Source organism: Nicotiana sylvestris, chromosome 6 (genome assembly GCF_000393655.2).
Source record: "Nicotiana sylvestris chromosome 6, ASM39365v2, whole genome shotgun sequence".
Taxonomy (NCBI): domain Eukaryota; kingdom Viridiplantae; phylum Streptophyta; class Magnoliopsida; order Solanales; family Solanaceae; genus Nicotiana; species Nicotiana sylvestris.
The window spans coordinates 50,642,898-50,787,076 of NC_091062.1; the positions used below are offsets into that span (position 1 = coordinate 50,642,898).

The window sequence follows — 144,179 nt, forward strand, 5'->3', positions numbered from 1 at the left end:
TTGGATCGGGTTGCACACCGCAACAGTACTATATGATTGGGATCGGGTTGCACGCCGCAACAATATTATATGATTTGGATCGGGTTGCACGCCGCAACAGTACTATATGATTGGGATCAGGTTGCACGCCGCAACAAGAAAGAATAAAAGTGAATATTGACTTTTATGGTGAGAACGAGAGTAAAAGCACGAAGGACGATGTCGTGCACTTTCTACTGCTGTGTTTATTTGTTGTTATCAATTCAATTATTTAAATGTTTAAATTCTTTTATTGATGTGATCCTTTGTTTTAGAACCTACAATGTTTTCAATACATCACCGTATTTATGTGTATATATACTCTAATACTTCAAACTTCAATAATTGTTACAGCCGTAATTCAATTAGTTTCTCAATTATACCCCCTTAAACTGTCTGAGGTTGAATTTTACTTAAAAAGGAATTTCTACTAAGTTTTAAGTATTAAATCTCATGTTAAAGGTAATAATCTATTCAATGTTGTATTTTTTAAATTAAAAGGCGTACTTTCTTACTCAAATGATTTCAAAAGAAACAATTTCACCTTTTTCTTGTTGGCTTTCCCAATTAGTTTAGAAATTGTAATTTTACTTATATTAGGTAAATGGGACTTCTTGGACATACTGAGTACATTGTATGGACATTATGTATTGTATAGCATGTGGATTCTGTTGTTAAAAGTGAAATGTAAAAGATGGGGGCACAAGGTGCCATGTGTGCGGAAGGTTCGGAAGTTAAGATTATGATATGAGAAACCGAGGATTGAGATGGTCGGGATTATGTATTAGACATGATGTGATTGATTGAGTGGCCATTTCCTTCTTTAATTGAATACATTCTTACTTGTCTTTGTTCCTGTTATGTCAGTGTTAATTTACTTGGTTATCTGATTTACTTGGTTATCATTCGTTACTACCCGCGTTCTCCTTTATTGTTCTTACTTTTTGTATTTTGATTTCTTTCCGCTGTTGATATTACCTTGTTATCTTTATCACGATATTTTATTATCATATCATGTTCATTTCATTTGATCAGTAGGTGTCTTGACTGTTCCTCGTCACTACCCCACCGAGGTTAGTCTTGATACTTACTGGGCACCGCCGTGGTATACTCATACTATACTTCTGTATATTTTGTGTAAAAATCCAGGTATTGATTGATGGTAGCTGTGCGGGTCATCGCGGTGGAACGATAACCTGTTGCTGTGTTCGCAGGCCTCGGAGTCACCTTCATTTGTAGTTATGTTCCATTGATTCCTTCTCGTTCTGGAACAGTATTGTATTTATTTTGTATAATTACTCTTAGAAAGGCTTATGACTTGTACCACCGGTTTTGGGAATTGTGATTTATGGAGAGTTATTTAGTTTGAAGTTAGTAAATATTAATGTTATTTCTGTAAATGTTAGGCTTACCTAGTTTAGAGACTAGGTGCCATCACGACTACTTCGGAGGGATTTTGGGTCGTGACACCCCCCAAGAAGACCGATGTCAGATGCCCAATCTCGATATTTAGGCAACGGGTGCAGATGTTGGTCCAAGTCCATTATTCATTCAGGCACAATGGATGTGTCGCATGTGGTCGTAAAAATTGTACGGGGCATCCTATTTGGTCGCCCCCATTTAACCTATACCCATTTTTTAAAAAAGTTTTAACTTGTACTCACTTTTTAAACAACTTCAGCCCCCTTTCTCCTCCTCCTTCATTTTCTTATTCTTCTTCTTTTTTCTTCTGCTGTTGTTGGTGCTGCTATGAAACTTCAGTTCATGGGGATGATTGCCATAAGTATGTTTATCAGATTATTTAAAAACAAATTATAAATAACTTTCTAAGTAAGTACGTACATGTATGTAAATGTAAGTCCATTTCCTTTAATTCACATTCTATTATTTTTTTTTGGATTCAGCTTTGTACATTATCAATCCATTTTAACCTATTGTGCTAAATCATTTATCTAGTTTTTTAAGTTACTAATTCTACTTATGATAAACTTATTATCTGTACAAAAAATCAATTACATGATAGCATAAAACATGCTGAAATTCAGCAAATATAGAACAAAACTTCAGCTAAAACATGCTAAAGTTCAGCAAATAGAGAACAAACTTCAGCTACTAAAATGCTTAAGTTCAACAATTACAAACAAAAATTTCAGCAAATAGATAATAAAACTTTTGCTACTAGAATGCTTAAGTTCGGCAATTACATACAAAAAGTTCAACAAATAGAGAACAAAACTTCAGCTACTATGCTTAAGTTCAACAATTACAAATAAAAACTTCAGCAAATAGAGAACAAAACTTCAGCTACTATGCTTAAGTTCAGAAATTACAAACAAAAACTTCAGCACACTTGGTTCAGTAATTTTTGCTACTTCAGGCCCGTCTACTAGAATGCTGAAATTTGTGTGATCGTCTTTGCTACTTCAGGCTCGTATGCTGAAGTTACGCGAAAAAGTGGGTACACTTGCAATTTTTTTTTGTAAAGCGGGTATAAATTAAAAAGTGACCAAAAAAGCGAGTACAGATGCAAATTGCCCCCTGTGGTCACTCAACTATAGAAATAATCAAAATCTAGGGAAAACTACACATATCCAAAAACTAATAGCCGGTAAATTTATGTTTTTTTTATATATATTGTACATAATGTACAAATTTTGTGTACATTAGCTAGCGGATGTAATTATTTTTGACAAATTAACCTAATGTGTAACTTGCCCAATAATCTATCAAAGTTACTTTTTTTTGGGGCAACAAAGTCATCCAACTATTGCTATTTGATTCCAAAAAAAAAACTTATTTGGTATGCCATGTCATATTAAAATCTCATTTTGTAAAGAACAAAAATAATTTAACTAATGTTCCTTATAACCATTTAATCCACGAGATAAGAAAATAGGTTTACTTGACATGCTACACTCCACTTCCTTGTCGTTTCTGGCTTTGTTCATATGGAGAAGTTTTATTGTAAGTGTCTCACACAACTGACATTAGTTGTGTGGAACTCATTTTTCTCTCACAAATTTATGGATCTCAATCTTACACTTCGGGGTCCACAAAATTGTGAGACAAAAAAAATGTCTCATACAACTAGCGTAGACACAAAATAAAATTTCCCGTTCATATGGGTGTTTAAAACTTTTTGAAGTCCTTTCTGTTTTAAATTGGTTAACCTGGCTGAATTTACTCATGGAGTTCTATTTAATTTCTGAATTCTTGTGACTGTTTTCGATCCATTAGATTAAGTTCTGTGCTTGTGCAGGATAGTAAAAAAAAAAAATTGTTCCCTTGATAATCATACATGTCGAAAAAGTGCTTCATAAAATTACTGGATGAGATTATTCTAGACCAAAAGTTCAAAAACATTTGCTGATTATCGGGTATATTAAATGGGTATAAGGGACATGAGGTAAAATAAGTCTTATCATGAAAAAGTAGGTTTTTAGTATGACAAGGCATCAAATAAGTATTTTTTATTTTTTTCGAGTCAAAAAAAATTATAGTTGGATAACTTTGTTATACCAAAAGAATAAAACATATGAATTTAACAAGTCATTTTTTAAGTTGGATGACCAACCAAGAAATTGAACTCATCGTTATACTCTACCATATGGATCTAAACCGTTGCACCCAAATAAAACACATAGATAACAAAATGTTAAAGAAACTGAAATTCTTGAGCTAACAGAATAAGGTTTTGGCTGAGAAAAAAATCATCCGACAACAAAGTAGTCCTCACATGAGAAATTGAGATGGCAACTATCAACTGGTTGATAACATGACTGCAAATGATCAGAGGATTGCCAATTGTCAAGACAGTATTATTAATAAACTAAGTTAATTTTATTTCAAAAGATCTTACAAATAATATTATTTTTTTTTCTTAATTGAAATGGAGTTAGTTACTATTAACTGAATGCACTAGTCATATGTACAAAGGACGAGGCCTCATTCACAAACCAATTGGGAAACTCACGTTCCATGAGATGTTTCTTAGAAAATAGATAGAAAAACAAGTTCAATTATGACCGCATAGGTTTCATTTATGGGACTCAAAAGAGAAACAGAAAAATCAGTCAATCAAATTATCCTTTTAATTAATATTTTCTTAAGAAAGGTACAAAAATCAAACATGACAAGTGAAGGACCAAATGGAGTAATATATATATAGGCACTAATTGCTGAAAAAGTGCAATCTGATCCGTCGCACCGATAGTTCATGGCTATTTTCACGTCGTTGTTGCATGTTCGTGCTGTTATCTGATGATGTCCAAAGACACCTCGAATAGAATTATGTTGCGGTTGTATGCAATATAATTTAACTAACTATGAGTCAGAGTCGTATTTCACAGGGAGCTATGAAGCATTCTACTTGACTCAATTACTAAATAATCTAAGTTGAACAAAAAAGACAAATATACTTGGATTTTGTGGATATTAACTATGAATTAGATTCAACTAGCTAACAACAAACTAAACTAGAAGTCAAGAATAACTTAAGAAATTAGCAGACAATAAAAAGGCCTAAGGTAGAGAATCCCCCATGCCGAGTTAGCTCTGAGTGAAATCCTGAAACTTTATTTGACATTATTCCATCAACCTTGGACCTAAAGTTGTTTACTAGAGTTTCCCAACTCCTAACGACATCATTATTAAACTATTTTCCCAAAGTAACTAAGATAATAAACTTGTCCAATTCTTGATCACAGTCGAATCACGATGTTCCCATAACGATTCTAAATCGGGTTAAGTAATCCCTTAATTTAGCCTGAAGTACTGTTGTTTGACTGACCCAACCTTTTCAATATTTTTCAAGAATAACAAGCAATAGGGTGTAAACAATTGCGAGCTCAAACAATTGAATCTATTAAAATCGCAACCAAACAAATAGAATAAGTATTAACGATTCAGGAATATTTACTCAAAACCGCCCAACAACGGGTTCAACAATACCCTAGATTGGGAATTTTGCTACTCATGTTTATTAAAAAAAAATATAATGACTATTCTAAAAACAATCTCCATAATAAACAAAAATAAGAAAACTTGAGAGAAACTCTTCAAATTTTCGATCAGGATGGTTATTAGATTCTTCCGAGCCCTTCCTTGCTTCGAAAGTAATGTTCTCTTCTTTTCAAGTTGAGAGAAAGTGGCTGGGGAGGTAAAAATAAGCTTTTATATTTTGTAAAATGTGCTCCAAAGACCAAAATCTCTTTATGATTTTCGCCTAGAAATTCTGCTCGCGCCGTGCACAACGGTCTGCATTTGACCTTGTGCAGATGAGTGCACAATGAGCGCACATCATAGGGAAACTCCGTTGTTTTTTGCACTTTGTCCTTTTCTTCAATTTGAGCGGATTTTTGTTCCAAAATTTTAAAAATGCCTTCAATTCCTCTTTCAACTCCCTATCAACCAAAGAACATCAATTAGACACATTTTTGGTGAGTTTTAACCAGTAAACTATTCAAGAACACTTGCGAATAAAGTTAACCTACTATCAAAATGTAAAGAATTATGTCAAAGATCACTATCCCACACTTAGGCTTTAGCTGATCCTCGTGCAAAGAAGAGAAATGGTTCAATATTAACACATAAGCAATCAAAGCTAGTTCAAAACTTCTCAATAAGCAGATTCCGTTGAGATCAATCATGTAATTCAGAGATCCTTTCTTTTGCCCATACTCACACATTGAAAATTAAAACCTCGTGACCACATAAATTTCATTGTACCTCACAAGCAAAGAATTCCCCAGAACTCAAACACCATGTTATTAACCACATAATGAGGCAATTAGAAATCAATAACTCTCGCACTCCGCAATAACTTTCACATGCACATGAAACAGTACCATATGCTTGTCTATTTTGTCTCTATCCACTAATGTAGGTATCTCAAGTAAATATCAAGCAGGACTCTTCTATGGTTGTGATGTAGGCTCAGGGACAGGTAGGATAATATGGGCAACAATGACTCAACTCCCTATGGTGCTACCATCACATGATATTTAAGTACATTCCCTTTTTTTTAATAATATTCTCCCTTTCTAAATTACACACCAAAACCAAGAACTTCTTAATATCACCATGTATTGTCAAGCCATTGGTCATAGTAGTCCAAACATAACCATATTTGTATCGTAACTTCAAAATAAATAATGCCTCTTTGATGCACCCCCTACTTTGCATACATATCTCGTAAGGTAGTGAATATCTTCAACAACTTTCTAGGAATGTTCATAAAATTCACACTTTAGTTATACATCTACAACTCAAGATCTATTATTAAAATGCTTCTAGTTTTCACTAAAAACAGAATTGACATCCCTTTTTCTTTTGTTTCTCACACTACTTTCATCACACACTAACTACTTTACAATGTTCAAGTGACGTGTGACGTTAGGGAATATAGTAAGAATTTATGCAATTAACTTCACATAGTAAGGGGCATTATTAGGCTATCAAAAAAAGGTGAATATTTCATTAGGCACAAAGGGGTTATCTAGAGATAATTTATAATTGTAGGTAGGTAAATTTAGGCTCACGTGGCTAGACAAAGATGACCTACAATCATTTCCTAACTTGAGAACATGCTAGGTTTTCTCCTCAAACAACAAGTCGGGCAAGTTCTAGACTAATATGTGAATATGAAAATGCTGAAATAGAACTCACCACTCTATGTACATGGAATTCATAGTTCACTCAATTTCAACCCTCAATACGAAAACATGAGCTAAAAAAAATTCAAGCATACATGGTGATCAGAGAAGGTTGCATATCAAGGTTCCGAACTTTCTTTAATAAATTTTTTTTTCATTAAAAATGCCCGGTGCAAAGCAATAGCTCCTTGGAAAAGAATTATGGCAAAGAAAACCCAAGAAGAATAATAAATCAAAAGAATAGAAAGTAAACAAATATTCACAAACATAGCAAACTCCTATTCCACACTTATGATCGTGCATTGTCCCCAATGCACATAAATAAAATAAGTAGGGTGTAGAGGAACTTCCTTAAATTGTCACATCAGCACTGGCTCCATCCTCTAGCCTCGTGCCACTAGCAATGTCGCCAAGAAAAGCAGTAGCAACATAAGTGGTAGCAACAATCATATCTCAACACAGAATAACGAAGTACATGGGATTGGGAGTGAGAAATTGCATACGGGGAGTAAGAAACTGTCATGATCCGGATTTCCCACCATCGGGAGTCGTGATGGCGCCTACTCATGAAAGCTAGGCAAGCCAAGAGTTACAAGTTTTATTACCCTTTTTCTTAGCCTTTTTGAAAGTTCAATATAACAGGCGATCAACAGTGGAATAACCATAATAATAAAATAAATACAGAAGACGAAATCTGATAATATCACCTGTCACACCTCCTTTTTCGCCCGCGCCGCCCGCAAAGGGGCGCAGAAGGGAGTTTTTCCAATTAAGGGACAATCGAAATGGAATTTATTCATTTATTTCAGAGTCGCCACTTGGGAGATTTATGGTGTCCCAAGTCACCGGTTGAATCCCGGATCGAGGAAAAGAATGACTCTGTTTAACAGTCTGCGCACCAGAAATCCGGATAAGGAATTCTGTTAACCCGGGAGAAGGTGTTAGGCATTCCCGAGTTATGTGGTTCTAGCACGGTCGCTCAACTGTCATATTCGGCTTGATTATCTGATTTTATACAATTATGAACCTACGTGCAAATTTTAACTGTTTACCGCTTTGTTATTATTTATTCAAAGAATTGCAACGTCGCGGAAACGCATTTCGAACCACGTCACAATCAATGTACTCGTGATTGGTCGACGCATTTCGACTTCGTTGAGATTTGGATTTGGGTCACATAAATGTGCACCCGAATTTAAGAAGATAACATTATTAAAAACGCGCCTAAAGCGACTAGCGTATCATTATTTTTTGGTAGGGCCGTGAAATTGGCTAAATAGCCCGTCCCGAAATCTAAGTATTTAATACATACATTTAACGAGGGCCCCGCCACTTATGTGTTTATCCAGCGAGGCTCATCTCGCCTTATTATTAAAAGGGCAATCCTAAAAGTGACTATGGTTTTCTATTAAATTTGTCTCTAAACATGACAGAAGACAAAGTCATAATTAGTTTACATGCTTGAAAAGTACGGGCCTTTTAATAATTTTTGCATAGTTGATTAGTCCCGAAATGACGGACGGGGATCCTAGCATGATTCGAGCCACAAGAAATCGTTAACTCACAAAATCACGCCTGCCTATCCTTACTTGTTACTTTGACTAACAACCTAGACTCACAACTACGCTTCTTTTTCCTTAAAATATTGCAGTACTTTTAAGTAACAATTGATGGTAAGATTAATGCTAAGATCTAGTTGACCAAGGACTCAAACAATCATGCTATGATCCGAGATTAGTTAACAATCTACTAGCTATTTCAGGGATCAAACCACACGCTACAGAGATTGGGCTCATCAGCCCTATTCCTTTGGAAGTCCAATGCGAGCAAAATTGGTTGGGCTGCCCTGATTTCAAATTAAGCTAAAGGCTCTTAAACAATTCACGTCCACAACCAATACTAATCCCTTCGATGAAAGCAAGTCATGTAATGCAATATTTTTAACTAACTAAATTGTGAACTTTGAAACTACAATGCTTGGACAGGTTTGAACTAACAATTAATAGTAAAAATGGCAAATCCGTAGGATCAGATGGCCATGGTAAAGTCATGATCCCAGGGACGAGGCCACTGCACCTTTCCATTTAAACAATCACAGTTATTTTCTAATAGCCCTGATACATTTTGGCCTAACAGAACTATCATAGAATTGACGCCTAACAAAACTGGGCATCTAATATGACAAATCACACTTGTAATTCACTTATCACTAATGAACACCTTGCATTTGATGATTAACACATGAACTTTGCTAAACTATTCCACGTCAGAATTAACCATTAGCAAAAGGAGTTTAATCAGTCCAGTGGTCTGTCCAGTTTATACACATCATACAAACTAGATTAACCAAAGCAAAATCCTAACTACAAGACAGGTCTGAAATCAAATCAAAACACACTAGGATAACATCATCAGAAGTATGATTTCCATTTATTCAAGCTTTCAACAAGCACTAATACACCAACAGGGCTCGAAACATGTACCTGGTAGAGGAACAGAAACAGAGTAGAAAAGAAGTCAGCAGCAGTAGCAGTAGCACAACAGCAGATTCAGCAACACAGCAGTAGCCAAAATAGCCCAGGAATAGATTAAGACCCAGCAGTAACTTCAGAAAACACCATGCAGCAAAACCAAATGCACCAGAAAATCCCATAATGCAACCCAAATACCCAACACCAATATAAACAACCACAATATGACCAAAACTTGAGTTTGCAACAAGAGATAGACCAGCAGACTTTCAGAAAATTCCCACAGCTCTCAATGAAACAGTAACAGAGGTAAATACTGATTTCAACAGTAAAAGGGAAGCATATTTTTCTTTTTTAAATCTCAAACCCACTGAACTTTAGTGTAGAAACTTTTAGCCTACTCTCTCTATTCCTCTAGAGTTTTAAGGTTAAATCTCCAGTTTTAATACTCTTGTTTTTTTTTTCTCTGGTTTCTTAAGATCAGAAAAACCAGCCCCTATTTTGTTCTAAATGAGCCTATTTATAGGCAAAGTAGGCAAGCACCAGGCTGCCTTGATACCTTCAGCCTTTAATTCTGCCCATACCCCTTAATTTTCCATGCCTAAATGTCTTTTCTTGATGCCCACTATATTGTTCCACATGCTTGTCCTATTGTTCTAATCAAGAGTTATGGGTTTAGAGTATTCATTTTAAACTCCCATGCTCTTATGTCTTGTTCCCCATTGTCATTAAATTAATAGTAGTTTAAGTAACCACTTGACAGACCCTTAAGTTAATTCCAATTAAACTCTGTCAAATGCCAAAATTTCCCTTAACCCCCTGAAGATTACTGTTATGCCCTAACTCTTAATAGTCAGTATATAAACCCCTCTAAATTCAACTAATCATTGATTACTAACTATCAGATTATACAGCTGTGACCAATTCAATCCTATCCGAACATACACACTGATTTCAGGCAGAAGGGATGAGGGAATGAGGTTCATTGGCATTAAAATGAGCGAGCCAGTTTGGTTCAAAGAAGCAATTGGATATGTTCAACAACTTCAACTCAATCACATAAGAACAGAAAAAAGGCAGAAATGACAAACACTGGAATGAACAATTCGTGGTTCCCTAGTTTTCTTTCAGTGAATTCAATTGACGACATTCATTTAGTTGACTATATGAGCTACAACAGATAGCTAACAATCAATAATCAAAATATCTCAAGCGGGTTACCAAATTAGCTTCAATGATTTTACCAGGGAACCTTGATATGAACTAAACTATTCTACTACTCTAAACAGGATGGACACACAACTCACAATAACAATGAACAACAAACAAACAGAAGCTAATTTGAACCAAACAAAAGGTCTTATGAAGCCGGAGGAAATTGAAAGAAAAATAACAGAAAAATCAAACAAATCAACTAGACATGCAGACAAACACAAATAGAACTCAAACAAGGACAGAAGGGAAAGAAAAACTTATCTTGGAAGCTCAAAAACAAAATGACCCAGGCTCGAACCGGACTTGACCATTTGAGGTCGAACAGACTTTAATCGAAGTGTTCTCAACTGAGAACACCTCGATTAAGGTCTATTAAACCCCAACTCTTCCTTTAAACTGGACAGACCCCCATGGTTTTGAGTTCTAGGGTTTATACAGTCCGATTTGGGGCTCGAGGGTCTCCACCTAGATTCGAACCAAACCAAGCTTGGTTTGGTTACGAGTGAGGCCAGGGGAGTGACCGGTGTGAATCTGGGGTCGGTTGGTGTAGATCGGGTTTTTGCTCAAACCTTCAAACGAAGATTCGAGACGTTCGGGGAAGATTCGAGGTAAGCTGAGTATGGATTTGGAGAGAGGGGATCATGGTGGTTCAGGGGTGTTAATTTCATGGCCAACGGCACCGTTGCTGCCGGCTTTCAGGCGAAGGGGTGGGGTGGCGGCTAGGGTTTCCATGGGAACCTGCCTTTGAGCTTCAAAAGACGAAGAGGGGGGGTTTGGCTATGGGGGGGCTGGGGTGAAGGATTGGGGTTTTTATACGGGGGAGGGGATTGATCCTGGGCCATTCGATCTGTTCGATCTGATGTGATCAATGGCCCGGATCAATTCATTAAAGGGGAATGATGTCGTTTGGTTTTAGTTGGGGGAGTCGGTGCGAACGGGTGATGGGTCGGGTACAGGGAACGGGTAAGGGGGACGGATTTTGAGCCGTTGGATTCATAGAGATGGATGGCTCGGATCTAAGATGCCTATACGGCGTCGTTTGGACTTACGAGAGGCCCGGTCATGTGGACTGGGCCACTGTATCAATTTGGGCCTAATTTCTATTTGGATTTTTGGCCCAAACCGAGTATTCTTATTATTTTCAACTCTTTTTCTTTTTCTACTTTTAATTAACAATCAATAAAATTCTAAAATAATTTGTAAAACCAAAATTAGCCTACAAAAATGTTAAACCTTAACAACAATTAACACACAAGGTCAAACATTTAATTAAAAAATAAAATTACACAAAGGCACACATAAATGACAAAACGCAACAAAAATGCATATTTATTTTTTTGTGATTTTTTTTCTTTTAAAATAAAACATGGCTTAATTAATTCCAAAATGTACAATTAAATCTTAAATGTGCATGCAACATGAATTTTTGTATTTTTTAATTAATCACAACAAAGGTAAACATTCGCGAACAAAATAATTACCAAAATATCACGCAAATTCTCAAAATTGTACACAGATGAAATTTGTTTTATTTTTGATTTCTTTTTGGAGTAGTTTTCGTGATGCAAAAATCACGTGCTCACATCACCAAGTACTAATACCAAAATATAAAATACAACTCTACCTAGAATTTTGTGTCACAATGTCACGGACTATCTACGAATACTACAAACAGTGGTCTGAATGAAAGATACAAATCTATCTCGGAACTACATAAAAATAGAATGAAAAGATAGAAGGGGACGCCAAGGCCTGCGGACGCCTGCAGGACTAACTCGGGTCTCTTGATGGACTGAAGGCAGCAACCTCATTGTGGTCCAAAAGCTCCAGTACCGGGATCTGCACACAGTGCAGAGTGTAGTATCAGCACAACCGAACCCATGTGCTGGAATGTGTCGAGCCTAACCTTGGCGAAGTAGTGACGAGACTAGGACAAGACTACCAAATAAACCTATGCAGTTATATCATATACAACAAATAATAATGACAGAAACTAGCAGTTAAAGATGGGAAGGAAAAATATGCTTGGGGGAAATATCACGTACAAACAAAAATTCAGTAAAGAAGCATACGGAGCACCAAAATTCAACTGTAACAAGAATAAGGAGAATAATCACAAGTGCATGGCATCACCCTTCGTGCTTTTACCTCATATAATCATGGCATGTAATTATCCTTCGTGCATTATCACTCATATCATGGCACGGCATCACCCTTCGTGCTTTTACATTTACAATATCGGTACGGCATCACCTTTCGTGCATTAACATTCACTCATAAATATCACACACGACATCACCCTTTGTGCTTTTACACTCATCCTTACCCAAGCAACAATCACAAAGCAATTTGGGTAAGGGAATCAATAAAATCACAATAGAATCCCGGTAAGGGAACAATAGTATTACATTAAAATCCCGACAAGGGAAGCAATATCATAAGCAATAACATCCCGACAAGGGAAACAATATCATAAGCAATAATATCTCGGCAAGGGAAACAATATCATAAACCTCTTCTCTTTTCCTCAATTACTCCATAACTCAATTCTCAACTTGAGCCAATGCTCTAAAATATTTAATTACCAAGAATACTTCCATGAACTTTGCTCAACATTAGAAATCATCATATTAAGCATGGATTACACATAACGGAATCACAACAATCATAGTATAAGACTCACGGGCATGCTTGACATCGATGTATAGGTACTCATCACCACACCTATATGTCGTACTCAATAATTAACACATAGAAAATAAGACCATGACTCCTATTCCCTCAAGCTAAGGTTAGACCAAATACTTACCTCAATGCCACGAACACAATCAAGCCTCAACTATCGCTTTACCTCTCAGGTCCACCACCAATTCACTTGTATCTAGCCACAATTTATTTAATAATATCAATAAATGCTAAATGAATCAATTCTAATGCATGAAAATACGTTTTCTAATGATTTCCCCCAAAAAGTCAAAAATCGACCCCGGACCCACATGGTCAAAACCCGAGGTTCAAACCAAAACCCGATTATCCATTCACCCACGAACTCAAATATATAATTTGTTTTGAAATCGGACCTCAAATCGAGGTCCAAATCCCCAAAATTTGAAAATCCTAAGTTCTACCCAAAAACACCTAATTTCCCCATGAAAACCTTTGATTTTGAATTGAAATTATGTGAAAATATATTATAGATTGAATAAAATGAGTTATAAATGACTTACAATTGATTTGGAGAAGAACGTTTCTTTGGAAAATTGCCCAAGAGAGCTTAAGGTTTGAGAGAGTTTGAAAAATAAAGAAATTTCGTCTAAGTTATAATTTGCACAGGTGCAGATATCGCATTTGCGAAGTCAGTTCGCAAATGCGAACTCGCAAATGTGGCCCAGGCTTCGCAAATGCGAATGTAGGTCAGTCCTACTTTCTTTGCAAATGCGAACTACTGTTCGCAATTGCGGTCCCTGTTGAAGTCGTATTTGCGACATTGAGCTTCGCAAATTCGAAGGTCTCCCTGCCCAGACCATATTCGCAATTGCGATAATTCTTCGTAATTGCGAGCTCGCATTGCGAAGCCTGCAGACCTGCTACACACCAGCAGTTTTTCTAAGTCCAATTTTACTCCGCGGCCTATCCAAAACTCACCCGAGCCCTCGGGGCTCCAAACTAAACATGCACACAAGTTCAAAAACATCATACGGACTTGCTCGTGCGATCAAATCATCAAAATAACATCAACAACTATGAATTAAACCTCAAATTCATGAAATCACTCAAGAACATCAAAATTCCCATTTTCGCAATTAAAGGTCTGATTTATATTAAACGAACTCCGATCTTACCAAACTTCCCAGATTTAACTTAATTATTATACAAGACCTGTACCAAGCTCTAGAACCAAAATACCGGCCCGATACCATTAATTTCAAACCTCTTTACATTTCCAAAAACTCTTAAAATTTCAGTTAAATAATTTCTTTCAAAAATTCATTTCTAGGGCTTGGGACCTCGGAATTCAATTCCGAGTATACGCCTAGGTCCCATATTTTACTACAGACCCTATGAGACCATTGGATTATGGTTTCGGGTCTGTTTACCAAGAATGTTGACCAAAGTCAACTTTAATTAATTTAAAGGCCAATTTCTTTATTTTTCTTAAATTTCACATAAAAGCTTTCTGGAAATGTGTTCGGACTACGCATGCAAATTGAGGTGAGATATCAGGAGGTCTTTAAGGCCTAAGAACACAGAATTTACTTTCAAAACAAGTGATGACCCTTTTTGGGTAATCACATAGAGCAAAATAGTGGGGGTAACACAAGACCTAAGTTCGAACCAAAGAGGTTCGAACCCTAGGTCACTGGAATCTAATGATCACCATAGAAGAGTGTAGAAAGAAAGGAGAAGAGAAGAAGAAGAAGAAAAGAAAGAAAGAAAGAAAGAAAGAAAGAAAGATATATATATATAGAGAGAGAGAGAGACTGTACCTGTTTGCCGGCATAGGGAGAGGGTGGTCAGAGATGTGGCGAGAAACGGGTGAAGGGAGGTGGGGTTTGCAGGCGATCGGGGAGAGAGAATGAGAGTTTTGGTAATTAGGATAATAAAATAAGGAGGAGTTTGAGATTAAAAAGCCAAATAAACTTACTTGATAACTCCATATCTCAAAATACCTCATGCCAAGCTCATAACAGTACACAAATGCACTGATTTTTGTACCTTTAAAAGAATAATTAAGTGCGCAGTGACCCTGCATTGTACGATACTATATTCCCAAGCTTAGAAAACCTCACGTTGAGCGCACGTTACAGCGATAATGCACAATATTTCTTTTGCTAGTTGACCTAAAAACAATCACTCTAAACCCTTCGCCGCGAGGTCAACATGCGCTCTTACTCTGTTACTCCTACAACTTTCACTACTAATATTACAAAGATTAAAAGTTAGTACCTTTTTTAGCATAAGCTCAAACTAAAACTATGGTTCCTAATTTTTTTTCAAATATTCAATACAAAAGAAAAATTAACAATTATGAGAAAGGTTAGAAACTTGGGTTGCCTCCCAAGAAGCGCCTTATTTAATGTCATGGAACGACTCAATGGCTCAGATCAAGGATCTTTTAACTCCATCACAGACACTAGTCTATCTCCTTCTACTGATCGCTTCACGCTGACTATTTACTTGAAACTTCCTACTGCCATCCTCAGCCTCAACTTCAACTGCTCCATATGGAAATACCTGAATCACTCTGAACGGGCCTGCCCACTTCGTTTTCAACTTTCCTGGAAAGAGTTGAGTCTTGAATTATACAATAATACTTGATCTCCAGCTTTTAATTCTTTGTTCAAAATGTGCTTGTCATGAGCTATTTTCATCCGCTCTTTATAACTTTGAACTCTCGTAAGATTGTGGGTGGAACTCATATAACTCATTACGATGTTAGTCTTTCTTCTCTAGTAACCTCCAAATCCAAGTTCAAACACTTCAATGTCCATAGATCCTTATGCTAAAGCTCTACAGGTAGATGACCTGCCTTTCCAAACATAAAATTATATGGTGACATCCCAAGAGGATTTTTAAATGTAGTGTGATATGCCCAAAACATATCGCCCAATTCATTTTCCCAATCAGTCCGAGTACCATTAACTGTCTTTGTGAGGATGTTTTTAATTTCTCTATTTGTCACCTCTACTTGCCCACTCGTATGTGGATGATAAGGTGTTGCAACCTTATAGGGAATGCCATATTCTTTCAAAAGCCTCTCAAAAGCTCGGTTGTAAAAATGAGTGCCTCCATCAGTAATTATTGCCCTTGGAGCAATCCTAGTGAAAATATTTCTTTTTAGGAACTTGTTCACTCCCTTGGTATCATTTGTTGGCATTGCAACTGCCTCAACCCACTTTAACACGTAGTCAAATACAACTAAGATGTATTTATTACTGAATGAGCTGACGAAGATCCCATGAAATCGATACGCCATACACCGAATACCTCAGCCTCCAGATTTGGTCCCACGGGCATCTCATGTGTTCGAAAAATGTTACCTATGTGTTGGCACTCGGCACATTGTTTCACCTAGTTGTGTGCATCTTTGAAGACTATTGGCCAATAGAAACCTGACTCAAGAACTTTAGTTGTTGTTCGAATTACTCCGAAGTGTCCTCCATATAAAAAGCATGGCAAGCCTGCAAACAGATTTTATTTCTTACTCGGGGACACATCTCCGGATCATATTGTTAACACAAATACGAAATAGGTATGGGTCATCCCAAAAATATGAATTTCAATCATGAAACAACTTTTTTATATATCATGAGAAAAATCAGAAAGTGCCACACCAGTTGCTAGATAGTTTTCTATGTCTGCATACCATGCACTATGTCAAGTGAAGCAGCCAATAACTGTTCATCTAGAAATTTTTGTTGAATCTCCTCTTTTTCTGCAACATTCTCATCTCCCTATAGCCTTGAAAGGTGATCTTCCATTTGGTTTTTAGTCCCTTTTTTGTCTTGAATATAAATCAAACTCTTGTAGGAGTAACACCCAAAAAATCAAGCATCGCTTGGATTCCTTCTTAGATATCAGGTTCCTAAGTACTGCATGGTCAGTGTAAAAAATTAACTTTGTGCCCATCAAGTACGATATGAACTTATCAAATGCAAACATCACTGTCAACATATTCTTCTCCGGTGTGGTGTAATTAAGTGGTGCTCCACTCAATGTTATACTTGCATAGTAAATAGGATGCATGTCTGTGTCCTTCCGATGTCCCAAAACAGCTCCTATAGCGTAATCGCTTGCATCACACATAAGCTCAAATGGTTACTCAGTCAGGTGCAACAATAATTGGTGCAGTTACTAACCTCTTCTTCGATTCTTCAAATGCTAGATTGCAATTATTAGAAAAAACAAAAGGGTGATCTTTTTCAAGCAATTACATAACAGATTAGCAATTTTAGAGAAATATTTGATAAACCGTCTATAGAAACTGGCATGACCAAGAAAATGATATTGATTTAATAGAAGTGGGTGGTGGAAGCTTCTCTATCACATCGACCTTAGCATGGTCGACCTCTATGTCTTTGCTGGAAAGGCGGTGCCTTAAGACTATGCCTTCTTGTATCATAAAATGGTATTGTGGCTAGTTTAATACTAATTTTGTCTATGTACACCTCTTCAAGGCCCTTTTCAAATTTCTCAAGCAGTCTTCAAAAGAATTTCCCACCATCAAAAAATCATCCACGAATATTTTTGTCGTGTCCTCCACGATATCCGTGAAAATGATCATCATGCACCTCTGAAATATGACTGGTTCATTGCACAATCCAAATGGCATCCTACAAAATACATAAGTGTCATAAGGACAAGTAAATGTGGTATTTCCCTATCCTTTGGGGCAATGTGAATCTGGTTGTACTCCGAATAACCATCTAAGAAACAAAATTACTCTCTCCCAACCAGTCTGTCCAACATCTGATCGATAATTGGAAGTGGAAAATGGTCTTTTCTTGTGGCATTGTTAAGTTTTCTATAGTCCATACATATATGCCATCTAGTAACAGTTCAGATAGGGATCAACTCATAATTTTCATTCTTTATCACCATCATCCCACCTTTTTTTTGGGACACATTGAAGGGGGATCACCCATGTGCTATCAGAAATAGGGAACATGATACTCGCGCCTAACCACTTTATCACTTCCTTCATGTTCAGATTTAGACTTCTTTGATATTCTATGAAAGGTTTGTGTCCTTCTTCTAATAGAATCTTATGCATACAGAAAGCAAGCTAATACCCTTGATATCAGCGATCATCCAACCTATGGCAGTCTTATATTCTTTCAATGCATGTATAAGTAGCTCTACCTGCACATCTAGCAAACAAAATTAGATAATAACATTTAAATTAAAGTTAGGCCCCAAGAATGCATACCTTAGATGACTTGACAATGGCTTCAATTCTAACTAAGGCGATTCCTTAATTGATGGTATGGCAGGTGGTGTCTTTCTCTCAAATAAATCTAGTAGTTCAAACTTTGGCTCTCTTTGTTAATATCCTTGGCCTTCAAGAGCCATGTCCCACTCTGCCAAATCTTCACCATTCAATTTATCCAGATTCAGTAAGCAAACTTTCTAAGGATCTTCAAGATGAACAATTTCCTCCTCTTCTTGCATTATCACATCCACTACTTGCGAAATTGAAAAATCTCTAATATCATTTGGTCGTTACAGAGATTTCTGTACATAGAAAACTACTTCTTCATCGTTCAAATGCATCTTCAGTTCCTCTGCTTCACAGTCAACAAGTGCTCTTCCCATAGCTAAGAAGGGTCGTCCTAATATGGGTGGGACTTCAATGTCTACCTTGCAATCAAAGATTACAAAATCTGCAGGAAAAATGAACTGTCAACTTGCACTAACACATTATCAATAATACCTTTGGCGCGTGCCAGGGTATGATCAGCTAGCTGCAGTCACATAGCTATCAGCCTTAGCCTTGGTAGTACAAGTTTCCTATAAATAGCTAGGGGCATCAAATTGATGATGGCTCCTATATCACATAATTCCTTAGCAAAAGAATAACCCTCTATGGTGCACGGAATGATGAAACTTCTAGGATCTTCTAATTTTTTAGCAATGGGTCTGGTAACTACAACACTGCACTCCATCGACAATTATACTATTGCCATGTCCTAAAGGTCAATCCTCTTTGACAAGAAGTCTTTCATCATTTTAGAATACATATGCATATCTTTCAGTTCCTCCAGCAAGGAAATATTGACACTCAACTGTTTTAGGATTTCAAAGAATTTCCTGTACTAATCGTCCTTCTTTTGCTTTGCGAATCTTTGAGGGAATGGTACAAGAGGCTTCAAATGACAACTAAGCTCTTCTGCTTCTTTTTTCCCATCCTTCTGTCTCACTTTTCTGGCACAACATCTGGTACTTTCTCATACTCAATTACATTCTTAGACACAACTTGTTGAATCACTACATCTGTGAGGTTATTTTGATCATCTGACTCAAAATGTTCAGCCACGGATTGAAGTGCCTCCCTGTTTACATGTCCTTGTGTGATGACCCGGCCGGTCGTCTTAAGAATTTATATCCCGATCCCCCATTAACTGATTTCCCCAAGTTTATTTATACTATTTCGATTTATCGGGATGTTCGGTTTTGAGTTTCAAAGAGTTTTGGGACACTTAGTCCCTAAATGAGAGCTTAAGTGTTGGAAAGTTGACCGTAGTTGGAATAGTATGAAAACAGCCTCGGAATGGAAATCTGATGGTTCTGTTAGCTCCGTTGGGTGATTTTGGGCTTAGGAGCGTGTTCGGATTGTATTTTGGAGGTCCGTAGCTAATTTAGGCTTGAAATGCCGAAAGTTGAATTTTTGAAGTTTCCGGTTCGATAGTGAGATTTTGATCCGTAGGTCAGAATGGAATTTTGGAAGTTGGAGTAGCTCCGTAGTGTTTAATGTGACATGTGTGCAAAAATTTCAGGTCATTAGGACGAGGTTTGTTAGAATTTGTTATCAAAATCGTATTTTTAGAGTTTTGAAATTCTTAGGCTTAAATCCAATGAAAAATAGGTGCTTCGATGTTTTTTGAGCGTTTTGAAGGTTGGAGCAAGTTTGAATGAAGTTATGGGATATGTTGGTAGATTTGGTTGAGGTCCTGGGGGCCTCGGGTGAGTTTCAGATGCTCAACGGACCATTTTTGAACTTGGAAAAGCATAAGATTTTTGCTGGTATGTGTTGCAGACACTTCTTCATCGCGATCGCATAGGGAGGATCGCGATCGTGAAGGCTTAGGCGAGGCAGTAGGAATTTTGCTCTTCGCGTTCGCGTGAAGAGGAATGCGAACGCGTAGGTTTGGGGTAGTGCTAAATCGCGAACGCGTGGAGTAGGCCGCGTTCGCGTAGAAGAAATAAGGCGGCAATGGATTCTTAAATGTTTCTCTACGTGGTCGCGTAAAGCCAACCGCATTCGCGTAAGTCTGAGAAAGCTAAGCATCGTGTTTGCGGACGAGGTTCCGCGTTCGCATAGATTAAATCTGAGGCATGTGGTTTTTGTTCTTCGCGATCGCGATTAATGAATTGGCTCGGCAGATTTTTAAAACCCAAAATCGAGGGCTTAAGCCATAATTCATTGTGATGACCCAAAATGTCATCTTTAAATTAAATAATTATCTCGGAATTTTAAGACCTTGAAAAGCGCTATCAATAAATCCTCGACTTGCGTGTGCATTCCGTATAATTTTCCGGAAGGTTCTTATGTGAAAAATGGATTAAATTGTGAACTAGAGCTTTAAAACTCAACTGAATTGACTTCGGTCAATATTTTGGGCAAACGAACCCGGATAAAAGTTTTGACCATTCCGGTAGTTCCGTATCGTGATTTGGGACTTGGTCATATGCCCGAAATTGAATTTGGAGGTCCCTAGATCAAATTATCGCCATTTAACGGAATCTAGAAATCTAAGATTAAAGATTTCTTAAATTTGACCGGAGATTTGACCTTTTGATATCGGGGTCAGAATCCAGTTTTGAAAATTTTCATAGCTTTGTTATGTCATTTATGACTGGAATGCAAAATTTGAAGTCAATCGGACTTGATTTGATAGGTTTTTGTATCGAATATAGAAGTTGGACATTCTTAGTTTCATTAAGCTTGAATTGGGGTGTGATTCAGGGTTTTAGCATTATTTTATGGGATTTTAGGTTTTGACTAAGTCCGTATCATGTTTCAGCACTTGTTGGTGTATTTTATTGAAGTCCCGAGGGCCTCGGGTAGATTTCGGAAGGTCAACTGGTAGAAAAAGCTGCTGAAATTCTCTTTGGGAAGCTGCTGTCTTTTTTTTACAGCATCATGAACAGTGCCCCATGAACAGTGTAGTGAATAGTACTGAACGCGTGAACAGTGCCCCCGACATTTTCTGGACAGATTCTTAAGTTTTGAAAATGGGACTCGTCCCATTTTCCATTTTTATCAAATTGGAGCTCGGGGAGAGGCGATTTTCGGGAGATTTTTGGAGAAAACAACAGGGTAAGTGTTCTTAACATAATTTTGGTTAGATTACCCGAATCTATTACTAGTTTTGGCATTTAATTGGTGATTTTAGTTGGGAAAATCTTGAAAACCCTCTTGGTTTAATTTGAAGATTTGAGGGTCGAGTTGATGTCGGATTTTAGTAAAATTGGTATGGTTGGACTCGTGGTTGGATGAGGTTTTATATTCTGTAATTTTTGTTAGGTTCCGAGACGTGGGCACCACAGGCGAATTTTTAGTGCAATTTCGGATTTTTAATGGAAAATGTAGAATTTCATATGGAATTAATTCCTATAATTTTTATTGACTGAATCGAATTGTTTATGACTAGATTTGAGAATTTCGGGCACGAATTCGCGAGGCAAAGGCTTGTTGGAATTTTGAATTGGTTGCAAAGCGAGGTAAGTGTTTGGTCTAACCTTAGCTTGAGGGATTAGGAGTTGTGTCTTATTTTCTACATGTTAATTGTGGAGTACGACGTATAGGCATGGTGACGAGTATCTATACGTTGGTGTCAAGCATGCCCGTGAGTCTTGTATTATAATTGTTATGACTCTGTTGTGGTTTATTGCGCTTCATATGTTATTTTCACCATTGTTCCCTTGTCGGGATGTTTGTTTGATATTATTGTTCCCTTGCCGGGATGTTTGTTTTGATATTATTGTTCCCTTACCGGGAAATTTTTATATTGCTCTTGTTCCCTTGCCGGACTTCCTTGTGATTATTGTTGGCTTGAAATGGGAGCGGATGGTACGCCTACCACAAGATATAATGAAATGGGAGCGGGTGGTACGCCTACCACAAGATATAATGAAATGGGAGTGGGTGGTACGCCTACCACAAGATATAATGAAATGGGAGCGGGTGGTACGCCTACCACAAGATATAGTAAAATGGGAGCGGGTGGTACGCCTACCACAAGATATAATGAAATGGGAGCGGGTGGTACGCCTACCACGAGATACATGAAATGGGAGCGGGTGGCACGCCTGCCACGAGATACAGGAAATGGGATCGGGTTGCACGCCTACAACAAGATGTGAAAAGAAAGTGAAATATGCATTTGTTTTCCTTATTCTTGTTAGTGGTTGGATTTTGATTCCTTTATAATTCTCTTGATATTCTATTTTATATATATATATATATATATATGTGTGTGTTCAATACTCCAAATTTCAACAATTGTTACATTTTTAACTCAATTGATTTCTCAACTAAATTTTCCTTAAATCGTTTGAGGTTGTACTTTACTTAAAAAGGGAATTTCTACTATGTTTCAAATTATTGATTTCTCGCATTAAAGTTAATGATTCATTCGATATTGTAATTTAATTGAAAAGGGTATTTTCTTTATCAAATGATTCCTAAAATTAACTTCATCTTTTCTTGTTGATTTCCTAATTGGGTTGGAAGTTGTACTCTACTTTATGTTAAGTGAATGAGGCTCCTTGAACATTCTTAATTGTATTGGGTTATGGAACCTATGAGTTGAGTAACATGAGAATATTGTTGTGCAATGCGAGACAGAAATATTATGGTTTTATTTAATGGCACGTGAGTTGTTCGTGCGGTTGTGACATAAATATGGGCACGAGGTGCCGTGAAAATATGAAAGTGGGCTGAGACCTATATTATTTATGATTATAAAATGAGGTGTCACAAGGTGACCTTTACTCGAAAGAATTATATTCGAAACATTCTTATCTGAAAGATATTTATTTGAAGGAAATATATTCGAAATATATTTATTGAAAAGCATATCATCTTAGAGATTATTACTTGAAGGATTTACAGGTGAAAGATTTATATTTGAAGGACTTGATTAATTGATTGCACTTGTATTTATTATTTGTTGAGAAACATTTATGGTGTTCTTGTTGCCTGCTATTTATATCACTGGTTGATCATTATTACCATCATTGTTACCTGCTTCCTATTATTTTTGTACGCTATATTGCACAGGTTTATTTGGTAGTCTGGTCTTAGCCTCATCACTACTTCGCCGGGGTTAGGCTAGGCACTTACCAACACATGGGGTCGGTTGTGCTGATACTACACTCTGCACTGTGTGCAGATACTGATATTGGAGTGCTTAGACCGCAGTGAGGGTGCTGTCTTCAGCCCACACAGGCGACACGAGGTAGTCCTACAGACGTCCGCAGGCCTTGGCGTCACCTCCTATCTTTTCCTTCATCCTGTTTCCTTTACTCATTTCAGAAACAGTGTTTATTTTATCTTTCAGACTTTGTATGTAGTATTCTTAGACCGTCTGTGAAGCTGTGACACCAAATTCTGGGTAGAGTTGTACTTAGACTTCCGCAGTTTTGTATTAAGATAAATTGTCAGATTTTGTCTTCCGCTTAATTATTTTCGCTATTTGCATGATATCTACTCATCACTGATAATGGTTTAAAATTTGAAAAGGTTATGTAATTAGGATAATTTGGCTTGCCCAGCTTTCACCAGTATGCGCCATCACGGCTCTCGAGGGTGTGAAATCCGGGTCGTGACATTCATATTTTGGACTTGGGAACTCGGGAAATTGCGATTTTTGAAGAGATTTTCACCTGGGCGATTTGGGTAAGTAATTCCTACTCGGTTTAGACTAATTTCCATAAATCTACACTTAAATTCATCCTTTAATTTAGAAATTATGGTGGAAATTGGAGGAAAAGTTCTTAGAACAAGAAATTGAGTTTTGTTTGGGGATTTGACATTGGATTGGGATAATTTTGATATGGTTAGACTCGTGAGAGCATGAGGATTCTAAAAAATATAAATTTTACCCGATTTCGAGACGTGGGCCCGAGGGATGTTTTGGTCATTTTACCTAATTTCGCGTATTAGCTTAGAATTTAATTGTAGAATCAGTTACTTGAAGTGTTATTTATATTATAAAATTGAATTGAAAAGATTTGGGCCATTTGGAGTCCAGTACTCGTGGCAAGAACGTGGTCTCGAGTTGATTTTGAGCTGGTTCGAGGTAAGTGACTTGTCTAACCTTGTGGGGGGGACCTTCCCCTTAGGATTCGGTATATTTGATATTTGAAATGTCGTATATGTGAGGTAACGAGTGCGTACTTGAGCTAATTGTTGAAAATCTGGTTTTCTTTAAGTAAATTCAATTGGGTTCCTTTTCCTATTTCATTTTACTTGCAATTTAAACATGTTGTTAGCATAGATTAAGCATGTCTAATTGACTAAACTGTTTATTTTCTTAAACTGGCTTAATTGAATTATGTGAAGCATGTAAGATTAGAATTACATGTTTACTTGATATGAAATTGAGCTTAATTGAGTATTCTTGTGTTGTTGCTGTGTGTTTTACTTTGGGACTACGGGACGGCATCCTGGGAGATCCCCTGTATGTATTTATGATTTAAACTAAGGTGCGGGATACCGAGAGATCCCTGGCACGTATATTGAGGATACCAAGAGATCATCGGGATACCAAGAGATCCCTAGCATATATAGAGGATACCGAGAGATCCTCGGGATACCAAGAGATCACTAGCATATATTGAGGATACTGAGAGATCCTCGGGATACCAAGAGATCACTAGCATATATTGAGGATACTGAGAGATCCTCGGGATACCAAGAGATCCCTAGCATATATTGAGGATAGAGATCCTCGAGATACCAAGAGATCCCTGGAATATATTGAGGGTACTAAGAGATCCTCGGGATACTGAGAGATCCCCGGTTATTTCCTTGTGATTGTTTTTGCCTCTATTTCAGTTATTGAATTCCTTGTTTTCCTGTATTAAATTTTTATCGTTAGTTTTCAACTGTACTGCTTATCTTACATTGTCATGTCTTATATTATTTATTTTATCTCAGTAGGACCCTGAACTTCCTCGTCACTACCCGGCCGAGGTTAGGCTTGGCACTTACTGAGTATCGCTGTGGTGTACTCATGCCCCTTCTGCCCATGTTTTTCATGTGCATATCCAGGTACTGCGACTGAGTCCTACTACCCGTGAGGCTAGGTGACTGCTCTAGAGACTTCGAGGTACATCTGCCGCGTCCACAGACCGAGGAGTCCCTTTAAACATTTTCCCTTCTATATTTCTTTCCCTTGTTAGATATTCTGGAGTTAGACATTGTAGATATCCAAAGGCTTATGGTTCCATGAGTTTTTGGGTTTTGGGACAGTGTACTTGATTCTGAGAATGTTGTGTTGTATATACCGAGCGGCATTTTAACTATTTTTTCATTCGATTATTTTGGCTTTTGATTATTTCTTCTGCAAGTTTCATTTATGTTCCGCATTTGTTAGGCTTACCTAGTCGTAGAGACTAAGTGTCGTCACGACAGTTCACGGAGGGAAAACTGGGGTCGTGACAAGTTAGTATTTGAGCTCTAGGTTCATAGGAGTCATGGATCACAAGCTGGTTTATTAGAGTTTCGTTGATCGGTACGGAGACGTCTGTACTTATCTACGAGAGGCTATGTAACTGTTAGAAAATTTCCACTTCATTTGATTTCCTTGTCGTCGATATTTTGACATCACAATTCTAAACTCCTGTCTTCTATTCTCTCACAGATGGTGGGACACGTGCTACCCGAGATGATCAGGCACCCGCGTTTCCTACTGCAGCTATCAGAGGCCGGGGTCGGGGTAGAGGACGAGGACGTGCATGTGGTGCAGCTAGAGTGCCTGCATGAGCTGCCGTCGAGGTAACACCAGCAGTTCCAGCCAGAGTTCAGGCACCTGACATGCCTACTGCTACTACTACTCCAGCTCTTCAGGAGACTCTGGCACAGTTCATGAGCATGTACACCACTCTGGCTCAGGCAGGGTTGCTTCCCCTTGCTGCAGCTACATCTTAGGCCGGGGGAGGAGCACAGACTCCTGCCTCCCGCACTCCTGAGCAGTGAGTGCATGTTGAGCAGGTCCCTGAGATTATTCCTGTGCCGCCTGCAGTGCCAGTTCAGCCCGAGTGCAGGGCAGCGGCTTCCGAGGAGGAGCAGCTGAGGCTTGAGAGGTTCAAGAGGTACAAGCCTCCTGTATTCAGTGGTCTAGCATTGGAGGATGCTCAAGTATTTCTAGATGAGAGTTACCGTATTCTCCGTACCATGGGTATATCAAGACCAAGCTTGGTATCTACTGTTTGCGAGAGGGTTCGCCGGTTTATTGAGGGCCTTATTCCCAGCATCAGATCTAGCATGGATCGTGAGTTGGAGATGGATATTTCTTATCAGCAGGTGGTGAGCATTGCTAGAAGTATTAAGGGTATGCATGCTAGGGAGAGAGAGGAGAGGGAGTTCAAGAGGTCTCGAGAGTCAGGCCATTTCTCTGGTACTCGTGCCCCAGCAGCAGGTCGTCATGGTAGGGGTTATATGAGTCGCCATGTTCATTCAGATCTTCCAGTAGCCAGTGGTATTCCAGCTCCTCCTAGACCTCAGGAGCCTGATTATGCACCTCCGGTATCTAGCACGCCTCCTATGCAGGGTGCTTTCAGAGGTTAGTCCAGCAGACCTGGCCTGAGTCTGTCACAGCCACCACGTCCTCCCAGAGATTTCTTTGAGTGTGGTGACACACGCCATGTGGTGAGGGATTTCCTTAAACTTGGGAAGAGTGCACCTCCACAGACTTCTTAACCACAACGTGTCTTGCAGAGTTCTCAAGCTATGGTTACGGCTCCAGTTGCTACCCTACCTACTCAGCTAGCCAGAGGTGGAGGTCGGAGAGGTAGAGGTCGCCCTAGAGGGGGAGGTCAGGCCCGATACTATGCCCTTCCTGCCCATACCAAGGTTGTTGTCTCCGATTCTGTCATCATAGGTATTATACTGGTTTGTCACAGAGATGCATCGGTTCTATTCGATCCAGGCTCCACTCATTCTTATGTGTCTTCTTATTTTGCTCCGCATTTGGGTATATCTCGGGATTCTTTGAGTTCCCCTGTTTATGTTTCTACTCCTGTGGGAGATTCTCTTATTTTGGACCGCATTTATCGGTCGTGTTTGGTTGCTCTTAGTGGTTTTGAGACCAGAGCCGATTTATTGTTGCTCAGCATGGTAGATTTTGATATTATCTTGGGCATGGACTGGTTGTCGCCCCATTATGCTATTCTTGATTGTCAAGCCAAAACTATGACGCTGGCTATGCCAGGTGTACCGCATGTTGAGTAGAGGGGTACTTTAGATCACACTTCCAGTAGAGTTATTTCTTTTCTTAAAGATCAGTGTATGGTTGAGAAGGGATGTGACGCGTATTTAGCTCATGTGAGAGATGTCAGTATTGATACCCATTCAGTTGATTCAGTTCCAGTAGTACGGGATTTTCCTGATGTGTTTCCAGCTGACCTTCCGGGCATGCCGCTTGATAGAGATATTGATTTTGGCATTGATCTGTTGGCGGGCACTCAGCCAATTTATATTCCCACGTATCGTATGGCTCCTCCTAAGTTGAAGGAGTTGAAGGATCAGTTACAGGAATTGCTTGATAAGGGTTTTATTCAGCCCAGTGTATCACCTTGGGGTGCTCCTGTCTTGTTTGTAAAGAAAAAGGATGGTGCTATGTGTATGTGTATTGATTAATGTGTATGTGTATTGATTATCTCCAGTTGAACAAGGTTATAGTGAAGAACCGTTATCCTTTGCCTCGTATTGATGATCTGTTTGACCAGCTTTAGGGCGCATCGGTGTTTTCTAAGATTGATTTGCGCTCAGGTTACCATCAGTTGAAGATTCGGGAGCCAGATATCTCGAAGACTGCTTTCAAGACTCGGTATGGTCATTACGAGTTCCTTGTTATGTAATTTGGGTTGACCAATGCCCCAGCAGCCTTTATGCATTTGATGCACAGTGTGTTCCGGATGTATCTTGACTCGTTCGTCATTATCTTTATTGATGATATTCTGGTCTATTCTCGAAGTTAGGAAGATCATGAGCAGCACCTGAGGACTGTGCTTCAGACTCTGAGAGAGAAGAAGTTATATGCTAAGTTCTTGAAATGTGAGTTTTGGTTGGATTCAGTGACATTCTTAGGCCACATGGTATCAAGTGAGGGTATTCAGGTGGATCCGAAGAAGATAGAGGCCATGCAGAGTTGGCCCAGACCATCCTCAGCTACAAAGATTTGTAGTTTTCTTCGCTTGGCGGGTTACTACCGTCGTTTTGTTGAGGGGTTTTCATCGATTGCAGCCCCTATGACCAGACTGACCCAGAAAGGTGCTCCATTCCAGTGGACAGAGGAGTGTGAGGCGAGCTTTCAGAAGCTCAAGACAGCTTTGACTACAGCCCTAGTTTTGATATTGCCTACAGGTTCGAGGACATATATGGTCTATTGTGATGCCTCGAGGATTGGCCTCGAAGCGGTGTTGATGCAGGACGGTAGGGTGATTGCCTACGCGTCCAGACAGTTGAAGATATATGAGAAGAACTACCCTGTTCACGGCCTTAAGTTAGCTGCCATTGTTCACGCCCTGAAGATTTGGCGCCATTATTTATATAGGGTTCCCTGTGAGATTTATACTAACCATCGGAGCTTGCATCACCTGTTCAAGAAAAAGGATCTAAATTTGCACCAGATGAGGTGGTTAGAGTTGCTGAAGGACTATAATATCACTATTCTATATCACCTAGGTAAGGCCAATGTGGTGGTCGATGCTTTGAGTTGCCAGGCAAAGAGTTTGGGGAGTTTGGCTTATTTACCAGCATCAGAGAGGCCTATGGCGATGGATATTTAGGCCTTAGCCAGCCAGTTTGTGAGATTGGACCTTTCGGAGCCTAGTCGGGTTCTAGCTTGCGTGGTTTCTCGGTCTTCCTTATTTGATTGTATTAGGGAGCGATAGTATGATGACCCTCATTTGCTTGTCCTCAAGGACAAGGTTCAGCACGGTGATGCCAGAGATGTGACTATTGGTGATGATGGGGTATTGAGGATGCAGGGTCGGATTTGTGTAACCAATGTTGATGGACTTCGAGAATTGATTCTAGATGAGGGCCATAGCTTGTGGTATTCCATTCATTCGGGTGCCACAAAGATGTATCAAGATTTGAGGCAGCACTACTGGTGGAGACAGATGAAGAAAGATACAGTTGGATTTGTAGCTCAGTGTCTCAACTGTCAGCAGGTGAAGTATGAGCACCAGAGACCGGGTGGGTTGCTTCAGCAGATAGAGATTCCAGAGTGGAAGTGGGAGCGGATCACCATAGACTTTGTAGTTGGGCTCCCACGGACTTTGAAAAAGTTCGATGTTATTTGGGTGATTGTGGATCAGCTGACCAAGTCCGGTCACTTTATTCCTATGTGTACTACTTATTCCTCGGAGCGGTTGGCGAAGATCTATATCTGGGAGATTGTTCAACTGCATGGTATTCTGGTTTCCATCATTTCAGATAGAGGTACTCAGTTCACATCACGATTCTGGAGAGTCGTTCAGCATGAGTTGGGTACTCGGGTGGAGTTGAGTACAGCATTTCACCCTCAGACGGACGGACAATCCGAGTGCACTATTCTGATTCTTGAGGATATGCTCCATGCATGTGAGATTTGAGTTTGGAGGGTCTTGGGATCATTTTTGGCCATTGGCAGAGTTTGCTTACAACAACAGCTATCAGTCCAGCATTCCGATGGCACCGTATGAGGCTTTATATGGGAGACGGTGTAGATCCCCGGCGGGTTGGTTTGAGCCGGGTAAGGCTAGATTGTTGGGCACAGACCTGGTTCAGGATGCTTTGGAGAAGGTTAAGGTGATTCAGGATAGACTCCGTACAGCCCAGTCCAGATAGAAGAGTTATGCGGACCGGAAGGTTCGTGATGTTTCCTATATGGTTGGAGAGCAGGTTCTGCTTTGGGTTTCGCCTATGAAGGGCGTTATGAGATTCAGGAAGAAAGGAAAGTTGAGTCCAAGATTTATTGGCCCTTTTGAGATATTGAGGCGTATTGGGGAAGTTGCTTATGAGCTTACCTTACCTCCCAGCTTGGCCAGAGTTCATCCGGTATTCCATGTTTCGATGCTTCGAAGGTATCACGTGATCTGTCGCACGTGTTGGATTTCAGTTCAGTCCAGTTGGACAAGGATCTATCCTATGTTGAGGAGCCAGTGGCAATATTGGATAGGCAGGTTAGAAAGCTGAGGTCAAAGAACATTGCATCAGTAAAGGTTCAGTGGCGGGGCCAGCCGGTCGAGGACGCGACCTGGGAGACTGAGCAGGATATGCACAGCCGTTACCCTCATCTTTTCACTACTTCAGGTATGTCTTTATGCTCATTCGAGGACGAACGAATGTTTAAGTGTAGGAGGATGTGACGACCCAGCCGGTCATCTTAAGAATTTACGCCCCGATTCTCCATTAACTACTTTCCCCAAGTTCATTTCTGCTATTTTGATTTACCGGGATGTTCGGTTTTAAGTTTTGGAGAGTTTTGGGACACTTATTCCCTAAATGAGAGCTTAAGTGTTGGAAAGTTGATCGTAGTCGGATTAGTGTGAAGACGACCTTGGAATGGAAATCCAATGGTTCAGTTAACTCCGTTGGGTGATTTTGGGCTTAGGGGCGTGTTGGGATTGTATTTTGGAGGTCCGTAGATAATTTAGGCTTGAAATGCCGAAAGTTGAATTTTGAAGTTTCCGGTTCAATAGTGAGATTTTGATCCGAAGGTCGGAATGGAATTTCGGAAGTTGGAGTAGCTCCGTAGTGTTTAATGTGACGTGTGTGCAAAAATTTCAGGTCATTCGGACGAGGTTTGATAGACTTTTTTATCGAAAGCGTATTTTTAGAGTTTTTGGAATTCTTAGGCTTGAATCCGATGAAACAATAGGTGCTTTGATATTTTTTTGAGCGTTCTGAAGGTTGGAGCAAGTTTGAATGAATTTATGGGATATGTTGGTAGGTTTGGTTGAGGTCTCGGGGGCCTCGGGTGAGTTTTGGATGCTCAACGGACCACTTTGGAACTTGGAAAAGCATCAGATTTTTGTTGGTATGTGTTGCAGACTTTTCTTCATCGCGATCGCGTGGGGAGGATCGCGATCGCGAAGGCTTAGGCGAGGCAGAGGGAATTTTGCTCTTCGCGTTCACGTGAAGAGTAATGCGAACGCTTAGCTTTGGGGCAGTGCTGAATCGCGAACGCGTGGACTAGGTCGCGTTTGCGTAGAAGAAATAAGGCGGTAGTGGATTCTTAAATGTTTCTCTAAGCGGTCGCGTAAAGCCAACCGCATTCGCATAAGTCTAAGGGAGCTAAACATCGCGTTCGTGGACGGGGTTCCGCATTCGCATAGAGTAAATCTGAGGCGCGTGGTTTTTGTTCTTCGTCATCGCGACCGGTCTTCCGCGATCGTGATTAAGGAATTGCCTGGGCAGATTTTTAAAACCCAAAATCAAGGGTTTAAGCCATAATTCATATTTTGGACTTGGGAGCTCGGGAGATTATGATTTTTGAAGAGATTTTCACCTGGGCAATTTGGGTAAGTAATTCCTACTCGATTTAGACTAATTTCCATGAATCTACACTTAAATTCATCCTTTAGTTTCAAAATTATGGTGGAAATTGGGGGAAAAGTTCTTAGACCAAGAAATTGAGTTTTGATTGGGGATTTGACATTGGATTTGGATAATTTTAATATGGTTAGACTCGTGAGAGCGTGAAGATTCTAAAAATATAAATTTTACCCGAATTCGAGACGTGGGCCCGAGGGTCGTTTTGGTCATTTTACCTAATTTCACGTATTAGCTTAGAATTTAATTGTAGAATCAGTTACTTGAAGTGTTATTTATATTTTGAAATTGAATTGAATAGATTTAGGCCATTTGGAGTCGAGTACTCGTGGCAAGAACGTGGTCTCGGGTTGATTTTGAGCCGATTCGAGGTAAGTGGCTTGTCTAACCTTGTGTGGGGGACCTTCCCCTTAGGATTCGGTATATTTGATATTTGAAATGCCCTGTACATGAGGTGACGAGTGTGTACTTGAGCTAATTGTTGAAAATCCGATTTTCTTTAAGTAATTTCAATTGTGTTCCTTTTCCTGTTTCATTTTACTTGCAATTTAAACCTATTGTTAGCTTAGAAAAAGCATGTCTAATTGACTTAACTGTTTATTTGCTTAAACTGCCTTAATTGAATTATGTGAAGCATGTTAGATTAGAATTACCGGTTTACTTGATACGAAATTGAGCTTAATTGAGTATTCTTGTGTTGTTGCTGTGTGTTTTACTTTGGGACTACGGGACGGCATCCCGGGAGATCCCCTGTATGTATTTATAATTTGAACTGAGGTGCGGGATACCGAGAGATCCCTGACACGTATATTGAGGATACCAAGAGATCCTCGGGATACTAAGAGATCCCTAGCATATATTGAGGATACCGAGAAATCCTCAGGATACCAAGAGATCCCTAGCATATATTGAGGATACCGAGAGATCCTCGAGATACCAAGAGATCCCTGGCATATATTGAGGGTACTAAGAGATCCTCGGGATACTGAGAGATCCCCGGTTATTTCCTTGTGATTGTTTTTGCCTCTATTTCGTTTCAGTTATTGAATTCCTTTTTTTCCTGTATTAAATTCTTATTAGTTTTCAACTGTACTGCTTATCTTATACTGTCATGTCTTATATTCTTTATTTTATCTCAGTAGAGCCTTGACCTTCCTCGTCACTACCCGACCGAGGTTAGGCTTGGCACTTACTAAGTACTGTTGTGGTGTACTCATTCCCCTTCTGTGCATGTTTTTCATGTGCAGATCCAGGTACTGCGACTCAGTTCTACCACCCGTGAGGCGAGGCGACTACTCTACAAACTTCGAGGTACATCTATTGTGTCCGCAGACCGAGGAGTCCCTTTCTATTCTAGCTTTTAAACATTTGCCCTTCTGTATTTCTTTCCCTTGTTAGATATTCTGGAGTTAGACATTGTAGATATCCAAAGGCTTGTGGTTCCGTGAGTTTTCGGGTTTTGGGATAGTGTACTTGATTCTGAGAATGTTGTGTTGTATATGTCGAGCGGCATTTTAACTATTGTTTTCATTCGGTTATTTTGGCTTTTGATTATTTCTTCTGCAAGTTTCATTTATGTTCAGCATTTGTTAGGCTTACCTAGTCGTAGAGACTAGGTGCCGTCACGACAGTTCACGGAGGGCAAACTGGGGTCGTGACACCTTGTTGTTCTCTATCTAGATCTCTTCCGTTTCTCAGGCTTACCGCTAGTATAGGACGAGTTCTGGTGTCCTTGGGATTAGCAGTTGTGCCTCCAAGTAGAGTGCCCTGCGGTCTATTGTTCCCTGCCGAGGAAACTTGTCCCACCTGTGTTTCAGTGTTCCTAATGGTAGCAGAATTGGACATAATTGCCTCTTCCATTTTACCTCTTTCCCCTGCCAATTGTTTCATCATGATTTTGATATGGGACAATCTCAAAACAATCTCCATAATAAATGAAAATAAGAAAAGTTGAGAGAAACTCTTCAAAATTTCGATCAGGATGGTTTTTGGACTCTTCCGAGCCCTTCCTTGCTTCAAAAGTAATGTTCTCTTTTTTCCAAGTCGAAAGATAGTGGTTGGGGAGGTGAAAAGAAACTTTTATATCGTGTAAAATTTGCTCAAAAGACCAAAATATCCTTATGATTTTTGCCCAAAAACTTCTACTCGCGCACCGTGTGTTCTGCATTTGACCTTGTCTAGATGAGCACACACTTAGAGAGAAAATGCATTGTTTTTTTTTGCACTTGGTCCTTTTCTTCAATTTGAGCAGATTTTCGTCCCAAAAATTCAAAAATACCTTCAATTCTTCTTTCAACTCCAAATCAACCAAAGAACATCAATTACACACATTTTTAGTGAGTTTTAACTACTAAACTATTCAAGAACACCTGATAATAATGCTAACCTATATCAAAATACAGAGAATTATGCCGAATATCATTATCTCACTGAGAATAACGGTAACAGGATTGGCACATTCTTGGAATTTAATATACTTGTAAGTTGTATTATAATAAATGCTAGGTTGTATCCTTCAAAGTCCAATTGCCTTTTGGGTGGATATATGGAAAATTCGAAGGGGAAGATAGTTAATGATGTCTTTAGCATATAAAAAGATGCCAACATTTTGAGACCCCATCCATCACACTTTAGCTTTGCCTTTGGCTTTTTTGATGTTGTGGGGCAACTCGTTTGAATTATGTGGCAGCTATTTACAACTTACATGGACGGAGTGATAAACACCTTCACGTTTGTGAAGGAATTTATTATTATTATTTATTAGAAAAATTAACATAAATAATCGGTCACTTAACCACTTAAATTAAAAATAGTTGGCGGATATATTATTTATATATAATATGTATATAACCGTATAAAATCATTGTATAATTTACGTATATTGGCTAGAAAAAGTAAACAGTAAATCTTTACTTGTATAGAGATCCCTTATTATTATTATTATTATTATTATTATTATTATTATTATTATTTCCCAATAAGTTGTTCTTTACAATTTCTTTCAAATTTAAATAGAGGAGAGTAGACCAACTATTCTAACATTCTGTTTTACTCATTTTTTTATAGCATTATCATAAGAAACACAAAGAACTCCACAACAAAATTTTTGAAGTTCATGAAGGGAAAAAGATGGGAACGAAATAAGTGCAATGCCAAAAGCTTTCAGCCATCTTCCAAATAAATGAATTAACAGGAAAAAAAAGTATGACTAGACTTATGCAAGGTATGATATTTTTTTTTTATTTTGTATGATACTTTTTTATTATTAGGCATTAGTATGTTAAGAAAGAATGATATATTTTTATATTTAAAAATAATTTAACTTTAAATTTTTTATTTTACCGTTAAATATGATTTTAAGTCACTCATGGCATGTTTTAGCCCAAATGTTTTAAAACCTTTTTTTTCTTTTTAAATTCTGTACCCAGACAAACACCTTCATTCAAATTAAAATGCAAGGAGTATTATGTAATTATTCAACAATTAATTCTCGAGTCTTACAAAAATAAAAAGAGAAAATGGTACTTCCTTCCGTCCTTTTATTATTGTCAACTTTATCAGAGTAAAGAGAGAATGAAGAGAGAATATGAACAGAAGAAGACTTGGAGAGAAAACTAACTGATTCTCATTTCTTCTGCAAACATTAGCACTGTACAGAGTGAAGTATATATACAGTATCTTTAACTAACACCTCTAACTAACTAGCCAGCTGTCACATATACAGATACAATCAGCTACAATTCCAACACTCCCCCTTAAGCTGATGCTGTGAATATATTCTTGACTCCAAGTTGATTCAACAGAACTTCATGTTGTGCTTTTCCAAGGCTTTTAGTCAGTAGGTCTGCCAGTTGATCCTTTATTGAGAGATGATGAGTTTTGATTACTCCTTGACTTAGTTTTTCCCTTACAAAATGACAGTCAATGTCTATATGTTTGGTCCTTTCATGGAATATTGGATTTGCTGCTATTTGAATGGAAGCTTTGCTGTCACAGAACAGATCAACAGGTTGTTGCACTTCAATTCCCAGTTCCTTGAACAACCCTATTAACCAAGTAACTTCAGCTACATATGATGTCATGCTTCTAAATTCAGCTTCAGCTAAGCTTCTAGCTACAGTTTCCTGCTTCTTGGATTTCCAAGACACCAAAGCCTCTCCAAATTTCACTAGGTAGCCAGTGACAGATCTTCTGGTATGTAGACATGAACCCCAATCAGAGTTACAGAAGGCTTGTAGCTGTCTAATTTCAATTGATGGCATTAAAAGTCCCAGGCCTGGTGATGCTTTCAGATATCTAACAATCTTTAGAGCAGCCTCCATGTGGGATTGTTTTGGAGCATGCATATACTGACTTAGCACCTGTACTCCAAATGATAAATCTGGCCTAGTCATGGTCAGATATAGAAGTCTCCCTACCAGTCTTTGATACTCTCCAGCATCTTCTAGTATTGGATCTTCATGAGTTGCATCTTTGTTGAATGCTCTATCAAACTCTATTGAAGTAAGTTTTTGATTACATTCAAGTGGAGTTCCAGCTGTTTTAGCTCCTCCTAGGCAAAGCTCAGAAATCATCTCCAAGGAATACTTTCTTTGATACATATGGATACCCTTGCTTGATCTGGCAAGTTCAATGCCTAAGAAGAACTTCAATTCACCTAGGTCTTTCATTTTGAACTTTTTCTGAAGATCTCCCCTGGTTTTTACCAACACATCATTGTTATTTCCTGTGATGATTAGATCATCTACATATATAAGAATCACAACTATGTCACTTCCTTGATGTTGTGTGAAAAGTGAGTAGTCAAAATGACACTGGACAAAGCCAAGTTGCTGCAGATCTTTAGTAAGCTTGAGATTCCACTGTCTTGGTGCTTGTTCCAGGCCATACAGTGATTTCTGGAGTTTGCAGACTTGATTAGTCTTCCCTTGTCCACCAAACCCTCTAGAATAGTCATATAAACCTCCTCCAAAAGATCTCCTTCCAAGAAAGCATTGTGAATATCCATTTGATAGATGAACCAATGTCTTGAGGTTGCCACAGCTATCACTGATCTAATAGTAACCATTTTGGCAATTGGTGAAAAAGTTTCTTTGTAGTCCAAACCAGCTTGTTGACTGTAACCCTTGGCTACTAGTCGTGCCTTGTACCTTTTCACTTCTCCTGATGACTTATACTTGACTTTGAACACCCATTTGCACCCAATAACTGCTTTACCTTTAGGGATATCAACAATTGTCCAAGTGTTGTTCTCTTCTAGTGCTGCAATCTCTAGTTTCATAGCTTCAATTCACTTTGGATCTGTAGTTGCTTCCGTATAACTAGTAGGCTCTACAATGGATGAGTAGGAGTTTAAGGTAGTCTTATATGGTGAGGCTAGATAATCATAGAATATGTAGGAAGAGAGAGGATAGACACAGTTGGATTTTTTTGTGGTGATAAAGTCTTGCATCCACAGAGGTTGCTTGACAGTTCTAATGGATTTTCTAAGTGGTTCAGACTGAGAAAAAGGTTCAGTAGAATGAGTTGAATTGGTGGTAAGTTCTTCTAGGATGGTATTGTTAGGTGAAGGGGTTATATTGATAGAAGGTGGTGAAGTCAAGTGATTTTCTGTGATCAATTCCTCTTGTATGGTTTGGGAGGTTGTTGTGCTATTGGGAGTGGTATTGAGACTGTTCCTTGAAGTGTCAGTATCAGGAATAGGCTCTAGCACTGGAAATAAGGGTAGAGTAGAAGGAGTAAAGTATTTAAAAGGAAACAGATCTTCTCTGAACACCACATTTCTGCTTACAAAGAATGATATACCATGTAGATGGTAGATCATAAAGTTTGTATCTTTTTTGAGTAGAGGAATACCCATTAAGGCAGCAGGAATGGCTCTAGGTGACATCTTATCAGTGATATTGGGGTTTGATGCATAGGCAAGACAACCAAAGGTTTTTAAATGATCAAGGTTAGGAGGGTGTGAGTGCAACATTTGAAAAAAAGATTTATATTGTAGGGTGGCAGAAGGTAACATGTTAAGCAGATAAACAATAGTATCAACACACTCTCCCCAAAACTTCAAAGGCACAGCTCCTTGAAACCTTAAGGATCTGGGTACATTTAGAATAGATATGTGTTTCCTCTCTACTACACCATTTTGTTGAGTTGTATAAACACAATAGCTTTGGTGCAAAATGCCATTTTCTTTGATCAACTCATCAAACTGAGAATTAAAAAACTCACATCCATTGTCTGTTCTTGATGTTTGAACATTAGAATTGAACATATTCTTCATTAAAGCTAAAAACTGCTTCACGGTGACAAGAGTTTCAGCTTTATTGTTCAACAAAAAAATTCAAGTATACATAGAAAAATCATCCACCAATGTTAGAAAATATCTCTTCCCATCATGTGTAGGTAATCTATAAGGACCCCATACATCCCACGCACAAGCTGGAAAGGCTTATTTGAACTAGTAGTGCTAATAAGAAATGAAAGTTTAGTCTGTTTCCCTAGTGGACATACAGGACAGTGATGATTTTTGTCTAGTTTGCAATGTTTCAAAAACTCTATTTTTTTAAGCATATCTAAAGGAGCATGGCCTAGTCTATTATGCCATACAGACAGTGGTACATTAGTAGACACAGAGTAGAACTTTTCTTTACTGTCATACTCTTGTAGTTGTGGTTGAGTAAGTGGTGCTGTAGGAGTTGGAGATGACTTCAAATAGTACAATCCACATCTTCTCTACCAATCCCCCTCACCTGCCCACTGAAGAGGTCCTGGAATAGGCAAAAATCAGGAAAGAATGCCATACAATACTTCAGTTCCTTTGTCAACTTTGATACAGACAAAAGGTTAAACTTGAAGTCAGGAATGTGTAACACATTTTGTATATCCTTATTTCTGAGTATACTAGATGTTCCTGTATTTGATATTGACACCACATTCCCATTTGGAAGATGCACATTTCCACCTTTCAAACTAGAGTCCTTGTCTAATTTAGTCAACAACTTGGAATTTTCTACCATATGGTTAGTAACTCTAGTATCAATTATCCACATATCATCGACTATACTGGATAGGAAAGCAAATATACCTGCTGCTGCTGGTTGAGCAGAGCTTATTGCTTCTTCATTTACTTTACCAAGCATATGTAGGATTTATTGATACTGTTCTGGAGTAAAATATGGTGCTAAGGGAGGTGAAGTTGTTGGATGAGGCTGAGGTTGACTCCTCTCCCCATAGTTTCCTCCACTGTTATTACCTGCAAAGTTAGCTACTAAAAATACATTATGACTTCTATTAGTAGGCATTAGTGTTCCTGAATCACCAGTGTTTCCTGCAAAATTAGTTATAGGGAATGCATTTCCTTTCTTCTTATGCTTAAAATTAGCAGGGTAACCAACTAATTTGAAATAATTCTCTCTGGTATGCCCCTTGTAGTTGTAGTAGTCACCAACTAGGTTAAAATTCTTCTTTGGCCTTTGTTGAAAACCACCTCTAGCAGACACAAAAGCAGTGAGGTCAGAATTCTCTATAGGAACACTTGTGTGTGCGATTGCCCTCTCGCTTTCCCTTTCCATCATCATAGAGTAGGCTTGGTTAACAGAGAGAGCTGGTATCATCATGAGCAATTGGCTTCTAGCTTGCTCATGAGACTCATTTAGCCCCATAAGGAACTATAGGAGTTTCAATCTTTCCATAAACACAATAAATTCACGCGATTTCTCACAGTCACATCCAGGAATTGGGGCTAGACTATCAAACTCTGCTCACAACTGTCTCAATTTTGAGAAATAAGAAGAGATCGAGCTAGTACCTTGATTAATTGTGGCAATGTTCTTATGGATCTGGAAAATTCTAGAAAGATCAGCTTTATCAAACCTCTCTTTTAGGTCATTCCACACAACACTCGCATTTGAGGAGTAAAAAATTCCACTAAGCAATTCAGGCGATACACAATTCATTATCCATGACAGCACTATGGCGTTGCATCTGTCCCATAGATGTACCAGATTTGGACCAAACTTTCCTCGCCTACAGGTAACGTCGATGAACCCTAACTTGTTCCGACCTAAAATAGCAATTCTCATTGTCTGACTCCACACCGAGTAGTTTTCTAGACCTCGCAGTTGCAATGAGATCAGGATTGCACCGGAATTGTCATTTGAGTTCAAAAACAGGGGATGATTGTGACTTAGTTTCCCAGGAGCTTCATTATCAACTTCCGCCATTGTTGAGCTTCAACTATAGAGGCAGAGCTTGTGTAATTGAAGCAATTGAGCTTGAATTCAGTAGTCACACCGATTTGCGATCTAGATTCGAGCAGTAGGCTCTGATACCATTTCAACTTTATCAAAGTAAAGAGAGATTGAAGAGAGAATATGAACAGAAGAAGACTTGGAGAGAAAACTAACGGATTCTCATTTCTTCTGCAAACAGTAGCACTGTACAGAGTGAAATATATATACAATATCTTTAACTAACACCTCTAACTAACTTGCTTTACATAAATAGCCATAGCCACTTCATTAACTAACTAGTCAACTATCACATATACAGATACAATCAGCTTACACTCCCAACAATTATCTTTTAAAATTTTGGTAAGCTAATTAAAAAATTTAATAGCATTAATCATTAGAGATAATTGATTAAATTATATTTATTTTTCTTAAATAAGTAATTAATGATTATAAGATCTTTTCGAACAATAAAAAGGGAAAAATACAAAATTAACCAGTTGGTCAAAACTAATTGTATTTTCTAGCCAAAAATTATATAAAATATGTGTATTATACGTATATATATATATATATAGGATATTATTATCGGGAGCAGCTGAAAGTTATATATTTTTCTAATAAAATAGAATTTAATAATAAATACAATCTTCTTTATTTTGAATTTATGCAAAAATATTTTCTTATTAATCCGATCCAGAAAGAATATCGGCTTTCTAGAATTAGTTTAACTTGAATTCCTCATTTTATCCTTAACTACAAGCTTTACAGCCATACAAATGTTATGTCATGTTTAAGATTTTAATTTTTTAAATTTTTATAGTCATAAAAATGTTAGTATGACGTATTTAAAATTATAAATTTTAAAAGTATTCTCTACTTTCTTAAACTCATCTTCAAACAAATCATTCCACATAGTCGAAATAGAGATAAGTACTCCATCCTTTTACTTTATGTGGCAATTTTTTTTAGTCCGTCCTAAAAAAAATGATAGCTTTTTAGTTTTAAAAATAATTTAACTTTACACTTCTTATTTATCTTATTGAGATAATTTATAACCACACAAATATCTACAACTCGTTTAAACTTGTTTTTCTTCTTAAATTAGAACTAAATTCTTATAATAAAATGGTAAATAAAAAAGATGAGAGGATAAAAAATTACAAGTGGCGCGTGGTGGAGAAAGTAGGTCCCATTTGTAAGAAGGCAGCGCACTGAGATTGGACTTTGTCAGCGAGAGGACTAACTTTTGCAGACAAAAATATCCACAAAACATACGCACAAAGATACGGAGGTCTCCGACAATCTTCTCCCACTGCCCAACGTTCAGTAGATTTTATTCTACGCTTCGTATTTTGAGTTTGGTCTTCTTCTGATATTCGATTTTCTGTCTCAAGTCAAGGCAAGAAATTCACAGACCAATCACCTGTTTACCTGCTAGTAAGAACTAATTTCTTCCACCTTTATGTTTTGTGCTTCAAATAATTCTTGCTTCATTTGTGATTATGAGCTGAATTTCATTTGAGTAATTAATTTTGTTCTGGTCGATTTGGGTATGTTGCTATGTTTTCCTCCCATTTCCCCCTTTTCTCAGTTTGGCATGCGTGTAGCTTAGTTCCAATTTCTTTTGTTTAATTTTTGTTTTAAGTTCGAATAATGGCGTAAACTCACTGGTTGGCTTGATTATTGTTGCTGATTGTTATGCTCTTGGTTCTATCTATTTTGATTTCAGACTATTTTCTCTACTAAGTTGTCCTACATTTAAAATTTTAGTTATGGAGGCTCTTGAGGGTTCTTTTGTTATGTTAGACGTTACAGATTGATTTTTTACGAGGGTGGTGTCGGGGGGTCAACGTGCGCACTGATAAAGAAATGGGCTTTTGGCCTTACTCTACCCTTAAAATTAGTTCATGAGGTGAAAATTAGTTCATGAGGTGAGGATTGTCCTAGACTAAGAAACCTATATCCCGCTGATATGGCTCTACATCTGGAACGTGGACAATATAAGATGCGGTCCAACATTGGGTAAACAATAAATTGAGATGAGTCTGGCTTTGATATCATGAAGAGTTTGAAACGGGTACCTGCTACGTCCCACCAGTATAGGTACGGAGTAACTCTGTCCATTAAAACTTAGGCAAAATGGAAGAAATCAACTAGTTTTGAACCTGAGATCTCATGGTTCTCCTCACTAATCACTAGGCTAGACCCTTGGGTACGTGTTAGACGTTAAAGATTGCATCTTTTTACTTCTTTCCGATGAGAGTGATACCTGTTTGGAATTCTGCTTCTACCACGGATGATCTCGTTTCAGCATTATAATTCTCCAAGTCCCTTAGCCACTCGCATATCCATTTGAATTAGTAAATTCTGAATTGTGTTTTCATGTAACCTTATCTTGAGAATGTTCCCTAGTAGGGGTACTGCACGGACAAGTTAGAGGTTTCACCTTGGATACAATTGCTACTTCTTGTAAGATGGCAAGCAGCCGTTCTTGTCAAGGGCAAAAAGTGCACAAAAGCACCAAGGTCTTTGGGGGTTTTAAATAGAACATGCAACTAACACGAGTTTTGCAGTAAAGAAATGTGCTAATGAAGAAACAAAAAGGTACAGATAATGCAAGAGAAACAACAATAAACACAAACAATGGATAAGTGAAATACATGAATTAAAAATCGTGTAAATCAAGTTTAAAACCCACTTAAATTTATGATCCGATGCTAAGATGCAATTTTATGTCTCTAATTCCTATTCCTAATCATAGCTTCATTCATGAAATTTTCTTATCAATTAATCACTCTGCTGACTATTTTGAAGTTTAATGTTGCCCTCTTCAAGATTGAGTCATGGGCGATGAGACGCATGTTTTGATGCGCCACTTAAGCAAAGGCAAAGGGCTTAGTTTGTGTTGCACCTAGTTTCAGGGTTTATATGCATCAACGGAGCCTTTAACAACATTGAATTCCAAAATCTTTTGAATCTCGTGATTACATGCTCACACTGGAAAGCAGAACTACAAATTGACTTGGCATTCCTTGATACCAAACATATCTTTTGATTTCAGGTTAATATTTGTGGTCAAATTGATGGATTCCCCACAGTCCATTGTTTCACCATTCAAGGGTTCCTCCACTTTTGTTGAGCCCGAGAAGCAGAGCAGTGAGTTATTCATAAAGAACCGTGGTGGCCTATCCCAGGGAGTTTCTGCTCATAGAGAGGAGGCTGCAGTCTGCAACTTGGAGGACTTCATTGGAGTTCTAGATGTGTATGTACACCAGGCCAGAGACATCCATAACATCTGCATTTACCATAAGCAAGACGTTTATGCAAAACTTTGTCTTACCAGTGATCCTGAAAATGCAGTCTCCACGCAAATTATTAATGGTGGAGGGCAAAGTCCAGTATTCAATGAAAATCTAAGGCTCAAAGTCCGTACAATAGAATGCTCCGTGAAATGTGAGATATGGATGATGAGCAGGGTGAGGAATTATTTGGAAGACCAACTGCTAGGCTTTGCACTGGTCCCGCTAACTGAAGTCCTTGTTAAAAATGGAAAGCTAGAAAAAGAGTTTACTCTTTCATCAACTGATCTCTTCCACTCTCCAGCAGGATATGTGCAGTTGTCCTTTTCGTATAGTGGAACTTCACCTGAAGTGATTGTGATTCCTGCATTGCCTGAATCTGTTGGCACTCGTGCATCTCTGCTGGATGCTAAAGCAACTGAGTCGCTTCCTAATGAATTTGAAAAAATCGAATTCCCTGATCCCAAGATAGTAAATGAAAATCATCTTATGGTCTCTGAGTACTTTGGTATACCATGCACTGATCTTGACTCTCAAAGCTCAGATAGCTTGGTCTCTTCTGATACAGCAAATCATCTCAGTCCAGAAGTAGAAGTTCGTGTTGAGGAAAATTTTCCAACAGGAATTACTAATCCAAACCAATATCCTAAGTGTGATTCCCCTCCAAGCAGTGTATCAACCATTGAGTCGCCGTCAGTCTTGCATCCTGCAAGCTCTCAGTCTTCAGAGCCCTCGGGAGAATCAAAATCTCCAGTTCAAGAATATACTTCCGAATGCGCCACCGTGAAAAGAGTAAATTGTGGTGATGCTGAGAGCAACTCGTCAGAAATCAAGCCTGGTAGCGGATTTCCAAAGCCAGTAGTAGACATTGAGGCAGAGCAAAAGGTTGTGCAACAGGAGATAGTGGACATGTACATGAAAAGCATGCAGCAATTTACTGATTCATTGGCAAAAATGAAGCTTCCGTTGGATATTGGAAATGAACCGACCAGTTCTGGCAGTTCGAGTTCAGATCAGAAATTAGAAACACCCAAGAGCACTGGCTCTCGAGTGTTTTATGGTAGCAGAGCTTTCTTCTGAGATCTTGTGACGATGATTACACTACTCAAATGACCTCTAGAGTTTAGGAAACAAGACTGCAGGTATTAGTGACACTGAGCATTCTGTGTATTGTGGTATTCAGTCATTTTATAAGGGGAACTAGAATGATGAAAACTGCTTGACTTGGCTCTGTAAAAGCATTATTCTATTTCTGTTGTTTCTAGCTAATTAAATCTGTGCTTAATTTCTCTTCATAATTTGTCCTTTAATGATTTGATTATCTACTGTGCGCATCAGTCGCCTATTATATTGGAAAAGTTTGCCTAATTAAGCCGAGGTTTCTGATCAATGGCCGATGCATCTCCAGTGTGGTAGATATGGAGTCTAGCAGCATAAATATGTTGTGAAAATGAAATCTCCTTAAATATTTACTGAATTAAGTTATTAAAACAAGTTGAACAACTCTCAGAGCAACTTCGGGCACTAGTATTTTTGAGCTCATCTTCGTCAAAAGCTGTCGAATACACTGGCATTTGCAACTTCAACCTCGTCTTTCATTCATATTCATATGCATATATTTGAATTAAAAAGTTATATCTAATTGCAAAACAAGGAAACCAATAGGCAGTTGTTCTGATCAAATGATATTAAAAAATCTTAGCAAAACCAAAACGTGTGTTAATTTCAAGGGAAATGCTTTGAGAAAAGCACAAAAACATACAAAATGTAAGAAACCATCATCTCATCTGTAGAAATCTTCACAAGTCAAAACACCATTACTAAGAAGTGTTATAATGAAAACAGTATCTATTTCATCTGCAACATAGTTACTTAAAAATGAAGCCTCAAACATAGAGCGCTTGTACAATCTGCAATGAGTACTGAATCAGAAAATTCAGCAGTTATTTAATAGTAGATCCCAGGTTCGTATCCCCTATTGTTTCACAGTAGTAAATCAAAAGGGATGTTGAATACAATCTGAGAGAAAAACAAACCCCAGAAAAAAGGGGAACTAAGAGAACAGACATCAGCAGCTTTGCCAGTCACTACAGCGGACAAAAAGTTAAAAAGAAAAAAAGAATATAAAAATTATAACTCTACCTCTCAACGTAGTTCCAATGGTATCCGCTTTGTTGTGGATGCACAATACATCAACTGCAATGGATGGTGTCAAGTATAATCTGATATACATATACGAGCCTAAATTACTTTCGAAAAATTGAAACCTCAAACCATCACAAAATCCCTTTAAAAACTGCTCTCTGAATATGTATTACTTTATCGGACAGGCCCCTCGTTAGCTCTATATCATCAGCTATAGCTGAAATGCATATTTTTGGATAAATGTATTAAAATTCACAGCCCACTTGCTTTTCTCAAGGCACTTTTAAGAATCTTCAGATATACAAATAAAGAAATCTCCTATGCCGCAATTCCTGGAAACATTCAAGAAGAAAATGTTAAGCAGTCTCAATATCTGAACAATTTCCCACTAAGTAACATATAGCATTGATTCAAGAGAACAGGTAATCTCGGAGAAAGATAATGCACGAAAGGTTATTCTGCATTTACCCAATAGCAAGTTTGACGGAAGACATGGAAGTAAAACAATACATTTTTGTATATGACAAAATTTCAGTGAATGACAACTGCATCCATGAGCAAAACAGGTTTGTCTATTCCCCACATTTGAATAAGGGCATTAATTGCTATTAAATTTGTTACCAGGAGCCTATAACTTATATCTTCAGAGTTCTTTCTTCTGCCCATAAGACGTGATTGTTATTTTCTTAAAGCAAACACAAAGTAATGTTCCAAAACATTTTCAGTCCTTTTTATATATCCACTAAAGATTCATCAATAAGGGCCAAAAAGCCAGAGCTCGTACAAGAGATAATCCTCCTTCAGTCCCTAACGATAGACCTCCTGTAGCTCTCCAAGACCATAGGGAAGGTAGGAAATAAAAATTTTGAACCGTTTTTTCTAGGGAAGTAGGGGCAAGGAGGAGAAGCCCCAAATACTCAGCCTCTCCTTGGGCACTCTTAGCTCGCTCCAGTCACTAGTCTTTATTTTCCCTTCACTTTTTAGTATGCAACTGATTTCAATTACAAAAGAAACAAAATTAAAAAAGGAAAAGCCACAATCCTAACTCCATAGGCCTCAAGCAGCGGATGGGCAAGGATATGAAGGACCTAATTCATCTCCCATCCGACCACCATTCCTATTCTCTACGTACTATCTCATGCTAAATCAAGGAACTTATAGGGATGAATATGTAATTGGGGCATGTTATCTGGAAACCAAAGTCGTGCTGCAAAGTCATATTACAAACATAATTTGAAAATTTTAATGTTCAATACCGTATGACGTTAAAACAATAGGACAGCTCTTTTAGAAAGTTGCTGATCAAACCTTATAAGGTACATGATTAGCTCCTGCACTAGTCTAATTGTTAGAAGGTAAAATAATCCATATACTTACCCCATTTGCCATTCAGAACCCCAATTCGCATACTACTGGGGCTTATGCAGATCCCTAGTTCCCTCACCCTCATTACCATAACCACAAGATTTTACCATCTTACGCGAGCTCCTGAACTATTTCTGCTTTACTGAAGTGATTGAACCTATGTTGCTTGAACTCTCCAAGATGCTGACGCACCCATGTCGGATCCTCCAAAAGTAGTATGTCGGATCCTCCAAAAGTACAGTTTGGACATTTTCGGAGAGTCAGAGCAACATAGGATTGAACTATGCTTATGTAAATTGAAGAACTGTTTTAAGTAAAGTAACGGCTACAAGCTTCACCATTGTAATCTTAAACTTAAGAGCACAAATTCATTTTTGTCTTTGGTTAAGTTCATTTTTAGGCAAATACTTCAGACTTTGAAAAAGAATACAAATGCAAGATTGCCAAGGACCTAAAGGAAAAGCCGCATGGCCACTGTTCTGCAAAAATTTCAGCTAAAGATGTTGAACAGTGTGTCCTATTTTATCTAGGAGAAAAAGGTCAGCAAAGGTATCCTCACGTTTTTTCTAATAAGGTATCTTCAACTTCATATGAGGCATACCGGATGGTGTTTCAACCACTTCCAATTTTCTGGACAAAGAAGACTATTTCACCCCATTATAAGGTAATTCAAATGAGCATACCAAATCAATGTAACTAACAGAAAAGTAGGGGTGTGGAACAAAACCATTATTACGTCTTGAATCCTTTTAACATATCTCACTCCAAATCTTCCCGTCAAAACTACGCTTATGACGTTAACATAGTTTATAGATTGTTAGCTTAAATTTGAACTTAGAACAACTACTAACTCAAAGGAGCTCAAATCCAGTTGAGCCATTTTTGTGAATATTTTAATGATCTTTCAAGTTAGAGTCTACTAATCAAAAAGGTGGCCTTGCAAGCCAAAAACCAAGTTCCTATAAAAAGAAGCATACTAAATCAAGAGGGGGGAAAGCCAGCTATTATCTAATTGACCAGCATCGGTAATAAGACAAATATATGTCAAGAATCAAGAGAAATACATCAAAAGGGAAGGCACAATACGAAGCCTAGGTTAGAATGACAGAAGAAAATTATCAAAATCATACAGGGTATGCAATTGGAGGAGTATTCGTACCTCTATTTGATTGTCTATTGGCAATACTATAATTTCCAATATAATTCTCAGAGTCTTTAGCTGAAACATTTGTCGGATTTTCAAGTCCATATCCAAATGAACTAGAACCATCCGCACCAGAAGACACAGCTTGCCAAGTCGGATCACCATATATTGAGCCATAAGGCCCCTCATAAGCACCACTAGATGCAGCAAAACCTGCTGCATTGCTTCTTCCAAGTCCTCCAGATCCAAGGCCGTAACTGTTTCCCCCACTCCTGAACCCAAAATTCTGACCAGTAGAATTACCAACTGGAGCAGAAGAGCCCCAATTGGCACCATTATTCCCAAAGACCCCATAAATACCAGTTCCAGAACCTAAAAAGGAACCGGAGATACCAGGACTTGGAGAACGGTTAAGACCGCTGTTTCCCCATACATTCCTGGTTGGGGAGCTAAGCAAAGAATCACCTCTACTGCTCCCTGTGCTATATCCGATGGGTGTAGCGTATCTGCTTGATTTGCCGCTGAAATATGGGCTCAGACCCCGCCCATAACCAAGATTATTATTGTTAAAGTTGGAAGCTCCTGCAAATGTGGGGCTCAAAGCTGGGTCCAAATTGACACCCGTTCCATAAGCAGGAGTAGAAAACTGAGACAAACTTGTACGTGCACTGGCAACTGGATTGAACCTACCATCCATCCTGACCCCATATCCTCCAATCGAACCTAGACTATACCCTTGAGCATAGTTGTTGAGAAAGCTATTTGCTCTACCAAGTCCGTAGTTGTATCCGTTGAAAGGGCTCCGGTTGGGCCCTGGAGACATCTCTTTCGGAACGGCGCGCTTCACCTCAATCATTTTACCATTTAGGTCATGAAAGGTCTTATACAATGCCCTATCCACTGCATCCTCCGAATCATAAGTTATAAAACCAAAGCCTCTTGGCCTCTGAGTGTTGTGGTCATACATCACTACAACATCTGTAATTGTACCAAACTGATCAAAGTATTGCTTGAAGTCACTCTCAGTAACAGTAGATGCTAAACCTCCAACGAATATCTTTTTAGTGCGTCCAGAACCCGGAGATCCTTGAATGCTGCTGTTGTTTCTATTTACCGTCTGTTGGTCATCCCTAGGAACAGCCTTCTTTGCCTCAACCTGAAAATTGGATGCCAACGAAGAATTTGAAGAAACAGAGATGATAACTCACTTGATTCTAACTAGCACAATCCAGCATGAATTAATCTTCAACTGAAATTTTTCAGAAACATTTGGGGTAATACCATCAGTTATATGTACTAAATTTTGAACAGCAAACTTGCTGAGCTTGTCACAGAAGACTTTACAATTCTCACAGTCCATGTTACAAAAAGAATAACACAATGGAAGCAAAAAATTCGTATAGGCGATACCAACAAGTTGAGATTGGGGTTTAGTCATGATATTACTCTTAAGTAAAGCCAAGTGTTAGATAGGATTCCTTTATAGTCTGTTTAAAGATTAGTACGTCAGTAGAAAATGTAGAGAACTTCTAGCATTAAGGAAGCTCAAATTATAGAATATTGGAATGAAGCAAGTCCAAATGGAGTGAAATAGATAGCGAGAATTCATACAGCCCCAACCCAACTAACTTGGCGTTGAGGCGTAATAGTTAATGTATAAACTTGCTGAATGATAAACAGACATGTAACGGGAAACAGACCGTTCTGCCATCGATGATGTGCTTCTCTTGAACGACTCTATGAGCAACTGCATGATTGGCAAAGACAACAAAGCCAAAACCACGAGCACGACCAGTGTTGCGATCTCTCATGATCACAGCTTCCACCACCTCTCCATACGAACTGAAATATTCTTTAAGACGTTCCTCATCTGTGTCCCAAGATATCCCACCTATAAATAGCTTACCGAGATCTGTCTCCATCATTTCTCCTATCACCATTCAAATAATGAAACAATTGCATCTACCACAACAATAAAAACTATACAGTACACAATTTATTGAATGCACAGAAAACAAAATCTAGGAAAATTAAAAATAAGCACACAGATCCAGATGTGGATAAGTAAAGTAATAAAATATAAACCTTTATCAAGAAAATCAGGCAGACCCCAGTTCGCAGAATACTGTTCTGTTGTTGGATTCAATCAGATCTTTGTACCATCAATCAGTACTCAATCCACTGCCTCTGAAAATTCACAATTCAGATAGATCAGAGACTCGTTAAAAAAAAAGATTCATTATTTCTAATAAAACAGAAAAGTGTATGTATGAAGTAGCAAGAAAATGCAACATTTGGATACAAACCAGAGGTCTAAGAGAAGGCATAACAAAATGAAAACAGAGAATGTGGTTATCATCCTCTTCCTTTCTCTTTTCTTTTCATTACTCTCTTTGGTTATTCCAAAGCTTCTTTTATATAAAAATGGAAAATGGCAATGCCGAACAAATATAATGTTGGGTAGAAAAAGAGAAAATTATATATACAAAGAAAGAAAGAAAGAAAGAAGAGGATGTTGTGCGTGTATGGGTGAGGTAGCAAATCTATTTGTTGGAAGAATATTTGGAGTGCACAACATGCCACACGACGACTACCCTTTTGTTTAACCCAAAAGCCTATTACTACCATTTCTATTCCATTTACCTTTTTTTATTTTCTACAACAAGTACTACTTTGTTTGGTATATTTTTCTACAGCTAGTAGGCTAGTAGCTATTACAATAATGGAAATAAACTGCTAGTTCAAGTTAATATTTGTTTAATAATCTCATCGTCCGAGCCAGACTACTGGATTACTTCATTGATCAAAAGGTTGCACCTTGAATGTTTGCAAATAAAATAAAATTATTAAAAAAGTGAAAGAATATAACAACTATTATTATTATTATGTCTCGGTATCAAACAAGTTGGGTCGGTCATATGAATTCTTACTTTATTCTTTAAGCTCAACTCATATCAACATACAAAAATAAAATAAAATAAAATAAAATAAAATAAAAGTGAAAGTAAAAACTAAGTTAAGCACATATAATAATAATAATAACAATAATTCTCTACTAAATTTAGAACATATTTCTGATTAGTAGGTATCACATATATATGGTAACCCAAAACAAATATTTTTGCTAACTAGGAGGATTGTAAATTCTCTCACTGTATTTTTTTTTATTTTTTTTTGTGATTACACTGTTTTCCTATTGATATGATGAGAAAACAATACTTTTGAACCAACTTTTGTCTCTACTTATGGCAGTAGTTACGTCAAATATTACTACTTGCTGGGTACGTGCTTTCTTTGGCAATAAAAAATGATGGTCTATCTACAAATAATAAAGACATTCTGCAAGTAAACCAACAATTATGGGGTTGTTTAATTCACGGTCTAACTGTGAAGGGATTATAATTCAATGAGTTTTTATGCTATGAATACATTGTAAGAAATAATAATATAGTAAATAATAATATAAGATTTGTTATTGTATTGGTGGAAAAGTAGATTTGCTACGCGGACTAATGATATGCTGACATGTAGCATAAGAGTCAAAACCATCAAGAAGAGTGAAGATTAGAGAAGGCATGAGTAAAACACTCATGGGATCCTACAAAGATACCGTATCTGACAGCTGGAAAAGAAGAGATAGGTACGAGATAGATAATTAAAGACCGCGAGGAAGGAAAGTTCATTAATAGTCACAAATATGGAAAGAAATCGGCATAATCACTAATTATGCATGATTGACAACTATTACCATAACAACAAATTACCCATGTAAGGGGTAATCAATGTAATAAATATTAGTAATAGGCGATAATTAAGTAGGGCAAAACAGTTACATATTGTATCCTTATATAAACCTCCTACCAAATCTTGTACGATCATCATGAAATTCACAAAATTATATTGTCAATTGCTTATACTTTTGCTCTATGTTGTTTGAGGATCTCTCCTTTTGGAAGGAAGCTGTGATTATCAATAAGATTTTTTTCCTTACTCTCTCAATATTCTATTTTCATTATTTGTTGAAATCCTCTAGGCTGAGAATTGGGTCTTGGAACATTGGGACGTTGACGGGGAAGTCTATAGAGTTAGGTAAGATTCTTCAGAAGAGGAAGATCAACATAGCGTGTGTTTAGGAGACTAGATGGAAGGGTACTAGGGCACGAGATGTAGACGAGTTTAAACTATGGTACTCAGGGAGCGCTGGGGGTAAGCAAGTAGACAGGGAACTCGTGGTTGAGGTTAAGTGGGTAAATGATAGGTTGATGAGTATTAAGCTGGTAGTTGGTGGGTTTACTGTAAACGTGATTAGTGCATACGCTCCTTAGGCAGGTTTGGACTAGGAGGTCAAGAAGCAATTCTGGGAGGATTTGGACGAGATGGTGTGTAGTATCCCGCATACAGAGAAGTTGTTCATTGGCGGAGATTTCAATGTTCATATTGGGGCTAGTGCTAGGGGTTATGATGATGTGCATAGCGGGTATGGCTTTGGGGATAGGAATGAGGGAGGTAATTCACTGTTGGATTTTGCTAGAGCTTTTGATTTGGTTATTGGTAACTCGAGTTTTCCGAAGAGGGAAGAGCACCTGGTCACTTTCGGAAATGGGCAAGAATCAGATTGATTATCTTCTCTGCAGGAAATGCGATAAAGGTTTGTGCACTGACTGCAAGGTCATCCCAAATGAGCACCTCACGACTCTGCATAGGCTCCTAGTTATGGACCTGGAGATCAAGAGGAGTAGGGGAAGAGGGTGGGGTGCAGGCAACCTAAGATCAAGTGGGGTAACTTGACCAAGGACAAAGCTCAGGAGTTAGGGGAGACGTTGCTGGCTATGAGGGCCTGGATGAGTATGGGGACGCGTCTATTATGTGGTTCATGACTGCATATTGCATTAGGGTAGCTGTTAGAGAGGTCTTAGGGGTCACGAAGGGCTCTCATGGGGGTCATAAAGGGGACTGGTGGTGGAATGGAGAGGTTCAAGGTAAAGTGAAAACTAAGAAAGCTGCTTATTTGAAGCTAGTAGAGAGTACAAATGAGGAGGAAAAAAGGACTTATGGGGAGTGTTACAGAAAGGGAAAGAAAGAGGCAAAGTTAGCAGTTATGACAGCTAAGAACACGACGTTTGCTCGTTTGTACGAGGAGCTCGAGGGCAAAGGCGGGGATAAAAGGTTGTACCAGTTGGCCAAGGTGAGGGAGGGGAAAGCCCGCGACTTAGATCAAGTCAAGTGCATCAAGGACGAGGATGGCAAAGTGTTGATGGACGAGGCACTCATTAGGAGAAGATGGCAGGCATACTTCCATAAATTGTTGAACGGGGAAGGGGATAGATGCATTGTGCTGGGCGAGTTGGAGCACTCCCAAAATCGGCGGGATTTTGGGTATTGTAGGCGGATTACGGTAGGAGGTAAAAGGGGCGATGCGTAAGATGTGCAGGGGCAAAGCGACGGGGCCAGACGAAATTCTGGTGGAATTCTGGAAGAGCGCGGGGCGGGCAGGTTTGGAGTGGCTCGCTGGGCTGTTTAATTTTATTTTTAAGACAAAGAAGATGCCCGAAGGATGGAGGTGGAGTACGATGGTTCCACTTTACAAAAACAAGGGTGATATCCAAAATTGTAATAATTATAGGGGTATCAAGTTATTGAGTCACACTATGAAGGTTTGGGAGAGGGTGGTGGAGGCCAGGGTGAGGAGGTGCGTGTCTATTTTCGAGAATCAGCTTGGATTCATGCCAGGGCGATCGACTACAGAAGCGATTCATCTGCTAAGGAGATTAGTGGAGCAGTATAGGCAGAGGAAGAAGGATTTGCATATGGTGTTTATTGACCTTGATAAGGCATACGATAAAGTTCCGAGAGAGGTCCTGTGGAGGTGTTTGGAGGTTAGGGGCGTTCCGATAGCGTACATTAGGGTGATTAAGGATATGTATGATGATGCTAAGACTCGGGTGAGGACTGTGTGTGGTGATTCAGAGCATTTCCCCGTTGTTATGGGGTTTCACCAAGGATCGACTTTTAGCCTATTTTTATTTGCCTTGGCGATAGATGTACTGTCGCATCACATCCAAGGGGAGGTGCATTGGTGCATACTATTTGCCGATGATATAGTGTTAATTGACGAGATGCATAGCGGAGTTAATGCGAGGTTGGAGGTTTGAAGACAGACCTTGGAGTCTAAAAGTTTCAAACTGAGTAGAACCAAGACAGAATATTTGGAGTGCAAATTCAGTGACGGGACCCATGAGGCAGACGTAGAGGTTAAGTTTGATGCTCAAGTTATCCCCAAGAGAGCGAGTTTTAAGTATCTCGGGTTTATTATCCAGGGTAACAGGGAGATTGACAAAGATGTCGCACATCGCGTCGGAGCGGGATGGATGAAGTGGAGGCTCACTTCCGGTGTTTTGTGTGATAGGAATGTGCCGCTAAGACTTAAGGGTAAGTTTTATCGAATGGTGGTTCGACCGGCTATGTTATATGGGGCTGAGTGTTGGCTAGTCAAGAACTCCCACGTGCAGAAGATGAGAGTAACAGAGATGAGGATGTTGAGATGGATGTGTGGGTGTACCAAGAGAGATAGGATTAAGAATGAAGCTATCCGGGACAGAGTAGGAGTAACCTCCGTGGAGGACAAGATGCGGGAGTCAAGGCTGAGATGGTTCAGACATGTTAAGAGAAGAAACATTGATGCTCCTGTCAGGAGGTGTGAGAGGTTGGCCATGGAGAGTTTGAGAAAAGGTCGAGGTAGGCCTAAGAAGTATTGGGGAGAGGTGATTAGGCAGGATATGGCGCTGCTTCAGCTCACTAAGGACATGACCCTTGATAGGAGGGTGTGGAGATCGTGGATTAATGTAGAAGGTTAGTAGGTAGTTTGTAATTGTTCACCGATAGTCTTAGTAGCATGCATGTCTCTTCATACACTTAGATTTTTTATTACGTTATGTGGTTTTGCTCGCCTCAGGTATTGTATTCTCTGTTGCTATTATTTGGTACTACTTATCCTTTATCTCTCCCTTTTTCTTTTCTCTTACATATTTCTTCCTTCCTTGCTTTCCTCTTCTTCTTCTTGCCCTTCCTGAGCCGAGTGTCTATTGGAAACAGCCTCTCTACCTGCATTAGGCAGGGGTAAGGTCTGCGTACAGACTACCCTTCCCAGACCCCTCTTGTTGGGATCAACCTGGGTTTGTTGTTGCTGTTGTTGAAGTAAAATTGGTTATTAAAAACCCGAATTACTCTTTTATTTGCTTTGATCACAAAAATTATTTTTGGTTAAACAATTAGGTAATGACTAATATATAGAGTGTTATGCAGGAATTGCCTAAATACAAACATGTTTATCTTTAGATATTTTTATTCACTTTTTTTAAAAAAAATCCTATTAACTTATTGCTAATATATTTTATAACGACCCGATCAGATGTTTTGAGTTCTAGTGCTTTATTTTATGAATCAAGACTTTGAGTGATTTATTTGATGTTTTATGACTTGCGCGTGAGGTTGGTTTTGATTTTCGAGAGGTTTGGGGGAGTTTTGGAAGAAGAATTCTTTTTTGGAAGCTTTAAGTTGCTGCAGTTGACCAATATTTGACTTTTGAGTAAACTAACTCGGATTAATAATTTGACTGTTCCATTAGCATCTTATGATGATCTTGGATTGGTATGTATGTTTAATTTGGGTCTTGGGTGACCGAGGCTGTTTCGGCGCTTACAGTTAAAAGTTGAAAAATTGAGTTCATGAACATTTGAATCTTTGAGTTTTGATGCTTGAATTTTATATTTTGAGCTTATGAGCGAGTTTGTGTAAGTTTTATATACTTACTTGATATACGTATGGGGTCCGAAGGGGCTCGGGTGGGTTTCAGATTGGTTTCAGGCTATTTTTCTAAGTTTTTTCCATTGTTGGTGTTGTTGTCATTGCATTTGCAATGACCAGCTCACAAATTTGAGGTTTGCACTTGCGAATGCTAACTCGCATTTGTGAAGTTTGGGAAGGAGGCTCAGCTTCGCAAAGCTGGGGTTATTCGCAATTGCGAGCTTTCAGTCGCATTTGCGACTTTAGTGACTCAGGACCCTTCGCATTTGTGACCACTAGTTTGCATTTTCAAGATTTGCAATTGCAAATAATAGTTCGCAATTACGATATCTGCAGCTAGGTAAAAGGGGAAGGTTACGAGATTAGCTCATTTTATTCCATTTCTGAGACCTAGACTTCATTAGAAGGCGATTTTTTAGAGGATTTTCTTTCCAACTTCAAATATTAGTAATTTTAACTTGTTTTTGATTAATTTTTATATATTTTCATCCCTAAATGTCTAGGAGTTTAAAGAGTAGAAATAAGATTTTGAGTAGTAACTTAATATATGAATTTTTTAAGATTTAGACCTCGATTTGAGGTCGGATCTCAAAGCAAATCGCATATTCGGACTCGAGAATAAATGGGTTATTAGGATTTGATCTTAATTTTAGATTTCAACCAAGTGGGCCCGGGTTGACTTTTTATTGATTTTTGAGATTTTATCAAATACTAAACCTTTATTAATTGGGGATGTTTCCTATAACATTATTTGATTTTCTTAGATGATATTTGATTAGGTTTTGATCGTTTTGAGGAGTATTTCTAAAGAAAGCAATATTGGGTTATTGAACTTGTTTCAAAATGAGGTAAGTGTCTTGCGTAGATTCAATTTGAGAGAATATTTCCTAATATGATATTGTTTGCTACATGCGGGGGATAATGTATATACAAGGTGACGAACGTATATGAATGTGCTAGGATTATCCGTGCTCGGGGTAGATTATATGCTTTCTTTGTGCCTTGTTTGACTTTATGATATTCTTTACTTATATTTCATTTTCTTACATGAATATAGGAGTATAATTATCCATGCTAAAAAAAACATATTTAAACATATGACATCTTAAATGAGCATGATAGATGAATCTTGGGACTCTTGATAATACTTGATTTGATCGTAGTCATGCATTATATAACTGTCACGACCTCAAAACCGACCCGGTCGTGATGGCGCCTATCGTGAAACTAGGCCAACCAACTCATTTCCAAAACAACCACGTTTTTCCTTTTAAACTTAATTAAAACCATTTTTCAATAGAAATCCAATAAAGATATAAAGGTCAAGTTTATCAAAGCGAAAATAAATACAAGCCTGACCTCGGGTGTCACTAAGTCATGAGCAAAACTACTACAACTATTTGAAATAACAAGAACAACACAGTCTGAGAATATCCAACAAATATACTAAAGGAAGATAAGGAAGGAGAAGGCGGAACTGTGATCGCCAGGCAGCTACCTTGCAATCTCCAAGGAAAAGTCTCCAATTGATATGATCAGCAACCGCTACTGTGACCCGAGATACCTGGATATGCACACAAGGTGCATGGGGTAATGTGAGTACACCAACTCAGTGAGTAACAAGTTCAAACTATGGACTGACAAGTAGTGACGAACCAAAACTCAACAAATATACAAATAACTGTACGAAAAAGTAGACATGCTTGTAGTTCAAGTAAAAAAACTCAGTAGTAAGTAAATACAATATGACCAGTACGGAGTATAAATCTCAGGACATCCTAAGTACCAATGCACAAATAGCATGATCAATGTTCCGTATGCCTCCACTCACAAGTACTCAACTACTCGGTACTGTATATGGCCATCCGGCCTAAGGATGATCCATCCCGGAATATACATACACCACTAACGTAGTCATCCAGTACCGAGGAAGGTCATTCCAGCCCTATGGAGAATATCCATCTTTAGGTATCAATACTTTGGACAAGATCCACGTCCAGGGAAGATCCATCCCTCAATATCATCAATTGTGCTCACTAGGGTGTAAAGACTCCGGAGGGGCTTCTCTTAGCCCAAGCACTATATCAATCCAACAAAGGCATGATTAATATCTTGCGGCGTGCAGCCCGATCCCATACTGTCACTCAATATCAGGCTCTCGGCCTCACTCAGTCATTACTCTCCAGTCTCACACACACGGGCTCAAAATGTCATTATACTAGCCCAAACAATGATATGATGTCAAATAACAATAATCGAGACTGGGGCATGATATAATATGCATGAACCGGGCTGAGTACAGAACATCAATGAAGCTAATGATATGACAGCAAGAAATGACCTCTCGGGTCTCAATAGTATTGGCGTGAAGCCTTAACATGATAATTAACATGATTTGCAGCTCATTAACTTAATCACGTAATTATAACACAAATATCAGCAAAAAAGAGTCACTAGGCGGTGCCATGGAATGACCTAGGCCGCAAATGTCACAGTGCACGCCCACACGCCCGTCACTTGGCATTTGCGTCACCTCAATAGTAATCATAGAACACATAGTTTGGGGTTTCAAACCCTCAGAACCAAGTTTGGAAGCGTTACTTACCTCAAGTCAAGCCAAACTCTAGCCCGCGACACCCTTGCCTCTCGATTCGGCCTCCATACGTCCCTAATCTAACCAAAATCGGTATATAACCATCAATATATGCTAAAAGAATGAAAGCCATACAAAAATTATCAATTTAACTCAAAAATCCCGAAATTGGCCAAACCCGACCCCGGGCCCACATCTCGGATTTCGATAAAATTCATAAAACTAGAATCCTTACACTCTCACGATTTCATACATACCAAATACACCAAAATCCGACCACAAACGATCCCTCAAATCCCTAAATCAAAGTCTCCAATTCCAAGCCCTAATCTCCCAACTTTCCTCCCTACTTTTCCACTAATACCATGATTAAACAATGGAAAAATGGTCATAAACACAAGTAATAAAGCTTAAGTAGCTTACCCAACTGAAAACCTTCGATTCCTTTGAAAAATCACTGCCTTAGCTCACTTCCCGTCTTCAAATATGGAGAAACTTAGCAAAATTCACGAAGAGGGCCTTTTTATTCCTTCTGCCCAACGATTACGCCCTGCGGTCCATTTCCCGCACTTGCGGGACCGCTTCTGCGCTCCATTCAACCGCTTCTGTAGTTTTCATTTAAATTTTCCTAACTGCACCTGCGACGCCATATACACATTTGCGGTCACGCAGGTGCGTTCCTTCACCCGCACCTGCGACTTCTGCTCTTTTCACCTGTCGCCGCATATGCGGTTGATTCTCGCTTCTGCGGTCATCGCACCTACGGTCCCCAATCCGCAGGTGCGGTTATGACAGGAACTCAACAACTTCAGCTGCAAACTCCAACTTCCAACTTCCTGATAACCATCCGAAATCATCCTGAGGCCCCCGAGACCTCAACCAAAAGTACGAACAAGTCACATTACACTATTCAAACTTATACCAACCTTTAGAACACTCAAAACGACATCGAATCATCAAAACACCCTCGAATTCAAGCCTAAGATTCCCAAAACTTCCGAATTCCGCGAACAATCAAAAAGTCTATCAAACCTCATCCGAATGACCTAAAATTTTATACACACGTCACAAATGATACAACGGACCTACTCCAATTTTTGGAATTCCATTATGACCCCTATATCAAGATTTCCACTACCAACCGGAATGCCAAAATTCCACTTTCGCCAATTCCAACCTAAATCTACCACGGACCTCCGAATTACATTCCGATCGCGCTCCTAAGTCCCAAATCACCTAACGAAGCTATCTGAACCATAAAAACCATATTTCGAGATCGTTTACTCATAAATCAACTTCCGATTGACTTTTCCAACTAAATGGCCAACTTAAGAGACGAAGTGTCTCATTCCTTTGCAAAACCACTCTGAACCCGACCGACCGATATGATACGATAAAATGAAGCTTAACAACACATAAAGAAGCAGAAATGGGAGAAACAGAGTGATAACTCATGAAATGACCAGTCGGGGTCATTACAATAACGAACACATATCTATACCCGTTATCCTTGTGCTATTTGAGCTTCTTATTCATGTTAAAGATCATGTGTAGACTCCGTTGTGATATTTGGACAAGGCAGCTCTTGAGATGTTGGCTTGCCTAATTGTACGATAACTATGATTACTTTTCGTTGATCGTATTATGCTTACTCATCCCTCTTGATTGTATTTATGCATCCTAACTTGCTTGGTACTGATTTACATATGCTTTGTAAGGATAAGTAAATTTGCACGAAAGGTATTTTCATGTAGTGAGGATGAGTGATTTATGCACGAAAGGTATTTCTGTGCAATTTGATATGGTATCACCACGGAGGGTGTTTTTGTACAAGTAAAAATGAGAATTCATGGCATTAAGGGTGTTTCCGTGCAAGTGAGGATGAGAGTTCATGGCACAAAGGGTGTATCCGTGTAGGTGAGGATGATATTTATGACTTGTATTGTGTTTATGTTCATGTCACGACCCAAAATTCCAACCTGTCATGATGGCACATAATTCACTTGCTAGGCAAGCCGACGAACACATAACAACTAAACAATTGAATGAAACATGCATAATAACTTAACAACAGAAGAATCTCAAACATATGATAAAAATATCAAAAGCTCTACTACAACCATCCAAAATTTGGTATTAACAAGTGCATGAGCTACTAAGTATCAACATAGTCTGAAACTCTAGTACAACTGTCTGAGTATAGAATAATACTGACTAAAATAAAAAGAAGGAGAGTCAAGGTCTGCGATCGTCATAGAAGCTACCTTGAAGTCTCCAAGCAAGCATTGGTAACGATCTATCAATCACCGTGCCCAGATGTACCTGGATCTGCACACGAAGTGCAGAGATTAGTATGAGTATAACCGACCTAATGTACTCAATAAGTAACAACAATAACTTTGGGTTGAAAGCAGTGACGAGCTCAGAACAATAGTTAAATGCCATTACCAATAACTAATAATAGTTCAGAGAATACAAGATAAACCGTAGAAATAGTAGATCACTGATATCAAGTACCGCTCGTTCTCATTTCATAAATTTAGGTATACTTTCAAGTATAACACTTTACAACCCAACATAGATAAAACATACTAATTACCAGTTAGCACGAGAAAAGTACATCTCTATGCCTACACGTCAAGTATACACGTAAATCAACAGTATCATAATGGATCCATCAAAAGTATTTACACTTAGCACTGTAGGGGTGCCTGTCATAACTGCCCATCATTAAGCACATATATGAAGCACTATGCCTGTGCCCACTGAGGCCTGGTGCACGCGTCGCCTCAAAACAATTACACTTAGCCCAATATGGGCCTGACGTATGCGTCATCTCAAAATCAGTACCAAACCGGCTCTAAGGCACAAACTTAATCATTTACCATTCAAGTCTCAGATGAACATATCTCAGATATTCAATTAAACAGTTTTACCCTTAAGCGATAGCAGCAACATGTGAGGAATCAGATAAGAAGTACTAAGACAAAGATATCATACACGGATATAGTATCATGACGGAGAACATGTGTGCCAATAAGGTATATGACTCAAAAACAACAAGAATATCCCTTATCAAGTCTCAAACAGTTAGCACATAGCCTATACATGATGTCTAACATGATTCACAGTTCAAATAAGCTAACAAGTAGAGGGAACATTGGGGCAACATGATATAATAACAAAACAAGCCCGGTATTAGCCTAAAGGCCTCCCCAACCATGAACAAACTGGTGCACACACACACGTCCGTCACCAAGCGCGTACGTCACCCCAATATCTTTCATATAGCGTAATCCTTAGGGTTAAATACCATCAAATTCAAGTTTAGAAGTGTTACTTAACTCAAAGTGCACAACTTAATGCTCCAACAAATCCTTGCCTTGCTAATCGACCTCTGAATGACTCGAATCTAGTTACAAAAAACTTATTATAATAAATACAAGCTATAGGAATCGATTCCATCCATAAAGCTAGAGTCTTAAACCAAATTCAAAAAGTCAATCCTAAAAATTCAACCCCGGGCCCAAGCCTCGGAACTCGATAAAATTTACAAAATCCGAATACCCATTCAATAGCGGGTCCAACCATACCAAAATCATTTAATTCCAACCATAAATCGATCCTCAAACTCCCAAATATTACTCTCTAGTACCTAGTCCAAAATCCCCCAAATTTCACCTCAAAAATACATAATCTAGGTGGAAAAATCAATGGTTATTCAGTATAAATGAACAAAAGTGATCAAAAGTTTCTTACCTCTTGAATTAGAGTTAAATACCTCTCAAAAATCGCCACTAACTGAGCTTCTAAAATCCAAAAATGAAGGAAAACTCAAAACCCTTTCGAAATATAACACTTATGTATATTTTGATGCATATCTCTTTATGTATTGGTTTATGCTTTTAATCATACGTATTATCTTCTATTTTGAATGTACCTTATTATTTTTATCTGTTGTTCCTTAATTGTTTTTTTTATTATGTATGTTTATGAATTGTACAGGATATAAAATGTGAGTACCTTTTGTCAAAACCTCATCACTACTTCGTCGGAATTAGACTTGATACTTATTGAATACACATTATTATACTACTCTTACTATACTTTTACACATTTTTTATGCAAATACCGCTTGTACTAGTGGCATTCGGGAGACTACTTTGGGGTTTGATTGGAGACTCGAAGGTGAGTTGTTTTGCTGGATCCGCAGTTCTGTGGAGTCACCATCTCTTAGCGAGTTATTCTTGTTGCTTTTTTCAAATAGTAATTACTTTGTCATAGACAGTTATTTTGTTATTCTGTTGTAGTTACTCATGACATTGCGCTACCAGTTTTTTAGGTTGTTATTGTATTTTTGCACTTATGTTGACTCATTTTTTATATTACATGAGGCTTTGTTAGACTTCATCTTGTTTATTGGATTGATATGTCAGTTGGTTCGCTAGCGAGTTGGGTTAGGTACCATCACGATATTGGTGGAATTTTGAGTCGTGGCAAAAGTTTACAGGTTTGGCCAAACCTAGTAACTTTTGTCCAGATCCTGTATTTATCTTTAAAAATATATTAAATATGTATAAATTACCGATTTAGAACCCAATAATTTTAAAAAACTAGTATTTTCAATCCATAAGCTTCAACTTTTATTTCCGCCTCTAAAGCAAGCGTTGATTCAAAGAATTTAACAACAAAGGTCAAAGAATAAATATTTACTAGAGTGCTTCCTACTTCCTCTATCCATTTTCCAATCTCGTCCGCGAGTTCTATCACATTCGAGGCTCGAGAGCAATATTTAGGAGACGAAGCATGGCTAATTTTATGTATGATCATTCAATTTTTATTTTATTGCATAGAAGTTACTAAATATAGTTTTGTAAAATAAAAGTCACTCAATTTTACTTAAATATTGTGAAAGTCATTTCCATCTTTCATGTCTGCTTAAATAAATTATTCGAGACCCCATTAGCTATTTCTTCCCTACTTGATTTAATCATTTCCTTCACTCCCATCTCACGAGTCTTAGTTCTAGCTTTAGCTTACTATCCTCACGTCCTTGCGCGATTCGACTCATTCTTCTTGCTATCTATCTTTTATATTATTTTATTATGAGTATCTGCTGGAAAAAAACTTTATAGCTAAAAGAACATTTTTAATGACCATAAATTCGATCCTCTGGATTATTTGTACAGGGATAAAGTTGTTAAGTACTCCTAACAACTTACGACCTACTAATGTGCAATAGAACAGTTACTAAAGGCAATGAGATTTCGGGAGAAATTCAAAAATAGCCAGATTTACAAGTGGTCATTCAAAAATAGCCACAGTTTCAAAAGTAATCGAAATTTAGCCACTTTTCATGTAAAAATAAATCCGAACGAAAAAACTGTTCAAAATCCGGAAAATACTCCAGCATAATATACTGGAATTCCAGTATAATATACTGAAACTCCATTATAATCATAAGTATACTGGAACTCCAATATATTATACTGGAGTTCCAGTATAATATACTTGACTTCCTGTTTAATATACTGGAGTTCCAGTATAATATACCGGTCCAGCATAATATGCTGGAAGTTCATACACAGGTGCTCCAATCTCCAGTATATTATGCTGGAACTTTCCACGTGTTGGAGTTCCAGCATAATATGTTGGAAGTTCATTCACAGGTGCATCAATCTCCAGTATATTATGCTGGATCTTTTTGTGTTGCAGCAAAATATTGGCTTTTTTTCAATGACTTTGCAAACGTTGGCTATTTTTGAATGACCAATCCGAAAACTGGCTAGCCCGTGCTATTTTTAGTAAGATTTCATATTGGTAGGAATACAACAAAGAGACAAGCCAAGCCCATATCATCCAGATCCCTTGACCCCTGTCAAATACGTCCAACCTTCAATTTTACGTACACAATATTTACACATTATATGTATTTGTTTCAATACATCAATAATGAGGTTTAAATTTTTAAAATTTTAAGTAACTTTTAAATTTAAGCGGCGTTTGTTTGCAAAAATCATTGTTTTACAAATTTCTCTATTTTTAATTAAAAACTAAATATGCCAAATCATTAAAGCAAAGTATTTAATGGTTGTATTTCATCTTTACATAACACACACCTACTTTAACAAAACCATACATGCAAGCTCAGATCTACAGAGCTCTCATGGAGTCTTCTGAAGGTTCTGAGAGAAGAGGAGAAAGAAATAGAGAAAGCAGATAAACGGAGAAACGTTTTTGTGTAAAAAATGAACCTTCATTCTATTTCAGTAACTGTACAAGTATATATATACATGTTGACCATTTGACCAAGCTAATTACTAACCAAGCCACTAACTAACTAAACAAACTAAGCATAGGCTAACTAAGTATACAACATAATAAAGAATGTAAAAACAATAATTATACTCAATACCCCCCCTCAAGTTGGAAGTGAGGTCTTCACAGCTAACTTGCCTAGGACAGCTGAATGTTTGACTCCTGTGAGGGCTTTGGTGAGAATATCAGCCAACTGATTGTGAGTATTCACATGGTGAAGAGAGATGAGACCTTCTTGTAGCTTGTTCCTCACAAAATGACAGTCGACTTCAATGTTCTTGGTTCTTTCGTGAAATACTGGATTGTGGGCAATATTTATGGCAGATTCACTATCACAAAACATCTGAATGGGTCCTGATTGGGCAAGAGTAAGCTCTGCAAACAACCTGCTCAACCACACTAACTCCTCAACTACCTTCCTGAGGGATATGTACTCTACTTCAGCTGAGGACAAGGAAACAGTCTCCTACTTCTTAGACTTCCAGCTAATAGGACTGTCTCCTACTAGAACAATGTACCCAGTGATAGATCTCCTAGAATCTGGGCAGGCTGCCCAGTCTGAGTCATAATAAGCCTTGATTGGGTAGTCAGGACTATTGGAGAAGAATACACCCAGGCTGAGATCCTTTTTGAGATACCTAAGGAGGTGGAATGCTGCAGTCAAATGAGTATCCCTTGGAGCTTGCATAAACTGACTTAAGAGCTGCACACTGTAGGCTATATCCAGCCTGTTATTGGTGAGAAAATTGAGCTTTCCTACTAACTTTCTATAGTATATGGGATCTGGTAGAAGATTACCCTCTTGTGCCTTTAGCTTGACAGTAGGATCAAGAGGTGAGGAGACATTGCTGAAATCAAAACACTGGTATTCCTTTAGCAAATCCAAGGCAAACTTCCTCTGAGATATAAGGATATCATCAGATTTGTATAGAACCTCTAAGCCCAAGAAATAATGAAGTCTGCCCAAGTCCTTTATCCTAAATTTTTGATCAAGGAAGACCTTCAAGCTTGCAATCTCCTCTGGGTCAGTTCCAGTGATGATAACATCATCAACATACACAGGTACAAAGATGATGGATGTGGAAGTTTTCTTGCAGAAAAGGGAGTGATCATTTTCAGAATGTTGATACCCCTTTGAAGACAATGCTTCAGTTAACTTTGCATACCATTGTCCACTAGCTTGCTTTAGTCCATATAATGACTTGTTTAGCTTGCATACCAATCTACTTGCACTGGATTGATCAACTACAAGTCCAGGTGGAGCCTCCATGTATACCTCCTCATGGAGGTCTTCATGAAGGAAGACATTGTTCACATCCAATTGGAATATGTCCCAGCCTTTCTTAACAGCCATTGTAACTAGGACTCTAACAGTTGTCATTTTCACAACAGGGGAGAAAGTCTATGTATAATCAATCTCAGCCTATTGAGTATAACCCTTTACTACCAACCTAGCTTTAAATCTCTCAATACTTCCATCTGCTTTATGTTTAATCTTGTATAACCACCTACAACCTATTGCTTGCTTTCCAGGGGGTAAAGGGACTAAGTCCCAAGTATGATTGGCATGGAGTGCCTCAAATTCCTGTGTCATGGCTGCTTGCCAAGCAGGATGGAGGGCTGCCTCTTCATATGAGGATGGCTCACTATCATGACAAACACTTAGCATCAAGTGCTGACTTTCAGAAAATAGAGCATCAGGAGTGATGTGATGATGATTAGAAAATAAGGCATTTAGTGAAGGGGTGTAGTGAGATACATTGGACAGTTGAGTGGCATTACTAGGTAATTGGTAAACATAATCTTTTTAGTAGGTAGGAATTTGATGCGTTTCGCTGGATTTTCTCAGAACTGGTGCTTTTGATTGTTCATGTGTAGGTGAATTTTGTGGAGTGCTATCATTAGAAGAGGGTGTATCATTGGTGAATGATTTAGAGTGGTGTTCTATCATTGGAGATGTGACACTGTCAGGACCTTGTCCAATGTTTAAGGGGAAACTTGACTGTTGTCCTTAGAATAATTAGGAAATGAGACTGTTTTAAGGACAATAGGGAATGAGGCATAATTAGAACCTAAGGAAAAGGGAAAACATTTTCATGAAAGATCACATCTCTAGAAATGTGAATTCTCTTGGTGGCTAGGCTTAGCACTTTGTATCCTTTTGTGCCAAAGGGATATCCAACAAAGATATGTGGGGTAGTTCTTGGTTCAAATTTATCTCTGTATATTTTTGGTACAGTGGGGTAGCAGAGGCAACCAAAGTTTCTCAAATGAGAATAATTGGGCTTCTTTTGGTATAACAACTCAAAATGACATTTGTTGTTAAGGTAAGTGGTTAGCAGCCTATTAATCAGATAGGTGGCTGTCAGAACACATTCTTCCCAATATCTGGTTGGGAGTTTGGACTGAAACATGAGAGCCCTTGCAGTCTCAAGAAGGTATTTATGTTTTCTCTCTACTACACCATTCTGTTGTGGTGTATAGGGACATGTCTCTTGATGTATAATTCCTTTAGATTGGTAAAATGAAGAGGCTTCATGGCTGGTAAACTCCAAGCCATTATCAGATCTAATGATTTTTATGGATGTATTGAATTGGTTTTCAATCATGGCCACAAAAGCTTTTGCAGCCTGAAGAGCATTACTTTTGCAACTTAATAGATGTGTCCAAGTGGATCTACTGAAGTCATCCACTAGGGTAAGGAAATATTTGTAGTTGTCATGGGTGGTTACATGGTAAGGGCCCCATATATCTATATGGACTAACTCATACAATTTGGATGTGGTGCTGGTTCTTTGAGGAAATGGGAGTCTGGTTTGTCTTGCCATAGGGCATATAGGACAAATGAAGGGTTGTCTTGGTGCAAACTTAGCAGGAATTGAGGATATTCCTTTCATCTTAACAAAAGGAACATGACCAAGCCTATTGTGCCACAGAGAATTTACATCATGTTTATCAAACACACATGAGGACTCATTCTTATTATTTGAAATGAAAGTATCTACAGATTGAGGAGTGTGATATGAATGAGCATGACGAATGGACTCATGACTATTTACATTGGGAGCAGGAATACAATTGCAGTAAGAAACTGAAACAGTAGAAGGCAAGTGGTCTTTTTACCCCTCAAGCACCTGGAACAAAGATAATACAGACCCTCTTTGCTGTTACCAATCACCTGAGGCCTCTTCACTGAAGGGGCCTGCAACAGACAAAGAGTATCACTGAACAATACTAGACACCTAAGATATACTGCAAGGGAGTGAACATAAATCAAGTTATACTTGAAAGATGGAACATAAAGAACCCTATATAGGACAATGTATGAAGAGAGTATCACATCTCCAAATTCAAGAACTCTTACTCTATAACCATTTGGTAGACTTATTAATAGAGGATAGGGTAATCTAGTAATATTAGTGAGTGCATGTTTGTTAAAGGTCATATGGTTAGATGCTCCTGAGTCTATGATCCAAAGATCAGCCTTTGATTCAAAGCATTTGCATGAAGGCTTGCCAAAATCAATGGAAGAAGTACAAACAACAATACATGCAAAGTTTGCACTGCCAGTGGTGATGTTGCTATTGCTGGAAGATCCTCCCACATGTCCTACTTGAAAATGCTGCAGCATGGTCATTATCTACCCATATTGCTCTTTTGTTAGGTTGACATTCTGATTCTCATCTTGTAGGTTCTGATCATCTCCACTCTCATGAATTATATCAGCTGGAGTCCCATGTACATTTGCCACAGACCCTTTTCCCCTATTGAACTTGTAGTTCTGGTTATTCCCCTGATTGTATGGCTGTGCATTGGCACGATTGAGGTTCTGATTGTTGTAAGAATTGCCTTGAGGGTATCCATGCAGCTTGTAACACTTTTCCCTCGTATGTCCTGGTCTTTTACAGTAATCACATAATGGGCGACCCTTATTATTGTTGTTGGCTGTATAATGTGTCTTGAAGTTCCTGGCTCCAAATGGAGTTTGATGTTGTGGACTTGTATTCACATGCAATGAAGTAGAATCTAGATTCAGCTGACTATTGGGCTTGAATTCCCTTTGTTTTTCTTCTTGTATCAATAGAGAAAAGGTCTGAGCCATAGAAGGCAAAGGCTTCATTATGAGAATGCTTCCTCGCATTATTGTGTAGACCTTATTTAGTCCCATCAAAAATTGGATAAGCCTTGGATCTTGTTCTGTTTTATGCATGTCTCCTTTGCCCCACATGTGCAATTGCAGCTGCACTGAGACTTGACACTCAAAGTGTTCAGTTCCTCCCACAGTCTCTTTATTCGCGTATAGTACATAGTAATGTCTTGGGAACCCTGTGCAAGGTCATTAATCTCCTTCTGAATCTAATACAACTTTGCTCCATTTGTTTGATCATAACGATATTCTAATTCCCTCCACAGCTCAACCGAGTCATTTACATATTCTACACTATCAGAAATCTCCTTAGCGAGGGAATTGAGTATCCCTGAGGTCACCATATCATCACACCTCTCCCATTGGCGGAATTGAGGTGAATTGGGGCTATGTCTTCTAAATTCCCCATTTATAAACCCTAATTTGTTCTTAACTGACAAAGCTCGTAGCACGCTTCTTCTCCATGAGCGATATCCAATTCCATCAAACGGAACTGGTACTAAGGTCATTCCAGGACTATCAGAAGGATGGATGTAAAGGGGATTACCAGTATCGATGACCAATTGGTCATTTCTGCTCGTGCTAGGGCTCGTTTCTTCATTTTGATCGAGAGCCAAGTGCGAGGTTCCAATTTGATGAAATTGTGAAGTATAAAATCCTCAATTGAATCAGAGACCGTCAATTTTGAGATGAATTTTAGAACTGGGCAATGATCGAAGCTTTGGAGATCGACGAAGTTCAAGTGAGATTCAGAACTAGGTTTTGAAACGCTAAGAGGAATTCGAGCTGATACCCATGCTCTGATACCATAACAAAACCATACGTGCAAGCTCAGATCTACAGAGCTCCCATGGAGTCTTCTGGAAGGTTCTGAGAGAAGAGGAGAGAAGAAATAGAGAAAACAGATAAACAGAGAAACGTTTTTGTGTAAAAAATGAACCTTCATTCTATTTCAGTAACTGTACAAGTATATATATACATGTTGACCATTTGACCAAGCTAATTACTAACTAAGCCACTAACTAACTAAACAAACTAAGTATAGTGTCACATCCTTAATTGTTAACTAAGTACACGTGCGACACTTGATAACTCGCTCACGATCTTGCACAACTTGCTCATGTTCTTGCTATGTCAAGTCAGCCTTACTACACTCAAGATCGCTAAGAGAATGGAAGAAAGAATACAAGAGAATTGTGAAAGGAAGCTTTGTATTAGAGAGAACATGAATTGTTTGCTTGATAAATTACAAATGAATGGCCCCCTTTATATATTAGTCTCCTAGGGGCTAGTGTGTAAATATTAATTATTACACAAGTCCTTGATATTTATAAGATAAGGAATTTTTCTAGAATTCTCTACAAGCATAGAAGATTCCAAGGACTTTCTTAGTAAATCCATAAGGATTTAGGTTCTTTCTATGGAAATGTCCATACCTCTCTAGAATCTTCTCACAAATGCTAGCCTTCTTCTTACGTAAGCTTCCACATGGCATTAATATATGCCAAATGGTGCCTATGTGGCATGATGACATGGCGGGTCATCACACTCTCCCCCACCCAATATTGCGACGACCGCGATGCAGTGCTGCTGTATAAACTCTCGGATCTTATCTTTGAATTGCCACAAGTCTTCATATTGTTCCCACGTGGCCTCCTCTGGTGATTGCCCTTTCCAATGGACGAGGAACATAGCGGTGGCTTTTTGCCCTTGTTTTTGCCTGGTCTAGTATGATAGCCTCAATCTCCCGATCATGCGAGGCGGTGATAGTCATTGGCGCCCGGCTTGATTGGCCCCTACTCGGATCATCCTTATCTTCATGATATGGCTTAAGCATGCTGACATGGAAGACATGGTAGATCTTAAGATACGATGGCATGTCAAGCTTGTATGAGATCTTGCCTACCTTGGCGACGATCTTAAATGGCCCCTCATACTTGCGAATCAGATTCTGATGCATGCCCCGTAGTGCCTTGAACTGTCTTAGGTTAAACTTCACCATGACCATGTCCCCAACTCTATAGTATGTGGGACGTCGCTTACGGTTTGCAAACTTCTTCATCTTCTTAGCTGCCTTATCCAAGTAGGACTTAGCATTGTCGAGTTGCTCCTCCCATCCTTTGGCCATATGATAAGCCCCCAAACTCTTTCCCTCAAACGCGGCTGGTAAGGAATGTGGAGTTTGTAGTTGTTGGCCTGTGGCTAGCTCAAATGGTGTTGTCCCGTGGACTCACTCCGCTGCAAGTTATAAGAGAATTGGGCGATGTCTATGAGCCTTGCCCAATCTTTCTGATGCACGCTTACATAATGCCTCAAGTAGCATTCTAGTAAGGCATTGACTCGTTCTGTTTGTCCATCCGTATGTGGGTGGAAACTTGTAGAAAAGTGCAGCTCCGTACCAAGTATGCCAAACAACTCTCTCCAAAAGTTTCCAGTAAAGCGGGGGTCTCGATCACTGATTATATGCCTTGGTAAACCCCAATACTTCACCACGTTCTTAAAGAATAGCTTGGCGGCTTCCTTGGCTGTGCAACCTGGTGAGGCGGGTATGAAGGTGGAATATTTGGAAAATCTATCCATGACCACCATAATAGTACCATAACCGCCGGACCTTGGTAGGCAAGTGATAAAGTCCACAGTCACGCTCTCCCATGGACACTCTGCAACTGGTAGTGGCTCCAAAAGTCCTCCGGGATGTCGTTGCTCAACCTTATCCTGCTGACATATAAGACAAGTCTGCACATAACATTCTATATCATCTCGCATGCATGGCCAATAGTAGACTGACTTAACCAAGGCCTTGGTGCAGAATTGTGAGTCCTGAAGTGAGCTAATCTTTCCAAGACAATGAGGGCGAGTAAAGGGCTACGCGAGCTGCTGAGCTGCGTGAGCTACGTCTAAGCACGTTGATATACTTACCATTGAGGGAAGAGCTTCGGACGTATGAAGGCCGTGGGGGTCATGGTGTGGTTGACTAGTGTGGGTCGCCACAAAGTTAGACACCAGAGGGTGCAAGTACGGAGGCGCTTTCCGAGCGAACACCGATAATAGGTGAAGTGCAGAGGCACGCTTGGAAGATACTTGGGGGAGAAGTGCAAGGGGCACGACTCCATTTTAAGATGGACTTTGAGGAAGTCCGACCCACAAGGATTAAGGGAGCCAGTGCACATCCCTGAGGGGGCAGACTCCGGGTTGTCGTGGGCATTGTTATGTCATCGGGGATGATGACAGATTGTGGAAGGATGTCACGCCCCGCATTTTGGGGGTCATGTCATCCATGAGTTCTGCGTGCTACAGTGTGCCAGGACGAATGTCAGTCGCGTAGGCGGCGTGTGCTGACAAAGCATTGTGAAGGAACATCCGGCAGAGGGACTATGTATGAGGCAACAACCATCAAGATATGTTGTGTTGCATGTCCTAAGTGTGCCAAGAGAACTTAGCGGGAGTTTAGGGATCTCGGCCGTAGGCCTTGTTCCTAGTATACCCTTATATATGCGCGAAGGAGGGCCATTCCAATTCTCTGACCAGAACTAGACTATTGCTGAATCATGGGCTTTTTAATTTTAAGCATATATAAGAGGGGGGTATAGGTGTTGAAGCTCAACCAGCCTCCCCCGTGCGTGCTGCCATCAAGCCGCATCAAGTGAGCTACCTTGGGAGAGAACCTCAAGGGCCTGCCTGGACATCTCAAAGGAGTGTCTAAGGTATCCATACGAGATTGGGAACTCTATGGATGACGCGACGCCTTAGGGCTAGCGTTGGGCACTAAACGGGCACTAGAGGCTTGACATGTGGGACGGTTATGCCATGCGGACTATTGAAATGACGGATGAAGACCTCCATGCCGATTGGATACTTGGAAGCACCTTTCTTAGGGGCCTCATGTGTCGACTTGTGAGCTTAGCTTAGGTTCAGCTAGGCGAACAAGGGTCTGTTGGCCTAGGCATGCAGTTGTGGGGCGACACTGCACTATGCGGGATGGAAGTATGTCACGAGGGCTATGTTTGGCGATGCCATAAGACAAAGATATGCATGCTACGAAAGACGCACATGACAAAGGCCAAGGACTAAAGGTTGCCCTACTCGGGCGAAGCACAAGCCGGGTGCGGATGCACGAGGCGAGTGTCAAGCTTGAGGATTAGACTGTGCACGCGAGAGCGATGCTCAATGCTAGGCGAGGGACGTACGTATCCTTAGCCAACTCCGGGTGTGCGCATGGATAAGATCCAGTATATGAGAAGCGCCACAACTAGTCAAGGCTATGAGCCTAGACATCATACGGGCGACACAGTTGGAGTAAGCCTCTTGGGCAAATTCCACCACAAGCACAGGATCGTGCTAGAAAACCTGGGAAAAGGAAAGACTTGCCTGTAGTGTGGGGTGACTACAGGCGCCACACGGGCAATTTGGTGCCGCTTGCGTACGGAAAAAGGTAAGCCCGTGACAATAGGCTAACTAAGTATACAACATAATAAAGAATGTACAAACAATAACTATACTCAATATACTTGAGTAGTACGAGGGGCTAGGAAATGTGTCTAATAAATTCTTCCGAAGCTAAAAAATAATAGGCACCACCTTACTAAGAACCAATTCAAATTAAACTTTAACTTGTCGTAAGGTTCATAACAATATATAATGGGAAAAAGAAATTTAAAAAACAAACAAATTTTCTCCAGCTAAACTCCATTAAAGAAAAGTATTTCATTGTTTTTTTTATTTAAACACCTGAAAATCACATTTGGAGTAAATTTTTCCTTCAATTTTGAAATAATTGATAAAACTTTTCTCTAGTGTCACTCTTTTGAAACTAATTGCCGAGATTTCTTTTTTCTAAATCTGAACAATATTTTCAGAAGAAATTCTTTCACCTCCAAAATATAATAGTAATTAAATTTGAGTTATTTGAATTATTTTATTTAATTTGGTGGAAAAGGCAAAAATATCTCTTTCCCTGCTCATCTGCACTTGACCCTTGTTCGTCTAACCCCACCCCCACGTGACGCTACAAACCTCACCCCGACCTTACTCCTGTTGACTGTGTACTCTTCCTACCTCCAAAAAAGCTCTTCTGAATCGTCAATGGAAGATTCTCAGTCTCAGTCTCAGTCTCACTACTTCCAGCAGTACAGCCACTCATCTCCACTACCCTCCATCAATGAGTCTTCGGAGCAGCAACTCAAAATCTCTAGCTGCGATGCTTCCGCCGTTGGATCGAACAGCAGTAGAGGTGCTAAATATAAGCTCATGTCCCCTGCTAAGCTCCCGATCTCTCGCTCCACATGTATCACTATCCCTCCTGGTCTCAGTCCTTCTTCCTTTCTCGAATCTCCCGTCCTCCTTTCTAACATCAAAGTTAGTTCTCTTTTTTTTTTTAAACCGTTGTTGAAGAAATTTATTCTTGCGATTAATATTCTGAGAATTTCACATTCAGATTCGGGATCCGATACCCTAATTAGATGCTTTTTGCTTAATATAGTTGTGCTATGTTCAATTTGAGTAGAATGCTAACCTAAAAATTCGTTTTCCTTATTTAATTGCATCATTAGTTTAAGTTTTAGATAGTGCTTTATTCACCTAATAATAATATTCTGGAGAGTGGAGGACCGGAGGAATTTATTGATGTGATCGCTACTTTTTTTAAAGTACGTTTGGAATTATTGATTAGATGTTTGGTTGTCTTCATTACATTGCAATTTGTTCGCTTGATCCTTTTTCTCTGACATGAGTGCTATTTTTTTTACTATGGTTGCTCGCACCTCGAATATTCCACTAGTACGCACTACCTCCCACCAACATAGGTACCAAATAACTTTGCCCATCAAAGGTTAGGAAGATAGGAGAATCACCTAGTATTTTTTGCCTTATTGAACTTTAGACCTCGTGGTTCTTCTCCCGTGCGGAATATGTATTAATATATGCTTACATATGTATATATGAATTTTTGTGCTATTTGCATCCGTTGGTTCTGATGCTTACATTAGCAAAGCTGATAGTATTATTCCTCTAGATTTTTGTAGAATATATATTCTTTCTTCCTCTACATGTTTAGTCGTCAGTTTTGTTTCTTCACATGTTGAATCTCCCTTTTGGCAAGGTGCTCAACTTACCACTAAGTTGTTCCCTAGAGAAAAAGTATATTAGTGTTGTGAATGTGACCGTAATAATGGCACCAGAGAGTTTTCTGCTTTTTTGTTATTCTAACCAGTAAGATTATTATAAGCATGCCTGTTGTATGTGTCATTTAAGCAGTATGGAAAGGTTCCAACTTTAATGGCTGGTGATGAATAACTAAGAAACTACTATAAGTGACATCTATCTTTCTTGAAAGTATCGTCACCCAAACTGATAAAGATACATTGCAAAGAGAGAAAAAGGGTTTCTCCCCCCATAAAGAAGCAGGAAGCTGAGAAAAAGAGGAATTATTTTGATCACTTTGGTTCAGATGGTCTGGCTCTTCCCCGGACCCCGCGCATAGCGGGAGCTTAGTGCACTGGGCTGCCCTTTTTTGGTTCAGATGCTATTTCAATTGAGAAAGAATTTTTTGATCGACGAATAGTAATTTCACTTATAACCTGCAGGCTGAGCCGTCCCCGACCACAGGTTCCTTCTCCAAGTTTCAACTAATGCAAGGCTCTAGCGGGAGTGCTGCCTTTTCATTTATGAGAAGCTGTTCCAGTGGAAATGCATATGGAGAAACGACCGGCGAATTTGAGTTTAAATTTGCTATTGGATCTAGTTCTACATCAGGATCACTGGCGAAGGAAGCTGCGGTAATCCCCTTATGACTGTTATCCTTGGCAATAAATCACCTAACTCTTGTTCAAAGCCTAAGTGTGTGAAGTAGATTAGACACAGGGAAATACAAGAAGAGCACTATTGAATATTACTCCCTACTCTCCGTCCCATTTTATGGGATGCAGTTTGATTGGGCGCGGAGTTTTAGAAAGAAAGAAAGACTTTTGAAGCTTGTGGTCTAAAACAAGTCATAGGTATTTGTTTGGCATCAAGGGTAAAATGAGAAATTTTAAGTTAAAATTGTTTCTAATTATAGAAAGATATCATTCTTTTTATCGGTATATGAATTGGGATAGATGGAGTAATTATTTTCTCTGCCAACCTTTAAAACCTCACAATTGCCAAAGTCCACTTCATAAATCGAACCGTGCTTGATTCAAAAATTGCTTTAATAATCTGACTTTAGTGTTCTTGAAATTCTTCCTCTCTCAGCTACAATATCTCATTGGTGAAAGGATTAAGACATAACCCTTTGCACTTAATACCTGTTGTATGCTTTTAATTTTAACATGATATGGAAGGGGAGCCTTGGCGTAACTGGTAAAGTTGCTACCATGTGACCAGGAGGTCACGGGTTCGAGCCGTGGAAACAACCTCTTGCAGAAATGCAGGGTAAGACTGCATACAATAGACCCTTGTGGTCCAGCTGCCTTTACATGAAAAAGAATGGAATACAGCTTTTAAAAGTCCAGTCAAAAGGTGTTAACTTATTGCCAGAAAAATGATGATTCAGTATTGATTTGCCCCATGTATTTGGTTTGCATATCTGGTGCCAATTTCTTCTTCTCTGTTTTATTTATTTTCTTATGCAGTTGTGTGCGTGTGGATGAAATGCTCATACTTGACCGATACTTGGGGTTTGGAAGGAGTTCCTTTTTTTTCTACATTTTATGGATTTAATGGCGGAGAGTCCAACAGGGGATTGAATTATTCCCTGCATATCTTTGATTTCTTTTGCCCCTTCTAATTAATTTTTTCTTCTTTTAGAACCTCAAGCTACATGCGAACCTCATTATTATCTTAACCAAGTTGAATCTAGTTAGTTCCTAATACACTGTTGTAATGAAGACCTTTGCAGGTTTGAACCAACAGCAAAGTGAACCCCTGAATCAAATTCAAGATCGATGTCTTTCTCAGTCATTAGCACCTTCAGCTCTTGTTAAATGTGAGATGCCTAATTCAAAAGAAGTGAGTCTACCTGCACCTGTTAGTTTAGATGCCTCGTCCTTTAGTACTGCCGCTGCTGATCCTGCTGCAATTGATAATGAGGAAAAAAGTCAGAGAGGTCACTCAAATCCAAGCTCGCAAGGGTCACATGCTGATAATAGAGATGTTTCATCAATAACAGCTGAGAGATCATCAGATGATGGGTATAACTGGAGAAAGTATGGCCAGAAACTTGTTAAAGGTAGTGAATTCCCAAGGAGCTACTACAAATGTACATACCCAAACTGTGAAGTTAAAAAGATATTTGAGCGCTCTCCTGAAGGACAAATAACAGAGATCGTCTATAAAGGTTCACATGATCATCCTAAACCCCAACCCAGCCGTAGGTTTACACCTGGTGCTCTTATGTCCATCCAGGAAGACAGAAGTGAGAAAGAAGCATCTTTCACTGGTCAAGAAGGTAAAGTGAATAGCTATTTAAGGGTTGTTTCCCTTCAACAAATGCATGGCATGGTAGTTTTTATTGAGGCTTCCTTATTCTCATATGGAGTTATTCCTCTCTCTCGTTTATCTTTGTTGAAGACAAATTCAACGCTAATGCCTACACCAGTAACATTGAACCCAGTAGTACTCCAGTATCACCTCGACCAGCAGACGATGATGGTCTTGAAGGTGCAGTGTCTCAGTTGCAGAGCGCTAGTGATCAGCTGGACGAGGATGATCCATTTGCAAAAAGAAGGTAAGTACTAAAGAAAGGCCCTAAAGTTATTTCTATGATGTAATTTGATTTTAACAATTGAGTCTTTAAGCAGGAAAATGGATGGTGGGATGGATATTACACCAGTTGTTAAGCCTATCCGTGAACCACGCGTTGTTGTTCAAACTGTGAGTGAAGTTGATATATTGGATGATGGATACAGGTGGCGGAAATACGGTCAAAAAGTGGTCCGCGGAAATCCTAATCCCAGGTATGAAAATCATTCACTGCGACCCCCTTTTATGAGGAGGCACCCCTTCTCTCGAAGTTACGGGGCTATTTTGCCGAGTTCCTTAGAGAGAGTTGTCTTGTTCCGCTAGCTATTCTCTACCTACCAACCTGTGTCAGTTTCGGGTACAAGTACCCTCTTGCTCAAAGTCGTTCTAGCCCTGTGGCGTCTAATGCTAATGTCTGAAGTTCAAGTTGGTTAAGAGGTTGTTTCATGGTCCGAATAGATTAACTTTTTTTGGGGGAGTTTCCCAGAATGTTCTCAGCCATCTTTCTAGTCTACTCAAAGGATTCCCCTCTCAATAGAAGTGTTACTTAGCAAAGGGAAGAGATATATATTCAATTGTTTTGGCAAGATGAGATGTAGCGGTGATATCTAATTGAACTGGGAAAGTAATTGACAATCCCATACAGCCATAGCAGGAAAGATCTTAGGAAGTCATCTGTTATAGCAGAAAGCCTTGGGTCTGTGCATAATCAGCTTAGAATGATAAGCCATTTCAAACTAATTAGACTTTCTTTAAATGAAATCTTAGATGATTGTGTACTGACTGTTGAGAAGTGATTTGAAATCATTTATATGTCAATTCTTGTTGCTTGGTAGCCATGTACATAAATCAAATAAAATTTATCATGCGAAATAAATATATTTAGCTCTCCACCGCTCCCTCCGCCCATCTAGCAGTGACTGCTGATCAATGTCGACCCATCTCCACCTAAGTTTTTTGTGATATATTCTGTTATATTATTTACACTCAGTCTTTTTCCATTAGATTTGTTTTTGGTCTCAAATCCTCTCCTATTTATGTGTATCGTAGAGTTAATAATATGTATAAAAATTGGTAGCGGGAACAATAGATTGATGGAGATGATTCTATTTTATGTAGCACTCTTTCCTGTTTAGTTTATTCCAAAGAAAATCACACCTTTAAAAGTTCTTTATTTTTAACTTCCATTTTACCGTTAATGACTTTTCTCTTATACCCATAGAAATATCATGGCATGTTTAAGACCACAAGTTCTAGTAGTACTTTTGGTCTAAGTTGCTCCGATACGGCAATTTAGGTGATGCACTCGTGTCGACACTACTAGTATGGGTGTGTGTATGAGATTGGTACCGGATCTGGTCAAACAATTTTGGGTACTTTGACTACGACAAATAGAAAAATTCGAGACGAGATACAATTTGATTCCCAAAATCAGAACCAAAACTAGGGTAAATTTGAAGAATATAGCATACCTTATCTAGGAAATTAATCATTTACTTTATCTACAACTTGAGAAAAGAAATCCGCACTTTACAAGCGATACATAAGTATTTGACAAAATTTCTCATAATTTAGAGATATTTTTATATTTTTGAATTATTTTTAGCCGGATCCCGCACCCGTATCCGCACTGGGATCCGTATCCTCGAATCTTAGAATTTACATCTTGAAGGATCCGGCCTCTAGATCCGCACCCATGTCGGACACCCGCACCCGTGTCTGAGCTACTTAGCTTTTGGTATGTTCCAAAAGTCTTTGTTAAACTCCATGCCCAGTCAAACACCGGATATAAAATGATCCGGCTAGAGTTGTTAGTTTATTCATAAAGTTAGACTAACAGACTTGCAAATAAGTATAAAAAAGTTAGATTGTGGTTGGTTTTCTTTCTTTTTTTTTTGGAAAAATGGTAAGGTGATAGTTTTTCCTTTTCTGGCAAGTACGGTTAGGGAATGAACTTGGTGGTCTAACTTCACACTTTTGCATGATGAACCTCCTATCTAACGTCAATCCACCCCTTTATCGCATGAACCAAAGCTGAAACAATAAAAAGTAATCCCCTCTTAATTAGCACCAATGAAGTGGGTTAGAACCATGAGGTTTCAGGTTCAATTCCCAATGGAGACAAAAAATACTAGGTGATTTTTTCCCATCCGTCTAAGCCTTGGTGGATAAAATTTCCTTGTACTTGTTGCTGGTGGAAGGTAGCAGGTATCCCGTGGAATTAGTCAAGATGTGCACAAGCTAGTCCGGGCACCACGGTTATAAAAAAAAAGTAATTCTCTCTTAATTACATACTCCTTCCGTTTCATATTAGATGAGGTAGCTTAACTCGGCACGGAGTTTAAGAAAAAAAAAGACTTTTGAAACTTGTGGTCTTAAAAGCTTAAGGGATAAAAGGTTTGTGGGGCCATGACATTTGTGTGGCTATAAAAGCTTCTCGTTAAGGGTAAATGGGTAAAATGAAGAGTTTAAAGTTGAATTATTTCCAAATTTAGAAATGTGTCATTTGTTTTGGAACAGACTAAAAAGGAAAGTACCTCATCTAATATGAAACGGAGGGAGTATTATTCTTTTTTTTTGATAAGGTAAATTGTATTAATCAAAAGGGAGAGAACTCCCGTATACAAGAAGTATACTAAAAAGTAGAGAATTTACATCAGAACATGATTCTCTACAAAAGATGCCCAATCTTCTATACAAATGGGGGCTATATGAGTGCACCAAAAAGCGATCAAAGATAAAAGACTATTCTTAAGATGTGAAAAAGGAGACTCAATCCCCTCAAAAGCTCTCCTATTTCTCTCCCCCAAACTATCCACATGAGAGCTAACAGGGCGAACTTCCACGCCTTTTGCTTTCTTCTTCTACGGAAACCGGCCCAGCTATATAGCATTTCCTTTATAGTGCTTGGCATCACCCATTGAACACCAAAAAGGTTCAGGATCGCCCTCCACAAAACCGAGGACACTGGGCAATGCAACAAAAGATGATCAACTTCTTCCCCTGAGCTTTTACACATATAGCACCAACTAACAAGTGTAATTCCCCTCATTCGCAAATTCTCAGCAGTCAAAATCACTCCCCTCACCGCTAGCCATGCAAAAAAGCACACCTTCGTGGGCGCCTTAGGAATCCAGATCGAGGAGTATGGAAAAGAGGCCTCCTCTCTCACCAACATACTCTGGTAAAAGGACTTTACGGTGAATAGACCATCGCCACGCAAACCCCATCTCCAAGAATCACAAGATGGCCGAGGCAAGTCTTGCCCATATAGCAGTGTCAATAAATCTTGGAGCTCCGCAATCTCCCAATCTTGCATGTTCCTTCTAAATGAGAGGTCCCATACTACCCCCTGCATGTTCCTTACGAATTTGTTGGACCATCTATTCCTTTTGGTTTGAAACTCTGAAGACGTGGGGGAAGGAGACCCTCAGAGTATCCTCTCCACACCACCTATGATTCCAAAAGTTGATTCTCCTTCCATCTCCCACCTTGTAAGAGATGTTGCCACTGAAGGATTCCCAATTCTTCATGATGCTCCTCCACATGCCACACCCGAAAGGTGTTGTGATTGCCTTGGTCCTCCAACCCCCTCCCGTGGAATCGTACTTTTCTACTGTGACCTCCCTCCATAGAGCATGCTCTTCTACCCCGAATCTCCATAGCCATTTCCCCAACAAAGCTTTGCTGAATACCCTAAGATCTTTTACTCCAAGTCCACCCCACTTCTTTGGGGAAGTGATTGTCTGCCATTTCACTAGATGATACTTTCTAGTTCCATCCGCTGCATCTCATAGAAAATTCCTTTGAAGCCGCTCCAGTTTTTCTGTGATGCTCACAGGAGCTTGCAACAGGGACAAGTAATAGGTGGGCATACTCGATAAAGTGCTTTTAATGAGCACTTCCTTTCCGCCCTTTGACAAGTACCATTTCTGCCAGCCTGCTAATCTTTTTTCAACCCTTTCGATCACTGGATTCCAAACCGTAGTATCCTTATGCGAAACGCCCAATGGGAGACCCAGGTAAGTAGTAGGAAGGGAGCCCACCTTACATCTGAGAACATAATACAAAGCATCAATGTTAGCAACCTCACCCACGGGGAAAATCTCACACTTGCCGAGGTTGATTTTGAGACCTGATACTATCTGAAACCACTGCAGGACCTGCTTCAGGTAGGTCAACTGATCCATATCGGCATCACAGAAAACCAGGGTGTCATCCGCAAAAAGCAAATGGGAGACACTTCGGGCCCCGGGCACCCCGATCGAAGCTGAGAATCCTCTCAAGAAGCCTCCGCCCGCCGCTCGATCCCTCTTCCTTATCCAACCGACATACCAACACTAAGAAACCAAGCTGCATTGCATTTGGAGGCTGGTTGGCTTGGGATCCTGAGAGATAAAATCCTTTGGAAATGCAGGTATCTCTAGTTTATCCTCTCAACCACTCAACCACTTATCTCTGAGGTAGGAACTTGAGCTACTCTATGAATTCTTGTGTTGGTTGAAAGGAGATAGGTTGACATCTCTTCTGACAGGGACAGGAAATTCTTTGGGAATTTACCTCCTACAAGACACATCCGGCTAACGCTATTCACTTGGGTGGATCTTATCCAATTAATCTTTTTTTAAAGAAGGTAACAGATTTTATATAAATTTTCAAAATGTAACTGTTAGCACAAAGACTGTGCTTAGAGAAACAAAATACAGGAAGCCCCAAAAGCAAAAACCTAGTCCTGTACTAGTTACAATGCCCCAATGATGTCATTAACTGAATCTACATCTTCTACTAGGGCCTCTTTACACCAGAAATGAAACAAAAATATACAATTCATCTTGATCTTCTGTTCAGAGTTAGCTACATATTGAAAACACCTTGAATTTCTCTCCCTCCATACTGTCCACTAGATGCATGGTGGGATAATTCTCCACCATCTCTTCTGTCTCACAAAGTTGTGTGGATCATTCCAACATGCTTACAACTCAGCAGTTTTCCAAGGCATTGTCCATCTGAGTTCTTTCATACTCATAAAGAGTTGTCACAGAGTACTGGTAACTTTGCAATGGATAAACAGATGACTATTTGTTTCCATCTCTCCCCCACACAAAAAAAGCATTTAGAACACAGCTGTGTCCCTCTCTTCATCAGGCTGTCCTGTTAGAACAGCTTCTTTAACCACAAGCCAGCAAAAGCATGCTACTTTGTATGGTATCTTATCCAATTAATCTTAGGAGAGACAGTCTATAACTCAGCGTATCTGGATATATATTCTTTTTGTCAAATCCTATTCTTAGACAGTCACAGCGTGCAATTTGATTTTGCCTAGTGGCAGCAGTGACATTATTGAATATATTGATAATACTTTGACAACTTACTTATTTTTTGGTTGGAATTTCCTTGAGAGGTTAATTACCACTTGACTCCCTGCAAGTTAAGTTAAAGCTACGGCATTTGAAGCTACTGTTGGAGAAGCAGTCACTTAAGCAATCATTTATTTGTTTTTTACCATATCTAAACGGATCCAACATGTCCTTTTCTCTGCTCATTTAGTTATTGGCACTCTATAGTGCCTTAATAGCATAATGGCCTAAATTATTTGGAGGTCCTACTTCAGCCCTGCCATAGCCTTGTAACTGAGGTGAGTCAAGGCAAGGTTAAACGTGCACCTGCATGATTGTGCATGAACCTTCTGCCTTTAATGTATGGAAAGCTGGACCGATCATTATTTCACTTTTTTGCCAGAGACCTAATTGTATTGTCCTTGTTTCAGCAGTAAGCCAACCCCCCCCCTCCCTCCCTACCCCCCCGTCAAAAAAAAAATAAAAATTGCATCTTAGCAAACGAACATTTCAGAATGAGCTGAATGTACTTCTAGTGAAACATTTAAGTAGAGGATGAATGGTTCTCTGGCTTAAATGATTATTTTCAGATAAATGTTTGATCAGGAATAAGTAAATAAAAACTGATGCATGAATATCTGATCTCCTAAACTTTGTTCTGATACTTAAAACAGCCTCAAACTCAAGTAGCTTTCATGGTTGGAAGTTGCTAAACTGAAGACTGAGCAGGCAGAGAGACCTTGTGTCTAACAATTTGTCAAATCTCTGATAAACTTTTGAATATCCTTGCATGAAGGACCCACTGATGTTTTAATTAATTTGGCGTACTTTATGTTGGGAGGTGAAAGAACCTACATTTGTTGACCTCTCTTTCAATTTTGTCTTGTTTATGGAGGAAGGGTGGTTATTCGCTATCATTTTAGCAAAAGTAAATTGTTCGTTTACCTTTAAACCTGCAAAGTATCCAAAATTCAATGAACCGTGTTTTTCTTTTCTTCACTCTAGCGATAAGTTTCTTATCTTTTCTAAAGGTATTCATATGAATGTGATGCAGGAGTTATTACAAGTGCACCAATGCTGGATGCCCTGTCAGGAAACATGTGGAGAGGGCATCCCATGATCCCAAAGCTGTAATTACTACATATGAGGGGAAACACAATCACGATGTACCAACAGCTAGGAATAATAGCCATGAAATGGCAGGATCGGCGCCTGTAACTGGAAGTTCACGGGTCAGGGCAGAAGAGAATGGCTCAATTAGCTTGGATCTAGGTGTTGGCATAGGATATGGTATGGAGAATAGGAGCAATGGACAACTTTACACACGGCCTGCAGAAAGTGTACGTAACCAAGTTCAGGTCTCAAGTTCTAGTGTGATGGTAGTACAACCAGCTGCTGTTGCAGCCAGCTATGGCATTGTAAATGGTGGCATGAGTCGATTTGGATCTATAGATAATCGTATTCAGGGCACGGGCTTTGAGTCTCTGCCCTTGCAACCTTCTACTCAATGCCATCAAAACTATGGAAGGATAATTTTGGGCCCATGATTGTTTCCGCCTTCAAGCAAAAGCTTAAAAATAAGAAGCCTCCATCCATTTTCTTTTTCTGCTTCTTGGTGGATTACAGAGGGCTAATCTCTTTGGAGTAGTAACACAGCTTCAGATTTGAGAACCTAGCAGTTGTATGATACGGCTTCAAAAGTGTTCATTGTGTACTTGGCTTGTTATATGCTACCATTTGTAACAGTTATCGATATCTGAGCAAATGTAAACGTCAATATGTTCACGCAACAGTAGACAGATTTTGTTTGGCCTTGCTGTGAGGAATGGGCGGAAAATTTATAAATGACCAGTTTTACGCCTAGTCAATCAAATTTAGCCACATAATCAAAGGTCAACGATATTTAGCCGCGAATTAAGCACGGTAACAATTTGTTGACTAAAATACCCCTACTATGTTTATTAAATTTACGCGACTTGACCTTATATTCTTCTTTAGCAAAATCTTCCGGCGTTAAACTGAAAATCGATGTAAGCTCTCTCAATTAAATCTATCTTCTACCACCACAGATTTAATTGTGATTCTCTACAATTCTTCTGTTTGTAATTCAAACCAGAAAATTCTCTCAATAAATTTTTTTGATTCTTCGAATTTTCTGCAAATCGAAGTAAGTTCTCTCAATTAATGCTTTAATCTGTGTTATTTTGACACATTTTCTCAATGCGTTAATTTGTGCTTAATTGTATTAAATTTCTTTTCTGTAATTTAGATCGTAACTGTTAAAATCTGCATTGTTCAAAACCACAAAAAATAATATAAAATCCTTCAGAACATAACACCAGTATAATTAGCTGGATTTTTCTAAATTAATATGTAAAACTTAGACACTTCCAGTATAATATACTGGAAGTATGTTTGACTGCAATATAACATCTAAATATCTAATTATTTGGGCTCCTATATATTTTGCTGGAGATGTACCTTGCGGAATTATAATGTCCAGTATTTTATACAGGATGTTCACAAACCAGATATTTTACCCAAAGTTTGCTAATTTAACTATTGTTGTATTTCTTATTTTAGTTGCTTCCTGATAATTATACTGAAAAATCTAGTTATTAAGCTATATAGGCCAGTATATTGTAATAGAGATGGGTAAGACAATTTATAATTTGTATCTACTATACTTTGCTCGAATTATAACTCCAGCTTATTATTTGGTTTCATTAAATATAGGATGCATACAAATTTCTTGCTTATCGCATTCGATGGCAAATGGACATCAGATTACAAGTACTTAGATCATAAAACAAAGCTTTTCCTTATAAATGATGGGACTTCGTTTGAAGAATTCATGAGTAAAATTTTTGAAGTTATGGAGTTCAACAACAACAAGTTTGAAGCAAAAGTATGGCTTAATATCAACCTAGGTACTGCTAAGGGAATACAAGTGACAAAAGATGAAGATCTTAGCTTGTGTATGATGCTTTTAAAAAATGATCCATACTATAAAGGTTCCAAATTTGTTGTTGAAATATCAGAAATACCAGATCAACAACCAAAAGGTAATGCAATAATGGAAATTGACAATCAACAATTATTGCACAGAAACACATATGTTCCGGAAGAGCAGGTAATGCTGATATCTGAAGTAGCAGAAGATGCCAATTTATGACATTACAATGGAAAATGAAATTGTAATTCCTGTGGAAGATCAACAGATTGAATCACTAGACACTATTGAAGGAAGAAAAAGGAAAGTAAAAGGAAAGGCAAAAGAATCCCCATCAATAATACTAAAGGAAAATGCATCATTGGATGATGTAAAACTCGGGTCAGTTTTTCAAGATAAAAATGCTATGATTAGATGTTTTTGCTTAGCAGCTATAAAGGAGCACTTTGAGTTTTATGTTAAGAGGTCAAGTAACACAAGATATTCTTTGGTATGTGCTGATGAAAAGTGTGGTTGGACTGTTCGAGGTTCAAGAATTACAGAATCAACACTTTTTAAAATAGTTAAATTTCAGAGAACACATGAGTGCTCGGTTGATATTAGAAAATCACACCAAAGACAAGCAACTTCAAATGTGATTAGAGATTATATGATTAACAACTTAAGGGACATAGCTACTGAAGTAAAGCCTAAGTTTGTCATTTCGGAAATGAAAAGAGCACATGGAATAGATGTTGGTTATGGAAAAGCATGACATGCTATTCAAAAAAGGTTATCTTTATTAAGAGGAACAATTGAACAGAATTATGAGCAACTGGCATCATATTTGTATATGATCGAACAAAAAAATCCTGGATCATATACTAATATTCAGAGAGATGCAGAAAACAGGTAAATTTCTTATGTTTGTGTATAAAATAGTGGCCTTCAAAATTTAGGAATAAATTTTGTCCAGTATATTATACTGAATTCTCGTGTGAATGTTTGTCCTCCAGTATGTTATAGGGGATATTTTATGGGATGTTTTCCTTGTGTAAGCTTTCTCTCCAGTATATTTTATGGGATATATGCCTTGTGTAAGCTTTTACGGGATGTACTCCAGTATATTTTACGGGATGTCTGCCTTGTTTAAGTTTTCTGTCCAGTATATTATACTGGATGAGTTCTGTTTAACCTAGAAGTTTGTTTTATTTGTCATTACTTTTTTGAGTGATTATTCGTCTTCTTTTCTTATTATGATCTTTAATCCAGTATATAATATTTGAGTTTTGTTTGATTTCAGTATATTTTAATGGAAGTCTGTCGTCTTTAAGCTTGTTGTCTAGTATGTTATTAGTATTCAGCTTGTCATATGGTATAACTGAAAGTTATTTACTTTTCAATCGAACAAGTTTGTTTACTTGTTTTTCATGTATGGGGCATCAATTTCTGGGTGAAAGTATTGTAGACCACTTATTGCAGTTGATGGAACATTTCTAAAAAATAAATATAGAGGTGTTCTGTTAGTGGCTGTTACAAAAGATACAAATAACCAGATTTTCCCTATAGCATTTGGGGTAGCGGATTCAGAGAATAACGAATCATATGAATGGTATTTCAGAGAATTAAGAAAAGCAATTGGGATTCGTAAGGATTTAATGTTTTTGTCAGATCGACACAAGGACATTGCAAATGGTATTGCAAAAGTTTTCCCTGAGTGCTACCATGGTATTTGCATATATCATTTAGAAAAGAATCTGAAGCAAAGAAGAGTGAGAAACACTGTACTAAACCTTTTTCAAAGTGCTGCAAGAGTATACCTTCAATCAGAATTTGATGACTTCATGTCCCAAATAGCTGCTGTTGATAAGAAAACATTCAATTATTTGATGGAGGAACCACCAGGAAGGTGGGTTCGTTCACATTGTCCGAGAAGACGATATGATATGTTAACAACAAATATTGTTGAGTCAATGAATAATGTTTTGAGACGTGCAAGAGAATTGCCACTTTTAACAATGATGAATTTCATACAAGAAAAGTTGCAAAGCTGGTTCTATGAAAGAAGGACAACTATAGAAGAAATATTCCGTGAGATATCAAATTGGGCAGAAGCAACATTGGAAGAAAAAATTAAACTAGCTTTTACAATTAGAGTATTGCCCATTGATCGACTCAAATTCAATGTCAAAGAAGGGGGTATGGAATTTATTGTTGATCTAGACAAAAGAACACGTGATTGTTGTCAATTTCAGCTAGATGAAATATCCCGTGAACATGCAATTGCTGCAATTGACAGTATATATCAAAAGAAATCGGCCTTTTGCTCAGCCTATTATTCAAGGGACTTTTGGTTGAAAACATATGAAGGGCAAGTAAATTCTGTAGGTGATTCATCAACATGGGTTATACCAGACACTATTAAATCAGAAATCACTAAGCCTCCAGATGCAAAAGTAATGCTAGGAAAAAGACAGAAGAATCGACATGTTTCCGGTACAGAATTCAAGAAGGAACCAAGATGTTGTCGCTGCAAACAATATGGGCATAACAGAACAAATTGCACAAATTCTGCTGTAGTTCATCCTTATGCAAGAAAATACCGGAAAACAAATGATTGATTATATACAATAAGGTTGCATTGTCTGATATGAAAAAGTGATTGTAATCCCGAATAATTTGTTTGGTATTCTTGTTTTTTAAAATATTATTACTGTCTATTTTTTTTTGTTTCTTGATTTGCTGCAAAAAAAAATTGGTTTATGAAGTTCCAGTATAAGATACTGGACATTAAAATTTCGGAACGTATAGCTCCAGCAAAATATACAGGAACATAATTTTAAATTATTTAATTACAGTAATTTTTTCTAATTACCAATTTTGCACTATTTTACACTTCTCCATTATAATATACTGGCTTATATCCCTTCATAAGTAGAATTTCCAGAATATTTTATACGGAGTAACCAAAATTGGTCAAATTTAGCTTAAAAAATTCTGAATTTTTCAAGCCCAGTATTAAATACGGGACATAGTGGTTTAAAAATATATAACTGCAGTGTCATATACAGGAAATAAAAGATTAAATTATGTAATTCCAGTAAATTGTACTAGATACCAAGTTTTCACTATTTTCCAGTTCTCCATTATAATATGCTGGCTTATATGCCTTCATAAGTAGCATTTCCAGCATATTTTATAGGGAGTAACCAAAATTGGACGAATTTAGGATAAAAAAATCAGGATTATTCAAGTCCAGTATTAAATACAGGATATCATGTTTAAACAACATATAACTCCAATGTAATATACATGAAACAAAATAATTAATTATTTAATTCCAGTAAATTGTTCTAATGTGACGACCCAAAGGGTCATCACCGGTTTTCTCCCTTTTTTAGTGCTTTCGAGGCCTTGAAAACCTCACCTTTAGTTGCCTCGATTTGCGTGCGCAGCTCGGGCACGTAGCCGGAAAAGCTTATGTGTTAAATTATGTGAAATTTGATAAATTGTGGCTTTAAAATGGTTAAAGTTGACTTTGGTCAACATTTTGGGTAAACGGACCCGGAACCGTGATTTAACGGTCCCGGAGGGTCCGTAAAAAAATATGGGACTTGGGCGTATGCCCGAAATCGAAATCCGATGTCCCGAGCCCGAAAAATGAATTTTTAAAAGAAATAGTTTTTCTGAAATTTATTTGGAAATTTGAAATAAAAATGAATTAGAAAGCATTGGTATCGGACCCGTATTTTGGTTCCAGCGCCCGGTACATGTCTTATATGTGGTTTAAGCGCTTCCTGTGAAATTTGGTTGAAATCGGACGTCGTTTGACGTAATTCGGACTTGAATTCCTAAATTTGAAAGTTTATGAAGTTTGATAAAAAAATGATGATTTTGAGGCTTGATTCATTGATTTTGATGTTATTTTGGCAATTTGATCGCTCGAGTAAGTTAGTAGGATGTTATTGAGTTAGTGTGTGTGTTTGGTTAGGATCCCCGAGGGCTCGGGAGTGTTTCGGAAGTGTTTCGGAGTGGTTTTGGCCTTAGAAAAGTTGCAGAAAATAGCAGTTCTGGTGTTCTGTTATCCAGTGCTATGCGAACGCATAGGCCTTTCCGCGATCGCATAGAGTGAGTTTTCAGGTGCCCTGTTTGTTCTATGCGGTCGCATAGATCCTCCTGCGATCACATATAGTAGCCACCATTTGTTATATGCGATCACATTCCTCTTCCGCGATCGCAATGCATAAAAACCAAACCCGGAATGGAGCCCTTTTTCTTCTATGCGTTTGCATCAGCCCTTCCGCGATCGCAATGACCAGCTTCCCCTTACCCTATGCGATGGCATTACCTTCTTCGCGATCGCATAGGGCATTTTTGCCCAATGATTTTAAATACCCAAAACAGAACAGTGGCGAGGTTTAGTCCATATTTCACACGAGTTCTTCTTCTCCACAGCTCTTGAGCGAATTTTTTAGCACTTCTTCACCAAAGCTTCTTGGGTAAGTAAATTCTCACTCATTTCCTTCATCTTCCTTCATTAATTAATGATTTTCTAAACCTAAATCATGAAATCAAAGTAGAGATTAGGGGTTTTGGGTAGAGTTAGGTTTTTGAGAATTTTGAGTGATTCAACCTCAATTTGGGGTCGGATCTTAAAATAAATTATATATTTGAACTCATGGGGTTATGTGTAATCGGGTTTTGGTCCGAGCCTCGTGTTTGGATCATGTGGGGCCGGGGTCGAATTTTGGTATTTTTGGAAGAATGCTAGAAACTTCATATCTAAGCTATGGGATTTTGTTATCGAGTTTTTATTGATATTATTGAATTAATTATGCCTAGATATCGTTGTTTCGGAGTCGGATTATAAAGGAAGGGCGGTATTTGAGGGTTGATTGCTATTCTTTGGACCGAGGTAAGTGCTTGTTCTAACTTTGGCTTGAGGGAATAGGATTAGAGTGTTGTTTGCCATTTGCTAATTGTGAGTACGGTGTATAGGCATGGTGACGAGTATCTATACACCGGAGTCTAGCATGACCATGAGTCTTATTTGTGTTTATTCGGATTTTGTGATACCTCTTCCTTGCTAAATCGATAAATTTCATATAATGTGAAGAGTTTGAGGAAGAATTATGATTTGTACATTCTTGGAGCATTGGCTCGAGTATATCATAAAGCGTGAAAGTATATGAAATGATTGAACCCCTTTGGAGCGTTGGCTCAGGTGGTAAAGTGAGATAAGAGGTAAAAGTGAAAGAAAGAGAAAGAATTATTGAATTGCTCCCTTGCCGGGATGCTTGTTGTTTTGTTGACTATCTCCCTTGCCGGGGTGCTGAGATTATTGATATTGTTCCCTTGCCGGGTTTTTAACTGCTTAATTGTGCTCCCTTGCCGGGAGTTAGCTATTTATTTGTATTCCCTTGCCGGTATTTCTATCATTATTTGTCTACTCCCTTGCCCCTTTATTTGTGATTGTTGTTTGGGTGAGGAAGAGTGATAAAGCACGAAGGGTGATGCCGTGCATTGTTTGCTATTGTGAGAAAAGAGTGTAAAGCATGACGGATGATGCCGTGCCGCACGATGTACCATTCCGTGCCGATTTTATTGATTATATGGTGAGGAAAGAGAGTAAAAGCATGAAGGGTGATGCCGTACATATTTTATTTATATGATTGCTTTGGTGAGGATGAGAGTAAAAGCACGAAGGGTGATGCCATGCATTTGTTGCTTTCTAATTCTTTGTTGATATCCGAGTTATGTTGTTTCTTTCATTACTTGTTCTTATTTGATTTACTTCGAGGTTATAGATTTCCTTACCCTGTTTGCCTTGTGATTGTTGTTTGGGTGAGGAAGAGCGTAAAACACGAAGGGTGATGCCGTGTACTTTTTTGGTGAGAACGAGAGTAAAAGCACGAAGGGTGATGCCGTGTATTGTTTTTGGTGAGAACGAGAGTAAAAGCACGAAGGGTGATGCCGTGCAAATTGTTGATTTTTGATTCTTGTTGACATTTTGGCTTTGTTACTTCTTTTTGTTATTGAGGATTTCTATTTGAAACTGTTAGCTCCCCATAACATGCTCGCCCCTCTTAGCTGTTTAAATTCTGTATATTTCCTTTTATTGCATATATCTACATATGTTATTTTTGGTAGGTCCTGTCTAGCCTCGTTACTACTTCGCCGGGGTTAGGCCAGGCACTTACCAGCACATGGGGTCGGTTGTGCTGATGCTACACTCTGTGCATATTTTTGCACAGATCCAGGAGCAGCTTTTGGACCTCAGCAGTAGGATTTGATCGGGAGCTGACTTCAGTCCAGAGACACCGAGGTAGCCTTGTTGACGTCCGCAGGCCCAGAGTCTCTCTCTCTCTCTCTCTATTTATTTAGTTTGTTATCTTTTGTATCGAAACAAACAGTTTATAACTTTCTTTCAGACGATTATATTTAGTAAATCTTAGAAGTTCGTGAGCTTTATGACACCAATCTTGGGTAGAGGATTATGTTAAACCTTCCGCATTTAATCCCAGTTATGTAAGTTTAAAGACTTCCGCTTTTATTTAATTGTCTCGTGTTGCTTATATTGTTGCGATTGTTATCAGAAATGTTTTAATACTTGGCTGGCCTAGCTCCAATAGTAGGCGCCATCACGACTCCCGATGGTGGGAAATCTGGGTCGTGACAAGTTGGTATCAGAGCACTAGGTTACTTAGGTCTCACAACTCACGGACAAGCTCGGTAGAGTCTGAGGGATCGGTACGGAGACGTCTGTATTTATCCCGCAAAGGCTACTGAGTTAGAAAAACTTCACATCTGTTATTTCTTGTCGTGCGGTTCTATTTCCCCAATACTGATTGAATTTCTACTCCGTTCTTTCGCAGATGGCGAGGAAACATGCTTCCTCATCGATCCCACAGCAGTCCGAGCCCCCAGCAGCAGCTCCTGTTAGGGGCAAAGGGCGAGGCCGAGGCAGGGGCAGAGCTCAGCCCCGAGCAGCAGTCCCAGAGGTGGAGCCTCATGTTGATTATGATGATGAGGTTCCAGCTCCAGCAGCTCCGGTAGGGCCAGCTCAGGTCCCAGAGGGTTTCATTGCCACCCCAGTTATTCAGGACACCCTGGTTCGATTGGTGGGCCTTATGGAGAGAGTCACCCAATCAGGTTTGCTTCCTGTGGCACCAACCACTTCTTAGGCTGGAGGAGGGGCTCAGACTCCTGCTACACGCACTCCGGAGCAGGTAGCTCCCCAGATTCAGACTCCAGCGGTTCAGCCAGTTGAGGTAGTTCAGCCGGGTGCCATAGCTCAGACCGACAATGGAGCGGCTATATCCATCGATGCTTTGTGGAGACTGGATAGGTTCATCAAGCTCTTCACTTCTACTTTTGCCGATGCATCTACTGAGGATCCCTAGAATTATTTAGATAGCTGCCACGAGGTTCTCAGAAATATGGGTATTGTTGAGACCAATGGGGTTGATTTTGCTACATTTCGCCTGTCTGGATCCGCCAAGACTTGGTGGAGGGATTATTGCTTAGCGAGACCAGCCGGATCGCCATCTTTGACTTGGGAGCAGTTTACAGTGTTGTTTCTAGAGAAGTTTCTCCCCGTTACTCAGAGAGAGGCCTACCAGAGGTAGTTTGAGCGCCTCCAGTAGGGGTCTATGACTGTTACCTAGTATGAGACCAGGTTCATCGATTTAGCTCGCCATGCTCTCATCATACTTCCCACCGAGAGAGAGAGGGTGAGAAGGTTTATTGATGGTCTTATGCTACCGATTCATCTTCAGATGGCCAAGGAGGCCGGGGGCGAGATCACATTTCAGGAGGCGGCCAATTTGGCCCGCAGAGTGGAGATGGTTCTGTCACAGGGAGGTGGTCATGGGTCGGATAAGAGGCCCCGTCATTCAGGCAGATTCAGTGGTACCTCGTTTAGAGGTAGAGATTCGTATGGTAGAGGCCATCCTCCTAGGCCCTTTCAGTCAGCTCTCCAGGTATCACATGGTATCTCAGGTGGTCGTGGTTCTCAGACGCATTATTTGGATCAGCAGTCCTTTAGTGCACCACCAGCTCCCATCAGTGCACCGCCGCTTCAGAGTTTCCGAGGTGGTCATTCAGGGCGACAGGGTCAGCAGTCTCAGTAGCCAAGGGCTTGTTACACTTGTGGTGATATGGGTCACATTGCCAGGTTTTGCCCTCGAGCTTCGGGTAGTTCTCAGCAGCAGGGTCCTCGTCCTATGATTCAGGCACCAGTTGCTCCATAGCCTGCCCAACCAACTAGAGGCGGGGGTAAAGGACATAGAGGTGGAGGTAGAGGTCATAGAGGTGGAGCTCAGACCGCCAGAGGTAAGGGTCAGCCAGCAGCCGATCGTCCCAGGGATGTGATTTAGGGAGGTGGGGCCCAACCCCGATGTTATGCTTTGCCAGCCAGGCCAGAGGCTGAGTCATCCGATGCTGTTATTACAGGTACTATTTTGGTCTGTGATAGAGATGCTTCAGTGCTATTTGACCCTGGATCTACGTATTCATATGTGTCGTCCTATTTTTCACCCTACCTGATTGCGCCTAGTGAGGCCTTGAGTATTCCTATGTATGTATCTACACCAGTGGGTGATTCTATAGGGGTTGATCGGGTTCATCATTCCTGTGTTGTGGTGTTTAGGGGACTTGAGACCCGTGTTGATTTGTTGCTCTTAGATATGGTGGATTTCGATGTTATATTAGGGATGGATTGGTTGTCCCCGTATCATGCGATCTTGGATTGTCATGCCAAGACTGTGACTTTAGCCTTACCGGATTTGCCCCATTTAGAGTGGAGAAGGACTCCTGGTCGTTCTACTCGCGGTGTTATTTCGTATGTGAAGGCTCGGCGTATGGTCGAGAAGGGGTGTTTGGCCTACTTGGCTTATGTTCGTGATTCCAGTGCTGAGATTCCCTCTATTGATTCTGTGTTCGTGGTTCGTGAGTTTTCTGAGGTTTTCCCATCAGACTTGCCAGGGATGCCACCCGATAGGGATATTGATTTTTGCATCGATTTGGCTCCGGGCACTCAACCCATTTCTATTCCGCCGTATCATATGGCCCCGCCAGAGTTGAAAGAGTTGAAAGAGTAGTTGCAAGACTTGCTTGAGAAGAGTTTCATTAGACCCAGCGTATCGCCTTGGGGTGCGCCAGTTCTGTTTGTAAGGAAAAAGGATGGCTCGATGAGAATGTGCATTGATTACCAGCAGCTGAACAAGGTTACAATTAAGAATAAGTATCCACTGCCGAGGATTGATGATTTGTTCGATCAGCTTCAGGGTGCCAAGGTATTTTCAAAGATTGACTTGAGATCTGGCTACCATCAGTTGAGGATTAGGGCATCCGATGTCCCTAAGACAGCATTCCGTACTCGGTACAGGTATTATGAGTTCTTGGTTATGTCATTTGGGTTGTTCAATGCCCCGACAACCTTTATGGATTTGATGAACCGAGTGTTCAGGCCTTATTTGGACTCGTTCGTGATAGTCTTCATTGAAGATATTTTTATATATTCCTGCAGCCTAGAGGAGCACGAGCAACATCTTAGAGTGGTTCTTCAGACCTTGAGGGATAGTTAGTTATATGCTAAGTTCTCGAAGTGCGAGTTCTGGTTGAGCTCAGTTGCATTTCTGGGTCATATTGTATCAGCAAAGGGTATTCAGGTTGATCTAAAGAAGATTGAGGCAGTCAAGAACTGGCCTAGACCAGCATCAGCCACAGAGATTTGGAGTTTCTTGGGGTTAGCAGGTTACTATCGTCGGTTCGTGGAGGGGTTCTCATCTATTGCAGCCCCGATGACCAGGTTGACCCAGAAGGAAGCCCAGTTCAGATGGTCGGACGAGTGTGAGGCGAGCTTTCAGAAGCTCAAGACAGCTCTGACTACGGCACCGGTATTGGTTTTGCCCACAGGTTCAGGGCCTTATACAGTCTATTGTGATGCATCCCATATTGGACTTGGTGCAGTGTTGATGCAGGATGGCAAGGTCATTGCCTATGCTTCAAGGCAGTTGAAGGTTCATGAGAAGAACTATCCAGTGCATGATTTGGAGTTGGCAGCCATTGTTCACGCATTGAAGATTTGGAGGCACTATCTGTATGGCGTGGCGTGTGAGGTGTTCACGAATCATAAGAGTCTTCAGTATTTGTTCAAGCAAAAGGAGTTGAATTTGAGGCAGAGGAGGTGGTTGGAGTTGTTGAAAGATTATGACATCACTATCCTATATCACCCGGGAAAGGCCAATGTGGTGGCCGATGCCTTGAGTAGGAAGTCAGCCAATATGGGCAGTCTTGCTTATATTCTGGTCGGTGAGAGACCGCTTGCTTTGGACGTTCAGGCTTTGGCCAATCAGTTAGTGAGGTTGGATATTTCTGAACCTAGTAGAGTATTAGCTTGCACGGTCTCCCATTCTTCATTATTAGAGCGTATCCGTGATCGGCAGTTTGATGATCCCCATTTGTTTGTCCTTAGGGACACAGTACAGCGTGGAGGTGCCAAGCAGGTTACCTTAGATGTTGATGGAGTTTTGAGGTTGCAGGGTCGAGTTTGTGTGCCTAATGTGGATGGGCTTCGAGAGTTGATTTTAGAGGAGGCCCATGGCTCCCGGTACTCTATTCATCCGGGCACCGCGAAGATGTATTAGGACTTGCGACAACATTATTGGTAGTGTAGAATGAAGAAGGATATCGTTGCCTATGTGGCTCAGTGTTTGAATTGTCAGCAGGTTAAGTATGAGCATCAGAGGCCTGGTGGTTTATTTTAGAGGATTGAGCTTCCCAAGTGGAAGTGGGAGCGGATCACTATGGACTTCGTTGTTGGGCTCCCACAGACTCGGAGGAAGTTCGACGCAGTTTGGGTCATTGTTGATAGGCTGACCAAGTCAACGCATTTCATTCCTATGGCAGTCTCCTATTCATCCAAGAGGTTAGCTGAGATCTATATCCGGGAGATTGTTCGCCTTCTTGGTGTACCGGTATCTATTATTTCGGACCGAGGTACGCAGTTTACCTCGCGTTTCTGGAAAGCAGTCCAGCGAGAGTTAGGCACCCAGGTTGAGTTGAGTACAACATTTCATCCTCAAACGGACGGGCAGTCCGAGCGGACTATTTAGATATTGGAGGATATGCTCCGAGCTTGTGTCATTGACTTTGGAGGTTCGTGGGATCAGTTCTTGCCTTTAGCAGAGTTTGCCTACAACAACAACTACCAGTCGAGTATCCAGATGGCTCCTTATGAGGCTTTGTATGGTAGGCGATGTCGATCTCCGGTTGGATGGTTTGAACCGGGAGAGGCTTGGATGTTGGGTACATATTTGGTTTAGGAGGCTTTGGACAAGGTCAGGATCATTCAGGATAGACTTCGTACAGCTCAGTCCAGGCAAAAGAGCTATGAAGATCGAAAGGTTTGAGATGTGGCTTTCATGGTTGGTGAGCGGGTATTGCTCCGAGTGTCGCCTATGAAGGGCGTGATGAGATTTGGGAAGAAGGGCAAGCTTAGCCCTAGATTCATTGGTCCATTTGAGATTCTTGATCGAGTGGGAGAGGTGGCTTATAGACTTGCATTGCCACCGAGCTTATCAGTCGTACATCCAGTGTTTCATGTGTCCATGCTTCGGAAATATCACGGCGATCCATCCCACGTGTTAGACTTCAGCACTGTCCAGTTGGACAAGGACTTATCTTATGAGGAGGAGCCGATAGCTATTCTAGACCGGCAGGTTCGCCAGTTGAGGTCGAAGGGATTTCCTTCGGTTCGTGTTCAATGGAGAGGTCAGTCTCTTGATGCATCGACTTGGGAGTCCGAGTCCGATATGCGGGACCGTTATCCTCACCTTTTCCCCGACTCAGGTACTTCCTTCTTATGTCTGTTCGAGGACGAACAATTGTTTTAGAGGTGGAGAATGTGACGACCCAAAGGGTCATCACCGGTTTTCTCCCTTTTTCTGTGCTTCTGAGGCCTTGAAAACCTCACCTTTAGTTGCCTCGATTTGCGTGCGCAGTCCGGGCGCGTAGCCGGAAAAGCTTATGTGTTAAATTATGTAAAATTTGATAAATTGTGGCTTTAAAATGGTTAAAGTTGACTTTGGTCAACATTTTGGGTAAACGAACCCGGACCCGTGATTTGACGGTCCCGGAGGGTCCGTAGAAAAATATGGGACTCGGGCATATGCCCGGAATCGAAATTCGAGGTCTCGAGCCCGAGAAATGAATTTTTAAAAGAAATTGTTTTTTTGAAATTTATTTGGAAATTTGAAATAAAAATAAATTAGAAAGCATTGGTATCGGGCCCGTATTTTGGTTCCGGCGCCCGGTACAAGTCTTATATGTGGTTTAAGCGCTTCCTGTGAAATTTGGTTGAAATCGGACGTCATTTGACGTGATTCAGACTTGAATTCCCAAATTTGAAAGTTTATGAAGTTTCATAAAAAAAAATGATGATTTTGAGGCTTGATTCATTGATTTTGATGTTATTTTGGCGATTTGATCGCTCGAGTAAGTTCGTAGGATGTTATTGAGTTAGTGTGTATGTTTGGTTAGGAGCCCCGAGGGCTCGGGAGTGTTTCGGAAGTGTTTCGGAGTGGTTTTGGCCTTAGAAAAGTTGCAGAAAATAGCAGTTCTGGTGTTCTGTTATCCAGTGCTATACGATCGCATATGCCTTTCCGCGATCGCATAGAGTGAGTTTCCAGGTGCCCTGTTTGTTCTATGCGGTCGCATAGATCCTCCTGCGATCGCGTATAGTAGCCACCATTTGTTATATGCGATCGCATTCCCTTTCCGCGATCGCAATGCATAAAAACCAAACCCAGAATGGAGCCCTTTTTCTTCTATGCGTTCGCATCAGCCCTTCCGCGATCGCAATGACCAGCTTCCCCTTACCCTCTGCGATCGCATTACCTTCTTTGCGATCGCATAGGGCATTTTTGCCCAGTGATTTTAAATACCCAAAATAGAACAGTGGCGAGGTTTAGTCCATATTTCACACGAGTTCTTCTTCTCCACAGCTCTAGAGCGAATTTTTGAGCACTTCTTCACCAAAGCTTCTTGGGTAAGTAAATTCCCACTCATTTCCTTCATCTTCCTTCATTAATTAATGAGTTTCTAAACCTAAATCATGAAATCAAAGTATAGATTAGGGGTTTTGGGTAGAGTTAGGTTTTTGGGAATTTTGAGTGATTCAACCTCAATTTGGGGTCAGATCTTAAAATAAATTATATATTTGAACTCGTGGGGTTATGGGTAATCGGGTTTTGGTCTGAGCCTCGTATTTGAGTCATGTGGTCCCGGGTCGAATTTTGGTATTTTTGGAAGAATGCTAGAAACTTCATATCTAAGCTATGGGATTTTGTTATCGAGTTTTTATTGATATTATCGAATTAATTATGCCTAGATATCATTGTTTCGGAGTCGGATTATAAAGGAAGGGCGGTATTTGAGGGTTGATTGCTATTCTTTGGACCGAGGTAAGTGTTTGTTCTAACTTTGGCTTGAGGGAATATGATTAGAGTGTTGTTTTCTATTTGCTAATTGTGAGTACGGTGTATAGGCATGGTGACGAGTATCTATACACCGGAGTCTAACATGACCGTGAGTCTTATTTGTGTTTATTCGGATTTTGTGATACCTCTTCCTTGTTAAATCGATAAATTTCATATAATGTGAAGAGTTTGAGGAAGAATTATGATTTGTACATTCTTGGAGCATTGACTCGAGTATATCATAAAGCATGAAAGTATATGAAATGATTGAACCCCTTTGGAGCGTTGGCTCAGGTGGTAAAGTGAGATAAGAGGTAAAAGTGAAAGAAAGAGAAAGAATTATTGAATTGCTCCCTTGACGGGATGCTTGTTGTTTTGTTGACTATCTCCCTTGCCGGGGTACTGAGATTATTGATATTGTTCCCTTGTCGGGTTTTTAACTGCTTAATTGTGCTCCCTTGCCGTTAGTTTGTATTCCCTTGCCGGGATTTCTATAATTATTTGTCTACTCCCTTGCCCCTTTATTTGTGATTGTTGTTTGGGTGAGGAAGAGTGATAAAGCACGAAGGGTGATGCCGTGCATTGTTTGCTATTGTGAGAAAAGAGTGTAAAGCATGACGGATGATGCCGTGCCGCACGATGTACCATTCCGTGCCGATTTTATTGATTATATGGTGAGGAAAGAGAGTAAAAGCATGAAGGGTGATGCCGTACATATTTTATTTATATGATTGCTTTGGTGAGGATGAGAGTAAAAGCACGAAGGGTGATGCCATGCATTTGTTGCTTTCTAATTCTTTGTTGATATCCGAGTTATGTTGTTTCTTTCATTACTTGTTCTTATTTGATTTACTTCGAGGTTATAGATTTCCTTACCCTGTTTGCCTTGTGATTGTTGTTTGGGTGAGGAAGAGCGTAAAACACGAAGGGTGATGCCGTGTACTTTTTTGGTGAGAACGAGAGTAAAAGCACGAAGGGTGATGCCGTGTATTGTTTTTGGTGAGAACGAGAGTAAAATCACGAAGGGTGATGCCGTGCAAATTGTTGATTTTTGATTCTTGTTGACATTTTGGCTTTGTTACTTCTTTTTGTTATTGAGGATTTCTATTTGAAACTGTTAGCTCCCCATAGCATGCTCGCCCCTCTTAGCTGTTTAAATTCTGTATATTTCCTTTTATTGCATATATCTACACATGTTATTTTTGGTAGGTCCTGTCTAGCCTCGTCACTACTTCGCCGGGGTTAGGCCAGGCACTTACCAACACATGGGGTCGGTTGTGCTGATGCTACACTCTGTGCATCTTTTTGCACAGATCCAGGAGCAGCTTTTGGACCTCAGCAGTAGGATTTGATCGGGAGCTGACTTCAGTCCAGAGACACCGAGGTAGCCTTGCTGACGTCCGCAGGCCCGGAGTCTCTCTCTCTCTCTCTCTCTCTCTCTCTCTCTTTATTCAGTTTGTTATCTTTTGTACCGAAACAAACAGTTTATACTTTCTTTCATACGATTGTATTTAGTAAATTTTAGCAGTTCGTGAGCTTTGTGACACCAATCTTGGGTAGAGGATTATGTTAAACCTTCCGCATTTAATCCCAGTTATCTAAGTTTAAAGACTTCCGCTTTTATTTAATTTTCTCGTTTTGTTTATATTGTTGCGATTGTTATCAGAAATGTTTTAATACTTGGTTGGCCTTGCTCCAATAGTAGGCGCCATCACGACTCCCGATGGTGGGAAATCCTGGTCGTGACATCTAGATACCAAGTTTCCAATATTTTCCGATTCTCCATTATAATGTACTGGCTTATATCCCTTCATAAGTAGCATTTCCAGCATATTTTATACGGAGTAACCAAAATTGAACGAATTTAGGATAAAAGAATCTGGATTATTCAAATCCAGTATTAAATACAGGATATCATGTTTTAACAACATATATCTCCAGTGTAATATACATGAAACAAAATAATTAATTATTTAATTCCAGTAAATTGTTCTAGATACCAATTTTCCAATATTTTTCGATTCTCCATTATAATGTACTGGCTTATATCCCTTCATAAGTAGCATTTCCAGCATATTTTATAGGGAGTAACCAAAATTGGACGAATTTAGGATAAACGAATCTGGATATTCAAGTCCAGTATTAAATAAAGAATATAATGTTTTAACAACATATAACTCCCGTGTAATATACAACAAATAAAATATTTAATTATTTAATTCCAGTAAATTGTTCTAGATACCAATTTTTCAATATTTTCCGATTCTCCATTATAATGTACTGGCTTATATCCCTTCATAAGTAGCATTTCCAGCATATTTTATAGGGAGTAACCAAAATTGGACGAATATAGGATAAAAGAATCTGGATATTCAAGTCCAGTATTAAATAAAGAATATAATGTTTTAACAAGGTATAACTCCCGTGTAATATACAGGAAATGAAATATTTAATTATTTAATTCCAGTAAATTGTACTAGATACTAAGTTTCCAATATTATCCGATTCTCCATTATAATGTACTGCCTTATATCCCTTCATAAGTAGCATTTTCAGCATATTTTATAGGGAGTAACCAAAATTGGACGAATTTTGGATAAAAAAATTTGGATTATTCAAGTCCAGTATTAAATACAGGATATCATGTTTAAACAACATATAACTCCAGTGTAATATACAAGACAAAATATTTAATTATTTAATTCCAGTAACTTGTACTAGATACTAAGTGTCCACTATTTTTCACTTCTCCATTATAATATACTGGCTTATATGCCTTCATAAGTAGCATTTCCAGCATTTCATAGGGAGTAATCAAAATTGGATGAATTTATGATAAAAAAATCTGGATTATACAAATCCAGTATTAAATACAGGATATCATGTTTTAACAACATATAACTCTAGTGTAATATACAGGAAACAAAATAATTAATTCTTTAATTCCAGTAAATTGTTCTAGATACCAAGTTTCCAATATTTTTCGAATCTCCATTATAATGTATTGGCTTATATCCCTTCATAAGGAGCATTTCCAGCATATTTTATAGGGAGTAACCAAAATTGGACGAATTTAGGATAAAAGAATCTGGATATTCAAGTCCAGTATTAAATAAAGAATATAATGTTTTAACAACATATAAGTCCCGTGTAATATACAGGAAATAAAATATTTAATTTTTTAATTCCTGTAAATTGTACTAGATACCAAGTTTCCAATATTTTTCGATTCTCCATTATAATGTACAGGTTTATATCCCTTCATAAGTAGCATTTGCAGCATATTTTATAAGGAGTAACCAAAATTAGACGAATTTAGGATAAAAGAATCTCGATTATTCAAGTCCAGTATTAAATACAGGATATGATGTTTTAACAACGTATAACTCCAGTGTAATATACAGAAAAAAAAAATATTTAATTATTTACTTCTAGTAAATTGTATTAGATACCAAGTTTCCACTATCTTCCACTTCTCCATTATAATATACTGGCTTATATACCTTCATATGTAGCATTTCCAGCATATTTTATACGGAGTAACCAAAATTTGACAAATTTAGGATAAAAAAATCTGGATTATTCAAGTCCAGTATTAAATAAAGGATATCATGTTTTAACAACATATAACTCCAATGTAATATACAAGAAAATTTAATTATTTACTTCCAGTAAATTGTACTAGATACCAAGTTTCCACTATCTTCCACTTCTCCATTATAATATACTGGCTTATATGCCTTCATATGTAGCATTTCCAGCATATTTTATAAGGTGTAACCAAAATTGGATGAATTTGGGATAAAGAAATCTGGATTATTCAAGTCTAGTATAAAATACAGGATATCATGTTTTAAGAACGTATAACTCCAGTGTAATATACAAGAAACAAAATATTTAATTATTTAATTACAGTAAATTATACTAGATACCAAGTTTCAACTATTTTTCACTTCTCCATTATAATATATTGGCTTATATGCATTCATAAGTAGCATTTCCAGCATATTTTATAGGGAGTAACAAAAATTGGACGAATTTAGTATAAAAGAATCTGGATTATTCAAGTCCAGTATGAAATACATGATATCATGTTTTAATAAACTATAACTCCAGTGTAATATACAAGAAACAAAATATTTAATTATTTAATTCCAGTAAATTGTTCTAGATATCAAGTTTCTAATATTTTTCGATTCTCCATTATAATGTACTGTCTTATATCCCTTCATAAGTAGCATTTCTAGTATATTTTATAGGGAGTAACCAAAATTGGACGAATTTAGGATAAAAGTATCTGGATTATTCAAGTCCAGTATGAAATACAGGGTATCATGTTTTAATAACATATAACTCCAGTGTAATATACAGGAAATAAAATATTTAATTATTTAATTCCAGTAAATTGTTCTAGATACCAAGTTTTCAATATTTTCCGATTCTCCATTATAATGTATAGGCTCATATCCCTTCATAAGTAGCATTTCTAGCATATTTTATAGGGAATAACCAAAATTGGACGAATTTAGGACAAAAGAATCTGGATTATTCAAGTCTAGTATTAAATACAATATTTCATGTTTTAACAACATATAACTCCTGTGTAATATACAGGAAACAAAATAATTAATTATTTAATTTCATTAAATTGTTCTAGATACCAATTTTCTAGTATTTTCCGATTCTCCATTATAATGTACTGGCTTATATCCCTTCATAAGTATCATTTCCAACATATTTTATAGGGAGTAACCAAAATTGGACGAATTTAGGATAAACGTATCTGGATTATTCAAGTCTAGTATGAAATACAGGGTATCATGTTTTAATAACATATAACTCCAGTGTAATATACTGGAAATAAAATATTTTATTATTTAATTCCAGTAAATTGTTCTAGATACCAAATTTTCAATATTTTCCGATTCTCCATTATAATGTACAGGCTTATATCCCTTCATAAGTAGCATTTCCAGCATATTTTATAGGGAGTAACCAAAATTGGACGAATTTAGGACAAAAGAATCTGGACTATTCAAGTCCACTATTAAATACAATATTTCACGTTTTAACAACATATAACTCCTGTGTAATATACAAGAAACAAAATAATTAATTATTTAATTTCAGTAAATTGTTCTAGATACCAAGTTTCTAGTATTTTCCGATTCTCCATTATAATATACTGGCTTATATCCCTTCATAAGTAGCATTTCCAGCATATTTTATAGGGAGTAACCAAAATTTGACGAATTTAGGATAAAATAATCTCGATATTCAAGTCTAGTATTAAATACAGAATATAATGTTTTAACAACATATAACTCCCGTGTAATATATAGGAAATAAAATATTTAATTATTTAATTCCAGTAAATTGTACTAGATACCAAGTTTCCAATATTTTCCGATTCTCCATTATAATGTACTGGCTTATATCCCTTCATAAGTAGCATTTGCAGCATATTTTATAGGGAGTAACCAAAATTGGAAGAATTTAGGATAAATGAATCTGGATTATTCAAGTCCAGTATTAAATACAGGATATGATGTTTTAACAAAGTATAACTCCAGTGTAATATACAGGAAACAAAATATTCAATTATTTACTTCCAGTAAATTGTACTAGATACCAAGTTTCCACTATCTTCCACTTCTCCATTATAATATACTGGCTTATATACCTTCATATGTAGCATTTCCTGCATATTTTATAGGGAGTAACCAAAATTTGACGAATTTAGGATACAAAAAATCTGGATTATTCAAGTCCAGTATTAAATAAAGGATATCATGTTTTAACAACATATAACTCCAGTGTAATATATAGGCAAATTTAATTATTTGCTTCTAGTAAATAATGCTAGATACCAAGTTTCCACTATCTTCCACATCTCCATTATAATATACTGGCTTATATGCCTTCATATATAGCATTTCCAGCATATTTTATAGGGAGTAACCAAAATTGGACGAATTTAGGATAAACGTATCTGGATTATTCAAGTCTAGTATGAAATACAGGATATCATGTTTTAAGAACGTATAACTCCAGTGTAATATACAGGAAATAAAATATTTAATTATTTAATTACAGTAAATTGTACTAGATACCAAGTTTCAACTATTTTCCACTTCTCCATTATAATATACTGGCTTATATGCCTTCATAAGTAGCATTTCCAGCATATTTTATAGGGAGTAACCAAAATTGGACGAATTTAGTATAAAAGAATCTGGATTATTCATGTCCAATATGAAATACAGGATATCATGTTTTAATAAACTATAACTCCAGTGTAATATACAGGAAACAAAATATTTAATTATTTAATTCCCGTAAATTATTCTAGATATCAAGTTTCTAATATTTTCCGATTCTCTATTGCAATGTACTGGCTTATATCCCTTCATAAGTAGCATTTCCAGCATATTTTATAGGGAGCAACCAAAATTGGACGAATTTAGGATAAAAGTATCTGGATTATTCAAGTCCAGTATGAAATACCCATGTATCATGTTTTAATAACATATAACTCCAGTGTAATATGTAGGAAATGAAATATTTAATTATTTAATTCCAGTAAATTGTTCTAGATACCAAGTTTTCAATATTTTCCGATTCTCCATTATAATGTACAGGCTTATATCCCTTCATAAGTAGCATTTCCAGCATATTTTATAGGGAGTAACCAAAATTGGACGAATTTAGGACAAAAGAATCTGGACTATTCAAGTCCAGTATTAAATACAATATTTCATGTTTTAACAACATATATCTCCTGTGTAATATACAGGAAATAAAATATTTAATTATTTAATTCCAGTAAATTGTACTAGATACCAAGTTTCCACTATTTTTTACTTATCCATTATAATATACTGGCTTATATGTCTTCGTAAGTATAATATTTCCAACATATTTTATAGGGAGTAACCAAAATTGGACGAATTTAGGATAAATGAATCTGGATTATTCATGTCCAATATTAAATACAGGATATCATGATTGAACAATATATAACTCCAGTGTAATATACTGGATTTTTTTTAAAATATTTAATTCCACTAACTTGTTCTTGATCCCAATTTTGCACTATTTTCGATCTCTCTCCATTATAATATAGTTGGATATATAACTGCCAATATTATATATGGTATTGTTTGATTTTTCACATTTGTAACAGTAAAATCATAATCATTATTTATATTTTCCTTGAATTTAAATAGATCAAAAGTAAGTTAGATAAATATATTAACAAAAAGAAATTATATTAATATAAACTAAAATTACATTGCCACCATTCAGATTCCAAGTACTTCCACAAAAACACACACAAAAAAAAGAGAGAGCATAAAATAAAAAATTAATCAGAGTCACAAGAACTATCATCTTTATTGCCACCATTAGCCCCATATCGGACAATGATCTCCAGCCTATCCAGCTTGTCCTTGAGTCTTCTTAAATCCCTTTCATATTTGTCCATGAACTCATCGAACTTGATCTCAAAGGCTTCGATGATATCTTCTTTGATTTGATCAACTATGGTTTTGATTGCTGCATCCATTTTTCCTTATTTTTTCTATTTTGTCTAATAAAACTAGATGAGTTTGTGTGAATAAATCTGTAAACGATATGATACTTATATAGCGTAATTTTTTTTAAACTGTATATAAAAAGACAGAAGGCAAATGGAACGTCAGAGGTAAAAATAAATATTCATGTATCCCAATTTAATGAAAATAGTGTAAATATAATTATTATTTTAACACATCTTCCAATGTGAAATATAAATTAATTTTAGTGGTTAAAAATGCATCAAACACTGCACCTCATAAAGTAATTAAATGTAGACGAAATAGATTTACTTGCATGTTATGTCATAAAATACCATATTTATGATGTAATACAAAGCAATGTGTATAATGTTCCAGTAATTTATTTTGGATAAAAAATTTCCAAGCTTTCCAAATTTCTTATTATATATATAAAACTCCAGTATAAGATACAGAAAAATTTCAAAAATTAGGCTCCAGTATAATGCATAAGTAAAAATGCTCTAATTACTGTGATACAAGTCCCAACATATAATATAACTTGTGATTAAAAATGCACAAAAAACTGTACCCAATGGTTACTTAATGAAATTCATAGGTAATGACGAAATATTATAGCTAATAATGAAATATTATAGGAAAGTAAACTAGAGTCAGTAGTATGTCACTGTCACGACCCAAACCCCGCTCCGGTCGTGATGGCGCCTCTCGTGAAGACAAGGCCAACCAACAAACCCATATCGCCTTTTCAAAAATAGCTAAACATGATTTAATGATATAATTAACGGAAGCACAACCCGACACAGCCCTAACTGGGGTGTCACAAGTCACGAGCATCTACTAGGGTATAAATACAACTGAAAGCTTGGAGTGTACAAAAACAGACAAATGAAATGAGGAGAGAGAAAAGCAGTGCTGCGAACGCCGGCAGCTACCTTGCTAAACCCTGATGACTCTGCCTCCGATTAGCCAAAACATACCTGAATCTGCACACAAGGTGCAGGGAGTAATGTGAGTACTCCGATTCAGTGAGTAATAATAATAAATAAAGACTGAACGCAAGAAATCACGCAAAAACACAAGGTATTCCATACTGAAGCAGTAAAATCACTTTAAACAGTAAGGCAGTGAGAAGTCAAGTGAAAATCCCTTTTTTTTCCAACAAGTAAAGGAAATAGTTTACAAGTGAGTAACAAAAATGATAGAAATGTAAACAGCCCCTCGGGCAAAACATGTAAAACAAACCGCCCCTCGGGCATAATATCAACAGAACCAGCCCCTCGGACTCAATATCAGAATAGTGCCAGCCCCTCGGGCTCAATATCAGAACAATAACAACCCCTCAGGCTCAATATCAGAACAGTAACAGCCCATCGGGCTCAATACCAGATCAGTAACAGCCCCTCGAGATCACTCTCAGAATAGTATCAGCCCCTCGGGCTACCTCACAATCACTCATATCAGCCCCTCGGGCATAGTATCAATCACTCAGAACAATGGGTACCCACACTCACTGTGGGTATGCAGACTCCAGAGGGGCCCCTTATGGCCCAAGTGCTATATCAAGCCACCTCGTGGCATTATCACTCAGCATATCCTCACATCACTCAAGCCACCGCGTGGCATATAAAGTATCTCAGGCCCTCGGCCTCATATCACTCAGCATATTCTCACATATGGCCCTCGGCCTCACTCAGTCCGGAAATCATTATAAGCCCCTCGGGCATTTGTAAAACAGTAATTCTCAGCCCAAAATACCATTTAGAAATATCATTTGAGTTTTCAAATCTGCATAAAAGCGGCTGAGTTTGTAAAACAATAATTATCAACAGGACTGAGTTTAAATATAAGTCAAAACAGTGAGGAAATAGTGATAAAATTTCCCAAAGGATTCAAATAATTGGCACGAAGCCCAAGTATGGCAATCAGCCCAAATCATGATGATAACAAATAAGTTTCAATAAAATATGCGGTAAAATCATCAATCGGGATGGACCAAGTCACAATCCCCAGTAATAAAAGACCCCACGCTCATCATCCAGCGCGTGTCTCACCTTAATATAGCACTTCAATGAACAAATCTGGGGTTTCAAACCCTCAGGACATCATTTACAATCATTACTCACCTCGAACCGGCTAATCCTCTAGCTCGCGATGCCTTTGTCTCTCAAATCGACCTCCGAATGCCTCGAATCTAGCCACAATAATTCGATTTAGTTAATAAAAATTATAGGAATTAATTCCATATGAAATTCTACATTTTCCATTAAAAATCCGAAATTGCACTCAAAATTCGCCCATGGGGCCCACGTCTCGGAACCCGACAAAAATTATAGAATATGAAACCTCATCCAACCACGAGTCCAACCATACCAATTTTACTAAAATCCGACATCAACTCGACCCTCAAATCTTCAAATTAAACCAAGAGGGTTTTCAAGATTTTCCCAACTAAAATCACCAATTAAATGTCAAAACTAGTAATAGATTCGGGTAATCTAACCAAAATTAAGTTAAGAACACTTACCCCGTTGTTTTCTCTGAAAATCTCCCGAAAATCGCCTCTCCCCGAGCTCCAATTTGGTAAAAATGGAAAATGGGAGAACTCAACATTCTGTCCAGAATTTCCGTGGTTACTGTTCACGCATTTTACTGTTCATGGGTACTGTATACGGGGTACTGTTCATATGTATTGTACACGGGTACTGTACACGGGTACTGTTCATGTTTACTGTACATGGTACTGTACACAGATACTGTTCACGCAGGTGCGGTTACTGTTCACACGTGCGAAAAATGCAGAAACTACCTAGAAAATTGCAGCAGCTTTTCTTTTCACTAAAAAGGCTCTAACTCCATCATACAAACTCGGAATTCGATGATTCTTGTTCTTATGAGTCAAAAATAATAATACGAACATAGCCCTTCAGTCGAAACTCAATTCGGAGCTCATTTGCTCAGTTCAATACCCATTTCGCTCGTTAAACAATCAACTCATGTTTCGTGTCAAAAACCCAATCGCGACTTGATGAAATTAGACCAAACTTTCCAGATCAGTCTTATAATTCATTATCAAAATTCTGGAAGTCTCGAAATCAATTTTTGATCTCTAGAACTAAAAATGGATCTTTGGATCATTACATGCTTATGCTCAAAACGACAAAATCTTCTAAAAACTCTTCCAAAACATATCCGAGCCTCATGGGACCCCGACCAAACATGCCAACACACCCAATAATATAATTCAAACTTGTTCCAACCTTCGGAACGCTCAAAACAATATCAAAACATTAAATCACCCTCGGATTCAAGCCTACGAATTTCAAAACTTCTGAAATCCGAATTCGATCAAAAAGTCGACCAAACGACGACCAAATGACCTGAAATTTTGTACAGACATCACAAATGACATAACGAAGCTACAACAACTCTCGAAATTCCATTCCGAACCTCGGATCAAAATCTCACCTATCAACCGGAATTCGCCAAAATATTAACTTTGCCAATTCAAGCCAAATCCTTCCACGGACTTCCAAAATGCATTCCGATCACGCTCTTAAGTCATAAATTACCCAACGAAGCTATCCAAATCATAAAATTTCCGATCCTAGCTCATACACAAATAAGTCAACTCTCAGTCAAACCTTTCAAATTCAAAGCTTTCAACTGAGACTGTTCCTTCAAATTCATTCTGATTTTTCCTGAAAACAAAAACCAACGATCTACATCAGTCATAATACGTTACACGGGGCAAGTCATGCTCGGGAACTGGCGATCAAAGTGCAAAAGTTCAAAACGAACGGTCGGGTCGTTACATCCTCCTCCACTATTTTTTTTGATTTGCACCGGGTGTCCGAGTCTCTTTGAGTCCCGACTATTCCCGGGGGTACACAGGCCCTCAGCAAAGATTTTCCCGCAAGTGCACCACGGTTAATTCAGGTTTTACCCAGTCCGATGACCCTCAGAAATTGTTTGCACCCAGTGGTTTTCGAACTTGAGACCTTGAAAGGGAGCGAACCCCAAGGCTCAAGTCAATTGCCACCAGGCCAACCCCTGAGGGTTCACATCCTCCCCCACTTAAACATACGTTCGTCCTCGAACGTACCCAGAGCTGTTCTAAAAGCCCACCAATCGCTGAATAACCTTACCATGCATATAGCCGGGGGTGATCCCACATCACCCTATCTCATATAGGTCTGATAACACCGTTTAACTAAAATTACACAATCCAATCTAGCCCATAAACCATAGAACCACATTTTCACTTCTGAAACCATCAATACGATCAAAACCTCACACCTATACTTTGAATAGACCCGAACTAGCTGTAGTAACCCACGCCTGCAACCTCAGGAGCAATCCCATGATATACCATATAACTCTAACGCTCGCAGTAATAACTTCTATTCACAGCAGCTGCCCATAACAACCAAATACCGATAGAAAACCTCTTATCAGCTAAAGTCTCATTCCAACACTTTCATATACTGCCAACGATAAATGAAACACACAATAAACCATAACCATTTCTCAGATCAACCATTCATGAAGCCATTTCTCCTCTGGCAATTACCATAGCAAATTTTTTTTGAATCGAACCTCGATGTTTACCCATCAAACATGCTGAAATCGAATCCGTTTATTTTCATTAATGATCCCAATGATCTCCTCTGACCCAACACACTACCCAGGTGACATGTCACACCAATAGAGGCCTAAGCCACATCTAGCATAATACGCGCACCAATAAGCAACGGTCCGAACATAATCAAATCATGAAAATGACTCAAATGAAAGAGTTGTATCTCAAGCTCACCAGTACCACCACAACGCAGGGCTACGAACCCGTCTCACATCATAGAATAGGACACACAAATCTAACCCGCAAGGTCATATCTCCACATAGCTTCGCTACAATGCACGATCCTATCCAAACACTGCTCCACATGGGACACCTCAAGTCACTATGCTCGAAATTGACAACCACGCACAATTTGACGTCTGGAACCAAAGCAAATCATTACACCAACGGTGAAACAAGTAACATATACCATGCAAACCCGATAGGATGTAACCGATACACTATTCACCGAGCAACACCCGATTACTCTTCCCGCTCGACTTCCACTATGAACCCCATTAGAAACGCACCATATGTGCCCATAACCAATACATCATAATGTCTCGCAACACAGAAAGGCAACTCATAGATCTCCCCAGATTCACTAATAAGCTCAATAATGGTCGAATCAACCTATCCCTCAACAATACAATTCGGGGCCAACCAAGCCGACTCGAGCTAGAACACGCATCCACATTGGCCTGCCAACAAACTCCTTACCAAGGAAGCCTAAAGCTGCTCCTTCAACTACCATAACTCATGCCGGAGCCATATGATATGGTGCCCGGCATCACATAAATATCGAAATCCACAACCTCGCCCGACGACATGCCCGACACAAAAAACACTTCCGGAAAGTCCCTCAACACCGAAACTGAATCAATGGTAGAAACCTCTGCACTGACATCCATCACGAAGGCCCAATTAAGAAAAGCAATCCTTCCCAGCCATCCGCTGGGTCTATGAAATATAAACCACTCCACTAGAACATAACCCGACGCACATCGCCACTCAACCTTTGGCAGTTCCAACCTAGCCCATAACGCAATAGTTCAGAATAACCCAACACTGAGACGATTAGTCTAAATCCCCAACATCACATCCAAAATCTAACATACCAAGCAAAGAAAGATCCACCCGGGCCTCCAAATCTCGGTAGTCACTAAACAGTGCTGATACACACGATCTACAATCACAACATAGCCTGAATATGAGAACTTCCGTCTCCACGTCCATACGGCACATGAATCACCATATCTTATCCCAATTTTGCCGTCCGAATATATGCCACACCTCTAATACCCAATCATTCCACTATAGATACTCTAAAATTTCCCTACGCCACCAAGCAAACCCGAATATCACCAGTCGATCTAAAAAGAAGGTGTTGCAATACTACTGAAGTGCTATCAACTTAATAACATTACCCTTTTACTAAAACATAGACTCTCGTCAAATTATTTCCAATTAGCAGTACCATTTCCTTAATCATCTGAGGCTACCCACTGCCTAAGAGTTTTATCAACTTTCTTTCAGAACTGAACTGTAACTCATCTAGCCAAGAACTTCCATTGATCCCATCTAGAAGAAAAATCATTACATATCCTATGCTTCTCACACTCGGAGAAATTGCACCTCTCCAACCACGGTAGAAATCAATAAGAACTCTCCCAATTCCATTTGCACAAATTCAACTGCCAGGACTGAATCCTTCTAACTAGACCAAGCTAAGCAAGCCATCAAAACCCAAGAGAATTGTTGCAAAATAGCTGTAGGAACTCATTAGCTCGAACACACACAAGGAATTAATCATATCCTTACCATACCGATTTGGTCTACTATCAAGATACCCCATATATCTAAATTCCTTCTGATTCATCTTCAACTTGATATTCCTTCTTGCTGTAGCACCACAATTTCCTCAACCTAGGCTTATAACACGAAACCCAAGCATAAAGCTACACCGTCTAAGGCTCCTAAGCCGCTGAATACTCTTTAAGTGTTCCCCAAAGCGATTACCTGCACCTTCCCGATACTGATATATAGAATCCAATAATTAATATAGAAAATACCACAAGTCTTGCCATCTTCCACTGAAAACTCAGTTTCTATCCATAAGTACAACTTAGAAGCCTCCAATTATTGCATGTAGAGTTTTGAACACAATAGGACCATTCTCTAGAGTCATCCACACTACTCAAACCGTAGTTAGATTGATTAAACGAACCAAACAACCTATGCTTCATTAGCACTCTGACACTGCAGAATGTGACCTAATTCCAATATAACCAAGCAACTTCCTGCTCTATGCACCGAGCATTTGTTACCAACCATAACTCAAGTCATTCCCCGATTCTCGTATACCCATAAAGCATAACATATCTTTTATTGAAATTTCCTTTACTCAAGCCACAACTGATTTACAGATACGCCTCGAACTGGAACCATTAGAGCACATAACCGTGCAATCAACTATTCAATAGCGGACTCCCCCACTTGGCTCAAAGCCATAGATCAACACACGCTCAATAACTCATAATGATTATACTCTATTGATGCCATGATACCATAATGAGATTAAACTCAAATCTTTTATAAGCTTGTGAAAACACAGATCATCTAGAATTTTAACTCTTCTGCAAATATCGCATTCCACTCTCGCAACAGTTACACCCACTCATTGAGCGACCCAATTTAAGTTGCAACATATATCCTTCACTCGCAAATCTAACAGACACATAAGGATCATACAACCTCAGAACACTTCGCATGAGATAACCTACCTTCTTCACCTTAAACTAACATTTATGTATACCTTCCACCATCATAACCATTACGCAGTCACTTAGTCTTCCTAAGTCTGAACTCATACCGCAACATGAAATTTACTTCACTCCCAACTAGGACACATGAAAAGACTCTTTGCACACCCATAACTCAGGGCTATACCTCAAATCAAGATGGATACATCTCGCAGTACTAACATACTTATCACATAGTTATCCAGCCATCACTCCCACTAATAAGGACACTACCGAACATATAAGTTCAAAAATAGTTGCTCACACAATCAGCACCTCGGTGCTCAAGCCATAGGCAAATATTCGGCCTCAAGTCCTCCAGACTAGCCCAACATCAAACTCACAGAGATCACATCTAACCCCTCGATCGGGGAATCACAAGCCATCAAGGCACATATGATACTGATTGCTCATGCGCACATACGAACGCATAGAAGGAATTCAAAGAGTTACATTTCAAGCTGAATCAAAGGACGCACGATAAGAATTCCAGAATGTAAAGTTTTCCTAAGGTTCTGCAGCCTCTTGAGGATAAATACAGACGTCTCCGTACCGATCCACGAGACTCTACTAAACCTACTCATGACTCATGAGACCTATGTAACCTAGGATCTGATACCAACTTGTCACAACCCAAACCCCGCTCCGGTCGTGATGGCGCCTCTCGTGAAGACAAGGCCAGCCAACAAACCCATATTGCCTTTTCAAAAATAGTTAAAAACATGATTTAATGATATAATTAACGAAAGCACAACCCGACACAGCCCCAACCGAGGTGTCACAAGTCACGAGCATCTACTAGGGTATAAATACAACTGAAAGCTTGGAGTGTACAAAAACAGACAAATGAAATGAGGAGAGAGAAAAGCAGTGTTGCGAACGCCGACAACTACCTTGCTAAACCCTGATGACTCTGCCTCCGATCAGCCAAAACATACCTGAATCTGCAAACAAGGTGTAGGGAGTAATATGAGTACTCCAACTCAGTGAGTAATAATAATAAATAAAGACTGAAGGCAAGAAATCATGCAAAAACACAAGGTATTCCATACTGAAGCAGTAAAATCACTTTAAACAGTAAAGCAGTGAGAAATCAAGTGAAAATCCCTTTTTTTCCAACAAGTAAAGCAAGTAGTTTACAAGTGAGTAACAAAAATGATAGAAATGTAAACAACCCCTCGGGCAAAACATGTACAACAAACCACCCCTCGGGCATAATATCAACAGAACCAGCCCCTCAGACTCAATATCAGAACAGTGCCAGCCCCTAGGGCTAAATATCACAACAGTAACAACCCCTCAGGTTCAATATCAGAACAGTAACAACCCCTCAGGCTCAATATCAGATCAGTAACAGCCCCTCGGGCTCACTTTTAGAATAGTATCAGCCCCTCGGGCTACCTCACAATCACTCATATCAGCCCTTCGGGCATAGTATCAATCACTCAGAACAATGGGTACCCGCGATCACTATAGGTGTGCAGACTCCGGAGGGGCCCCTTACGGCCCAAGCTCTATATCAAGCCACCTCGTGGCATCATCACTCAGCATATCCTCACATCACTCAAGCCACCGCGTGGCATATAAAGTATCTCAGGCCCTCGGCTTCACATCACTCAAGCCATCTCGTGGCATAAATAGTATCTCAGGCCCTCAGCCTCATATCACTCAGCATATCCTCACATATGGCCCTCGGCCTCACTCAGTCCGAAAATCATCATAAGCCCATCGGGCATTTGTAAAACAGTAGTTCTTAGCCCAAAATACCATTTAAAAATATCATTTGAGTTTTCAAATCTGCATAAAAGTGATGAGTTTGTAAAACAACAATTATCAACAGGACTGAGTTTAATTATAAGTCAAAACAGTGAGGAAATAGTGATAAAAATTCCCAAAGGATTCAAATAATTGGCATAAATCCCAAGTATGGCAATCAGCCTAAATCATGATGATAACAAATAAGTTTCAATCAAATATGCGGTAAAATCATCAATCGGGATGGACCAAGTCACAATCCCCGGTAGTAAAAGACCCCGCGCTCATCATCCAGCGCGTGTCTCACCTCAATATTGTCACGACCCAATCCCCGAACCCGGTCGTGATGGCGCCTCTCGTGAAGACAAGGCCAGCCAGACCAAAACGGAACACCTCTTTTAAATAGTTAATAATCATAAACTGTAATAACACATAATATAATACTCATAAATTGCGGAATTTTAACGTTAACAACAGCAGGAACCATCCCGACACAGCCCAAACCGGGGTGTCACAAGTCATGAGCTACTATAGAATATGCTATAGGTCTACAAAGTACGGAATCCTATACAACAGTCTGAAGAAAACATAAATGATAGAGGATAAGGGAGACAAAGGGTTGCGGACGTCAACAGCTACCTCAGAACTCCAAATCACCGCCTAGCCTGGACAGAATCAACGCTCAGGTGCAGACTCTGCTATGCCTGAATCTGCACACACGGTGCAGGGAGTAATGTGAGTACTCCAACTCAGTGAGCAATAACTATAAATAATGGCTGAAAGTATGAAAACACGTAAAGGCACAAAGCAATTCCATATCAAGTAGTAAAAATCACTTAAAGCAGTAAATCAGTGAAGAAATCAAATGATATTCCTTTTAAAATAAGTAAAACCTGTAATTTAACAGGTAAATAACAAGTAGAAATCCGCCCCTCGGGCACAATATCAATCGCTTAGCATAGTATCAGCCCCTCGAGCTCACTCTCAGTACAATATCAGCCCCTCGGGCTCAGTATCAATCCCTCAGAACAGTATCAGCCCCTCGGGCAAACTCTCAGAATAGTATCAGCCCCTCGGGCTACCTCACAATCACTCATATCAGCCCCTCGGGCATAGCATCAATCACTCAGAACAATGGGTACCCGCACTCACTGTGGGTGTACAGACTTCGGAGGGGCCCCTTACGGCCCAAGCGCTATATCAAGCCACCTCGTGGCATCATCACTCAGCATATCCTCACATCATTCAAGCCACCGCGTGGCATATAAAGTATCTCAGGCCCTCGGCCTCATATCACTCGGCCTCATATCACTCAAGCCACCGCATGGCATAAATAGTAACTCAGGCCCTCGGCCTCATATCACTCAACATATCCTCACATATGGCCCTCGACCTCACTAAGTTCGAAAATCATCATAAGCCCCTTGGGCATTAGTAAAACAGTAGTTCTGTTCCAAAACATGATGTAGAAATATCATTTAAGTTTCAAATATGAGTAAAAGTGGCTGAGTTTGTAAAACAGTAGATATCAACAGGACTGAGTTCAAATAATAAGTCAAGTAGTGAGGAAACAATGATAAAAATCCCCGAAGGGTTCAAATAGTTGGCACGAAGCCCAAATATGGCAATCAACCCAAATCATGATGATAACAATTGAATTTCAGTCAAATATTTGGTAAAATCATCAATCGGAATGGACCAAGTCACAATCCCTAGTAGTGAGAGACCCCACGCTCATCATCAAGAGCGTATCTTGTCTCAATATAGCACTACAATGTGCAATCCGGGGTTTCAAACCCTCAGGACATCATTTACAACCATTACTCACCTCGAACTGGCTAATTCTCTAGCTCGCGATACCTTTGCCCCTCGAATTGTCCTCCACGCGCGTCGAATCCCGATGAATTTCTTGAAAAACCTTCGGAAAATCGCCAAAATTCGAGCTCTCTAGGTCAAAATATTAAATAAAACCCAAAACCTCATATTTATAGGTACCCCTCAGATTTCAGCTACCGCGAGCCGCACCAAAACGACCGCGGTCCGCGCAAGCCAGTGCGGTCCGCGCAAACGCAACCGCGGCCGCACATGCCTTCCTCTGCAGTGACAGGCTTTAGTAATTTGGCTATAACGTTTGCTACAGATGTCCAAATTGCGATATCTTTACCTTTATGGAAACTAGACACAAAGGGCTACAACTCTTGTTTTTAAATCACCTCAAAATTCTTTGTAGATCAAACGATATGAGCTACCGAAGTTGGACTAGTAGGAGGGTTCATCACCGCGGCCGCGCTCACTTTTGTGCGGTCCGCGCGATGCCTACCGCGCCCGCGCCCGTTTTTGTGCGGTACGCAAAGCACTCAAAGCGGGCGCACTTATTTTTGTGTGGACCGCGTGAGTGAGTTCCGGGGCCTGCAACCCGTGTAGACCTGCTATAGCTATGATTTTTGCACTAAAACATCCCGGAACCTACCCGGAACTCCCAGAACTTCAGACCAATTGTACCAACACATCCCATGACATCGTTCAAACTTGCTCAAAACTTCGGAATGCTCACAACAACATCAAATCACCAATTTAACATAGGATTCAAGCCTAAGAACTCCAAGAACTCTTAAATTATGCTTTCGATCAAAAGGTCTATCAAATCTTGTCCGAATGACCTGAAATTTTGCACACACATCCCAAATGACACAATGAAGCTACTGCAACTCTTGGAATTCCATTCCGACCCCTATATCAAAATCTCGCCTATCAACCGGAATTTGCCAAAATATCAATTTCGCCAATTCAAGCCTAAATCTTCTCTACAACTCCAAAACCCATTCCGATCGCGCTCCTAAGTCACAAATCACCTCCCGAAGCTAACCGAACCATCGGAACTCACTTCCGAGCCTTCTAACACATAAGTCAACACCCGATTCACTTTTCCAACTTAAGCCTTCTTAAAAGAGACTAAGTGTCTCATTTCTTACCAAATCCTCTCTGAACTCGAACTAATTAACTCGATCACATAAAACACGGATAACGAATCGTAAAGAAGCTGAAATGGGGGAAACATAGCGGTAACTCATGAGACGACTGGTCGGGTCGTCACATCCTCCCCAACTAAAACAAACGTTCGTCCTCGAACTAGTCAAGAAACATACCTGAAGCCTCAAACAGATGAGTATATATGCTCCGTATCTCCCGCTCGATCTCCTAGGTAGCCTCCTCCATGGGCCGACCTCTCCACTGCACTTTCACTAAAGCCATATCCTTTGACCTCAACTTCCGAACCTGGCGACCCAAAATAGCTACTGGCTCCACATCAAAGGTCAAATCATCATCCAACTGAACCGTGCTGAAGTCCAAAACATGAGATGGATCCCCAATATACTTTCGGAGCATAGAAAGATGAAATACCGGATGCACACTCGACAGGCTAGGTGGCAAAACAAGCTCATAAGCCACCTCCCCAATCCTCCGAAGCACCTCAAAAGGCCCAATGAACCGAGGACTCAACTTGCCTTTCTTCCCAAACCTCATAACACCCTTCATGGGCGAAACCTTCAGCAAGACCTTCTCACCGACCATGTAGGACACATCTCGAACCTTCCGGTCTGCATAACTCTTCTGACGTGACTGCGCTGTACGAAGCCTCTCCTGAATCACCTTCACCTTCTCTAAGGCATCCTAAACCAAATCTGTCTCCAATAGTCTAGCCTCGCCGGGCTCGAACCAACCAATCGGAGATCTACACCGCCTCCCGTACAAAGCCTTATATGGAGCCATCTAAATACTTGACTGGTAGCTATTGTTGTAAGCAAACACTGCAAGTGGTAGAAACTTATCCCATAAACCTCCAAAGTCAATAACACAAGCACGCAACATGTCCTCCAATATCTGAATAGTACGCTCAGACTGTTCGTCCGTCTGAGGATGAAACGCTGTGCTCAACTCTACCTGAGTACCCAACTCTCTCTGCACGACTCTCCAAAACTGCGAAGTAAACTGAGTACCTCTATCTGAGATGATGGAGACCGGAACACCATGCAACCGAACAATCTCCCGGATATAAATCCCTACCAACTGCTCTGAAGAATAGGTAGTACACACATGGATGAAGTAAGCAGACTTGGTCAGCCTATCCACAATCACCCAAATAGCATCGAACTTCTTCAAAGTCCGAGTAAGACCACTCACAAAATCCATGGTGACCCTCTCCCACTTCCACTCGGGAATAACCATATGCTGAAGCAAGCCACCCGTTCTTTGATGCTCATATTTCAGCTGCTGACAATTGAGACACCGAGCTACAAATCCCACGATATCTTTCTTCATTCTTCTCCACCAATAGTGCTGCCTCAAATCCTGATACATCTTCGCGGCACCCGGATGAATGGAATACTGTGAGCTATGGGCCTCCTCTAGAATCAACTCTCTAAGCCCATCTACATTGGGCACACAAATCCGGCCCTGCATCCTCAATACACCATCATCACCGACGGTCACATCTCTGGCATCATCATGCTGGACTCTGTCCTTAAGGACAAGCAAATGTGGATCGTCATACTGGCGCTCTCTGATACAATCATATAAGGAAGACCGAGAAACCACACATGCCAACACCCGACTGGGTTCCGAAATATCCAATCTCACGAACAGATTGGCCAAGGCCTGAACATCAACTGCAAGGGGTCTCTCCCCAACTGGAATATATGCCAAACTCCCCATACTCACTGCCTTTCGACTCAATGCATCGGCCACCACGTTGGCCTTTCCCGGATGGTACAGAATAGTGATATCATAATCCTTAAGCAACTCCAACCATCTCCGCTGCCTCAAATTAAGATCTTTTTGCTTGAACAAATGTTGAAGATTGCGATGATTAATGAACACCTCACAAGATACGCCATACAAGTAATGCCTCCAAATCTTCAATGCATGAACTATGACAGCCAACTCCAAATCATGAACGGGGTAGTTCTTCTCATGGGGCTTCAACTGATGAGAAGCATAAGCAATAACTCTACCCTCCTACATCAACACACAACCAATCCCAACTCTCGAAGCATCACAATACACAGTATATGAACCTGAAGCTGATGGCAAAACCAACACTGGAGCTGTGGTCAAGGTTGTCTTGAGCTTTTGAAAGCTCTCCTCACACTCGTCCGACCATACAAATGGAACACCCTTCTGAGTCAACTTGGTCAAGGGCGATGCAATGGATGAAAATCCCTGAACAAACCGGCGATAATAGCCTGCCAACCCAAGAAAGCTACAAATCTCTGTGGTTGAGGACGGTCTGGGCCAACTCTGAACCGCCTCTATCTTCTTCGGATCAACCAGTATACCCTCACTGGACACCACATGCCCCAAGAAAGCCACTGAATTGAGCCAAAACTCACACTTGGAGAATTTTGCATAAAGCTTCTCCTCCCTCAATATCTGCAACACAACCCCCAAATGCTCCGCGTGCTCCTCCTGACTACGCGAGTATACCAAAATATCATCAACGAATACTATAACGAACGTATCAAGATAAGGTTGGAACACGTTGTTCATCAAATGCATGAATGTTGCTGGGGCATTGGTTAGCCCGAAGGACATAATAAGAAACTCATAATGACCATATCTAGTCCTGAAAGCAGTCTTAAGAATATCTGAATCCCTGATCTTCAACTGATGATAACCCGAACGGAGATCAATCTTGGAGAATACCCTCGCTCCCTGAAGCTGATCAAATAAATCATCAATGCGAGGCAAAGGATACTTGTTCTTAATTGTTACTTTGTTTAATTGCCTATAATCAATGCAAATTATCATCGTTCCATCCTTCTTCTTCACAAATAAAATCGGTGCACCCCAAGGGGACACACTAGGCCAAATGAACCCCTTATCTAGGAGTTCCTGAAGCTCTTTTTTCAATTCTTTCAACTCTGCTGGTGCCATACGATATGGCGTAATAGAAATGAGTTGAGTGCCCGACACAAGGTCAATACCAAAATCAATGTCCCTGTCCGGTGGCATGCCCGACAGGTCTACAGGAAACACATCGGGAAAATCCCTCACAACTGGGACAGAATCGATACTAGGAGTCTCAGCTCCTACATCCTTTACAAATGCTAGATATGAAAGGCAACCCTTCCCCACCATACGCTGGGCCTTCAAGAAAGAGATCACTCTACTAGGGATATAATCAGTCACACCACGCCACTCGATCCGCGGTACACCCGGCATAGCCAAAGTGACTGTCTTAGCATGACAGTCTAGAATAGCACGACATGGAGATAGCCAATCCATGCACAAAATGACATCAAAATCCACCATGCTCAATAGCAATAGATCCACTCGGGTCTCCAGACCCCCAATAGTCACCACACATGACCGGTACACACGGTCTACAATAACAGTATCGCCCACTGGGGTAGATACATGAACAAGTAAAGCAAGAAACTCACAGGGCATACCCAAATAATGAGCAAAGTATGATGACACATAAGAAAAGGTGGAACCAGGATCAAATAATACAAAGGCATCTCTGTGGCAGACTGAAACAATACCTGTAATGACAGCATCCGAAGTAATAGCGTCGGGTCTGCCCGGGAGTGCATAGAAACGGGCCTGACCGCCCCCTGATCGACCTCCCCCTTCTGGGACGACCCCTAGCTGCCTGACCTCCACCCCTAGCTGGCTGGGCAGGTGGTGAAGTAACTGGAGTAGAAGTCGAGGGCTGACCCCTCTGCTGAGACGAACTAGCAACACGACGAGGACACTTCCTCCACACATGTCCAAACTCTCCACACTCAAAACAACTCCCAGGTGCTGAAGAAGGGGACCGAAGGGAACCCCTCGCATCAGAGTGACCAACTGATGTACTAGGCATAGAAGAACCCTGAGCTGACGGGGCAGGGGATGAACTCTGGGATGGAAGGGCACTGAGTGATGACTGGCCCCACTGAGATCTATGATGACCATGACCCGAAGATGCCCCGCGATACTCTAGGCGGGCTGACTGAGCATGCCTGAAAGAACAGCCCCTACCATGCTGAGACTGGCCCCTCGAAGAAGCACCACTATAACTGCCAAATCCTCGAGGCCTCTTGAACTCCCTCTCCTCTCGATACTGATGGTGAACCGTCTCAATCTCACAAGCGATATCGACCACCTCCTCGAACGTAGCACCCAACACCCTCTCTCGGGTCATAAGAATATGGAGGTGATAGTTAAAGCCATCAACAAATCTCCTGATCCTCTCACGATTTGTCGGAACCATCCAAATAGCATGACGAGCCAACTCAGAAAACCTCGACTCATACTGTGACACACTCATATCCCCCTGTCGCAACTACTCAAATTGTCTACGCAGCTCCTCTCTATGGGACTGCGGCACATACTTCTCCAAAAAGAGAGTGGAGAACTGCTGCCAAGTAAGGGGTGCTGCTCCAATCGGCCTACGCCTCTCATACGCCTCCCACCATGTGAAGGCAGCCCCAGTAAACTGAAAGGTGGTGAATGCCACACCACTAGTCTTAAGAATCCCTGCTGTACGGAGCATCTGCTGACACTTATCAAGAAAACCCTGGGCATCCTTGCCCTCGGCACCACTGAATGACGGAGGCTAGAGTCTACCAAACCTCTCAAGACGACGCTGCTCATCATCCGGCATAACTGGCACAACAAACTCCTGAGCTGGTGCAACCGACTGAGCTGGAGGTGCCCCCGGTGTCTGTAGTCCCTGCACTACCTGCTCAGGTGTACGAGAAACGGGGGTATGATTGCCTCCCCTGGCCTGTGAAGTAGCTGCTACTGTAGTGGCTGAAACTGCCTGAGCCAGGCCAATGCAAACTGATAAGATCTGTGCAAAGGCCTCATGAAGACCCGGAACCACGATGGGCACAGCTGGTGCCTGAACTGGTGCTGCAGGAGCATCCATAGCGGGAGCCTGATCCGAAGCCGGGGCAGCCGGTGCATCAACAAGTGCTGCCCTTGTTGCTCTACCTCTACCACGTCCATGACTGCGTCCACGGCCTCTGGTGGCCTCAGTGAGTGGCACTGGTGGTCGTCCACCTCGTCCTGTAGCTCGCGTCCTCACCATCTGTGAGAGAATGGAATATCAGAAGTTTAGTACTCGGACCAACAAGTTCGCACGACAAGAGTTTCAAGAATATGAAGTTTTTCCTAAAGGTTCTGCAGCCTCTCGAGGATACATACAGACGTCTCCGTACCGATCCACGAGACTCTACTAAACCTGCTCATGACTCGTGAGACCTAAATAACCTAGGCTCTGATACCAACTTGTTACGACCCAATCCCCGAACCCGGTCGTGATGGTGCCTCTCGTGAAGATAAGGCCAGCCAGACCAAAATGGAACACCTTTTTTAAATAGTTAATAATCATAAACAGTAATAACATATAATATAATACTCATAAATTGCGGAATTTTAACGTTAACAACAACAGGAACCATCCCGACACAACCCAAACCGGGGTGTCACAAGTCATGAGCTACTATAAAATCTGCTATAGGTCTACAAAGTACGGAATCCGATACAACAGTCTGAAGAAAACATAAATGATAGAGGATAAGGGAGACAAAGGGCTGCTGACGTCAACATCTACCTCAGAACTCCAAATCACCGCCTAGCCTGGACAGAATCAACGCTCAGGTGCAGACTTTGCTATGCCTGAAACTGCACACACGGTGCAGGGAGTAATGTGAGTACTCCAACTCAGTGAGCAATAACTATAAATAATGGCTAAAAGTATGAAAACACGTAAAGGCACAAAGCAATTCCATATCAAGCAGTAAAAATCACTTAAAGCAGTAAATCAGTGAAGAAATCAAATGATATTCCTTTTAAAACAAGTAAAACCGGTAATTTAACAGGTAAATAACAAGTAGAAATCCGCCCCTCGGGCACAATATCAATCGCTCAGCATAGTATCAGCCCCTCGGGCTCACTCTCAGTACAGTATCAACCCCTCGGGCTCAGTATCAATCACTCAGAACAGTATCAGCCCCTCGGGCTACCTCACAATCACTCATATCAGCCCCTCGGGCATAGCATCAATCACTCAGAACATATCCTCACATCACTCAAGCACTATATCAAGCCACCTCGTGGCATCATCACTCAGCATATCCTCACATCATTCAAGCCACCGCGTGGCATATAAAGTATCTCAGGCCCTCGGCCTCATATCACTCGGCCTCACATCACTCAAGCCACCGTATGGCATAAATAGTAACTCAGGCCCTCGGCCTCATATCACTCAACATATCCTCACATATGGCCCTCGACCTCACTAAGTCCGGAAATCATCATAAGCCCCTTGGGCATTAGTAAAACAGTAGTTTTGTTCCAAAACATGATGTAGAAATATCATTTAAGTTTCAAATATGAGTAAAAGTGGCTGAGTTTGTAAAACAGTAGATATCAACAGGACTGAGTTCAAATAATAAGTCAAGCAGTAAGGAAACAGTGATAAAAATCCCCGAAGGGTTCAAATAGTTGGCACGAAGCCCAAATATGGCAATCAATTGAATTTCAGTCAAATATTCGGTAAAATTATCAAACGGAATGGACCAAGTCACAATCCCTAGTAGTGAGAGACCCCACACTCATCATCCAGCACGTATCTTGTCTCAATATAGCACTACAATGTGCAATCCGGGGTTTCAAACCCTCAGGACATCATTTACAACTATTACTCACCTCGAACTGGCTAATTCTCTAGCTCGCGACACCTTTGCCCCTCGAATTGTCCTCCACGCGCGTCGAATCCCGATGAATTTCTTGAAAAACCTTCGAAAAATTGCCAAAATTCGAGCTCTCTAGGTCAAAATATTAAATAAAACCCAAAACCTCGTATTTATACGTACCCCTCAGATTTCAGCTACCGCAGGCCGCACCAAAATGACCGCGGTCCGTGCAAACGCAACCGCGGCCGCATAGGCCTTCCTCTGCAGTGACAGGATTTAGTAATTTGGCTATAACATTTGCTACAGATGTCCAAATTGATATATCTTTACCTTTATGGAAACTAGACACGAAGGGCTACAACTTTTGTTTTTGAATCACCTCAAAATTACTTGTAGATCAAAGGATATGAGCTTCCGAAGTTTGACCAGCGGGAGGGTTCTTCATCGCGGCCGTGCCAACTTTTGTGCGGTCCGCGCGACACCTACTGCGGCCACGCCCGTTTTTGTGCGGTCCGCACAACACTCAACGCGGGCGCACTTATTTTTGTGCGGACCGCGTGAGTGAGTTCCGGGGCATGCAACCCCTGTAGACCTGCTACAGCTATGATTTTTGCACTAAAACATCCCGGAACCTACCCGGAACTCCCAGAACTTCAGACCAATTGTATCAACACATCCCATGACATCGTTCAAACTTGCTCAAAACTTCGGAACGCTCACAACAACATCAAATCACCAATTTAACATAGGATTCAAGCCTAAGAACTCCAAGAACTCTTAGATTATGCTTTCGATCAAAAGGTCTATCAAATCTTGTCCGAATGACCTGAAATTTTGCACACACATCCCAAATGACACAATGAAGCTACTGCAACTCTCAGAATTCCATTCCGACCCCTATATCAAAATCTCGCCTATCAACCGGAATTTGCCGAAATATCAATTTCGCCAATTCAAGGCTAAATCTTCTCTACAACTCCAAAACCCATTCCGATCGCGCTCCTAAGTCACAAATAACCTCCCGAAGCTAACCGAACCATCAGAACTCACTTCCGAGCCTTCTAACACATAAGTCAACACCCGGTTGGCTTTTCCAACTTAAGCCTTCTTAAAAGAGACTAAGTGTCTCATTTCTTATCAAATCCTCTCCGAACTCGAACTAATCAACTCGATCACATAAAACACGGATAACAAAGCGTAAAGAAGCTGAAATGGGGAAAACGGAGCAGTAAATCATGAGACGACTGGCCGGGTCGTCACAAATATAGCACTACGATGTGCAAATTCGGGGTTTCAAACCCTCAGGACATCATTTACAATCATTACTCACCTCGAACCGGCTAATCCTCTAGCTCGCGATGCCTTTGTCTCTCAAATCGACCTCCGAATGCCTCGAATCTAGCCACAATAATTCGATTCAGTTAATAAAAATTATAGGAATTAATTCCATATGAAATTCTACATTTTCCATTAAAAATCCGAAATTGCACTCAAAATTCGCCCGTGGGGCCCACGTCTCGGAACCCGACAAAAATTACGGAATGTGAAACCTCATCCAACCACGAGTCCAACCATACCAATTTTACTAAAATACGACATCAACTCGACCCTCAAATCTTCAAATTAAATCAAGAGGGTTTTCTAGGTTTTCCCAACTAAAATCACCAATTAAATGCCAAAACTAGTAATAGATTCGGGTAATCTAACCAAAATTAAGTTAAGAACACTTAACCCATTGTTTTCTCTGAAAATCTCCTCTCCCCGAGCTCCAATTTGGTAAAAATGGAAAATGGGAGAACTCAACATTCTGTCCAGAATTTCCGTGGTCACTGTTCACGCATTTTACTGTTCATGGGTACTGTACACGGGGTACTGTTCATATGTACTTTACATGGGTACTATACACGGATATTGTTCATGTTTCCTATACATGGTACTGTACACGGATACTGTTCACGCATGTGCGGTTACTGTTCACACGTGCGAAAAATGCAGAAACTACCCAGAAAATTGCAGCAGCTTTTCTTTTCACTAAAAATGCTCTAACTCCATCATACGAACTCGGAATTCGATGATTCTTGTTCCTATGAGTCAAAAATAATAATACGAATATAGCCCTTCAGTCACAACTCAATTCGGAGCTTATTTGCTCAGCTCAATACCCATTTCGCTCGTTAAACAATTAACTCATGTTTCGTGTCAAAAACTCAATCGCGACTTGATGAAATTAGACCAAACTTTCCAGATCAGTCCTATAATTCATTATCAAAATTTCGGAAGTCTCGAAATCAAATTTCGATCTCTAGAACTAAAAATGGACCTTTGGATCATTACATGCTTATGCTCAAAACGACAAAATCTTCCAAAAACTTTTCCAAAACATATCCGAGCCTCATGGGACCCCGACCAAACATGGCAACACACCCCATAACATAATTCAAACTTTTTCCAAACTTTGGAATGCTCAAAACAACATCAAAACATCAAATCACCCTCGGATTCAAGCCTAAGAATTCCAAAACTTCCGAAATTCGAATTCGATCAAAAAGTCGACCAAACGACGACCAAATGACCTGAAATTTTGCACACACCTCACAAATGATATAACGAAACTATAGAAACTCTCGGAATTCCATTCCGACCCCCGGATCAAAATCTCACCTATCAACCGGAATTCGCCAAAATATTAACTTTGCCAATTCAAGCCAAATCCTTCCACGGACTTCCAAAATGCATTCCGATCGCGCTCCTAAGTCATAAATCACCCAACAAATCTATCCAAATACAAATAAGTAAACTCTTAGTCAAACCTTTCAAATTCAAAGCTTTCAACTAAGACTGTTCCTTCAAATTCATTCTGATTTTTCCTGAAAATCAAAACTAACGATCTACATCAGTCATAATACGTTACACGGGGCAAGTCATGCCCGGGAACTGGCGATCAAAGTGCAAAAGTTCAAAACGACCGATCGGGTCGTTATAGTCATGTCATATAATAACGTCATATAATAGCTATTACTTGATAGACTACAAATTGCTGTAGTTTGATTTATATCGCTTCATAATTAAAATTTTCAGAAACCAACCCATGAAAAATCAAACTTATTATGCATAAATCAATATACTTTCATATAATATAGTTGCAGCATAATATAATTTATTCTACACATTCGGGTTTAAAATATTAGAGAAAATACTTGTATTTGATATAGCTGCAACATAATATACAAGAATTAAAATTACACAAACAAATGAATATTAGACAAAATAAGTATAATTCTGTAAAATTATGATGTCCAACTTATTATCCAAAATGTAATTATTAGTTTAACACAACTCCCAACGAATAATATAATTAGTGGCTTAAAATGCATAAAAGACTGCATCCAGTAGTCATGAAATACAGATGAAATGATTTAATATTATAGGCAGCTATACTAGAGTGACTTGTATCATACGCCATCAAAAAGCTATAATACAAGTCACGTCCAGTATTAAATAATGGACATTTTCGTTTAAAAATATATACCTCCCGTGTAATATACAAGAAACAAAATACTGGCGTATATGCCTTGATTGTTTAACCAAAAAATAGAATTTTAGTCAAAGCTAGAATTTAGAAGAACACGAGTTACTGATAATCGAAAGAATGTAGAAATTGGCTTTCAACAATAATAAGATGAGTAGAAGAAAGCAAAGTAAATCAAGTGTATTCCAATAATTCCTTGTGTCGTACAATTGTTGGTTCTTTCCCCTTTTATAGCTTTTTTGAGACTAGGAGCCTTGCCTTAAGCTATAATGAGTAATGAATGTCATTTAATAATATGTTACACAATCAGATATTAAACAAATATTCTCTAACGTTTTTAGTATTTAATACGCATTAAATACTGTATCTGGTCTCTCATAGACTACCAGGTTCATTCCTTTAATTCCCTTTGATCTTTGTGCTTTAAATGTCTTGAATAGGTGCGGGCTCTGCATCTTCTGAGTAATTGCCCGTGCCTCTTCCACAACCTTTGATCGCATCTGTTATTACTCGTGTCTCTTAGCTAACTTTGTTCCTTTGACTATTTGACTGATCCACATGTCACAACACGTCATCTCTAATATGTAAACTCGATTTTTTCCAATACAGATAGTCCCCCCACTTTCCATTTATTTATCAATTAAATATTTGGGAAGTGGATTGCATTAAAAAGGGAATTTTTGCTACCATTAATGCTATGACATCATTGACGCTTCAATTGTCTTTTCTATTAAATGCTTTGTACACGTGTCATTCTCCTATCTATTATGCAGTTTTGCAGCCTTTTTTCAAGGCTTTTACGACTCCACTATTCACGAAGAGCTAGTTGCCTTTATTATAGGCTTTCCATCATTACACTTCTTGCCTTTGACGGTCGTTTTCTTATAAATATACACTTTTTCTCTTGTCCTCTTCTTCATAAAGTTTTACTGAATACTTTATTCTTCAATACTGTTCACTTCCTCCTTAATTCAACCTTCTCCATCATGTCGTCTTCAAACCCTAACCCTAAGAGAGTTCTAATCTTAGATAACTTCCCCAATACTCCTGTTAGACATAGAAGGGGTAGGGGTGGTAGACTCCGTAGTTTGGGATCTACCCGTGGTGGTAGTTCCGGTTCTTCTATGCCCTCCTCTAGTTCTGGTAGAGGTTCTTTTACTCAAAAATCATCTTCTAAGGGTAAAAAACCTTCTGAACCCTTACAAGAACCTTTAGTGGAAGAGATAGTACCCAACGACCTGTCCTTTGATCATGATAGAAAATCACTTCAGAAACAAGTTGCTGGCCTAGATCATGCCGATACTTACCCCTCTATGATTACAGAGGTTTTAACCTCTATGGTCCGTAATGATTGCCATTGGAACAGTGGATTTCCTGTTGAAATCCCCAATCCAAACCAAAGAATATCTTCCCACAAAACTGGATTCTCCTTTGTTTACACTTATCCCTTTACTCTGGGATTTAAACCAGCTATTGACCCTGTGATTCTTGATTTCTGTCATTTTTTCAAGGTTTGTCTAGCACAGATTGGCCCACTCATTTGGAGAGCTGTGGCTTGTTTGAGATACTTGGCTAATAAGGCGGGTGTTGATTTTACCTTCCCCCACCTTATTTAGTTTTACTCCCCTAGGCTGTTTCGCAACGGTATTTTCACCTTAGTAGCGAGGAGTAAAAGGGTTTTGGTGAGCCCTGAAGATGAAAAAGACCGTGGCTGGTATGCCTGATTAGTTGTTGTGCCCATAGTGGGTTTGGTGGGTAAAGAAAATATTCCCTTTCCTGAAAAGTGGAACCTTGCACGTACGTCTTCTTCTTCTTTCGTACCTCTTTTCTTTAAATTTAACACCTTTTCTGATTTTATTTTCTTCTGCTTTTTTGTAGCAACCATGGGAGTTGTGGATCCCATTCCCGATTTCCATGGTTGGGTAGATAAGTTGTTGAAGACCGAGCCTGTGGCTACTCCTTCTGAAGTTGGCATCGTTACTTCTGATGCTTCTGCCTCCTAGTGACCAGTTTTTATAATTGTTTTTGTTTTTTCTTTTTGGAAGATGATGATCAAACCCTTAGTTTGTTTTAAGGGTTTTTTGGAAGGAAAAAGTCCCCACTTCTCATAATGGGGCATTTGTATAAAACATTTTTGATGACTAAGTTTATACTTAGTCTTTAGATTTTGAATATATTAAGAAGTTTTTATTACTTCTATTCGTTCTATTCTTGCCTCTTTATTTTTAAGGACTTAGTGAATAGCTTGCATTTTTATCCTTTGAAAATGCTTTCATGATTAATCTCATGACTTAATAACATGAGTTTTATAAAAGAGGGCCCTTTTATATTTCGACACTTAATGAAGAAGACGTCTCAACTTCATAATGGTGTTATAATATGATGAAAGAAATAGGAACACACATGTTTATTTTGAAACAACTTTGGCATGTTTTTATTTTCAAACTTTGACAAGTTTTGAATAACACCTTACATGTATTTGAATTACATCTATAGCTTTCTCGTAACTGTTTTTCTTGTAACAGATTTTTACAAAAGAAGAACAATAGAAACAGGGTTTTTCCTTATAACCCGTTTTAATACATAGTCTTTACCCTAACTGTTTTGAGGGTACATTGGATCCCTTTAGCTTAGAAACATTAGGAAGGATTTGAGAAGTGACTCCATTGTTCTCATGGGAATGAACACTATGATGAGTGTTTTGATGGGAAAGAACACTATGATGAATGTCATGTCTTCATAGTTTTTATCTTGCACTTGCTTCTTCTAAGCTTAAATTTCCATAACTTCTTTCATCTTCTTCATACACATGCCTGTGCATACTATGTAGTCCCCCAAGTGTTTGAATGTTGAAGTATAATACCTCGAGCACTTGTTAATTTCTTTCACTTGGTCCTTTTCCTGAAAAGAAAAAACATACGGGACTCGGGGGTGCGATTATAGATGAAGACTGCTTAACCCGTTTGTATTTCTATCAGAATAATTATAACCCTGGGCTAGGAATTAGTGTATTCCATTTTGCCTTACAGGTCGTGACTCATCATTTAGTACGGGTTAGCGTTTTGCCTAGCATCTAAAATCGTTAGTAAAACCTTAATAATTCAAAAATACAATTTAACATGGTGATACCTGACCGTGGGTATTTACTTAGAAGTAATATCTCTTCAAATGAACAACATTCCAGTGTGAAGGTAGGATTTTCCCATCCATTGTTTCCAATTCATATGCTCCTTTTCCTGCAATATCTCGAACTCTGTATGCTCCTTCCCATGTTGGACTTAGTTTTCCAGAATTGGCAGCCTTCATAGACTGAAAAACCTTTTTAAGCACGAAGTCCCCAATTTTGAAAAATCTGAGGCGTGCTCTTCGGTTGTAATATCGTTCTATAACTTGTTTTTGTGCTGCCATTCGTATTAGTGCATCTTCTCGTCTTCCCTCGAGTAAATCAAGATTGAATTGCATCTCTTCACTATTGGATTCTTCCGTTCCTTGTTCAAACCGTGTACTTGGTTCTCCTATCTCGACTGGAATCAAAGCCTCAACACCATAAACCAATGAAAATGGTGTTTCTCCCGTGCTCATTTTTGTAGTTGTATGATAAGCCTATAAAACCCCAAGTAATACCTCAGGCCAGTTACCTTTTGATTCTTGCAACCGCTTCTTCAAATTATTGATAATGACCTTGTTTGTGGATTCCGCTTGCCCATTACCTACCGGATGGTATGGTGTAGACGTTATCCTTTTGATTTGCCAACTTTGAAAAAATTCTGTGATTTGGGATCCTATGAATTGTGGACCATTATCACACACGATCTCTTTTGGTACTCCAAATCGGCATATTATGTTCCTCCAAATGAAGTCTTTAACTTCTTTCTCTCGTACCTGTTTAAATGCTGCTGCATCCTTGCCTCCCTAGCTGTGTAAGTCCCCAGCATTTGATTAACCATAATTTGGGTTATGCCGAGTTCTCGTGCCAACTCCAAACCTGCAATTACAGCTTCATACTCTGCTTCATTGTTAGTTATAGAATGACATTTTACAGCTTGTCTAATTGGTTCGCCCGTAGGTGGTACAAGAACAATTCCTAGACCTGCGCCTTTTACATTGGATGAACCATCAGTAAATAAAATTCAAGTCCTCGGGTTTGCACCATTGAAAACTTGTAACTCTCTTTCCGCTTCTAATTGCATCCCTTGGCTAAAATCAGCCACGAAATCAGCTAATATTTGAGATTTTATAGTAGTTCTAGGTTGATAAGTGATTTCGTACTCACTTAATTCAATAGCCCATTTTGCTAACCTCCCTGATAACTCGTGCTTATGTAAAATGTTACGTAACGGGTAAGCAGTTACTACAACAATAGGATGACATTGAAAATAAAGTCTTAATTTTCTAGATGCCATAATTAAAGCAAGTGCTAGTTTTTCTAATTGCGGATACCATGTCTCTACATCTAACAAAGATTTACTAACATAATAGATAGGGGATTATTTACCTTGGTCCTCCCGGACTAAAACAGCACTTACCGCAACTTCTGAAACAACAAGATAAATAAGCAACCTTTCCCCTGCCTTTGGTTTTGCAAGTAATGGCAGATTTGATAAATATGTTTTCAAATTCCTAAGTACTTGTTGGCATTCTTCATTCCACTCAAAATGATCTTGCTTCTTAAGAGCTGAGAAAAATTTGAAACACTTCTCTGATGACTTAGAAATGAACCTTCCCAAGGCTGCAATTCTTCCCGTTAGTCTTTGGACTTCTTTTTTACTTGTCAGCACGTCAGGGATTTCCTCTATTGCTTTAATCTGCGCGGGATTTACCTCAATTCCTCGGTTAGAAACAAGAAAATCCAAAAACTTACCTGATGCAACTCCAAACGCACATTTTTCGGGGTTCATCTTCATGTTAAATTTCTGAAGAATTTGAAATGTATCAGATAAATGAGATATATGATCCTTAGAATGCTGAGTTTTTACGAGCATATCATCTATATACACCTCCATGGTTTTTACCAAATGTTCTTGGAACATTTTGGTGACCAGCCTTTGATAAGTTGCTCCAGCATTTTTGAGACCAAAGAGAATTACTTTATAACAGTAAGTCCCCCTGTCTGTTATGAAAGAAGTTTTTTCCTCATCATCAGGATCCATTTTGATTTGATTATAACCTGAATATGCATCTAAAAAACTTAATAGCTCATGCCCTACAGTAGCATCAATTAGTTGATCTATATGAGGTAGAGGAAAAGAATCTTTTGGACAAGCTTTATTAAGATTTGTATAATCTACACAAACTCGCCACTTACCATTCTTTTTACGCACCACAACGGTATTAGCTAACCAGTTAGGATATTTTACCCCTCGGATTGGCCCAATTTTTAGTAATTTCTGAACCTCATCTTGAATCACCTAATTTTTGAAAGCTCCTTGATTTCTCTTCTTTTGTTTGATTGGTGTGAATGATGGGTCTTCCTTTAACTTGTGGATCATTACCTCCGGTGGTATACCTGTCATATCAGCATGGGACCAAGCAAAACAGTCCACGTTAAAATTTAATTATCATACCTCTCATATCCGGGCTCAGATTTGCTCTAACATAAACCTTCTACTTGGGCCATTGTTCAAACAATATTACAGCTTCCAATTCTTCAATTGTTGTTTTGATGTTTTCATTCTCCTCTGGCTCTTGAATTGTGTCAGGTCTCGAATCTATATCTGTTCGTTCCTGTTCAGTTGAGGTTTGAACTGTGATATCCTCAACTGCTTTCTGTGATTGCTATTTCTCTTCATTCATCGTGCTCATATCTATCACAAAATTAATACTCCTGGCTGCATGTTGATCTCCACGAATTTGGCAAATTCCCCAAGGTGATGGGAATTTAATAACTTGGTGTAAAGTTGATGGGACAACATCCATTTCATGGATCCATGGCCTTCCCAGGATCATATTATAAGCCATTTCCATATCTACCACTTGAAATTTAGTTTTTTTAGTAACACCTTCTGCAAAAGTTGTTAATATTACCTCTCCTTTTGTTACTACACTGGAATTATCGAATCCAGACAAGATATGCGCCTTTGGTATCATTTTTTCTTCAGCTTGCATTTCACGTAATACACTTAGTAGGATAATATTTACAGAACTTCCTGGATCAATCAAACCTCGTTTCACATTATTATCATATACAAATAGAGATATTACCAGTGCGTCATTATGTGGAGATAATACACCTTTCGCGTCTGCATTATCTAAGGTGATACTTTCTTCCTCCAAGACTTGTCGTACTCGCTTTCCGTGGGTAATAGTAACTTTAGAAACTTTATTGGATGCTGTATACTTTACACCGTTGATATCTTCTCCCCCGCTTATGACGTTGACGGTTATTTTGGGAGATGGTGGTTTTGGGGGCACCTGCCTACTTTTCATATAAGCCTCCTTGCCTTTCTCACTGAACAACTCAGTAAGATGCCCTTGTTTTAACAAATGATCGACTTCACTTTGTAAAAATCTGCAATCAACGGTTTTATGGCCGTGGTCATTATGAAACTCGCACCAATGATCAAGGTTACGTCGGTTTGGATTCGACCTCATTTCTTTTGGCCACTGGAACTTATCTCCCATGCTTCTTAAAACAGCTACGAGCTCGGAGGTGGTGACATTGAAATTATAACCAGCGAATCTCGCCTTTAAATTTCTATCATCATCTCGTGACTCATGATTGTTTCGCTCATTCCTAAACCTTGATGAGAAACCTGATTCATTGTTTCTAGATTTATGATCGTACCTTTGATTATCTTACCTTGACCATGAGTCTTTTCCTGCAAGTCCTATATAAGGCTCGTATCTGTTTTTACCGGACCTCCTTTCATTTTCTGAATGTCTCGAACCTGCCTTTTCCTCTTTTTGATATCGTGGAACAGTATCTTCTTCAATCCGCAGCTTCATGCTGTACCTATTATAAACATCATTCCATGTTGTAGCTGGAAATTCTCGAAGGCTCTCCTTAAGTCTCCTCGTGGCCTCTGAGCTTTTTTCATTCAAATTACTTGTGAAGGCTATAACTTCCCAGTTGTCAGGTACACGTGGTAAAGTCATTCTTTCACGTTGAAATCTATCCACAAAATCACGAAGTAGTTCTGAATCTTCTTGCTTGATTTTGAAGATATCTTCCATTCTCTTCTCTACCTTTTGAGCTCCCGAATGTGCTTTGATGAAAGAATCTACAAGCTCAGCAAAAGAGTTTATAGAATTTTTCGGGTAAGAGAGAATACCAGGTTAGCGTCCCTTTGGTGAGTGTTTCCCCAAACTTTTTGACTAATACTGATTCGATCTCCTGTTTGGTCAAATCATTGCCCTTTACGCCAGTTGTGAATGTCGTTACGTGATCTCGTGGGTCAGTTGTTCCATTATTCTTTGGAACATCAGGCATCTTAAACTTTTTTGGAATTGGAAGGGGAGCAACACTTGGCTTCCAAGGTTGTTGTGAATATTTGTCCATATCCACTCTTGATTACAGGTGGAACTCCGAAAATTTGCTCTATGCAGTCATTTTGTTCCTTGAGCTGTCTCTGTAGAGTTAGCACTAAATTTTGCAAATGAGAATTAGTTGAATTACCTGGTTCTCCCTCTTGTGATTCACTAGGGGTTCCTCCATTTCCTGAGTTAACAAGCCAGAACGAGGGTTCTCCAATGTGTTGTTATTGGGTGTAGGTGTAGGCGGTGCAGCAGGTAACTGACTAACTAGAGCCTGAACAGCTTTGTTGACATGTGCATCAATTGCTTTTTGTAAGGCCTCATCTACCCCTTCAAAATTTTCAGATTGCTCTTGTGCACCAGCATGAGATTCAGGAGTGCCTTCACGAGATGGCCGTGGTGAACCACGTGGAGAAGGAAAGAGGTGAACGTTTTGTAAATCTCCCTGATCTTGCTAGTTTTGATTTACCTGATTTCCTAGAGTGTTATCATTGTTGTTTACCATAGTAAATGAAAATAGATTATCAGATTCCCGGTAACGGAACCAATTTGTTTAACCAAAAAATAGAATTTTAGTCAAAGCTAGAATTTTGAATAACACAGGTTACTGATAATCAAAAGAATGTAGAAATTGGCTTTCAACAATAACAAGATGAGTAGAAGAAAGCAAAGTAAATCAAGTGTATTCCAATAATTCCTTATGTCGTACAATTGTTGGTTCTTTCCCCTTTTATAGCTTTTTTGAGACTAGGAGCCTTGCCTTAAGATATAATGAGGCAATAATGAGTAATGAATGTCATTTAATAATATGTTACACAATCAGATATTAAACAAATATTCTCTAACGTTTTTAGTATTTAATATGCATTAAATACTGTATCTGGTCTCTCATAGACTACCAGGTTCATTCCTTTAATTCCCTTTGATCTTTGTGCTTTAAATGTCTTGAATAGGTGCGGGCTCTGCATCTTCTGAGTAATTGCCGGTGCCTCTTCCACAACCTTTGATCGCATCTGTTATTGCTCGTGTCTCTTAGCTAACTTTGTTCCTTTGACTATTTGACTGATCCACGTGTCACAACACGTCATCTCTAATATGTAAACTCGATTTTTCCCAATACATTGATATGTAGCATTTTTAGCATATTTTTTGGGGAGTAAATAAAATTGGATGAATTTAGGATATAATATTCTGGATTATTGTGACAACCCGACCCGTCGTCTCATGAGTTACTGTCTTGTTCATCCCATTTTCTACTTCCTCATGTTTCATTATCGGTATTGGGTGCATTAGAATTTATTTGGAGCGATTTTAATAAGAAATGAAACATTTAGTCTCTTTTAAGAAGGTTTAAGTTGGAAAAGTCAATCAGACATTGACTTATGAGTTAGAGGGCTCGGATGTGAATTTCAACGGTTCGGTTAGTTCCGGGAGGTGATTTTTGACTTAGGAGAAGGACCGGAAGTAATTTTGGAGGTTCGGTGTTGAATTAGGCTTGAATTGGCGAAATTAGTATTTTGGCAAATTCCGGTTGATAGGTTAGATTTTGTTCCGGGTGTCAGAATGAAATTCTGAGAGTTGCTATAGCTTCATTGTATCATTTGGGATATGTGTGCAAAATTTCAGGTCATTCGGACATCGTTTGGTCGGGTTTTTGATCGAATGTGTGTTTTAGAAGTTTTAAAAGAACTTAGGCTTGAATTCGATATAATTTGATGATTCTGGCGTTAGTTGAGGTGTTTTGACGATTGGAGCAAGTTTGGATAATGTTTTAAGACATGTTGGTGCTTTTAGTTGAGGTCTCGGGGGTCTCGGGTGTATTTCGGAAGGTTAACGGATCGATTTAGGCACGAAAAAATAAAGCTGCTGCATTTTTTACAGCACTGTGAACAGTAGTTAAGAACAGTGCCCATGAACAGTGTCCCGTAATAGTATCCATGAATAGTGCCGTGAACAGTACCCCGTAAAAGTATCCGTGAACAGTACCCCGTGAACAGTAACACGGGTGAACAGTAATACGAGGTGAACAGTAATTCCGAAAAATTCTGGGCAGAATGTTTACATTTCATTCGCGAAAAAACACCCCATTTCTCCACCATTTTTAGTCATTTTGAGAGCGTTTGGAGGAGGATTGAAGGGAGTTTCAACTAAGATCGATTGGAGGTAAGTTTAATGAGTTAAATACATGATTTTATTGAAGAATCATCCTAGAAATCCATGAAAACATAGCCAAATTATAAGAAATTAGGGCTTGAGATTGAAATTCTAAATTTGGGATTTGAGGGGTCAAATGGACTCCAATTCTTGTGAATTTGGTATGTATAGACTCGTGGTGAGATAAGGAACATTTTGATGTAAAAATTTCTGGATTTCAAGACGTGGGCCCGGGGCTCGGGTTTTGCAAATTTCGTGATTTTTGATATTTTTCGAGTCTTTTCAATTGGGTTATATTCTCTTAGCCTATTGTGATTTATTCGTTGTGGTTTTGGCCAGATTCGACGCGCGAGGAGGTCGATACGAAAGTAAAGGGCATCGCGGAGTAGTATTTGGTCGGCTAGAGGTGAGTAATAGATGTAAATGATGTCCTGAGGGTTTGAAACCCCAGAATTTCACATCGTAACGCAATATTGAGGTGACTTGCACGCCGGATAACGGGCGTGGGGTAGAGAACCGTTGGGGATTGTGACTTGGTCCGTCCCGAGAGATATTTTACTACATTTTTGGTTGAGACGTATACTTTATTATTGTGAATTGGGCTTGTTGCCATGCTTGGGGCCTTGTGCCGACCTGTAGAACCCTTAGGGGATTTTTGACTGGTTTTCCTCACTTATTTTGTTAAAGAATTTATATCCTCAGTCATGTTTCCAATTGTAGGCTTCTTGCCAATTATTTGAATCCTTCAGGGATTGATATCACTGCTTTCGCATATTTTGCATATCATTTGACCTCAGTCCAAGGTTTTAAATACTGTTTTGCAAACTCAGCCATCTTTCTAAGATTTGAAAACTTAAATGATATTTCTAAATGATATTTCGGGCTGAGAACTACTGTTTTACAAATGCCCAAGGGGCTTATGATGATTTCTGGACTGAGCATGGATCGGGCTGCGCGCCGCAGCAGTGTTATATTGATATTGAGGCCGAGAGCCTGGTTGATTACATTGATATTGAGGCCGAGAGCTTGGTTGATTACATTGATATTGAGGCTGAGAGCCTGGGTGATTATACTGAGATTGATATAAGGCCGAGGGCCTAAATTTGATGCCACGAGATGGCTTGATATTGCGCTTGGGGCTGTAAGAGCCCCTCCGGAGTCTGTACATACCCCCAGTGAGCGCCGTCGACGATAAATAAATATGGACGCCGCAGTGGGTACCAGAGGGTACCGCAGTGGCTCGGGCTGCATGCCGCAGTGGGTACCAGAGGGTACCGTCATATGCATTGCATTACACTCATGCTTTTATTCTTTATCTGCATTATCTGCCATAATAATTATGTGCTCTTATTTTATTGACTGGTTGCTTTATACTGTTCTGAGCCTTAGGGGCTGATACTGTTCTGAGATACTGAGCCCGAGGGGCAGATTTCTACTTATTATTTTGATATTGAGCCCGAGGAGCAGATTTCTAATTATTATTTTGATACTGAGCCCGAGGGGCAGATTTCTACTTATTATTTTAATACTGAGCTCGAGGGGCAGATTTCTAGTTATTATTTTGATACTGAACCCGAGGGGCAGATTTCTACTCGTCATTTTACTGCCAAATTACCTGTTTTACTAGTTTAAAAGAAATTTCACATGATGTTTTACTGAATTGTTATTTTAAATGATTTCACTGCTTCTGTATAGAATGTTGTGTGTCTTAACGTGTTTTCTTACCTTCAGTCAATATTTATATTTATTACTCACTGGGTCGGAGTACTCACATTACTCCCTGCACCATGTGTGTAGGTACAGGTATTCCTTAGGCATAGAGCGAGTTTTCTGCTATTCAGTTTTCATCGGGGTTATTGAGGTAGCTGCATGGCGTTCGCAGACCCGTTTTCTCCCTTATCTTCTGTTATTTATGATATCTTTAGATTTTGTTCCTAATTCCATACTTTGTAGAATTTTAGTAAACTCTGTAGTAGCTCATGACTTGTGACAGTCCGGTTAGGGCTGAGTTGGGTTGGATTTCCGTATTTTATCTATACTTTCCGCTATTGGATATTATTAAACCATGTTTATACTATAATTGTGTTAATTAATTGTCTTAATAGGATGAATTGGGTTGAATGGATGGCCTTCTCTTCATGAGAGGCGCCATCACGACTAGGTTCGGGAATTGGGTCGTGACAAGTTGGTATCAGAGCCTAGGTTAATTGGTCTCACGAGTCATGAGCCGGTTTAGTAGAGTCTCGCGGATCGATATGGAGACGTCTGTATTTATCCTCGAGAGGCTGCAGAACCTTTAGGAAAACTTCACATTCTTGAATTCTTATCGTGCGTCCTTGATTCAGCTTGAAAAGTAACTCTTACGATTCCTTCCACATGTTTGTATGCGCGAACAAGCACTCAGTATTCGATTTACCTTGATGGCTTGTAATTCCCCGATAGAAGGGCGAGACATGATCTCGGTGAGTTTGATGTTAGGCCAGTCTGGAGGACTTGATGCCGGATCTTGCCTATGGCTTGAGCACTGAGGTGCTGATTGTGCGAGCAAGTGTTTTGAACCTTTATGTTCGGTATTGTCCCTATTAGTGGGAATCATGGCTGGATAGCTACGTGAGGAGTATGATAGTACTGCGAGATGTATCTATATGACTTGGAAGTGACGAGGAAGGTCTACTGGATGATAGATGAACTATTGAGTGTATGATTTCCATTGTGATAGGATGTGTAGTCCCAAGTTATGGGTGCGTGAAGAATCTTTTTATGTCTCCTATTTGGAGTGAAGTAAATTTCATGTTACAGTATGAGTTTAGACTCAGGAAGATTAAGTGATTGTGTAATGTGTATGGCAGTGGAAGGTATACAAAAAATATTAACTAAAGGTAAAGCTAGTGGGTAATTGGCTTATGAGGGGAATCTATTTGTCATACTAGTTAGATAAGTCTGGGAGCTGAGATCGCTTCTGTAAATGTATTATGACGAAATCGTTGAGTCAAGGAGACCACCTTGAGGGTCGAAAACATTAAAGAAAGAATATGTTCTTACTCGGTTGAATAGCCCAATAATGGAGGATTGAAAGGTATTTTCTATGTGTTATGATTCAAATAGGTGCAACGCATGTCCATGTATCAATTTTGATAATATAATACATGTAATATTGAGATTAATGTTGTTGATATACATTGTGATGCTTTGTCAAGTTGTGGACGTGTTGTTAGGATGGTTTTTGTGATTCTCTGGCAGGTGGATAGGCCCAATTACAAAGGAAACTCTGCCGAAATTTTTGAAAAATTTGGGACTTAGTAAAAAAAAATTTGTCGCCTAAAGAGTGGGCTTAACTGTTGTGTGAGTGAATTTAAAAATTGCAGAAGAGTTAAAATTTCCGATGATTCATGTTTCCACAAGCTTATGAAGGAGTGAGTTTAATCTCACCATGGTATTACGACAGCAATAGAGTATATGTGTTGTGATCTATGGCTTCGAGCCAAGTTGGGGAGCTTGCTATTGGTTAGCGGATTGTACGGTTATGTACTATGTTAGTTCCGATTTGATGCATGCTGGTGAATCAGTTCTGGTTGTGGAAATTGGGCCGAGAATGGCACGAGTGAAGGAAAATTATTGACAAGATGTCATGAGCTCGGATGAGCAGGAGATAAGTTTCGATGTTTACGGTAAGTTGGAATTGTCTTCAGCGTCACCTAAGATCGGTGTTTTGTCAAAAGGGTTTTGCGTCCCGGTTAATGACTCTTGATCTCTCTTCAGTGTTAGTGCGATCGATGGTTTGGAGGTACGCTCCAGATATTGTTGTGGTAGGTTGTGGGAGTGTGTCCCACGTGAAGATTATATAAGTGTGACATGTGATCACTTGATTGATTAAAGATGTAAACCAAGTAAGAAGTTTGTGATGGTGTCGTTAAATTAAAGATTCATGCCTGGAGGGCACTTGTCATATTGGGTTGTGAACTGGGGAGGATTACCCCGATTGTGATGGTTGTTCTTGTGCGTTATGAGAAAAATGGGAGTTATTATGGACCTTTGAAAGGTTATCAGACTAGTTCAGTGTGATCAGAATCGACTTGAAGTCGATGGATAGATTTAATGTGAATAATGGCTCTATATCAGGCCAGATGTGTGCATTTTAGTAACGCGATCCTCATAGAGGAGTAGTTAGGTTGATGTTTCATTGTCAGATATTTCGCGTAGTGATACATTGCGCCGTGTGAGTTGTGAGACGACTTGAGAAATTGCTATGTGTTGAGAATCTGTGTAGGAATGATGTTATATAAGCATCTTGGCTCTTGAAATTCAGATTGTACATCGCACCTCAGTTGTGCTTGAGTTTTGTAGCTTATAACGCTATATGTCCCTGAGAGATATTATTATGCACTTAGCATGCTTACGACTGATACTCGGTATTTTGTTGTAATAAGCAAATTTGGCTCGATGTGCATCTCCTTATGTGAGATCTATGTGTGGATCGGGTGGCACGCCGCCATGGGTATGTTATCTGGATCGGGTTGCACGCCGCAATAGTGTGATGTTGAGTATAGTTTTCTATATGCTATTTTTTATGCCTTGCTTCCTGTTTTCTAAGGAAAGTCTGTATTAGTGTGTGAGATTGGTAATTCCTTCCAAAGTTTGTTTTCCTTTTGTACCGCATTCGAATTGGTAGCTTATTGGCATATTGAGGCATCATATACGACTTTTGATTATGTCTGGAGTGGCTTATTGCCTGAGCAGTTCGTACTGGGTGAGACGAGATTATTGAATTTGAGATTAGTGCAATCTGAGTGTATGAAGTAAATTAAGGAGCTAAGACCATGATTTTGCTCAAAATGAGGTGATAGTTCTTGCCAGGAGTATAGAACCAACGAATCGTTGTCTCGACAGTGGTCATGAATTTATGCATACCTCATCCGTCATGTCAATATTGTAAGAGTTAGAACAATACCTATGTACATCATGCAGAACATGAGATGTGTAGCGATTTTCTTCTAGGTGATTAGAGAAAAAAGCTTCAGATGATTAGGGCGAATGATCTTCGGATGATTGGGGAAATAGTATTGCTAATTGAAAGTGGCTTGACGAGAGTATATGTCTCATAAAAAGGTAATGTTATTAAACTAATGATATTTCGGTAGTATTGCAGCATGTTCTTGTTGGGTCCGCTGATGGTACTGATGAGCTTGAGGTACGGCTCTTTCGTTTGAGTCATTTTTCATGACTTGAGTATGTTCAG

At 39.3% G+C, this 144,179-nt stretch overlaps 6 protein-coding genes and 1 non-coding gene across 10 annotated transcripts; 5 read left to right on the top strand and 2 right to left on the bottom strand.

Moving 5' to 3' along the window:
- The first annotated feature begins 41,295 nt into the window (after window positions 1-41,295).
- Window positions 41,296-44,681, top strand: LOC104238253 (uncharacterized). The gene is made up of 2 exons (XM_009792568.2): window positions 41,296-41,521; window positions 43,146-44,681. Exon 2 carries the CDS (start codon window positions 43,168-43,170, stop codon window positions 44,461-44,463), a length of 1,296 nt encoding a protein of 431 aa, XP_009790870.1. The 5' UTR covers window positions 41,296-41,521; window positions 43,146-43,167; the 3' UTR covers window positions 44,464-44,681.
- A 532-nt stretch (window positions 44,682-45,213) lies between these two features.
- Window positions 45,214-50,556, bottom strand: LOC104238254 (heterogeneous nuclear ribonucleoprotein 1-like). Its single transcript, XM_009792571.2, has 5 exons — window positions 50,344-50,556; window positions 50,123-50,224; window positions 49,738-49,967; window positions 48,053-49,193; window positions 45,214-45,860 (listed from the first exon to the last, which is right to left on the bottom strand). Exons 3-5 carry the CDS (start codon window positions 49,960-49,962, stop codon window positions 45,847-45,849), a joined length of 1,380 nt encoding a protein of 459 aa, XP_009790873.1. The 5' UTR covers window positions 49,963-49,967; window positions 50,123-50,224; window positions 50,344-50,556; the 3' UTR covers window positions 45,214-45,846.
- A 2,345-nt stretch (window positions 50,557-52,901) lies between these two features.
- Window positions 52,902-53,459, top strand: LOC138870592 (uncharacterized). Its single transcript, XM_070148413.1, has one exon. The coding sequence runs from the start codon at window positions 52,902-52,904 to the stop codon at window positions 53,457-53,459; it is 558 nt and encodes a 185-aa protein (XP_070004514.1).
- A 20,402-nt stretch (window positions 53,460-73,861) lies between these two features.
- Window positions 73,862-84,820, top strand: LOC104238255 (probable WRKY transcription factor 20). 4 transcript variants are annotated; one of them, XM_009792574.2, is made up of 6 exons: window positions 73,862-74,128; window positions 75,480-75,671; window positions 76,765-77,323; window positions 77,446-77,602; window positions 77,676-77,831; window positions 84,007-84,820. In XM_009792574.2, exons 1-6 carry the CDS (start codon window positions 74,057-74,059, stop codon window positions 84,497-84,499), a joined length of 1,629 nt encoding a protein of 542 aa, XP_009790876.1. In that variant the 5' UTR covers window positions 73,862-74,056; the 3' UTR covers window positions 84,500-84,820. The 4 variants fall into 4 exon arrangements, with proteins under 4 accessions (XP_009790876.1, XP_009790875.1, XP_070006194.1 ...); XM_009792573.2 differs by having other exon boundaries at window positions 73,863-74,253; XM_070150093.1 differs by lacking the exon at window positions 73,862-74,128 and adding an exon at window positions 74,992-75,105.
- Window positions 82,110-82,237, top strand: LOC138872278 (U6atac minor spliceosomal RNA). The gene has a single exon (XR_011400742.1). It is a non-coding gene; the product is annotated as a U6atac minor spliceosomal RNA (small nuclear RNA).
- Window positions 84,821-86,134: 1,314 nt separating the features above from the next.
- Window positions 86,135-88,505, top strand: LOC104238256 (uncharacterized). Its single transcript, XM_070148414.1, has 3 exons — window positions 86,135-86,587; window positions 86,708-86,796; window positions 87,398-88,505. Exons 1-3 carry the CDS (start codon window positions 86,135-86,137, stop codon window positions 88,503-88,505), a joined length of 1,650 nt encoding a protein of 549 aa, XP_070004515.1.
- A 43,958-nt stretch (window positions 88,506-132,463) lies between these two features.
- LOC138870593 (uncharacterized) lies at window positions 132,464-132,898 on the bottom strand. The gene has a single exon (XM_070148415.1). It carries the CDS (start codon window positions 132,896-132,898, stop codon window positions 132,464-132,466), a length of 435 nt encoding a protein of 144 aa, XP_070004516.1.
- Between the last annotated feature and the right edge of the window lie 11,281 nt (window positions 132,899-144,179).

Excerpts from the sequence above, each read along its gene's own strand:
- LOC104238253 (XM_009792568.2), top strand. The coding sequence starts at position 43,168 with ATGGATTCCCCACAGTCCATTGTTTCACCATTCAAGGGTTCCTCCACT.
- LOC104238254 (XM_009792571.2), bottom strand. The coding sequence starts at position 49,962 with ATGATGGAGACAGATCTCGGTAAGCTATTTATAGGTGGGATATCTTGG. Across the intron at positions 49,194-49,737 it reads ACATCATCGATGGCAGAACG|GTTGAGGCAAAGAAGGCTGT; the intron begins GTCTGTTTCCCG and ends TCCAATTTTCAG.
- LOC138870592 (XM_070148413.1), top strand. The coding sequence starts at position 52,902 with ATGTGGTTCATGACTGCATATTGCATTAGGGTAGCTGTTAGAGAGGTC.
- LOC104238255 (XM_009792573.2), top strand. The coding sequence starts at position 73,981 with ATGGAAGATTCTCAGTCTCAGTCTCAGTCTCACTACTTCCAGCAGTAC. Across the intron at positions 74,254-75,479 it reads TCCTCCTTTCTAACATCAAA|GCTGAGCCGTCCCCGACCAC; the intron begins GTTAGTTCTCTT and ends TATAACCTGCAG. Across the intron at positions 77,603-77,675 it reads GATCCATTTGCAAAAAGAAG|GAAAATGGATGGTGGGATGG; the intron begins GTAAGTACTAAA and ends GTCTTTAAGCAG.
- LOC104238256 (XM_070148414.1), top strand. The coding sequence starts at position 86,135 with ATGGAAAATGAAATTGTAATTCCTGTGGAAGATCAACAGATTGAATCA. Across the intron at positions 86,588-86,707 it reads TAAGGGACATAGCTACTGAA|AATTATGAGCAACTGGCATC; the intron begins GTAAAGCCTAAG and ends ACAATTGAACAG. Across the intron at positions 86,797-87,397 it reads CAGAGAGATGCAGAAAACAG|AGGTGTTCTGTTAGTGGCTG; the intron begins GTAAATTTCTTA and ends AAATAAATATAG.
- LOC138870593 (XM_070148415.1), bottom strand. The coding sequence starts at position 132,898 with ATGAGCACGGGAGAAACACCATTTTCATTGGTTTATGGTGTTGAGGCT.